The following is a 144,179-nucleotide window of genomic DNA, read 5'->3' on the forward strand; positions in this document are numbered from 1 at the left end:
CTCAGTGTTGCATATCTCTCAGCAATTGAAAACAAAAGAAAAACAAAATTCATTACAAACATGTATAGTAAATCAAAGCAAATTTCTACATTGTTGATGTCCAAAATATATTTGTCTCAATCTGGATTCTGAGTGCTTCAACTCTCTATTGCATATTTCTTCATTAGTCCTCTGTAATCTTGGTTATTCATTATGCTGATAAAGAGTTCAAGATAATAATAGTATTCCATCATGTATCTGACATAATTTATTTATTTATCCATTCCCCAATTTATGGGCACTTCCTCAGATTTTCATTCTTTGTCACCTCAAAAAGAACAAGAAATATGTTTATATATATCCTTAAGATTTTTTTTTGCTTAGGGCTATTTTTTTCTCAGTAGTTTTGGTCACAGCCAACTCTGCTTGGCCCCATTTTGACTTTTCTTTACAAAGAACTGTAGTGGTTTGTCATTTTCTTCTCTAGCCAATTTTACAAATGAATAAACTGAAGCAAACAGGCTTAAAGGATTTGACCAGGTCAGATGGCTAGTAAGTCTCAGGCTGGATTTGAACTCAGGCCTTCTGACTCCAGGCCCTGACTCTTAGCTGCCCCTTAGGACTAATTCCTTCCTTTAACTACTCCTTAATTCTCCCTTTACCCCTTCTTCACTTTCTTCCTATTTCCTACTTGGTGAAATGTGCTTTGGAACCCAGATAAGTGTGTATGTATATTCCCCGCATCAGCCCCTTCCTGTACTATCTCCTCTTCTTTTTATGTGTAGATGCTTTCTTATGGACCCTAATTATGTAAAACCATTTCCCCTACCTTCCTTTCCTTTTCTCCCCAATTTCTCCTCCTCTCTCTTTCCATTCTTTTCCTAAGACTGTAGTAAGGGATTTTATCAGGAGCCAGCAGACAGCAGACCATCAAGACAAACAGAATCATCCCTAGATTTTGTCTAACTGGGTTCATTTTATGAATCTTCATAATGATAGAATTTAGAGGGGACACATATATTTTATTCTGATATCTGAATGTAAGCAATTTATCCTTTTGTCTTTTGTCCTTGTTCATTTATGTTTACTTTTTGGATTCTCTTCACTCTTGTGTTTCATCTTTAAATCTCCAGAGTTCTGGTCTTTTTATTAGGAATGCTTGGAAATTCTCTATTTCATTAAAAAATCACCCTCTGCCCCATTTGCATTATACTTAATTTTTTTCAGGATGAGTTATTTTTTACTAGAAGCCAAGAAATATCCTTTGCCTTATGGAATCCTGATCCTTTGTATGGATGGCTGCTAAATAATATGTGATCCTGACTGTGGCTCCTTGGTATGTGAATTCTTTCTTTCTGGTTGCAATCAATATTTTTATTTTCACCTAGAAGCTCTGAATTTGAATTATCGTATTCCTAGGAGTTTTCATTTTAGGATTTCATTCAGGAGATAATCAATGTATTCCTTCTATTTTCATTTTTCTCTCTGATTCAAAGGAATGTGGGCAGTTTTCTTTTAAGATTTCTTGAAGTATAAAATCTAGGGTATTTTTTTTAGAAGGATAATTCAAATTGTTCAGTAATTATTAATTTTCTCCTCTTTGATCTGTTTTCTAGGTCACTTGTTTTTCCTATGAGACACTTTGTATTTTCTTCTATTTCTTTAAACTTTTGACTGTGTCTTGTTGCCTCATGGAGACACTAGCTTCTATTTGGTCTATTCTAATATTCCAGGAGTTGTTGCTTGTGCAGGATTTTGAACCTGTTTTACAAAACTGTTACTGTTAATTGCTTTTCCAATGCTTTCTTTCATAATTATTTCTTTTCCATTTTTCCCCCCACAGGAGCTTTCATTCCATTTAGAAAAATAGTTTTACTTTTTTTAAACTCTTACTTCATTTCTTCTGGGAACTCTAGTTGAAATAGTGTTCAAGCTGTGTTTTTCTCTAAGGCATTGCTTATAGATGTTTTGGAGAAAATCTCCTCTTTGTTTTTGTGTTGAGTATCCTTGCCATCATAAAGTTCATTAGATTGGTATTCTTTTTCATTTGTTTGTTTGTTTGTTCATTCTTCCAGCCTACTGACTTGATGTTAGGAATGGGCTAGTACTTTTGCTGCTTTCTTAGAGAAATGCATATTATGTTATTCCAGGATCTCAGGGATCTGCAAGCTTATAATGATCCCAGGGTCATCTGACCCAGAGAAAAGTCTGTTTGCTTCTCCCTAATTTGAGTTGTGCAAGTTCCTGACCTAAGTTTGGATCAGCACAAGAACAATATGCTGCTGGACTCTGCCCCTGTCAGCCAAATAGAAACCTCTGTTGGTTTACAGTGGCAGAATTGTAGGCTTCTCTTTGGTCTGGGATCCCTGCCCTGGTTGTGTCTTTGTGGGCTGCTGGGAGTGAGACTCTGATATGAATCTGAAGTCTGAATCACACTATTGTTGATGCTGCTGGCTTCTGAACTTCTGCCTTTTTTTGGTATGTAGCCTAATACCTTCCTCTCCGAGAAATTCACTGCCCAATGTAGGTGCTCAATAAAGGACCCCTTCTTAGTCAATCTTGGGGCTATCACTTAGGACAGGGTTGTGGGCCCCAAAGTTGCCATTGGAACTGTCCCTCTTGTGATGTCTTGGTATATATCTGATGGTATCCTTTTATGGGACTGGGACCTCCTCTTGCCTGGATGCACAGACTCTTCCTGCACGCACAAACAGATGTTTCACTCAAGCCTGCTTCTGGCACAAACTAATCCCCAGGGTCCTCAAACTTTTCTGCTTATGAGCTGGGGTGAACAAAGGCCTTTCTGTCACTCATTCTGGATTCCCTCATCAGGATGCAGTCTGATGCATTTTCTAGATCTAATGGGAGGTTTGCGTCTTACTGCCACATTGGCTCCACCTCCCCCCAAATATCTTTTTATTACTTCTATGCTCTGTCCCTAATTCCGTATCCGAGGCCAAGAAGATCAAATCTCATCTCTCTTTCATGTCATAGCCCTTTGGTACTCGAATGCAGTGATCCCTTCCCCCTTTAAGTCTTCTCTTCCCCAGAGTAAACACTCCCTGATTAATCAAATGATCTTCATGTCCTGTGTTTTTGATTTCCCCATCCTGGCTGATCCCCCTTCTCAGGAAACACTCACACCTGTCACTATCATTTCTAAAATGTAGTACCTAAAAGAGAAGAGATTTTAGGTATGTTCTCTGTCTAGGGCAGAGTAGAACAGTCCATCCCTCACTCTGAATTCCATAATAATAATTGACATTTTTGAATATTTCAAATTGGCAAAGTGCTTTACCTACATTATTTCACTGGAGCCTCAAAGCAACTCTGTGAGGTGGGTCCTATTGGCAGTATTATTCCCATTTTACAGATGAACAGGTTCAAAAAGGTTATTGGTTTATGGTCACAAACTTATTAAGTGTCCCTGGTGGGATTTGGAACTGGGTCTTCCTGACTTCTTGGCAAACCACTCCAGTATCTTTTCCAAAAAAATGCCCAAAGGGGATCCCAAAGAGTCAGAGATGACTAAAATGACTGAACAGAAATAGGTGGCTATGTGGTATAGTGGATAGAGCCCCAGGTCTAGAATCATGAAGACCTGAATTCAAATCTGACCTCAGACACTAGTTGTGTGACCCTAGGCAAGTCACTTCACCCTGTTTAACTTAGTTTCCTCATCTGTAAAATGATCTGAGGAAGGAAATTGAAAGTTCTTCCAGTATCTTTGGCAAGAAAACCCCAAACAGGGTCAGAAATAGTCAGAAGTGAGCAGCAGCTATTGGTTAATTCTTAGATGAGTTCTCTAGCTTGTATGTTTCACTTGTAGGCTACATGTCGTGTCAGTATCTTAGTTCCTGTAACTGCCACACCATAATGCTGTCACATGTGGACTTGCAGTTCTGCAAAACTTTTGAGTCTATCAAATGAATTAAACTCTATCCTATGCCCATATGGGGATTTTTTTTAAAACTAAGTTTAGAACTTTACATTTATTTGCATTAATGTACATTTCAATCCTTTGAAATCTCTTTCAGACCCCTGTTATATTATCACTTCCAATTTTATTTATTTTTATACATTTACTATTTACTTAATTACTTCCAAATTTATGCAAGATTGGCAAGCATAAAATTCATATTTTCATAAAAGGACTTGATAAAAAATACTTTGCCAAACTGGGAAAAGAACAGATATTCCCTCTAACACACACACACTCACACACACACACACACACACACACACACACACACACACACACCCCATGATAATTCACTAAAGACATCACAGAGGCTTCTGCTAGGAAGGGAGGAAATAAACATTTATTAAGTGCCTTCAATGTGCCAGGCACTGTGTTAAAGGCTTTCCAAATATCATTATTGGATCTTCACAACATCCTTGGGACTTAGATAATATTATTATTCTCATTTCACAGTTGGACAAATTGAGACAGACAAAGGTTAAGTGGTTTGTTCAGGGTTATACAGATAATAAAGGTGAGAGGCTAGATTTGAACTCAGGTTACCTGCTTTGTCTCTCCTAGCAGCAAAGAGAAAACTCTAACTGAATGCTATTTATTTTTCAAGCTTCCTACACCTTTGTAATTCCAAGTCCTCTTGAATTCCCTGAAGTTGTTCCATGCCTTGTTCAATCATAATCATTTCTCCCACCTCTGAATTCCTCTGTCTCATTCATTTGTCATTTACTGCCTGGTTTATCAAATCTGGTCTCAGATACTTCCTAGCTGTGTGACTCTGGGTAAGTCAGTTAATTCTGTTTGCCTCAGTTTCTTTATCTGTAATGACATGGAGGAGGAAATGGCAAGTCACACCATTATCTTTGCCAAGAAAACCCCATATGGGGTCACAAAGAGTCAGATGCAACCAAAATGATTCAATAACAAAAACCTGGTTTATCAGTTAACTTTTCTCGGTGTATGCATATTGCCATTTCAATTTGATTCAAAGCCACTTTGAGGATAGGGACCTTTTCTTATACTTTGTTTTTAGTACTGTTGTGATTTAAATTATCCTAAGAAACTGATTTTTCTTAATTTTAAAATAATTTATTAATTGATCAATCAAGACACCCTAATTATGGTCAAATGACCCTCTTGATCATCATAAAACAAAAATTCCTAGCCCAAGTGCATATATACATTTTAGGAAGTTCATTATTCAGTTTTTTCCTCATACATCCAAAAGCCATCTTTAATTGATAATAACTATTAGGAAGTGGTCCATCAGACCCTCAGCCCTTCCCCAAAGTGGAAGGTGATGTTTCACAGGTCCACAGGAAAAGAACCCTTGTCTCTTTCATTTATTAGCCAAATTCTGTTAAAAAGGAAGACATTCTTTGGGATTTCCAAGGACAAAGAAAATGTAAAAAGTGGCAGACAAGATAGTGTCTCTGATCCAGATCCCAGACACACAAATACACAGACATTCTCCCTAATATAAGAATTAATACAACATATGAAAAATGAAATCTTATAGTACAGTACTTATCTTGATGCTCTACCTAGAAATGATATTTGTAATGAATTTATTTGTTGATAAAATGTCTTTCCTCTACTTACTTTTCTGATGCCTTGAGAAAATTCCTGGCTTTGAAGTCAGAAGACCCAGGTTTTAATCCTGATTCTGTCCCTACCTGTGTCATCTTCAACATATTATTTAACATCTCTAATCTTCCATTTCTTCCTCTGTAAATTGAACTATATCCCAGGTAGCTCCACTTCTAAATCAATGACTATGATTCTTCTGTCCTCTTCTTTCCACTTCATTCCATGGTTTCCATCCAAAAAGTCACAGTTGTTTAATTTGAATTCACTACAAAGTTCAGTTATCTAAAGGGATGAAGATGACTGAGCCATTCATCAAAACTGAAGCAAAAGCAACATGGAGCAGGAGAAAGAATAATGTCAGACTAATTTTTCCTCCTCAGAAACCAAAGGGTTTGATAATAGTAAGCATTTACTTACGTATTTTCTATTCTATACCTATATTAAAGGCACATAAGGGTCACCATCCAGTAGTGTGCTGAACAAACACCTGGGAGGGTGTGTGTGTCTGTTTGACCTTGTCAGGATCTGGCACAGCATCATCATGCAAGGAGTGATTGTGTCTAATTGTGCATTCTCCCTCCCCCTTATCCCTTCTGAAGGTGCTCAATAATATTGATGACGACTATTGCCACCAAGGCGTCAATCCTACCTTGGGCAGTGCAGCAAGTGATATGTACTCACGTAGCAGGCAACAGCTGTTGATTTTGTTCTGGGTATTTGAGCAACAAGACCGTGGCCCGAGTGTTTATAATGTCATGTTGGAAATTCTCAGGACAATACTTTCTGTGCTTTCCTGATAGACACATTTCCCTTTTTAGGAATATCAAAGAGGAACAATATCCAAGGACTTACTTCTTTTATGGTTGCCTTTAGTTCAGGGTGTTGGAAAATAAGGTTTTCCATAAAAATCCTTTAACACAAACCTAGCAATAATTGATGAGCTGCTGGAAAACCTCAAGGGATTGTTTGTCCTGCACAAATTCTGAGGATTGAAACAGTGCACTGTAATCCATTCATGTGCATAAATCACTGATGAAAGGGCTAATTAATAATGTACTTGTCAAGCTAGAATAGATTAACATGTTTTTAGGGGACAATATAGTGTGTGATTCAGCCATGGCATTGGCATTGAGCACTTCTGTGCTCCCACTTACTAGCCTTGTGACAATGGACAATCACTTAGACTCTCTGGTCCTCAGTTTTCCCATCTATAAAATGGGGATAATAACACTCATAACTACCTACCTCACAGGGATGTTATAAGAAAAGCACTTAGTGAAATGAAAAATTCTTTAGGACTGTGAGCTGTGGTGGGGATTTCTTTTTTTGTAAGAGAATCCAAATCTTTTTGTTCTTAAGATTATACCTGGGGTCTGATTATAAAGAAAGAGAATTCCCTTCTTTGTAACTAGAGAAGATTTCTCTAGACTCTGAGAAATCTCAGACCATTTCCTGGGCTATCCGAATGTTAGATATGAAAGAGTTAAAGGCATTTTCTGCCGTCCTTTGCCCCTAGTTTCCTCAAGGCTACAGCATGAAATGTTAAGAATGATAAACTCTGTGATATATTTATTTGAGAGAATCACTAAAGTTCTCTTGTAAAATAAGTTTCCAGTCAGCATACTGAGATGGGGGCGGGGGGGGGGGGGGATTTGAGTCGGCTCTGGCTTTGCTTCAGGACACCAAGGCAATGTGGAGTACTTTGCAGATGATTTCTAGTGCCAAACTCAAGCAGACAGTCAACGTGTATTAAGTACCAACTGTATGGAAAACATGCTGAATTAGAGGCTAAAAGTCCTTCTGTTATCATAAAGACAAATTAGAAAGGGAATCTGGTTCACTTCTCTCCACAGAGCTCGTGCTTCTTTGGAAAGGGACAGTGGATTGGGCAGTGAAGAAACTGTCCAGTAGGTGGCTGGCATTCTCTAGTCTAGAAGTAGCCCACAGTTCCTTTCCAATTGTTCTACTGAGCAGTCTTGCTGGTGAGAGCTGTCACGTGTAGCCTCTCCTGCCTATGGGATCGGAGGCTTTCAAAGAGCAGTTTCTTTCCCTCACTTTAAACCTGTCTTTTTTTAAACACAAGGAGAGACGGGGATGAAAGCAGCAGTGAAAAGTTCTGGCAAATTGCAATCAAGCAACCTCAGGCTAGTGCCTCGCCTGGAACAGCATGCAGAGAAGGTAAACTAAGCAGCCTGAATTCTGGACATGTTCTTCCTCTGTCTCCCTTTCCTTCCTATCCTGGGATTGCTTCAGAATTGCTTTGGGGAAAACTTACGGATTGCTCTGCTCGGTTAGGTGAATGTGAAGAAGAGAACCGTTTCAAGATCACAGGGCTGGCTGGCACCTCTCAAGTGCCAAGATCGGTGAGGACTCCTGCCTAGTGATGTTTGTGTTAAAGAAGATAAATTGCCCAGCGTAAAACTTCGCCTCTCGTCCATCCGGCAGCTGTACTACAATTTCTTCCTGAGAGTGTCTAAGGGCACCCTTGGCTGGCACGAGTGTAAATGATGGTACTAAAGGAATGCTTTTCTATGGATTTGGAAGAAGACAACTTCATTAGTTGCAATAGCTCGAATCACAGTGAAAACCTCCTTGTGGGGGACGAGTGGTCCTCCCCAGGATACCTGTACATCATCCCAGCTGTGTATGGGTTTGTCATTCTCATAGGACTGATTGGCAATATTACCCTGATCAAGATCTTTTGCACGGTCAAATCCATGAGAAATGTGCCCAATTTGTTCATTTCCAGCCTGGCTCTGGGAGACTTGCTTCTGCTCATCACATGTGCCCCTGTGGATGCTAGCAGGTACCTGGCAGACAGGTGGCTTTTTGGCAGGATTGGCTGTAAACTGATCCCCTTCATCCAGCTGACTTCAGTTGGGGTATCAGTCTTCACCCTCACAGCCCTCTCTGCAGACAGGTAAGGCTCAGATTTTGACTTGGGTGCTTTTTCTAACTGCCCTCACCTGTGTAATATCGACTTGCCTGGGTTCAGACTCGGTCTTCCTGGAGATTGGGCACATGGGCCATGGGGCTGCCTCTTTAGGGGTTCTTTGTGGAAGTGTGTTGAAAAGAAAAAGAGTCAGGGAGGAATAAGGTCCAAACCCTGTCTTCCCAAGGGACCTCGGAGATGGGACCAAGAGATGGGCATTGAACGGTGGTTGAACAGTCACATTTTCTCCATCCAGTTCCTTCTAATCTCTCTCCTTCTCTAAGTTTCTAAGAGAAAACCAATGCAATTTGGCAAAGTCTGCATCTTAGACAACATCCTCACCCCCCCCCCCCATAGCAGACTGAATAAAAGAAGGTTATCCTAAGGAAAAACTCCAAAGGAGTTGGTTTTAGGTCCTTTCTTTTCTAACATTCACTTAAAGACAGAGCTAAGGGCAGAGATAAACTACATTTCTTTGAACTCATTTCTCCTGGGCAGCTTGACTCTTTCTCATGGCTGACTTCCAGTGGGAGTTTCAGTGGACTGAACAGTTTGCACAGTGAGATCTGCTACATGGGAAAAGGTCTCGTTAGTAAAACCTTAGACAGATTGAATTTTGGAAAAAGGAACATGCGAGTTTGAATGCTCTTGTTTTTGTTGTTCAGTCTTTTAGCCATGTCCAATATTATGTGACGCCATGGACAAAGTCAATGGGATTTTCTTGGCAAAGATACAGGAGTGATTTGCCATTTTATTCTTCAGCATGTCCCCATTTTACAGATGAGAAACTGAGGCAAATAGGGGTTAAGTGGCCTGCTCAGAGCCACGCAGCCAGGAAGTGTCCAAGGCTGGATTTGAACTCAGACCTTCCAACACCAGGTCCAGTGCTCCATCCACAGCATTACCTAAATATGTCCCTTGTTAAGAGTAACTAATTTTATTATAATTATTGAAGTACTCCTGTGTCTATATGGCCTTTGGAATTTGGTTCAGCATGGTACATCCTACAGAGGAAAGTTGTCCCCACTGGAATTCCTTAGGAATTGATATTCATACTACCAATATTTATTGGGCAGCCCCTCAATATAGTTGAGAGAGTTGCTTAATACACAATATTCAGAGGGATTCTTATTTGAAGGGCTTAATGGGCTCTGACAGAGAGTGGGAGCCAGGCTCCTCACAGGACGAGGTCCTGGTGCCAAGTTCAAAGAAATGTTGAGGTGAGGCTTCTGGGAAAGGTCTTCTATTTTACCTCCAAATCAAATCTCAGTGATTCTGCTGTTAACAAAGTTTAATACGTGGTAGACAAAAAAAAACAGGTAAAAGAAGAGAGATGACTTGCTTTGTGGTTTTCTATTAGAAAAAATGTGGCTCTTCACCCTACATGGGTGCTGGGTTCAAATTCTTCCATCTAATTTGGATCTGAATTTGTGGTCTGGCTCTGTGGCATTCTGTATAAACAAGAGAGAATGTGATGTGTCTGGGTAAAGGTATGGACAATGCTGCCTGAAACAGGCTGCTTAATATAGAGAGCAATGTCAAAGACCGAACCTGTGAGATTTCCCCTTATAGGACAAGGTGTTCTTTATTCAGACCCTTCCTCTTTGCACACACACCATGGAGCACAGAGAACTTGAACTGTGGAGGCCAGAGCAGAAAACTACCTGCAATTCCCCTGCAAAGTCTGTGGTGTGGAGGGCGGAGGGCCTTCAAGGAGGAGCTGATTAGCCCCATACAGGGGAAGAAGAGACTTTGCCACCTGGCTGGGCAGGGAAATGGAGCAGCTGTCTTTTTTACTCATTCCTTGTTTGTTGTGTCAAACGCAGGAGAAGGGAGGGAAGGAGCACAGAAAACGCAGCTGCACTGAGCTGCTCCCCAGGGTTTCAAAGCTTGGCAAACTTTGTCATCAGCAGAAATGAAAGAGTTTGGCACATGTCAAGAAGGGGAAGACGTCCTGGGTTTAGAGAGAGTGTGAGGTGAGCCCAAGGGTGCTAGCACAATCAGCTTCCCCTCCATGTGTGCCCAAGCAAGAAACTCAGCTCTGCCAGTATGTAAACGGTTCCCTCCGTCTTGAAAATTGTGGGAAAACTCAATAGAGTTAACTGCTGAGATCATCACTAGCATTACAATATACCAGGAGCCTCCGGGTGTACTCTCAACCTCAGAAATAGACATAAAGGCATTTATTGTTCAGTGCTTTCTGAATTCATCACCCCATTTGAGGTTTTCTCAGCAAAGATACTTGAGGTAGTTTCCCATTTCCTTCTCCAGCTTATTTTACAGATGAAAAAATTGAGGCAAACAAGGTTAAGTGACTTGCCCAGGGTCACACAGCCAGGAAGTGTTTGAGGACAGATTTGAACCCAGGATCCCCCATCTCTAGGCTTGACTCTCAATCCACTGAGCCACCTAAATGCCTCCCTCTTGATTAGCTCTTCTTAATGGGGCATATTGCACCCCATCCTTACAAAAGCCTCAGTATCTAGTTAAATAACTTCTTCACCCAGCCAGAAAGTGGTAGTTTGGAACTTGGAATTTGTCTTCAAACTTTTTAAACCAGTGCTTTTTCGATTAATTTGTATTGTATCCATTTCCTAGAATTTCTAGTTTCCTCCAAAGCCACATCCTACAGGAAGTCCTTAAAATGATCTCATCAGTTGCCAGCATCCCCCAACAAATTTTATTGTATTTATATATATGTGTGTGTCTGTGCATGTATACATGTCATCTTCCCCTGTTAGAATGTAAGCTCTCTGAGGACAGATAATGCTGCAATTCTGTTGCTGTAAAATATCCGGCATATCAAGAGGCTTTATATGGGAGCTCACTGATTTTTTAACGCCATCGTGTGGAGTAGTTCTATTGGATTTTAAATCTTACCAAAGCTAAGAACTTACATCTAGAAAAAGAGTTGGAAAGTTGAGTTCCGTGTCTTGTTGGGATTCTCCTCATATTTCAAATCCTTTGGGCTGCATGCTGTTTGCCTCACATAAATGAGGTGAGCACCCCTAAATGAGACTCTCATGTAACCATCAAAAAATATCAACTTCAGCCAAGGTTCCGTTAGTGGCTAATGTTTGCAAATACGGTGGTAAGGAGGGAGAGGGAGGACGATTTTATAGAATAAAATTTCATAAGATGTTGAATAAAATACTTTTTGAACTGCCTTCAGGAAACACAATCCAATTAGGTGAATATGGTACAAATATATAAAGGATGACAACAGCAGTAACAATGTTTATTTACCATCTTAAGGTTTGTAGTGTTTTACTTAGATGAACTCGTTTGGCCCTCAGAACAACTCTGAGATAGATAGCTATTAGTATCCCTACTTTACACTTGAGGAAACTGAGACTGAGAAAAATTATCAACTTAGCTAGGATCATACGGCTAAAAAGTATCTAATTACAAATTGAATTTAGGTCTTCTGGCTCCAAATCTAGCATTTCGCCAAGAGATTTTGATAAATATGGGAGATATAAACCAAGTTCTATGTGAGACCAAAATGGAAAAGAATTGTGGCTAGCTGGAAGGATCAGGAGGAGGTTTGTTAAAGGACACACTTAACCTAGCTTAAAAGGGCAATTAGGAGTTTAACAGCTGGAAATGGAGTAGAAAATATTTTAAGAATCTGAAAAAACTAAGCAAAGGTGTTGAGGCTAAAATACATGGGACATATGCAGGGAATAGTCACATTCTCCTGGAATATGAAATATTTCAAGCGAAATAGCAGCTGGCAAAGTGAAACAGATAAAGGGGCTTTAGATTAAGAAAATTCCAGAATCTCAATCATTTACTTTTATACCTACATACTTGTCTTCATTAAAATAAGATAAGCTGCTTAAGTGAAGGGACTGTTTAATTTTTTTTTCTATTCTTTGTACAGTGCCTGGCACATAGTAGGTCCTTAATAAATGTGTGTTGGTTGATTAATAGTGAATTTTGTTTTGTAGTATAATAGTAGTAGTAGTAGTAGTACAGTAGGGAATGTGAAGCTATTGAATGATTAGATTAGATTTATATAATTTGTAGAGGAATAGATTGGTTTATCAACATGATTATTCTGGCAATACCTTAAAGGCTACTGGAGTGGAAGAACACATGAAACAGGAGGCCTATTTTTTTAAATATATTTTCTCAATTCAATTTTTTTTTCAGTTCCAAATTCTCTCCCTCATTCATCCATTAAGAAGGAAAGAAAAGCAAAATCCATTGCAGAGTCATGTAAAACACATTTCTGCATTATTCATATCAAAAAAAGGAAAGAACATAAGCTTCAATTTATATTCAGTCCATCAGTTCTCTTTCTGGAGGTAGATAGCATTTTTTAGCATGGGTTCTTTGGAAATATGGTAGGTCAATGTGTTGATCAGAGTTTCTTTTTTTAAAGTTTATTTATTTAATTAATTAATTTAGAATATTTTCCCATGGTTACATGATTCATGTTCTTTCCCTCCCCTCCTCACACACCTCTCCCATAGCCAACGAGCAATTCCACTGGGTTGTATATGTGTCATTGATCAAGACCTATTTCCAATCTTGACCAGTGACACATGTAAAACCCAGTGGAATTATGTATCAAATATTGGGAGGGGGCTTGGGGGAGGGGAGGAAAAGAACATGATTTTGGTAATCCTGGAAAAATACTCTAAATTAATCAATTAAATAAAAATCTTAAGAAAGACCTATTTCCATACTATTAATATTTGCACTAGGGCGATTGCTTAGAGTCTACATTCTTAATCATATTCCCATCAACCCATGTGATCAGGCAGTTTTTCTTCTGGGTTTCTGCTCCCACAGTTCTTCCTCAGGATGTGGACTATGTTCTTTCTCATAAGTCCCTCAGAATTGTCCTGGATCACTGCCTTGCTGCTAGTAGAGAAGTCCATTACATTCAATTGTGCTACAATGTATCAGTCTCTGTCTACAACGTTCTCCTGGTTCTGCTCCTCTCACTCTGCATCAATTCCTGGAGGTCATACCAGTTCACATGGAATTCCTCTAGTTCATTATTCCTTTGAGCACAATAGTATTCCATCACCAACATGTCACAATTTGTTCAATCAAAGGGCATCCCCTCAAGCAAAATAAATTCCATAATAATCATATACTCGTCCTGAACCTTGAGTTCATCACTTCTCTATCAGGAGGTGGGTAGCAGATTTTATCATCAGTTCTCTAAATTCATTGCATTTTCAAAGTTCTTCAGTCTTCAAAAGATACTTTTCTTTAAAAAGTTATTACATAAATTGTTTTCCTGCTTCTTCTAACTTAACTCATTATCAGCTCATGCAAGTCTTCCCAGTTTTCTTTGAAGTCATCCCTTTCACCATTTCTTTGGAGCAATAATAATTCATTTCATTTATATACCATAATTTGTTCAGCTATTCCTGACTCAATGAATACCCACTTCTGCTCGAAATATTTTTGCACATCTATATCATTTTTTTCTTTATTTGATTGCTTTGGTATATAGGCCTAGTACTGGAATTGCTTGGTTAAAAGGTTTACCTATATCAGTGACCTTTGGAATATAGTCCTAAAATTCTTTTCCAGAATGGGCACATTCTGGACAAATTTACAACTAAGCCAATAGCACACAAATGTACTAGTCTTCCCACAGGCTACCCTCTCCCTATCTACTACCCTCTCATTGACCACTTTTTTAGTGTTTTCCTCATCTATGCCAATCTGATGAATGAGATATGGAAAGGGTTGTTTTAATTTCTATTTTTTAAATTTAATTAATTTAATTCAATTCCCCTAGTTATTAATCATTTGGAGCACATTTTAGTATAAATGTTAGTAGTTTGTTATTTATTTTTTTCCTGTTGAGGATGATCTGTTCATTTTCTTTCATCATTTTTCTACTGGAGAATTAGAGAGAAAACAGTTTTAATACTGTGATGTAGAGGAAAAACAGATTTCCAGGGACTAAGTTGTGAGTGGGTGGTGAGATCATACTAAGTACAGAACATTTTGCAAAAAATCTTTCATGCTAAGTATTTCCATTGGTAGTATATGCACACTTGGACCAACACTGAGTATTTGTCGGTACTCCAAGGACATAGTCAGTGAGTATTGTCCTTAAAAGAGTTAACAAGGCATAAACACCTTTTATTCTCGCATCCAGACAAAAATACACTCATGTAGAGAATCTGGCTCATGATATTTTAAAAACACATAAATAAACTTTATTATTTGTCAGATCCATGGTTTCTTTTCAACTTAACTCTCAGGAGTTTAAGCAGATGCTTTCTGCTAAGCCTGAAATAGAGTCATACAACTACACTTAATATATCACAGAAAAAATTACAGAACATAATGGAAAGAGCACTGCTTCTAGTCAGAAGACCAGTGTTCATTTCTTACCTCTGATAACTTCCTGTGCGACTTTGGGTGATGAACTCAAACTCCATTAGCCTCAGTTTCCTCATCTGTAAAGTGAGGGAGTTGGACCAGATGGCCTTTTAACTCTTTCTAATCCCATCCATGTACTTCTATAGACTCCAATCACTGGGGGATCCAAATTTATTTTACATTTCTCTTTTCTCTTAAATTTAATTTTTCAACTAAATAAGCGCTAAGTTAGTACTTACCATAGCATAGGTAATGTGGTAAGTGAGAACTATGCAAAGTTGCATGTTCCTTTGTTTTATGCAATATATTAATTAACATATTCATTTTCCAGCCAGATTGCAAGCTCCTTGAGTACAAGGATCTTATATTTCTTCTTTGTTTCCCATTTTTCAATATATTACAAATACTTGATGTGTATTTGTTGATTCACTAATGACTAAATCAGTTCATATGAACATAAATTCTATCCAACTTTTTATTCTCATTCATTCAGCATAGAGCTCTGAATAAAACACTGTGCATAGTGGACTATGCCAGATTCTGGAGAGAACACAAAATTTAGATAAGACCCTATCTTGACCCTTTTGGAGCAATGGGGCCAAGGCTGATGAGTAGCAATAGCATTTTTCAAAATATCAGTAGAGTTGTTGTTGTTGAGTCATTTCAGTGATGTCCAAGTCTTTGGAACCCAATTTTTCTTGGTTTTCTTTGCAAAGATACTGGAGTGGTTTCCCATCTCCTTCTCTAGCTCATTTCTCAGATGAAGAAACTGGGGAAAACAAGGTTACATGGTCACAGCCACACAACTGGTAAATGTCTGAGGCCAGATTTGTATTCTGAAAGATGAAACTTCCTAATGTAAAGCCCAGCACTCTATCCATTGCATGATCTAGCTGCTCCATCAATGAAGAGACAATGGTAGTAATAAGTGTTTCTCACAGTTGCCCAGATATAACAGTGATCCATAAAAGCTAAAAATAATATTTTAAAGGTATCACCCTGACAAATAATCTTTGAGCTATATGAAATGAATAACTTAAGTGTACAGTTCTAACAAGAAAATAAAAATCATTCAGGACTTTTGAAACATCAAGTAATAATTTGTTTAAGTCTCATTTTTATCTGAAGCTCCATCAGAAAAGAAAAAGAAGAATGAGATAATGGTAATATAATAATAAGAGAGAGAGACATCTAGTTATCCTAACAGTGTTTAGATCATATTAGCAGCCCGGTTGAATGACTTAGTGAATGAAATGTAGCTAATGAAATCCCAATTGTAAGAGATGGGACACATTTGCACAATTGAGGGGGAAGACTTCTCAAAAATTGTTTTGGAAACATAATTTCGTTTCCTCTTAATGAAAGAGAGAGAGAGAGAGAGAGAGAGAGAGAGAGAGAGAGAGAGAGAGAGAGAGAGAGAGAGAGAGAGAGAGAGCTCACTTATTAAGTAAGTGCCTAGTGAGTGCTAGGAATACAAACACAAATAAAGAGAAAAATGTTTACTGCCCTCAAGGGGCTTACAAGGGGGAAAGACAATACAAGAGAACTAAAAGTAGGTGGGATGAGGTAAGAGTCAAGGTGGGAAAGTTGTACCATAATAATAATAATAATAATAACTCATAAGTTGAAACTATCAATAATTTTAGTAAAGTAACAGTATATAAAATTAACCCACATAAATCATCAGCATTTTTACATATTATTAACAAAGTCATTTAAGAAGAGGTAGAAAGAAATATTCCACTTGAAATAACCACAGAGGGAATAAGATATTTAGGAATATAATTGCCACAACAAAGCCAGCAACTACAAAAACATGATTATAAAACACTTTTTACTCAAATAAAGTCAGAGCTTGTTCATGGATATGCAGTCAATATAATTAAAATGACAATCCTAACTAAATTTGTCTACCTGTTCAATGCCTTCCAATAAAGTTATCAAAAATTATCTTATTGAGCAAGAAAAAAATAATAAAATTCACTTGGAAGATCAGAAGATCAAGAATATCAAACGAATTAATGAAAAAAATGAAAGAAGGAGTTCTAGCAGTACTGGATTTCAAACTGTGTTTTAAAACAGTAATTATTAAAGGTATCTGGCACTGGCTAAGAATTAGTAAGGCTCATCAGTGGAACAGAACAGACGCACAACAAACAGCAGTAAAAGATTATAATAACCTTGTACTTGACAAAGTAGAGATCTAGGTTATTGGGATAAGAAATCACTATTTGGTTAAAATTACTGGGACATCTGGAAAGCAGTTTAGCAGAAACTAGGTATAGACCAATACCTTGCACCATTCAGTAAGATAAAATCAAAATGGATACATGATTTAGACATAAAAGTCAATATCACAGGCAAATTGGAGGAACATGGAATATATTATCTATAAGATGTGTGGATAGGAGAGGAAGTTTTGAGTAAACAAGGAATGTAGAGCAATTGTAAGATGTAAAATGAATAATTTTGAATACTGAAGTGCCCCATGAATCAATCCCAAGAATGAGACAATGACAAACAATGTAACACACAGGAGGGAGTTTATTAAACAAACTGAAGTTTGGGCTCAGCACTCTAAAAATGGCTAGAGCCCCATTTCTGGGGCTTGCAGGCTTTTTATTCTGGAGTGGTAGGCTGAGTGCACAGGAACTCCTGGGCTGGGGTCCTTATCAGTTCCTAGCACACTCCAGGGTATGGTAACTGGTTCTTCATTAACTTGACTGCAGGGGCTCTAGGGACAAGGGGGTCAGGGAGAAAATAGGTTCCAGGACTGGTCCTTCAATACATTGTAATTGAAAAAGTTTTTGTACAAATGAAACAAATGTTGCCAAGATCAGAAGGAAACATTGGAGGGGATGTGGAAAGGTGAGAACATTATTACACTGTTGGTGAAATTGTGAACTGATCCAATCATTTTAGAGAGCAATTTGGAATTACACCCAGAGATCGATAAAATTGTATCTATTCTTATGCCATTGTTGGGTCTATTTCCCAGGAAGACTAGAGAAAAAGGAAAGGCACTCATCCATCCCAAAATATTATAGTAGGTCTCTTTGTGGTGACAAAGAAGTGGAAAGTGAGAGGATATCCATCAATTAGGGAATGGGTAGGCATATTGTGATAGTACCATAAGAAAGGATGAGCAGATCAAATTTTAAAAATCTTAGAAAGAACTAGATGAGATAATGAAGAGTGAAATGAGTAGAACCAAAAGAACTACATATAAAGCTACAGATTTAATATTTGAAAACTAACTTGTGAATGTTCATCTCCAGAGATTGAACTGAAGAATCAAAACACGAAAGACAATCTATATATACATGTCTGCTAATGTGTAAAGAGAGGAGAGAAGGACTGAGATGCCTGAAAATAAATTCTATTAATAAATAATAATAACTTACATTTATATTTTCTCCTCTAAGAAATTTAACTTGACACACTCCCTGGTTGACCGTGAAGCCTTAAAAATGGTATTTCTGCCAATGGTTCATAATTTTATCTAAGTCCAAGGCCTATACATATTTCTAATGGAGAAAGCAACACAGTGGACCTCTAGCACCCATCACCAGTAATTATATCCTTCCTCCCTGACCCAACAACAAACTCCAGAAACCTTGGGGTATCAGTAGAAATATCATCTCCTCCGCATCCAGTTCCTTGGCCTATTGAGACACAGAGGAAATAAAATAACTGGTGAACTCAGCTTTAGAAGATGGGGTAGGGTATATAGTGTCAAAAGGAAGCTCTAAGGAGGAAGAAACACAGCTGCTGATGTCCAGACATATGGTTGGTGGTAACTTTTAGCGTGACTAGGGTTTGGAGGTTCTCTATAATCTGGGGCCAATTTGCTTTTCCAACCTTATTTCCTGCTATTTATTGTCATGTATTCTATACATCAGTCAAAAAGGTCTAGTGAAAGTCTCAGTTACATTTGGACCTTTTCTTAGTCTACTCCATACCTAGAATACTCTCTCTTCTTTATACATTAAAATGTATTTGGTCTTAAAATTCCAGATCATCTCTCCTTTCATGAAGATGTCAGAGACTTTCTCTTTTCTAAATTCAGTGTGTCTTCTAAGTAGCATTCATCATCATTTGGCCATCAAACATGTACTGCTTTGGGAATAACTTGTATTATTATAACTTTATTATATATATTTAATTTTTCATGTTTTTAAGCCTTCATACACTGACTCCTCAACAAACTGTGCTGCTTGAAAACAGGGATCATGCTTTGTGCTGCAATACCTAGGATGTTTATTCAACCATTCAATAGCAATCATTTATTAAATACCTACCATGTGTAGGCACTGTGCTAGCACTGAAGGAGAAAATTCACATTTATTTTGTACTTTAAAGTCCCCAAAATGCTTTCTTCATAAACAGTCACATCATTTTTTTAAAATGAAAAATGGAAGGAGGTCCTTTTACAGCTATCGCTAGAGAAGGAACTCTAAACCAAATAAATATGGAGATGATCCTAAAAGAAAAAATTCCAACTGCATAAAGTGAAAAATCAATCAGTCAATCAACATTTATTAATCAACTACTATGTGCCAAGTACTGTGCTAAGAATAGAAAGGTAAAAAAAAAAGTCTCTGCTCCCAAGGATCTTATAATCTAATAGGGGAGACAATAAACAAACAAATATATATATATGAACAAACTATATAGGATAAAGAGTAATTAATTAAGAGAAGGAAGAAGTTAGAATTAGGAGAGATTGGGAAAGGCTTCTTTTAAAGATAGGATTTTAGCTAGGACTTAAAATAAATCTGAGAAGACAGTCAGAAAAGAAGAGCCTTCAAGGAATGGGAGACAACCTGAGAAAATTCCCAGATTAAATAATCTGCCTACAATAGTAAAGTCAGGAAAGCCTGATTTTCAAGTCCTCCCTCTGAAACATATGACAAGTCATTTAACCTCTAGGCATCTCTCTAAGCTTATTAGTTGCTGATTTGTTTTGGCAAAGGAAATTCCATGTATGAATGAAACTATAAGTCGAGAACCACCTCCTTCCTCCTATTTCCAAAAATGGGTAGAGAAGAAGACTGTAGCCTGTTCATAAGCAATACTTGATTATGAATAAATATAGGTATTGGTATATTTTTTCCTATCCTTACTGGGCTTCCTATCTTCTCCTCCCCAAACATTTTATAACTTGCAGGAACCTTGTTTATCCATGAGTTTCAATAGAAAAAAAATTTTAATATGGTGTTAGGCAAAGATTTGGATTCAAATCTAGTGGTGGGACCTTGAGTATATCTCTTATCCTCTCTCTGCTTTGTAAACTTTAAAGTGTGAGCTGTTTTTTGTTCCTATGTTGTTGAGAAACTTCTCAAGAAGAGAAGAGATGGCACTATTGAATCAATTAATCAACAAGTGTTTATTGTGTGCCTACTTGGTGCCAGACACCATGATAGGCACTGTACCATACCATTCTCTGCCATGGGAAAGACCCATTCTAGACTTGGTGGTCTTATTTCATCCCTTCCCGATTTCTCTTTTCAAAATCTTAGACGTATGTTTTATAGAATCTCATGTGACCAATTAATGATTACTCTTGCCAGTTTATATGATCGTGCAGTGGTAAAACAGGAAAACTTTAGGGAAGTATCTGAATTGCGAAACATTTACTATATCACATGCCAAAAGAAATCCCTCAAGGGCTTTTCGGAACTACACAGTTGCCTTCACATCCATTAAACACCGGTTGGGATTATAAACTCTCGATAATATTTATATTAGGAACAATGCTCGAGTTGAGAAAGAGTTTATTCTCTTCCCCTTTTATAACTTATTTTGATCTGTAGTGATTTATGGTATCAACATTTACAACTACCTGGTAGGGCTGTACTGTGGTGAGAGGAGAATGCCTTATGAAAGTCCAAGGAGCAGCCTTGGAATTCCAACTTTGCTAGGGATGTCTCCTGTGACCCTGGGCAAGTAAAGAATAAGAGATTGGACTAGGTGGTTTCTAAGGTTCTTCTGATCCAATTATATTTGTCAGGTAAATCTTATAGAGACTGCATTGTTCCTCCTAGGCACTGTACCAATGATTTTATTAGAGACCTCCAAATGAATGTGATGCCTTTGCTCTTAGATGTTCTTGCCGGCAAGGATAATTATTGATGGGGAGTAAATGACTTTACATTCCATAGGAGAGGGGAGATGAGCTTCTAGGCTTTGAAGGATGAGGAAGCTCTGAATGTTTCACATGGCAGTGTTATTAAAAATCTAGAAAATTGTGTTCAAATCTCACCCTAGTCACTTCCAAAGTGCACAACACCAGGTATTTTTTCTGAGTGTCTCAATTTCTTCATCTATAAAAAAAGAAATAATATTCCTTTCACTGCTTCCCTTGTCGGGTTATTGTAAAGAAAACCCTTCGTAAACTTTGAAGGGATAAACAAATGTAAGCAAATGCTATTACAGTAGGTAGGATACATCCAATAACCTTAGCGTCAATTGAAAATCTTACATAATAGGGAACTTCGTTATTTAATAAATGTTTTTTACACAAGCATTCCTAGGAGCTTCATGATTTTTCCAGCACCTGTTAGAGCCACAAGCATCACTACTCTTGCTCTTTGGTGTCATTATTAATAAGTAAATTATGTTCATTAAATGAGGAGAACCATTACTCTGATGAGGACACAAGCAAGAATTTTAGGCAAAGGCTGATGGGGAGCTAATGTTTGTCACAAAACAATGTGATGACTGTCACTAATGCAATGAGCATGACTGGGCAAACTGCTGTGAGACTTTATACCACTTGGGAAGATGGTGAAGATTTAAGGTGTAATTAAAATCTTGTATTTTATGTCTTTTTCCACCTTTATTTTTTCAATTGCCAATCATGAATTCACACAAAATGAGGTCCTATGGTATTATTCTTATTTCTTCACAAAGATAACTTTATTAAAATAACTATATATTATCTACTCATAATGAGAGGAAAGACTAATAAAAGTGAGATGAGGACCCCTGCTCAATTCTTGCAATCTGATAGTGGGAATGAAGAGGAAGCTTGTATCCTGGATTCTAACTCAGACACATTTTAATTCCTCTAAAAGCTGCTCTACAAAGAATAATTACATATACATGTGTAAATATGTAAATAACAAGTCAAAGATGATAATTAAGGTTCTACAAGAAATTTTCTGTTAGTGATCTTTTTCATACTATTAAATATGAAATTTTATATGTACTAAAATTACAATGTGTATATTTTTCATCAGAAACAGGCTCAATTTCCTCTATTTTTCCATAATTTCTCTGATGAGTCATTTTCCTTTGTATTTTCCATACTCTTATTCCATTCAGTCCCAAATTTCAGTTTTATATCTTTTGAGATATAAAGATCTCAGTCTTTTAATATTCTTTGGCCAGCTTATGAACTGTTAATATAACATATTGTGGTTTATAAAAATATTTATTCACAATAACACTATGAAATAGACGGGACAAGCATTATTATGTCTACCATATCGATGAGGATGAGGTCATACAATGGATTATGAATGTTGAAGTCAAAACTTGAAATTTTGTGACTCACAAGCCAGCGTTCTTTACAATACTGCTAATTCTCAATGATAGCAAATAATCAATCTGGTGAAGTGATTGCATGTTTTTAATTCATACTATATGAAGTTACAATTATGTAAAATATGGTAGCTCATTCTAGTCCAATGGAAATATGCCTTTTGAATACCAGTAATACAATCACTTCAGGGAGATTCATTATTTATACCAATGGGGACCTAGCTGTATGCCATGCAGACTCTTCATTTGATTCATTGTTCCAAGTAAGATAAAAGAGTGAATCCTCTCAAGCTAAAGCGATTTTTATTCTGTCTAGAGCAAGTGACCTTGACAGAGAATAATGTCATTGAGGATGCCTGGTCTGAGGCTGTATTGTTAGTCTCTAAAAATCAAAAGGAACTGATTGCGTAGGAGAGCTTAAAGGATGGCAATAACCTGGCTGCTTCCCTGGCCATAATCTCTTAAAGAATTATGGAAAATTACACTCTTAAGATGAGTTTGGCTGAGTCTAGTCATTCTAAGCTAAGTTAGATCTCCAGACTTAAAGGATCATACTTCTTCACCTTGCACTCAAGCTTCACAATGTCTAAAACAACTGAAAGAACCCAGCCCTTTATTACTCAAATAAATTCCCCTTGAGAATATCTAACCCTCAAGGGATATCATTCATCAACTGGTCTATGAGCAAGTCAAGAAATAAAACCAGGAACAAGACATAAAAGAAATATAATCTACAGGTACATGTTGGCACTTTCACTTTAAATTCAATTCATTGAACACCACTTACATGCACTTTGTGGTGATAAAAGTCTCAAACCTTGTTTACAGATTCCAGAAACATGACATAGTACTGGAAGCTTTGCAGACTTCTCCCATTATGAGAGCCAAATGAGAGTTCTTTTGGTGGCAAAGGCGTATACATATCAACTTTCACTAACACCAAGTGCCCCTGTCATATTTGAAGAGTTTCTCCAGGCTGAAGACCTGGCACATAAGATCATAGATTTAGAGCTAAAAGTAACCTCAGAGGCTATCTAATTTAATTCCACCATTTTATAGAAGAAACTGAGGTGCAAGGATATTGAGTGGCTTGTCCCTGGGTCACACAGGGTCAAAGATAGGATTTGAAATCAAGTCTTCTGATTCCAAAGACAGTACATTACCCTATTGTACCAAATTGCTTATAAAATGGGAAGAAGAATTACTTTTTCCTTGATTTTTTCTCCTTTATGTAGTGATTGTGATTGCATTAAGCCTGTAAATCTTAAATTCAATGAAAAACAGAGGGGTAATTAGACACATGATGTGATGATCTTATTCCATTCAATAGTTTAATCTGGCGAAAATACTGCCCCTAACTTTTCCCATTCTCTTTTCATAACTATATTTGTATAGATTAACTAAAGTTTATACTTTTAATGTTTCCATCCCACCCCCAATTCCTTCCTTCCTTCCCCAAATCCACACCTGTCACTACTTGACTTTGTTTTGAAGACTTTGGGTGATCTCTTTAGAAGGGTCAGATTTTTCCCCTCTTGAAAATTTTAAACACAATTTTAAAATAACAGAGCAGCTTGTTTAACAAAAATCTCACAGTGGTTGATTTATGACATCATAAAAAGAAGATAGATTAAAATTTTTAAAATAATGTTACCTTTACTATAATTATGACTGGAATATTGATCATAGAGTTAAAATTTACTGCTTGGGCTATCAAAATAAGTAAAATTCTAAGTTAAAAATAAAAATTCAGTTTCTGAGTAGACTCAAAGATTGTAATAGGCAAGGTATCTTTTAGAAAACTAAAGAAAAAGTATAATTTATTAACTATTTTGGTTTGCTTATTATTGTTGTTCAGTTGTGTCTGACTCTTCATGACACCATTTAGGGTTTTCTTGGCAAGATATTGGAGTGGTTTGCCATTTCCTTCTACAGCTTATTTTATAGATATGGAACACAAGACAAACAGCATTAATGACTTGCCCAGAATCATACAACATAGAAGTGTCTGAGAATGGATTTCAATTCATAAAGATGAATCTTTCTGACTTCCATCCCAGAGATCTACCCACTGCTCCACTTGTTTATTGTTGTTGCATGCAAATCAGTAGAATGATACCTGGGAGCCATGGGGCCAGAATCAAATCTTAAAATGTGCTGTACTAGGAGAGTCAGTCAGTACTAGGAGAGTCTTGACTCACTCACAGGCCAGCTGGTGAATGGCAACCCTTGAGGGTTAGATATTCTCAAGGTGAATTTATTTGAGTAAAAAAGGGCTGGTCACTGTTGCTGGATGATAAACTTAAGACATGGAATAGACCTGAAAAATCAAGCTAGTCCACTCCTCATTTTGCAGATAAGAAAACTGAGGCCCCCACATATTAAGTGAATTGTCCAAGTCTATGCCACTATTAAGAGCAAGAGTCAGACCCAGATCCTTTGATTACAAATACAGTAGTTTTTGTTCCCCCATGCCAAACTGCCTCCCAATTCCAGTTTTTCCATTAACAATGTGACCATGGATAAGTCACTTAATCTTTATGCCTTAGTTTCCTCAATAGTAAAATAAGAGGTTTGAACTAGATAGTCTAAATTTTGTCTAATTAGCTATTATTTAAAAATTACTATATTATTTTATTATTATATTATATTAATATATTATATTTTTATTATATAAAATTATATATAAAATATACATATTCCATTTTTCATATTTACCACTTCCCTTTTCTCTAAAATCCATTATTCTTATCCCCACTATGAAAGCTTCCTACACATATGTGTGTATTATATAAATTGTATATATGTGTGTACATATACATACATTTGCCGATGCCTTTCATATTGATGGTTTATAACATACTCATCCTTTAAGACTAAGTATACATCCTTTGCATTCTTCCTTGGTAATTCACATTGACTCCTGCCATTACCTCTCCAACATAGAACTCATATATGACAGTGATTAGACAAAAACAGGAGGAAGAGGAGAGGGTAATTGCCACCTGAAGGCATAGATAGCACAATGAAATCTAACGTGAGAGGAAAGTAGGTGTAAATAAAAAGTAAAAAGTAAAAAAAAAAGTTCAGTGTCCCACCAAAACGCCACAATTCTAGAAGAAAGATGAGAACATCTGGCTGCAGGAGCAGAGATTTAGATTTTTAAAGTCTTTACTTTTATTGGTGAGATAAGATACAGGAAGTATTGTGGCAGCTGACCATTTGGCTTACTCATCATGATTCCCCAGGAAGTAAGTCTTTTTGTGGTGACTGATGCTTTTCCCTACTCTAATCTCATTCTGACTTACATGTGTTGTTTTGAGTAGCATCCTTTCAACTTCCTCCAGAATGAGTTTGCAGACTCGTAGAATGCTGATCTTTCCCCTTCTGAACACTTGCTGAATTGATTCAAATATTGGCTATTATCTTAAAATGTGATCTTTTTGAAAAGGAGAAGATAGTTTTAAAATTAAAATAACTTTTTAAAAATAGCATATAAAAATAGATCTGCTGTGACATTTTTTTTGCATTTAACATCTTTTCATTCAACTAAATATGTTTTATTCATCTTTATTATTGTTGATCTCTTTGCCTTTGTTATTTTTGCCATCATTTGCTTATTCTTGTTCTCACAATATATCATCTTTACTGCCTTTCAAAAATTATTCTAAAAACAGCAATTTTCAAAGTCATGGATGCTAGATTCTGGAAATGTACTTTCTCAAGAAGTTGTTAAAAACTACCAAAGGGTTCCAACCTTCCACCTGGCTCACAAGGTCTCATATTACAATATTTCTTCTTTCTTCTTCTTCCTCTTCTTTTTCTCCTCTTTCACTTAATTTCCTAGTATCAATTCTAAGACATAAGAGCAGCAAGGGCTAGGTAATCAGGGTAAAATGACTTCCCCAGGGTCACACAGATATTAGTAAGTATCTGAGACCAGAGTTGAACTCAGGAAAATCACTCTTCTTGGCTCGACCCAACCGTCTATCTATTGAGTCATCTAGCTGCCAATATATATCATCTTCCTCGTCACTCTTCCCCATTGCACTATAACTTTGGCTCCTGACTCAAGCCTTTCTCTTTACTCATTCCTCTGTCATCATTTTCAGGGACTTTAATATCCATGGGATAGCCATTCTAAAAATCTTCCCTTATATTTTGTTGTACTCCGGCAACTAGAGGAGCTCTATGACATTTCAAGTAAGATCCTCTATCTGTTTCCATTTCTTTCTTTTAAAATGATAAAGTCAGGAGAGATCTCATAAGATGAGAGCAAGATGAATAAGTACAGTCCTTATTTTCAAAACGGATGAGGAAGATAGATCCTTTAGATTACATGTTGGTGAAATAGATTTTGATTCCTAAGAAAATGCTAGTCAATTACAGCTAAATGTTGATTAATGTGAATATGGAATCCAATGAAATGGTGGTGTGTAATAGAATTGATTCTCTCTGAAGTTATAATAATACAAAATCTGGCTATGGGTTCAAATGGAAATCTGTAGTGTGAATTTGAAATAATAAATGTAACAATTTCATAGAATTATTCATTTGCATTATTGAGGATATTGTATGCATAGTATTGGGAAAGGGAAATGGTGACCATAATGAGTTACAAAACTGATATGTCTAAAATATGTCCCAACTCTTAAAGTTTAGATCTTGGTTCTTAGGAACCCAAACCATTGTGAAATGGCAGCAAGAATGTGAACTGAATTCACTACTATATTAATCAAAGTGCATTATCCAAAATGAGGGAAGATATGGTCCCACTAAACTTCCCCTTCATTAGATCACACCAGGAGTGTTGTCTTCAGTTCTATGTCACACCTTAGAAGGAGATAAAACAACATGCATGTTATCCGGAGAGAATGACCAAGGGAATATGCCACTTAATGATATGTTGAAATACATCAGGACATTTGTCTTGGAGAAGACTTAGTGACATTTCACTTCATATACTTAAAGAAGTATCATGTAAGAATATGCCTTATAGGTTTGGCCCAACAGGGCAGGAGTAGGACAAATGGGCAGAAAATATAGGGAGAATGATTTTCATTCACCATCAGAATTTCCTAACTATTTTAGTTGTTCCAAAGTAGAATGGACCAACATGGAATAAAGTGGGTTTCCCTGTCACTGAAAGTCTTCAAATAGGGACTACATGATAATTGCTGAGAATATTGTAGCAGGGATTCATGTTTTAGAAAAGATTTTAACCAGATGACTTTTTAGTTCCTTTTCCATGAAAATTTTAACTCAACAGACATTCATTAAACATTCTCCAAGTGCAAAGCACTTAGCTAAGTGTGAGGGATTTTTCCCCCTGGACCTGTGCTTTCACTGATAAATGAAAAACATCTGGTGAGGAAATTTCCTCTAAAAATGCAGATTGGCACCTGCTCTACAATTTATAATCTCAGAGAGTTGCTTAGGGACACAGAGATAAAAATAATAAAAGTTCAGCACTCAAGGAGATGGTGATCTACCAAAAAGGATGTGTATGCACACATGTAAACTATACCCCCAGGTAGAGGGTGATAGAGGTTAAGGAGAGATCCAAACAAAACGCAATAGGAAAATTTGAGAAGGGAGAGAAAAATGTTGGCTGATGGGATCAGGGAAGGCTTTACAAAAGAGTTGCTTCCTGCACTAATCCTTGAATAGAAGTAAAGATTCTGAGAGGCAGAAAGGAGGAAATATTTTCCAAGCATGAGAGAAAGAGAGGCAGCCTGTGGCAAATAATTGGTATGATGAGTTCAGGAATAACTTGTAATCTAGGATGGCTGGAATATAGATTCTCAAAGAGAAATACTATGACGCAAGTCTTTTAAAAGTATGCTGGAGTCAATTTGTGGATCTTAAAAGTCAAAATGAAGAGTTTGTCTTTATCTCAGAGGCAATAGGGAATCATTGAAGATTTTAGAGCTGAGGAGATAGATAACACGGTCAGATTTATGATGTGGGAAGATTGTTTTGGCAGCTCCACTCTGCTTCTGATGCTTAGACTGTTTTCAGCTCCATGGAACAAGATATCCCCTGGTTCCCTCCACCTCCATCCACACATCCTGGCTTTCTTGCCTCCTTTTGTGTGTTGTCTTCCTCCATTAGTTATAAGTTCCTTGTGGGCAGGGACTGTCTTTTTATTAATTATATCTCTAACTTTTAGCATAGTGCCCATAGTAGGCACTTAATAAATATTTATTGGATTGAATTAGCAGGTGTGTGAACAAGAAATAAGAAGGTGGAATCAAGGAGACAAATTAGAATATTGCGATATTCTAAATAAGCTAGTGTAATACAGTGGTATTAAGGGCTTTAAGTAGTGTAGTGCTTATGCAAGTATCAAGAAGGAAATATATGTGATAGAGGTCAAGTGGAAATAGGACCTACAAAACCTGAACATTTTTGTATCTGGGAAGTGAAAGAGAGGACCAAGTCAATGATGGCTCCAAGGTTTCCAATCTAAATGACTGGAAAGATGATATGCCCTTGGAAAGAGGATTTGGGGTTCTGCTCATGTGATTCCAAAGTTCTTCATTTCTCTATTTTGGAGTCACGGTTCTAGAAAGATCAAAGAGATTTACAAATGTTTTATGCCAGTTGCTGCCAGCTTTATTTACTCTGATTATCACAGGACCTCAGGCCAAACTCTCTTCTGTGGCATCCTGGTCCAAAGAGGTTTCTATGTTTTCTTTTTTAATCATGTTTTATGAATCAAGATCTACTGTGAGTTCAAAAACATCTTGCTTGCATCTTTGACTCTCTTGTGCTCATGACCTTTAGCTGTTTACAATTTACTAAGGGTGCATCCTGGCTAACTCCCACCATCATGTTTTGCCCCTTTTCCTCCCAAACTACAGAATGCTGCCAGAGGAAAATACAAAATGGTATTTATGGGACCCTCTACAAATCTATGCTCTTTAGTTATAGTGGGATCTTCATTTCTGCAAGAAAACCTTTTTAATATCATACTGACTATCACAATTTCTAAATCCTCTCCTCTCTCCTCAAGCCCTCAGCTTCAACTCACCCCCCCCCCATCTTATTCTCCTTGGACCTCCTAGTTTCCTGAGCATATTGAGGCATTTGACTTGGGATCAGTTCTTTTCCTTCACCTGAGAGACAGTATATTGTGGTGAATAAGACATTTCCAGTGAATCAGGAAGCTCTGAGTTCGAATCCCCCATCAAACTATGAAATCCTAGGCAAGTCACTTGTCTCCTTTTTGCTTTAGGTTTTCTCATCTGTAAAATGAGCAATTTAAGGTTTTGATGGTTTAAAACTGTACCAACTTTTGGGATATCCCTGTAATAATGCTGCAAATATTTTTGTTCATGTTCCCAAAAGAGTTTTTGAATATAAGCTTTAAATTATTAACACCTTCTCACATTAGCTTAAAGTCACTATTAGAGCCTATGACCTGGGAAAACTTCAACTCTATTTCTCTTCTTAGAGATTTTTCAGAAATTCAGAAGTACTAGTCATCATTACTAGTCTTTAAAAAAAGATTTGGCATCTTTTGTTTTTGCACCAGTCATTTCCCCAGTGTCGTTCCCCTCACCATTTTAAACTCTCTTCTGTCATAAAAAAGCAAAATGAACAATACAGCAAATGAGTTAAACAATGGAAGTACCAATACATTTGTGGTCCTCCATCCCCCTACTGAGGAAAGGGATGCACGTTTCATCATATATTCCACAGAATTAATCAGAATTGGATGCCTTTTGGTGTTGTTCTCATTGCATAATTGAAGCAGTTATATATACATTATATATACATACATATATACATGTATATACAGGCAGCTAGATGACACAGTGGATGAAGTATCGGTGCCAGAAACTTTGAGACTTTGTTTCCATTTTCTTTTTGCTACCATAAAAGCATTGTTACTAATATTTTTCTGCAGATGGGGATGAAATGTTAATTAAAATGATGTAGTATTCCCATAGATATTAAAGTAGAATTTTAATACATAAAAACAAGATCCCATCATTAATTTTATATTTTATTTGGAGACTATGGAAGCATATTAGAATTGAAGCCTTGAGTTTTAGTCAGTTTACAACTAACTTAGTATGTGACTGAGAAAGAAAGCCTTTTTTCACTTTCCCAGTCCTCAGTTTCCTGATCTGTTTTAAAAAGGGGAAGGAGGATGAATTAGATGATCATGAAAATCTACTCCAGCCCTCAAATTTTGGGGTTCTAAGTGACAATCCATATTTTATGATGGGATCTTCTGAATTTTAAAACTTAATTCTATATATTTTTCAAAAAATTGGAAAATAATTTAAAATTCAATTAAAACCCTCAGACTTGAAAAAATACATTTTAAAATTCAAGAAAAATTAATCTACACTGATTCTCACTTGCCTTCAATATGTAATTAGGAAAATATGTCATAATGATATATTTTAAATATCTCAAATTGAAATTTGCAGTTTTGTTTATTTGTCTATATCTAAGGGCACATGTGAATTATTAACTTAGCAAATATTACTTGAAAAAAGTATTCCTTTGATACTTCATCATGGTGTAGTGTGAGCCTGGATTCTTGAAGGGAAGTATGCTGGTTATAACATCATGGCTTCCAGAAGCTTGTTCACCAAACATAGATATTTCCTGCACTAGACCCTCTACTGAAAGTACAAGCGCTGACAGGTTCTATTTAGCTGAAAAGATTCCTCTTATTTTCCCAAGAATAATGTCTTCTGTCTGAAAACCAACCAAACTAAGTGTTATATGAAGTCATCACTAAAACGTTAGTCATTAGATAGTGAATTCTTCAGCCATTGAGGTTCATGAAACAAAAATAGAAAATGGTCTGTCATTCTGGGTGGGTCCCTTCTTCCACAGTGACACAGTAGTCACTTCTTCTTAAGCATTGAGGTAGAAGCCCTATCTCCTCCATGTTGCCTCTGTTGCTCTTCCCAGTTTTCAATTCCATAATATGATGCCCCATCTAGGACAAACTCATCCCTTCTAAATTGACCACCATACTGTTAATTCAAGCCTTACTTGACACCACCTCCTTTAGCCTCCCTCCCCTCTGATTGGAAGGCTAGAGGGCAAAGTACCAAACTCCTCCCAATGTCTTCTTTTATAGAGGACAAAAATTCAGCTTTGCATCTCCTTTTCTTCTTGGTTCCAGTTCCAGAGAATAAGGAGCTCCTCTACAATGTCCCTCAAGAAACAACCACGACCACACCACCAACCACTTTCCTGCTTCTTTTTTATATATTGTCTCCACCTTTTTCATTTTAAATCTTTGAGGGAAGGGACTGTCTTTTTATTAATTGCATCCCCAGCACATAGCACAATGCCTGGCACATAGTAGGTGCTTAATTGTTGATTAGATTAGATTGGATTGTATGGAGAGTAATGGCTAATGCAAGTCAGTCAGTCAATTATTAAATGCTTACTATACCCAGGCACTATGCTAAGTAATGGGGTTATAAAGAAAATCAAAAGCAATGCCTGCACTCAAGAAGCTCTCACTCTAGTGGGAAAGACAATGTATAAATAATTGGCTACATTCATGATGTGTATATAGTATGTGGAAGATAATCTCAGAAGGGAGATGTTGGTATGTAGTATGGAAGGATAGAAGGATAAGCAGAAGTTCAGAATTTAGGAGAGGTAAGGAGGGAAAGCATTCCAGACACAGGTAACAGCCAATGCAATGGCAGAGAGAGAAGAGATAGCGTTTCCTCTGCAAAGAACTGAAAATAAGCCAATGTTTCTATATGAAAAAGCGAGTCGACTAGAAAGGAAGGAATAGTCCAGGTTGTAAAGAGCTTTAAATGCCTCTCTTGAAAGAGAGTTTACTTTCTATCCTGGAAGTCAAGAGCATGACTGAATCTTGGCAGAGAGGACAGGACTGTGACTGATGGACAAGATACTTTAGAATCATCAGTATGTTTGGGTCAAAATAATTGAAATCAATATTCACATAGAAAAAAGGATAAAAATTAAAATGTACATTATAAACAATGATAATGGCATCAATCTAGTCTCCTGAAATTAAGTTCATATACCAAAAAGGCAAAAATGGTTCATTTTGGAGCATGGCAAGAACTACACGAAATTATAAAAAGTGAAATGAGCAGAAGAGAAATATATAGCAGCAGAAATATTATTTAAAGAATGATTTCTGTGTCTAACGCCTGGAAAGAAACGATTGATAAATGGAAATGAATAACATAGTTTATAAATATATATGTGTGTATATTTATATATATATATATACATCTATATCTTTATATCAAATGAGGCTTTCTTTAATGGAGGGAGAGGAGAGAAGAGAGTTAACTAGATATTTAGATATAACAAACAAATAAATTTAAATCTTAAGAAAGGAAGTGGGTTAAAATTTTTAAAATTAGATAATTGTATCATTCTAGGGGCAGTGAGGTGGCTTAGTAGATAAGAGTACCCAGCCTGAGATCAGGAAGACTAGAATTCAAATTCAGCCTCATATGCTTACTAATGGTGTGATCCTAGGCAGTCACTTAACCTTATTTGCCTCAGTTTCCTCATCTATAAAATAAGCTGGAGAAGGAAATGGAAAACCACTCCAATATTCTTGCCAAGAAAGTACCATATAGTGTCATAAAGAGTTGAACATGACTGAAATGACTGAATAACAACAATTGCTTCTCTGAAAAAAATTTTTTTAATTTATTTTAAAGTATTTTTCCATAGTTATATGATTCATGCTTTTTTCCCCTCCCCTCTCCTGGAGTCAACAAGCAATTCCAGTAGGTTATACATGTATTATCACTCAATACCTATTTCCATTATTATTCATTTTTATAATAGAGTAATCTCTTAAAAAACAAAACCCCACATCCTATATTCATATAAACACATAATAAATTACATGTTTTTCTTCTGTGTTTCTATTCCCATAGTTTTTCTCTCAATGTGGATAGCATTCTTTCTCATAAGTCCCTCATGATTGTCCTGGGTCATTGCATTGCTCTTAGTAGCAAAGTTGATTCCATTTGATTGTTCAACAATATTTCACTTTCTGTGTACATTGTTCTCATGGTTCTGCTCATTTTGCACCACATCACTTCATGGAAATCTTTCCAGTTCATATAGAAATCCTCCAGTTCACAATTCCTTACAGCATGATAGCATTCCATTACCATCAGATACCACAATTTGTTCAGCCATTCCCCAATCAAAGGGCATCCCCTCATTTTCCAATTTTTTTGCCACCACAAAGAGCGCAGCTATGAATATTCTTGTACAAACATTTTTCACTGTTATCTCTTTGGGGTACAAACCCAGTAGTGGTATTATTGGAAAGGGCATGCATTCTTTTAAAGCCCTTTGGGCATAGTTCCAAATTATCTTCCAGAATGGCTGGATTAATTCACAACTCCACCAGCAATGCATTAGGGTTCCAATTTTGCCACATCCCCTCTAACATTTATTGTTTTCCTTTACTGTCATATTGCCCAATCTGCTAGTTGTGAGGTGGTACCTCAGAGTTGTTTTGATTTGCATTTCTCTAATCAGGAGGGATTTAGAACACTTTTTTGATGTAATTATTGATAGTTTTGATTTCTCTGTTTGAAAACCACCTATTCATATCCTTTGACTACTTGTCATTTGGGGAATGTCTTGATTTCTTATAAATATGATTCAGTTCCTTATAAATTTGAGAAATTAGACTTTTGTCAGATATTTTTATTATAAAAATTTCCCCCAATTTGTTGCTTCTCTTCTAATTTTGGTTTTGTTTGTACAAAACCTTTTAAATTTAATATAATCAAAATTATTCATCTTACATTTTGTAATGTTTTCTATCTCTTGCTTGGTTTTAAATTATTTTCTTACTCATAGATTTCTTACTCATAAATTCCATGTTCACCTAATTTATTTATCATTTCCTTCTTTATATTTGCCATTTACCTATTTTGAATTTATCTTGGTATATGGTATGAGATGTTGATCTAAATCTAATTTTTTCAGAAAAGTTTAATTGATATGTCACCACAACAAAGAGGCCAAGGATACAAGAGATAGCTTCAAGCAGAAAGTATTTGATCATTTTGGCAAATGACACATGACAGGGAAGAGTGATACTGACTTAGATTATAAGTTCAAATGGAACATTAAAAATGCTACAGAACAGACAATGAGAGGCTATGGAGTATATTGCCACTCAAAAGAGCAGAAATCAGTGGAGGAATGGACATGTTTGAAGAATGTTGGGTCTGAGACTTATCTGAATCAAAGCAGCTAAAGGACAATGATAGGGGAAAATGGAAGGATAACAAATAATCATTTGGATGTGGAGCTATAACATTATGTTCTAACATCTCATTACCAGAATTTCTAGATGCAGAAATGAAACTTAGGGGGGAAAAGAGGAAGAATGCCAGCCACTGTTCAAAGATGTACAAAAGAAACTCATACTGGAGAGCATAAGATTTTAATGTCTCTCAAAGACCCACTTCCAAGACATTTCAAAGTGAGGAAGATTTCAAAATAGAAATCATTAAGGGTGATATCTATCACCCTCAAAGGTTGATAGATTTGACATTCATGACTATTGATGCAGATGCTTGCTTTCTCAAGTCTGTGGCATCTACTTTGAGAATGTTCACTATATATATTGAATGTGCCTTTGATAAAAGAATGAAAAAGGAATTTTCCCCAGATAATGTTTACTATAACAGACCATACTTTCTGACAGAGTTGACAAGAGAATACAAATTCTTTTTTATTTATTCTTTGTTCATTTAAATAAATATTGTACTTGCAGAAAAAGTTAAAAGCTCCCTTTCCATAAAGTTTTCTTTGCATATGTTAAAATCATAGGATATTCTATGAGAAAAGATTGATTATTATTACAAAGAGGTAAGTTTTATTTTATTTTTCATTTCTCATTTTTTATTGAATTAATGAATTTAGAATATTTTCCCATGGTTACATGATTCATGTTCTTTCCCTCCCCTCCTCTCTCCCCCCTCCTAGAGCCAACAAGCAATTCCACTGGGTTTTACATGTATCATTGTTCAAAACATAATTGCATATTATTAATATTTGCAATAGAGTGATCATTTAAAGTCAACATCCCTAATCATATCCCCATAGAACCATGTGATCAATCATATGTTTTTCTTCTGTGTTTCTACTCCCACAGTTCTTTCTCTGGATGTGGATAGCATTCTTTCTCATTAGTTCCCCAGAATTGTCCTGGATGATTGCATTTCTGCTAGTAGGGAAGTCCATTACTTTCGATTGTGCTACTGTGTCTCAGTCTCAATGTACAGTGTTCCCCTCTGCTCCTTTTGCTCTGCATCACTTCCTGGAGGTCAGGTCATTCCAGTTCACATAGAATTCCTCCAGTTCCTCCAGTTATTATTCCTTGTAGCACAATGGTATTCCATCACCATCAGATACCACAATTTGTTCAGCCATTCCCCAATCAAGACACCCCCTCATTTTGCAGTTTTTTGCCACCACAAAGTGTGACTATCAATATTTTTGTACAAACATTTTTCATTATTTTCTCTGTGGGGTACACACCCAGCAGTGCTATGGCTGGATCAAAGGACAGGCAGTCTTTTAAAGCCCTTTGGGCATAGTTACAAATTGCCTTCCAGAATGGCTGGATCAATTCACAACTCCATCAGTAATGAACTAGGGTCCCAATTTTGCCACATCCCCTCCAACCTTTATTATTTTCCCTTGCTGCATATTGGCCAATCTGCTAAGTATGATGTGATTCCTCAGAGTTGTTTTGATGTGCAATTCTCTAATGAGGAGGGATTTAGAAGACTTTTTTCATGTGCTTATTGATAGTTTTGATTTCATCATGTGAAAACTGCCTATTCATGTCCCTTGCCCATGTATCAATTAGGAAGGGCTTGATTTTTTTTCTACAATTGACTTAGCTCCTTATAAATTTGAGAAATTAGACCTTTTTTTAGAGGCTTTTATTATAAAGATCCCCCCTCCCAATCTGTTACTTCCCTTCTAATTTTGGTTTTGTTTATATGAAAACTTTTTAATTTAATGTAATCAAAATTATTCATTTTTTGTATGTATATACATGTAATGTAATATTCTCTATCTCTTGCTTGGTCTTGAAATCTTTCCCTTCCCAAAGGTCTGACATGTATACTATTCTGTGTTCAGATAATTTACTTATTGGTTCCTTCTTTACGTTCAAGTCATTCGCCCATTCTGAGTTTATCTTGGTGTGGGGTGTGAGATGTTGATCCAAACCTAATCTCTCTCACACTGTCTTCCAGTTTTCCTAAGAGTTTTTGTCAAATGGCTGGTTTTTGTCCCAAAAGCTGGGATCTTTGGGCTTATCATAGACTGTCTTACTGAGGTCATTTACCCCAAATTATTCCATTCATCCTCCCTTCTGTTCCTTAGCCAGTACTATATACCATATTGTTTTGATGACCACTACTTTATAGTAATTTAAGATTTAGTACTGCTAGGCCCCCATTCTTCACATTTTTTTTCAATAGTTCCCTTGCTATTCTTGATTTTTGTTCTTCCAAATGAACTTTGTTATGAATTTTTTCTAATTCAGTAAAAAAGTTTCTTGGTAGTTTGATAGGTATGGCACTGAATAAGTAAATTAATTTGGGTAGGATCGTCATTTTTGTGAGCAATTAATGTTTTCCCAATTATTTAGATGTAGTTTTAATTGTGTGGAAAGTGTTTTGTAGTTGTGTTCATATAATTCCTGTGTTTGTTTTGATAAATAGATTAAATATTTATATTTTATATTATAAATACTTTACAAACAGGTAAGTACTTTTTTTGCATTTCACTTATTATTTTATTTGTAGCTTTCTTTGATATGGATGTCAATGGCTTGCATTTCTTCTTTTACAACTTGTCTCTTCTCAGACATTGAGCTGTTGGAGCTTGTCTCTTATTCTCATATATTCATATCAATTCTTTCTGTATCTTGGCTTACCAGCAATATTTGGTTGGTTTTTTTTTTGTTTTTTTTTTGTTTGAAAATTTTTATTTAATTAATTGATTAGGAATATTTTCCCATCATTATATAATTCACATTCTTTCCCAACCCCTGCCCATAGCCAACAAGCAACTCCACTGGTTTTTTACATGTGTCATTGATCAAGACTTATTTCCATATTATTAATAATTGAATTAGGGTGATCACTTAGAGTCTACATCCCCAATCATAACCCCACCAACCCATGTTATGAGGCAGTTGTTTTCTTCTGTGTTTCTACTCCCACAGTTCTTCCTCTGAATGTAGATAGCGTTCTTTCTCATAAGTCCCTCAGAATTGTCCTGGATCATTGCATTGCTACTAGTAGAGAAGTCCATTACATTCGATTGTACCACAGTGTATCAGTCTCTGGGTACAATGTTCTCCTGGCTCTGCTCCTTTCAGTCTACATCAATTCCTGGAGGTCGTTCCAGTTCACATGGAATTCTTCCAGTTCATTATTCCTTTCAGCACAATAGTATTCCATCACCAATATATGTCACAATTTGTTCAATCAAAGGGCATCCCCTCATTTTCCAATTCTTTTGCCACCACAAAGATCACAGCTATGAATATTTTTGTAAATTTCTTTTTTCTTATTATTTCTTTGGGGTATAAACCCAGCAATGGTATGACTGGATCAAAAGGCAGGCATTCTTTTAAAGCTCTTTACAAATAATTTCATATTGCCCTCCAGAATGGTTAATCAATTCACAACTCCATCAGCAATGCATTAATGCCCTAATTTTGCCACATCCCCTCCAACATTTATTGATTTCCTTTGTGCCATTTTAGCCAATCTGCTAGGTGTGAGATGCTAAAAGAGATAAGTTCTAAAGAGAGACCTATGTTTGTTAAAGTTATTTACCAGGATCATGTAACAGGAACTGGACTAAAAAGCAGGTGGGAGAAGAGTTTCAATGATGGCATCAACTTAGAAAATCACATAGGAATAATAATGATGATGATGGTGATGATTATAATTATGATGGCTGCTCATGTTTAAATAATGCTTTCAAATTTGTAAAATACTATATATTATCTCACTTGATCCTTACAACAACCCTGTGAAGTTGATACTGTAGATATCATTGTCCCAATTTGACAAATACCTGGTCCATAGTCAAGCAACTGATTAAGTGTCACAGAAGGGTTTGAATCTACTCCTTTCTCACTCCATAACCATCTCTCTATCTTTCATGCCAAGATACTTCCCAGGAAAACCAAATGGATAAAGAATATCTATTTCCTATATGGCGAGGTAATATTGGATGGACAAATTGCTAAATCGGACATTTGCCTTAGACAAAGACTGGATCTATTCAGTATAGAAGTATTAAAATTTATTGTATTCTCTGCATTCTTAATGCTCCAATTTGAATACTTTAAGTGTGCTGGAAACTTTGCTACTTGTAAATTTGTTGAAGAGACTTAACAAGACTTTTGCCATTTTCCCCCTTTAGACAACATCTTTTTTGTGGCTTGGCCAATAGCCTACTTATTCTTCAGTGTCTGGACACCTTCTAAGCACTAATTTATTTACAGAATTTACTCTTTTCTATTTTAAGCATACTGGGCAGAAGCTATAATATTTCATATTATTTATACTTAGTTTCCAAGGGTTTACTTACCCAGTTAGTATTGAGCTCTGGATTTATATCAACCTACCAAGACAGTGAAATATCTAAGTTCTTTTTTTATAGTTGGTCAGTGGTTGCCAAATGACTATACTTTTTTCAGCATCCAAAGGTAATGAAGTCTCTTCAAATTGATGTCAAAGTTTCCACCTCCTTTCTATTTGGCACATTTGGGAGCCAGGTGGTTACCTTTAATAATATTAATAACTGTCATAAAAAGATATAATGTCTTTCCTCCTTAAGGAGGGCAAATGTTGACTGTACTAGCAAATACCTTGCTTATACCCTTCTTCGCCTCCTTGGTTAAGAAGGGCCTTCCTGAGACAGAAAGGGGTTTCAGGCAAGTTTAAATATCCAGGCATTATTTCCCAGGGTCAGCATGATTGGAACAACAGGAGAGGAGTAGGTTTGACCCCAGACTCAGAAAGAGGCAGTGAACAGTGAAAACTCTTTAAGAGGTCACATTTCCTTTAACCTGGGAACTCTAAGTCAGTTAAAAGTGAGATAAGGGAAATCTCAGTTGAGGGTAAGGATACAATAAAAACCAATGCAGAAGAAAAGAAATGTGCTGAGAAAAGAAAAGAATGAAAATCATATCGTGAGGATGATGGAGAAAAGAGAAGAAGCAATATTAATTCTGCCTAAGAGGCATCTTTTGACGTTTCTTTAGTCAAATGGCAAACTATGGGCAAGAACAGATCTCACAGCTGTTCTCTCCAACTCTAATTTATGAGACAGTTTATAAGTAACTGTTATACTTCCTTAATTTATGGGGCAGTATGTAAGTGAATTCTATACTTCCCACTATTATTACCTTATACTAGCTACTTATAAACTTACTCATATCAGTAAGAAGGAGTGGGGAGAAGTGGTCCAGGGGACCAGAACAAGATAGAATTCAAGTCTTTTAGAGATTTCCCCTGTGTGAGGGAGAAGAGAACATTAAGAGAGCAAAAGGATCATGTTTGGACAACACATATGAAAAGAGATCACTTAAGAGAATACTCTCTGAAGAGAATGAACTTAGTAAATACTTAAAATGGAGTGCCATAAGAGAAGTTGACCCAGACAAAGAAGGAGAAGATAGAACTAGATCTGAGTAAGGGTGGAGAGAGAGAAAGTGAAGATGGAGGAAGTGGCGAAAGAGAGCAGAGGAGGAGGGAAAATAGAGAGAAAGAGGAGGGGGAGAAGAAGAGAGGGAAGGAAGAGAGAGGGAGGGAGAGGGAGAGAGAGAGAGAGAGAGAGAGGAAAAGAGAAAATAAAAGCACAGTCAAGGAATCTGAGATTGGCATAGATAGGGGAAGAAGACTTGAATTAGAGTACTATAAGCAAAACAAATATATTGGGGCTTTATGCTATGTTTTTACCTTTTTAATTAATAAAAGTAATTAATTAATAAAATTTAGTGATGGGAAACAAACACTTAATAATTATAGTCTTTAATATTAATGTACTACATGTGACCATAAAATGGAAGGGGAAGGGAGAATCAATAATAAATTTAATCTAACAATTAATTATGTTTACATATAAGAAACATACATGAAACATAAAAACACATAAGAGTTAAAATATAGGTCCAAAATAAAATTTGTTATGCTTTAGACTAGTCCAAAAAAGTAGGAGTTGTGAACCTAATTTTAGGTAACTGAAAAAATATATACTAAAAAGAGAAAATAGAAAAGTGACATTAAATTTTAAAATAATTTAGAAAATAAAATAAAATGATTAAATATATATGTACTGGCTAACATATCAATTAGGAACTTAAGGGAAAAGATGTTTTAGTATGATAGTAACTGTTAATAACCTTGATAAGTCAAACAGAAAAATAAACAAGAAGGAAATAATAGATCTGAAAAGAATGTTAGAAAAAATAGGCTAAATAGCACTAAGATAATTAGTGAGTAGGAAGATTGAAGAGTACATTAATTTTTCTTTATTATATTTTACATTTTAAAATTGTTTGTACACTAGGACATAAAGAACTAAAATGTAGTACTAAGAACTAAAGCGTGTTCTAGGTCTGAACAAACCAGGCTAGATTACAGCAGGAATGTTGCCTACCCATTCCTAAACAAAGGGCGACAACTACTAAATTCTCCATTTTTAATGGAACTAAACACCAAACCAAAGAATGGTAATGATAATGTGCATTTATGTTTCTTCAGGATTTAGAAGTCCATTTATACATATTAAATTCTCTTAATCTTTACAAGCACCCTTTGAGTTATGTGCTATTATTACTTCTTTATGTTGCTGATGTTGTTCAGTACTGTCTGATTCCTCAAGAGCCTACTTGCGGTTTTCTTCACAAAGAATGCTGAAATGACTGAATAACAAACAATTATATAGTTTGGGTTAGAAAACCTTAATATGGACAATGAATGTTAAGGATTTTGATGAAAGCCTAAAGTGTTTAGGGAAGGCTTCAATGAAGAATAGAACTTCAGCTCACTGTTAAACTGTAATATTTGGGTGAGCAGAGAAGATAGCATGTAAAGGAGAAAGGTAGAAGAGGAATAAAAGCCTTGCAAGAGGAATGTAATTGCTTTTTTGGAAGAGCAATGAGTAAACAATGACTAGTCAACTCATGAAAGGACCACAGATTATGAGCCTTCATAAAAAAGTGAAAGATGATTTATAGATATAATATATAAGAAATATAAAAAATCAAAATGGACTTTTTTTGGAAGTTAGTCTACTGATTTCCAGTCTTTTCAACTAATATGCCTTCTTTTTATTATAAAAAATATATATGCAAGATAATAGTCAGTAACTATGAATTCTGACTTCTGGGTCAAATGAAAGTTGGAGATAGGAGTAGATCAAAGGAAAAGTTTGAGGCATGAGCTAAACAGGTGACTACGACTGAAGAGAAATAATGGGTACTGAAGAGTTTAAGAATATGGGAAGCAAGGGAGGCGGAGTCAAGATGGAGGCTTAGCAAGCAGCAAAAGTTCAGACTTCATGGAAGACCCTTCCTTACCAATACAGACTGAATGCTCCTAGGGCGCCGAAACCCAACCTGAACAACAGGACAGAAGCGGGGAACCCTCCTTCTGGACTCAAATCAAAAGGTACGCCGCCCCCCCAAAAGCCGGAATCCAAGAATACTCAGGGCTAAGGGGAAGGCAGAGGGTAGATTCCAGGACCCCTCCCCCACAACCCAGAGCACTGAGCCCGCAGCAACAGCAGCGGGAACCTTTGAGCAGCCAAAGGTGCTGGCTTGGAGGGTCTACCTTATGAGCAGCCGGGCTCGGAGAATCCAGCTTGGACAGCAGGGAGGAAGCCAGGGAGAGAGGGGTCGTGGCTGGGTCCCTCCATCGGGCTCCAGCCTCACTTTTGCTGCAGGGCATAACCAGATCAATCCAGCCAATTCAATCAGAACTCCTCACAGTTTAGGGAGGAGGGCAAAGGCACTTGTGGACAGTGGAGAAACAGCTAGAGAGAACTGGAGAGAGCCTGGGTGGCCCAGCCTTCCAGGTGTTTTCAGAGCCTCAGCTTCATACCGCATACAGCCCAACCCACTTGAACTCAATCCAATCAAAAGCCTCCAGAGGACAGGGAAGCTAACATTCCTCCCCTAGAGACTGTACCAAGAGATCTTACAAAGCTAAAAGAGGGGAGACTGACAGCCCCAAAACCAAAACAAAATGAGAGGAGCAAGAGCACAGCCAAATACAGGGAGCAAAGGAGGGGTAAACTCGAGCAAACAACAGAAAAAGAAGAAGGAAATTACAATAGACAGCTTCTGCACAGGTAATGAGCAAAGAGCGAATGAAACAGAGGGGGACGGAACAGCAAAGGAAAAATCAGAAATCCCAACGAATTGGATACAGGCTTTGGAAGAACTCAAAATGCAATTCAAAACACAATTAGGAGAGGCTGAAGACAATTGGGAAAAGAACTTAAAAACTAAGATAAGTCATCTAGAAACAGAAAATAGTGTCTTGAAAGCCAAAATCAACCAGCTGGAAAATTAGGCAAAGGAGATGAAAGATGACGTCCAACGAAAATCCAACCAAAAGGAAAAGGACGACCAAAAAACTAAGGATGAAATCCAGTCTTTAAGAACCAGAATACAACAATTAGAATCGAGTGACTTCACAAGGCAGCAGGACTCTATAAAACAAAACCAAAAGAATGAAAAAATTGAGGAAAATATGATGCATCTCATTCACAAAACAGAGGATTTAGAAAATCATTCAAGGAGAGACAATTTAAGAATTATTGGCCTACCAGAAGACCATGACAAAAGAAAAAGCCTGGACATTATATTACAGGAAATTATTAAAGAAAACTGCCCCGAAATCCTTGAACAAGAGGGAAAAGTGGAGACTGATAGAATCCACAGATCACCTCCTGTACTTAATCCCCAACTGACAACACCCAGGAATGTTATAGCCAAATTCAAGGACTATCAGACCAAAGAAAAGATATTACAAGCTGCCAAGAAGAAGTCATTCAGATACCAAGGAACCACAGTCAGGATAACTAAGAATCTGGCTGCATCCACACTGAAAAAAAGAAAGGCATGGAATACGATATTCCAGAAAGCAAGGGAACTAGGTCTACAACCAAGAATCAACTACCCAGCAAAACTGACTATATTCTTACAGGGGAAAGTATGGTCATTCAACAAAATAGAAGAATTCCAAGAATTCGTAAAGAAAAGACCAGACCTGAACAGAAAATTTGATGTCCAAGCAAGAGAATCATCAAAAGGTAATTTAAAAAAAGAGGGGAAAAAGAAAAACAAAAAAAATTTTAAGAGACTCAATAAGTTAAAATGATATGTATCCCTATAAGAAAAGAGGTCATTGGTAACTCTTAAAAACTGTTGTTATTACCTGGGCAGCAAAAGGAAGTATACTTAGAAGGAACAGCAACAAATTGTATAGGATGAAAGGACAAGACATAAATAGGTATATAGATATATGCATACAAAAAACACATATGCATAAGTATGCATATATATATATATATAGCTAGAGCTTAAAATAGGTGAATATTAAAAGAAATGGGAAAAGAAACAAATGGGGGTAAATTTATATGTCATAAAGAAGCTCATGGTGGGAGGGGGGAGAACATCAATACACTGGAAGGGTAAAGAGGTCAGAGACAGGAAATACTCAACTTTTACATGACTTGAAAGTGACTCAAAGAGGGGAAACAATCCAATCCATTGGGGGCAGAGAATAGATTTGCACCCTATAGGGGAGTAGAAGGGTAACAAACGGTCTGGTGGGGAGGGAAGCAGTACAAGAGAGGGAGGGAGCGGGGGGGGGGGGGACAGTTAACTTTAGAAAGACTACAGGGAAAATGGGGGGGGACAAATAGGGAGGAGGGTAGAAAGGGAAGTAAAATAAGGGTGGGGACAAGGGGGACTGTTCAAAAGCAAACATTGGTGTAGAAGGAAATGGTGAAAGAAGAAAAGGCAGGAAAAGGAGCAGAAATTAAAATGCTGGGAAACACACAGCTAGTAATCATAACTCTGAATGTGAATGGAATGAACTCACCCATAAAACGCAAGCAAATAACAGAGTGGATTAGAGTCCAAAACCCTACCATATGCTGTCTACAAGAAACACATATGAGAAAGGTAGACACACATAGGGTGAACGTAAGAGGGTGGAGCCAAATCTATTGGGCATCAACTGACAAAAAGAAGGCAGGAGTCTCAATCATGATATCCGACAAAGCCAAAGTAAAAATAAATCTAGTTAAAAGATATAGGGAAGGTAATTACATCCTGATAAAAGGCAGTATAGACAATAAGGAAATATCTGTACTCAATATATATGCACCAAATGGCAGAGCATCCAAATTTTTAAAGGAGAAACTAGAGGAGCTCAAGGATGAAATAGATAGAAAAACTATACTAGTGGGATATCTGAACCTTCCCCTATCCGAACTAGATAAATCAAACCAAAAAATAAATAAGAAAGAGGTAAGAGAAGTGAATGAAATCTTAGAAAAATTAGAGTTAGTAGACATGTGGAGAAAAATAAATAGGGACAAAAAGGAATATACCTTCTTTTCTGCAGCACATGGTACATTCACAAAAATTGACCATGTATTAGGGCATAAAAACATTGCAAACAAGTGCAAAAGAGCAGAAATAATAAATACAACTTTCTCAGATCACAATGCAATGAAAATAATAATTAGTAAGGGAACATGGAGAGGTAAATCGAAAATTAATTGGAAATTAAATAATATGATTCTCCAAAACCAGTTAGTTAAAGAACAAATCATAGAAACAATTAATAACTTCATTGAAGAAAATGACAATGGTGAGACATCCTTTCAAAACCTATGGGATGCAGCCAAAGCAGTACTCAGGGAGAAATTTATATCCTTGAGTTCATATATAAACAAATTAAGAAGGGCAGAGGTCAATGAATTGGGCATGCAAATTAAAAAACTAGAAAGCAAACAAATGAAAAATCCTCAGATGAAGACTAAATTAGAGATCCTAAAACTCAAAGGAGAAATTAATAAAATCGAAAGTCAAAGAACTATTGATTTAATAAATAAGACTAGAAGCTGGTACTTTGAAAAAACAAATAAAATAGACAAAGTACTAGTCAATCTAATTTTAAAAAAAAGAAAGAAATAAACCAAATTGACAGTATCCAAGATGAAAAAGGAGACCTCACCTCTAATGAAGAGGAAATTAAGGCAATCATTAAAAACTACTATGCCCAATTATATGGCAACAAATATGGCAATCTAGGTGATATGGATGAATACTTACAAAAATATAAATTGCCTAGACTAAAAGAGGAAGAAATACATTACCTTAACAACCCCATTTCAAAAAAAGAAATTGAACAAGCCATCAAAGAACTCCCTAAGAAAAAATCCCCAGGTCCAGATGGATTCACAAATGAATTCTATCAAACATTCAAAGAACAACTAATCCCAATATTAAACAAACTATTTGACAGAATAGGCCAAGAAGGAGTTCTACCAAATTCATTCTACGACACAAACATGGTACTGATCCCAAAGCCAGGCAGGTCAAAAACAGAGAAAGAAAACTATAGACCAATCTCCCTAATGAATATAGACGCAAAAATCTTAAATAGGATACTAGCAAAAAGACTCCAGCAAGTCATCACAAGGGTTATCCACTATGACCAGGCAGGATTCATACCAGGAATGCAAGGATGGTTCAATATTAGGAAAACCATCCACATAATTGATCATATTAACAAGCAAACTGACAAAAATCACATGATTATCTCAATAGATGCAGAAAAAGCCTTTGATAAAATACAACACCCATTCCTATTGAAAACACTAGAAAGCATAGGAATAGAAGGGCCTTTCCTAAAAATAATAAACAGTATATATCTAAAACCATCAGCAAACATCATCTGCAATGGGGATAAACTAGAAGCCTTTCCAATAAGATCAGGAGTAAAACACGGATGCCCATTATCACCTCTATTATTTAATATTGTACTAGAAACATTAGCAGTAGCAATTAGAGAAGAAAAAGAAATTGAAGGTATTAAAATTGGCAATGAGGAGACCAAGCTATCACTCTTTGCAGATAATATGATGGTTTACTTAAGGAATGCTAGAGAATCAACCAAAAAGTTACTCGAAATAATCAATGACTTTAGCAAAGTTGCAGGATACAAAATAAACCCGCATAAGTCATCAGCATTTCTATATATTTCCAACACACCTCAGCAGCAAGAAATAGAGAGAGAAATTCCATTTAAAATCACCCTAGACAATATAAAATACTTAGGAATCTATCTGCTGAAACAAACACAGGAACTATATGAACACAACTATAAAACACTTTCCACACAGTTAAAACTAGATCTAAACAATTGGAAAAACATTGATTGCTCATGGGTAGGAAGAGCTAATATAATAAAAATGACAATCCTACCCAAATTAATTTACTTATTTAGTGCCATACCCATTGAACTACCAAAAAACTTCTATACTGAATTAGAAAAAAACATAACAAAGTTCATTTGAAAGAACAAAAGATCAAGGATATCCAGGGAAATCATGAAAAAAAAAATTGAGAGGAAGGAGGACTTGCAGTCCCAGATCTCAAACTATACTATAAAGCAGTGGTTATCAAAACAATTTGGTACTGGCTAAGAGACAGAAAGGAGGATCAGTGGAATAGACTTGGCGTAAATGATCTCAGCAAGACAGTTTATGACAAACCCAAAGATCCCAGCTTTTGGGACAAAAATCCATTATTTGATAAAAACTGCTGGGAAAATTGGAAGACAGTGTGGGAGAGACTAGGTTTGGATCAACACCTCACACCCTACACCAAGATAAATTCAGAATGGGTGAATGACTTGAACATAAAGAAGGAAACTATAAATAAATTAGGTGAACACAGAATAGTATACCTGTTAGACCTTTGGGAAGGAAAAGGTTTTAAAACCAAGCAAGACTTAGAAAGAGTCACAAAATGTAAAATAAATAATTTTGACTACATCAAATTAAAAAGTTCTTGTACAAACAAAACCAATGTAACTAAAATCAGAAGGGTAGCAACAAATTGGGAAACAATATTCATAAAAACCTCTGACAAAGGTTTAATTACTCAAATTTACAAAGAGCTAAATCATTGTACAAAAAACCAAGCCATTCTCCAATTGATATATGGGCAAGGGACATGAACAGGCAGTTCTCAGCCAAAGAAATCAAAACTATTAATAAGCACATGAAAAAGTGTTCTAAATCTCTTATAATCAGAGAGATGCAAATCAAAACAACTCTGAGGTATCACTTCACACCTAGCAGACTGGCTAACATAACAGCTAGGGAAAGTAGTGAATGCTGGAGGGGATGTGGCAAAGTAGGGAAACTAATTCATTGCTGGTGGAGTTGTGAATTAATCCAACCATTCTGGAGGGCAATTTGGAACTATGCCCAAAGGGCGATAAAAGACTGTCTGCCCTTTGATCCAGCCATAGCACTACTGGGCTTGTACCCCAAAGAGATAATAAGGAAAAAGATTTGTACAAGAATATTCATAGCAGCACTCTTTGTGGTGGCCAAAAATTGGAAAATGAGGGGATACCCTTCAATTGGAGAATGGCTGAACAAATTGTGGTATATGTTGGTGATGGAATACTATTGTGCTAAAAGGAATAATAAAGTGGAGGAATTCCATGGAGAGTGGAACAACCTCCAGGAAGTGATGCAGAGCGAAAGGAGAAGAACCAGGAAAACATTGTACACAGAGGCTGATACATTGTGATACAATCGAAGGTAATGGACTTCTCCATTGGTGTCAATGCAATGTCCCTGAACAATCTGCAGGGATCTAAAAATCACTATCCACAAGCAGAGGATAAACTGTGGGAGTAAAAACACCGACGAAAAGCAACTGTTTGACTACAGGGGTGGAGGGGATATGACTGAGGAGAGACTCTAAATGAACACTCTAATGCAAATACCAACAACATGGAAATGGGTTTGAATCAAGAACACATGTGATACCCAGTGGAATTGCGTGTTGGCTGTGGGAGAGGTGGAGGGAGGGGGGGAGGGAAGAAAAGAAAATGATCTTTGTTTCCAATGAATAATGTTTGGAAATGACCAAATAAAAATTTAAAAAATAAATAAAAAAATAAAAGGTTAAAAAAAAAGAATATGGGAAGCAAGGGTGTTTAAAGGGAGCAGGATTTGGAGTAGAGAAGAAGACTGATAGGAAGTAATTGACATAAATGGGAAGAAGAGAGAGTGGCCCACCTGGATTGGGCCACCTTGGTGTAGCCACTGATGGGTGTTATCCAAGATCTTGTCTAGGTGCAAATAATTTTAATGAAGGGGGGGAAGGAACTGAGTGGTGAAACAGATATGGGGAGAAGCCAACTCCTCCTGGCCCTACAATATATGAGAAGAATTATTGGCCTTGGAGACAGTGCCAAAAGATGTTTTCAGGGGAAAAGCTATGTTTCAGTGAGTATTACAACATGTGGAGGAAATGCGAGAAGAGATCCAAGATGAAAGGGATTTTATAACAATAGTTTGGGCACTTCATAAACAGAGATCAATGGAGAATAGAAAAGGTAGGAACTTGCACTTAGATTGGACAGAGAAGAAATTATGGGGAGATGGAACGAGGGAATGTGTTTTGCATAGTCAAAAAGCAAGTCTAATTCACAGGACAAGGCTAGCAGGGAGTTAAGAACTGACCAGCAAGTACAGGGAGAGTCCCAAATATAGAGAAGTGATTCAGCTTAAATTTAGACTCCAAGATTATCAAGCTAATGTGTCAGCACCTATGCAGATCTGATTCTAGATGGGGTCTCGTCACTTATAAAAGGTGAAAAGGGTGTGGGTGTGGAGGTAATGTAAAGGGAGTCGATTATTAATTTTACAGGAAACTTTGAGTGCTGATTCTGTTCTGGGTGCTGTCCTTGGAAACCAACAACAGAATATGAACCAGTCCATGTATTCAAAGTTTTTACTGGGGTGGAGGATCTGGGAAAGAAGGGAGGCAGTAGCCCAGGTGTTGTCTTTGCCATCAATATCCCCTTATGTTCCTGTTCTGATTCTGGCTCTAGGGCAGAAAGTACAATGGACTTAGACTGGAGAGAAGAGAGACCACTGTCATCAGTTCTTCAGCCCCTTGTGGGGAAAGTCAGACTTCAACTGAGCAAGGGAAAGGTACTGGTTGGGCAAATTGATGCTATGCCAGAGGTAAAAGCCTAGCTATTGGCACACCAAAGTAAAGACTTGATCTATCAGTGCTAGGTCTGACTCTGCTGTTAGTAAATGAAGAATATCTATTGGAAGAAAAATTAATACTCTAAATTCCAACACTTCATGGTACTTTTTCCATCCTAACTAAAATTATTTTTAGAATTAATTTTAAAATTCACAGTAATTTCTTTCCATCATAGATTTCTCATCAGAGGGTGAATAGACACCAGACAATTTTTCAAGGGTCCCAGTCCACCATATCTCAAGCTGCCTGTGTTTGAGTATTAAACATGGTATCTTGCCTATATATTAAACAAGCAAGAAAAAATTTTAGTAATAGAACACAAGAAATAGTATACAAGAGGAAGAACTTACATTGCACTAGTGAAAATTGTTGAGAGAAGGTAGAAGAAAATAATGGATCCACACTATTGTAAGGGGGGGGGGAGAGGGAAATGCTGTACTATTCCTTGTTCCATTACTATCATTGGAGCCATACCCAGCATTGAGAGATCAAGGCTTTGCTCTGGGATGTCAACATCCATTGTGGCATTTTTCTATCTCTGGCACAGCATCAAGCTCCAGGCTGTAACCACAATGTCCCAATTTCCAAAGTGAAACAGGTTGTGCTAATGTAAGACTCAAATATACCTTGGGAAAAGTTATGGATTTGGATAAAGAGGTCTTGGGTGCAAATGTAGCATTTAATACTTGTGTTACTTTAAAGAACTTAAAATAAGGGAATTGGACAGGATGACATCCAAGGTCCCTTTTAGCTTTATATTTATGATCCTATGGTTATGTATGACATATGCTCCAGTCTTCTCTCTCAAATTGAAAAGTTAGTTTTCAAATACTAAAACAATATTTGAATATGACAAATTTGTATTAGGTAAAAAAGTGACTCTGTCCCCATCTTATTTATAAAAATCATATCTATTCATGTTTTAGTAGTGACTTAACCAGAATTTTCTTTTCTTTTTATAAAAAATCCAGATTACATACCAATATGATTTCTTAATTTTCGTTTTTTGATATTTTTCAATCTATGTTCTCTCTCTCTCCCACCTCTCCTCACTCCAAAGGAAGGCAGATAATATGACATAGGTAGTGCATATATTATCAGATAATACATATTTCCCTGTTTATCATTTTTGGAAGAAGACACATTGCTTACACTAGACAAACATTCAGGGTAAATAAAGGGATGTTTCAATTTGCATTTGGACTCATCTGTTCCTTCTATGGCTGTAGATATCTTTATTTGTCATGAGTTGTTCTGGATGCTTGCCTCATTGATAATAGAAAATAGTAATATTTATATTTTAGAATTAATTATAAATTTTATATATAAATTAATATTTATTATATAATATTATATTATATGATATAATAATATATAAAATTAATAATAAAATAATATACACAATAAATATATATAAATTATAATTAAATAAATAGTAAATAGTAATAAAAATAATAGAAATAGTAATAAATAAAATAGTAAATAGTAAATCATCATGCAATATTGTTATTATCATGTATGTTGTCCTGGTTCTGCTCACTTCACTTTGCATACTTCCTATAGATGGGTATTTTTGTTTGTTTTTGTGATCATCTTGTTTGTCATTTCTTATGGCACAATAGTATTCTGTTAGAAGTATAAATCACAACTCGTTCAGCCATTCCCTAACTGATGAACATCCTGTCAGTTTCCAGTTTTTGGCCACCACAAAAAGAACTGCTATCAATATTTTTGTACAGGTAGGTTCTTCTCCCCTATCTTTAATTTCTTTGGGATGAAGATCTAATAATGGTTGCTGGGTCACAGGGTGTGGACAGTTTGATAGCCCTTTGGGCATGGTTCCAGATTGCTCTACAGCATGGTTGATTCAGTTTGAAGCCCCACCAGCAGTGTATTAGTGTCTCCATTTTTCCATATCCTCTCCAATATTATAATTTTCCTTTTTTTGTCATTTTAACCAGTCTTATGGATGTAAGGTGATAACTAGCATTTTAATGTTTTTAAGTTTGACAACGTATCATACTGACATGAAATCATTTGATCATCACAACAACTTCAATGGGTATAGGGTACAAAGAGTATTACCCCTATTTTACAGATGAGGTAACCAAGGCTCTGGGAAGATAGGGGCACAGTGGATAGAGTGCCAGGTCTGGAGTCAGGAAAATCTGAGTTCAAAATCTGGCCTCAGACATGTACTAGCTATCTGATCTTGAACAAGTCACTTGACTCTGCCTTAATTTCCTTGTCTGTAAAATGAGCTAGAGAAGGAAAAGGCAAATCTTTCCAGGGTCTTTGCCCAAAACCCCCCAAATGGGGGTCACAAAGAGATAGACACAGTTGAAATGACTGAACAACAATAACAAAGGCTCAAGGAGGATTAGTGACTTACTTATGGTCATAATCATTCAAAGGATAGTTTTGGAGTCTTTGGACTGCAGGTTTAGCAATGTGTCTGTCATAATAGCCTGTAAAGAAATGAAAATGGTTTTGTCTTTGTTTTTCTTAAAATAACTTTCCCTTCCTCAGAGCATGCAAATGGACAACATCATTGATGGATACTTTCTGATGAAGGTGCCTAGAAGAAAAAGAAAAATAATAAGATGACTCTTGAAGCATTAATGTTTTTTTTTCTTTCTTGGCACTAGGTATAAAGCTATTGTTCGACCAATGGATATCCAAGCCTCCCATGCTCTGTTGAAGATTTGCTTAAAAGCTGCTTTTATCTGGATCTTCTCCATGTTGCTTGCCATTCCTGAAGCCGTGTTTTCCGATCTGCACCCTTTTTATTTGAAGGGCACCAACCAAACCTTCGTCAGCTGTGCACCATATCCCCACTCCAATGAGCTACACCCTAAAATTCATTCAATGGCTTCCTTTCTGATTTTTTATATTATTCCCTTGTCCATCATTTCTGTTTATTATTATTTCATTGCCAAGAATTTGATCCGGAGTGCTTACAATTTGCCAGTGGAAGGAAACATACATGTCAGGAAGCAGGTAGGTTTTTTGTTTTTGTTTTTGTTTTTGGAACAGACATTGTTTATTTATAGGTGAACTGATACAGATAGATTTTTAAGATATATTTATTTCCCACTGGGCATGTATTTGGGTCATGACTTGGATCTCTTTAGAACCCAATGAATTATTTATGAGTGTATACATACTAGGTGGTTCATTGTGATTTTTGGATAAATGATACATTAGTTAATGGTTAAATTAGATGTTTCACATCAACCTAAAAGTTCTAGGAAACCTTGTCTTGTGTATGTATAAGTACCAACAGTGCTTAAAATTAGTTTACCACAGCTTATGGTATAACACCATGATGGCAAGCCTATGACACACCTGTCAGCACTGACATGTAGCCATTTTCGATGACACATGGCCACATGCAAGCTCACTGTGTCTCAGGGTCCACCTGGTAAGTTACACCCCCACATTCATGGCCATGGCCGTGCCCCAGCCTGGTGGGGGGGCTGCTCCATGGGCTAGACACTGGGGTGGGAGGTGATGGGTGGGCGGGGAGGAGAAGCCTGCACAGAAGGAGCACAAGGGGGCAGGAAGGCAGGCTGGTTGCAGCAGCCACTGCTCTCTCAGCTAAGGAGGGATGGGGCGGGGCCCATGTGCAATGGGAGAGTGCCTGGAACTGATTACCAGACACTTTTAGCACCCTGAAAAATATAGCAATGTCTTTATTCACAATTTTTCCCTCTATGTACTTTTCTGAGACCTTACTTTTAGCATTAAATAATATCAAAACCAACAAAAGAAACAGATTGACAGATGAAGTTAGTAGTGCTTGTTTGGGCTTTAAGTGTACAAAATACCAACCTTCAATTGAAGATTTAGCCAATGAAATTCAACAAAAAAGAAAGTCACTAATATGCAGGTTAGTTAAAGAATTCCCCCTCCCTCTCACTTATCTTAGTTCACAGCACCCCACACAAGTTAAATAATATCAAGACCAACAAAAGAAAGTGACAGATGAACAAAGAAGTCACTAAGCAGGTAAGTTAAATAATTAGTTTTGGTTCTTTAATACAGTTATATATCACAATTATACATTTTTGTTTTTAAAATATGAATATTGTGAAATTATGTATTTTTTCTTGAAGTGAAATACCATCTGAATTATGTTCAGTTTTTTGGTGAATTTTGACACACCAAGCTCAAAAGGTTGCCCATCACTATACCAATAAGTAAGTAATGATTATATTCATCTAAGAAGTTAATGAGACACAGAATATTTATTTGTGGGACATATCTAGACCCTCTTGGTTCTTTTTTTTTAATATCTAAAAGAACTGTTTCAATTTCCAACTGAAACTTGGGAGGTAGTTGGCAAATATATTGATTGCTTTCCTTACCCTAACATCCTGAAAATATAGTTAGGCTTATTCTTGTTTACTGCTATATAAAGTATTGATAGAGATAGACAGCAAAATTATTGTGATTCATACTTATTTTTGGAGGGGAAGATTGTAGTAGAGGGAAGTAAAAAAATAATAGTCACCTATCCCCATATAGTACTTTATAGTTATAAAACTTTGATTCATTTTATCCTCTCAATGATTCCCACTTTACAGATAAAGAAATTGAAGTTCAGAATGGTTAAATAGATTTCCTAAGGACAGACACTTTGTGGTACAATGGGAAAAGTGATGAATTTGGAATCAGAGAACCTGAGTTCAAATCCTGCATCAATTTATCTATAAAATAAGGAGTCTGGACTCTTGGATACCTGTTTCATTCTATTTATAAGTTGTTGATTTTCTGATGCATATCAGGGTTGAAACTCAAACCCAGTTCCTCTTGAGTTCAAGCTCAAGATTCTTTCAGTTGTTGTTATTATTCAGTCATGAATAACATTTTTTTAACCCATATTTTCTGACCTAGAATCAATAGTATGTATTATTGGCTCCAAGGCAGAAGAGCAGTAAGGGCTAGACAACAGGGGTTAAGTGAGATGCCCAGGGTGACATAGCTAGGAAGTGTCTGAAACGACATCTGAACCCAGGACCTCCCAACTCTAGACCTGGATTTCCTTTTGTATTACTTTCATTTTTCCCCACTTTTCTTCCCATTTTTCTTCTATCTTTTTTATTTGTTTCTTGAACTCCTTTTTGAGTTCCTCTAGAGCTTATGACCAATTTCCATTTATTTTGAAAGTTTGGTTGTGTTTTCTTGTTTCTCACTCTCCGCAATTGCTTCTTTATTTTGCTCTTTTTTCTTCATAGGAATTGTCCAGGGTCAAGAGCACTTTTTTTGCTGTTGTTAATTCCTTTTGCTGCTAGAGGATTGGGATTCCTACATGTTGGTGGTCATTGCTTTCTTAGCTTCTGTCTCACAGGGCTTTGCCTTGCTATTATCTTCCCTTTTCTGTCAGAAGCCTGAGTGAGGGCAGGTAGATCTACAATGTTCTTTGTGTTGTTCATGCTTTAAATCATTTTGCCCCGAGGCTATCTTCCCATGTTTTTTAGCCTCCAGTCTCACTGCTAAGGCCGAGCATAGCCCTCTGTGGTAAGTCTGTGGTGCTTTCAGCCAGTCCCTGAGAATTTGGAAATTGACCTGGCCTAGCTCTAACTGGTGACGTAGTTGGTGTGAGGGAGGGGTGGTCAGTTTGCACTTTGATTAGTGCTATATCTCCCCTTTATAGTGTGGGAATCTCTACTCATTGCCTACTTTTCACACTGTATCCAGTGGGAGGGCCTCTTTACTCATCTGGTTTTGATTTCTGTCCTTTTAAGACACTTTGTAATGATCAGTTGGAAGGAGATTCAGAAGGCTCCTGCTATTATGCCACCATCTTGGCTCCACCTCTTAGACCTGGCTCTCAATCCACTGAGCCAACTACCTGCTCTTTGATGACCCTGTGGACCTAGTACACTAGGCCCTTCTATTCTCTACTATCTCTTGAAGTCTGCCTATATGCATGTCTGTGGTTTCCATGACAATATTGATTATGCTGTCCCCTTCTTTCTTTGCCTTCAATCTTTCTCAACATTAGGATCTTTTTCCAGGAGCCCTGTCCTCTCATTATATGGCCAAAGTATTTATTTATTTATTGTTTATTCATTCATTCATTTATTTATTTGTTTGTTTATTTATTTTTAAAACACTTACCTTGCATCTTGGAATCAATACTGGGTATTGGTTCTAAGGCAGAAGAGCAGTAAGGGTTAGGCAATGGGGGTCAAGTGACTTGCTATAGCCAAAGTATTTAAGCTTCATCTTTAGTATTTAGTCCTGGTACTTTTTTGCAAAGAAAAAATTAGCCAAAAATTACATACCCATTCACATCCATTATATCATTTAATCCTCTTAGGAAGAATGCTAAATTTGAACTCAAAGCACTTAGATTCAAATCCTGGCTTTGTTATTTACTACTTTATAACGTTGATCAAGTAGCTTAATCTCTCTGGCCATAGTTTCCTTAGTTGTAGATGGAGAGAATTGAACTAAATGACTTCTAGAGTCCCTTCTTACTCTAAATCTATGAGCCTATGAAATAAAGACAACCATGTAAGGTAGGTGGTGAGATAAATGAATTGCATCCTAATATCTCTCTTTTCCCCTCTTGGCTTTGCTACATATCAGGAACCAAGAGGCTTACCCGTGACTGGATCCATGGAACCAGCCCAAAAACCTCTCAGGATGAAATCTGGCTCTTGTTCCTTTGAGGTGGAAGAATAATCCATCTTGCTATGCATAATTGTTTTCTAGCACATTAAGAGTCAAGTAAAACATTTAAAGAAATCATTCATACCATCTTTTCACTTTCATTTGTAGCTCCTACTGCCCACTTCTCCTGGGTCACATAGGAAGGCTAGCTAAAGAAAGAGAAGCCCATGATTTCATTCCTCAGAAGAAACTGGTAAACATGGAGGGTTCCAGCTGCTCAGTGCTATTCTCCTTACTCCCTTTCTTGACAGCCTAGATGTGCATCTGCCAGCCTTTAGGGAAGAAAAGAATACATGTACCATTTCAATAAAGAATCAACTCAACTGCTGGCTTCCCCCTACAATATTCAATTTGTTGTCAAGGTTATGGAGGTGGTAGGATCAGAGGGTAGATTTCAGTGACATTGTCTGCTGAAAGTAGCCCTCAGGGAGGAATATCTATTCTTATTTGGGAAGGAATATCTAATCTTCCTTGTTCTACCTTTAGAAAAAATGGCCTTTCTTCTTACAACAAAAGAAAAACAATCATTGCTTGAAAACTGTTTTCATTGAAACCATAAATTGAGGTCATGTGAGATAGAAACCCCTTCAGATCTCTGAGGGTAGCATATACCAAATAAGAATAGCGTCTGGTGTACGGTGGATTTTGGAAGGGTTTTATTTGTTTACATTTGGTCCGAATCTGTGATTTCATCCCTAGAGGGTAACAGTTCTCAAATTCTTTGGTCTCGGGATTCTTTTGTACTCATTACAATTACTAAGGACCCCAAAGAGCTCTTTGTTTATGTGGGATTTACCTCTATCAATATTTACTGTAGAAATGAAAATATCTTAGTGTTACTATGAAAATTGCTTTGATCTCATAGACTCCCTAAAAGGGTCTGAGGGACTCCAGGAGGCCCCATGCCATTCTTTGGTATATAGACTTTCCAGTGAGGAAATTTGTTCTCCCTATCTTCAACTTATTGGCTGAGAGAGTTACTTAGGACACTGAGAGTTTAAATAACTCGCCCCTGCTTATGCAGTCAGTATATGTCAGAAACAGGGCTTGAACTGAGACTATCCTAAATTCCAAGGCTGTTTATCTATAATTCAGTCTACCACTAACATATTTTAAGTTAGTATATTTATCTAATTATCAATGGCCAAAGAGAAAAAAGAATCAAGGTGCCTCCCACATTTCTATTTCCTCCATGCCAATCCAATTCTTCTAGAGCAGCCAAAGATAGCATGTTTTAGCCTAGGATAGAAAGTCCCTATTTATGTTAGCATAGGCCTTGGACAGGGTTTGAGAACACCCATAAACCCAAAGAAGGGAACCCAGAAGCCAGCTGTTCCAGATTTGGGACACATTCATTCACATAAGTATTTTGGGATGGCATACTGCCCAAAACATGCCCCCAAAAGATGAGCCTAAGTCATTTTGTAAAAAAGAAAACTGGCCCTTAAAGGGTCAGGAAAAGCTATTCATGCTCACCGAAAAAGGCATCCTTTCTGCAAATTGTTTCAAAATAATTTTCTTATTATAAGTAATCATTTAAAAAGTCAAATAGTAGAAAACACATACAATAAAAATTCCATATTATTTACAGCTCATTAAAGGATAAATATTCAATTTATCAAAATTACATTGTCCCTGAATCTCCTGTTCTTTTCCTTTTATATAACTATATTTTGATATTGATTCTTTTATAGGCAGAGTAGGCTACAATTATTTTTGTAATCTTCATATAAAATTTCCTGTATTTTTCTCTATTCTTTTCATTTGTCTTTTTTTCTGGCACAGTAATATTTCATTATATAGATAGAATGCTGTTTATTCAGCTATTTCCCAATTCCTAAATATACCAGGTATTTCTAGTCTCTTGCTAATAAAATTGCTATAAATATTTCTAAACAGGTATGGTATTTTTGGTTGTCATTCTTTTTAATAGGATTGTTATAATATGGTACTGGTAATGGTGAATAGTAATTGGATTGAAGGGCATGATCATTAGTGTAATTTATTGACTGTTTACAGATTGCATTTATTCATAGTTCTATCAACAATTTACAAATGTGTCTATTTCTTTATAGTCACATCACTGAATTTGATTTTTTTTTCTGGGTCAATTTTATGCATGGTCTTTTATATTGACTCCACATCTTTGAATTTAACATTATGTTCAAAGGTCTTTACTTTTCTGAAAGTTGTTTGTGAAATTTGGGCAAAATATATTCAATATAAATTGTATGGGGAATGGCATAACCAGAGGGTACTAGGAAGCCTCATCCAACCCCAAAGAGACAGTTTAGGTGCCTAATAGTCTATTATTCTGAAGACTTATATTAAAGGATATTTCACCAATAGAAATAGATCTGTAAATTCATCGATCTAGAAAACTCCCAAATGAGAAAATTCCTTTTATAAATGTAAGTTGGTATTTTCTCTGAAACATTTTCTTAGAGAGTCGCCTAGATCACAGAATGATTATATCACTTTTCTTGGGTCATACAGCTAGGATGTGTGAAAATTGAAACTTGAACAGAGGTCTGTAAACCTTAAAATTTCTCAGACTTATGAATGTTGGAAATTTCCCCATTGGGGAATCTTTCTTCTTAAAAAAATTCCCTAGCAGATAGTGAGATTTCTACTTGAATGTGAAAACTCCTTGCCTTGATTCCCTATTCCACCCTACTTAAGACTGCTTTAGGACAGAAAACTCCTTGCTGAACAATGAAAGTGCTTTGACCAATGCTTATGGAAAGGACAGGAAGTTCTTTGAGTCATGCCTGTTTTTAAAATTGATACAATGGGATGCTAGGTACCCATATAGGTGGGGCAACTTGTAAACTACTTAAACCTAAAAGGGTGATAACTTATTCAGAGGTTTTTTCTTAATGAAATTTGTCGATACAGCAGCATTTTTTTCTGACTTACTAAAGAGATTAAAACTACTCAGCTGTGAATTCAAAATGGGCAGTCCTTTAGAAACATCTACAGTGATTGGTAGATGTAAGGACTTAGGGGAGGTGACAGAGGAAATTTTTGCCCTTAAAAATAAGAGCTTGGATCTCATTCAGGGATCTCGATTTCTGATTCTCATTCTGGAGGATCTCATTCTGAGAGACTCATTTCCTTGAGGACTGATGCTTGAGGGCTCTTTCCTTGGAGATAGATCTCTTTGAGGCGAAGTGCTCTTGGAGAAAATCTCATTCTGAAGGAGAGCTCCATGAGGAGCTCCTCTGAGGGGCTCTGTCCCTCTGGGGTAGGAGCTCTGGAGGCTCTTGAGAGAGGCCCTTTGAAACAATCTCTGGCTGGAAGACTCTTTGAGGAAGGACGCTGGCCTGGTGTCACTAGTATCCTTGTTTAGTCAGACCTTGTGGTGAGCGTTAAAAAACTGACTGATTTCTCTTTTAAGACTCAGGTCTAGGCCATATTGGCTTGAGGCCCTTCATACTTATTCCTTTCTTACTCTCTCTTTCTTTAATTACTCATTGTATTGTTAATTAAAATCTCTATAAAACCCAATTGACTTGGGTATTTGAATAATTGGGAATATTTCCCTGGCGACCTCCTTATATTTGATTTTAAACCCAAGACACTGTAGTGAAACATATTTCTGTGGTCAAATTTACTCACCCTCTCTTATATCTACCACAATTTATATCTTTCACTATTTTAATTACTACAGTTTAAGACCTCAACCATTTTAAATCTCACAGGTCTCTCTAGCCCCAGAATAATCTCTATCCACTATGCCACAACCATGGGTCATTTCCCACATAATTTGCATTGAAATTACTGTACCTTACCCCACCCCCCATCTCCCATCCCACTGCCACCCCCTCCAGGCTTCAGTGCTGAAACACAGCTTCCCAATATGGTAGCTCACCAAGACTGGTCCCTCTCTATGTTCCATATTCCAGTAAGAGAGAAGTTGCAAAAGAAGAAAAAATCAGATCCAACAAGGCAAAGGAACAGTCCAAGGGGGGAGGGGAAAGGGCAAGGAAGACTCAAGATTCCAGTAAGGAGCAGAGAATTGGAGAGGATTCAAAATTTTCAGTTCATTTCTGATCAACTCTCTCCTGGAGTGGAGGGTCTGAGAGGAGAACCTCTGAGACAGAGGATCCCTTTGGATATTGACTACCTTCCAGTGAACCTCTTTCCCATCAAACTCTCTCTCCAACTTTGGCCACTGATGCCTGAAATTCAATACTTTGAATTAAAGCCTTGTTGACAACCAGTTGTTCTTTAAACCAGAGGGCCACCTCATTAATCTGTATTACAACTGAAGACAAAAGTAGATTGGTACTATATAGAAAGCCATCTACTGAGAAGATTTCTCTTTCCCCAAATTGTCCTGAACTTCAACTTATAGCCAGATTACCTTAGGAGGAAGGACAAACCCAACAATTGACCAAAGGAGGGTCAGGCAGACAGTCAGAATCCCTCAGGATTTGGGGGGAAGGTCGGTTGCTAATCTATAGGGATCCCACTTTTCTCCATCAAACACCTTCATCCTCCCTTCCTTGTGTGTCTTCAAGAATAAAGTGTTACCATTTAGATCAGGTCTGTCTACTTTCTGATACCAAAGAGGAGACTGAAGACTGGGCGGGGGGAAATCATATCATTCCCAAAAGGGAGAATAGTTCAATACCAGGGCTAAGGAGTGAACTTGGTCTCAAAATGGAAGGGGGCAGTTGGGATATTGGGAGGATCCAGAGGCAGGAAGTTTACCCTGTCTCTCAGCAATAGCTAAGATCAAGAAGGGAGGTGATGGGTCATTTCCCTAAGACCTTATCCTCCAGTCCTTAACCTCCACCTCCCAAACCCAATCTCTGAGGAGATATAATCTGTCCCTCAGGAAGAAAGATAGCGCTATCTTCCCCAAGGGGAAGAGAGGGGAGGATCAATCTCTGTCTACCCTCTCTCTATTTCTTCAGTTCTCTCACCCTCTCTCTCCAGTTCCCCAGTGTGTGTGTGTGTGTGTGTGTGTGTGTGACCTTCTGTTCATATATTACAGTCCCATATTCCAAATTTATGTCTCCTTCCTTCTCATCTGTCTAAGATTTGATCAGAACTAGTAGTCAAGGAGGAAATAAACCTGATAAAGTAAATTACATTAAAATGTTAATGATTAATACAGATTAATGAGGTGGCCCTCTGGTTTAAAGAACAACTGGTTGTCAACAAGGCTTTAATTCAAAGTATTGAATTTCAGGCATCAATGGCCAAAGTTGGAGAGAGAGTTTGATGGGAAAGAGGAATCTTCCTGAATTGCCACACATAGGTCATTTTAGTATACAGTATAGGCTTTTTAGTAAGGTCATCCCTGCTCCTGTGATCAAGTCAGCAATATTGCATAATCCCATTATTCTGAATATCAGTCATGCCACTTATTCAGGAAATGCTGTCAATAATTCCTATCTAGTCATTCTGTATTTATTCAGGCATTTTCAGTTGTCTGACTTCCTGATTCTATTTGTTTTGTTTTGGGTTTTTTTTTTGCATAGATACTGGTGTGGTTTACCATTTCCTTGTCCTGCTCATTTTATAGATGAGGAAACTGAAGCAAACAGGATTACATGACTTGCCCAGGGTCACACGACTAGTAAGGATCTGAGGCAAGATTTGAACAGGAAGTCTAAGGCCAGCACCTTTTCTTGTACTACTGCTGTGATCCTGTGAGGTAGCTGTGTCACTTGGAAAGGATGCTAGATTTCTGAGTTAGTTGACCTGGATTCAGAATCCTGCTCCATAGCTCAATAGCTGTGCAGAATTGGGCAAAATAATTATTTTTAATTGAGTAGGGAATCAGATTCTAAGTTTTATCTCTGAATCTGGGAAGCTATGATGTAAGACACCAAGATGCTCCCCACTGCCACACATCCATCAGCATCCAAGGAACGGGACAGGTGGAAAGGAGCGACCGTTCTCCTTCTACTGAGACTCCTGCTGTTCGGGCAGAATGAGAAGCCTTTCAGGGAGACTGAATCAGAGGAGTAAGTGATCAGTTAATACAGCAATCTGGACAGTCTTACAGGAAATGAGTCTTAGGTGTGGAGTGAGGAGCCGCCAATTAGCGGAGCCAATAAACCATCAAGGGCCCTTGTTGTAATTGCTTGTAATCCATTAAGCCATGTAATCAGCTTTGTTTTAAACTCTCCTTGTGGCGGATACATTGTCATTCCCCCTTCTGTCTTAGTTAATTGAATTGTAATCCCTGGGTTTCTTCTGCTTGTCTGTCTCTTGTTGGGTCTCTCCAGATCGAATCCCGGAAGCGGCTGGCCAAGACCGTGCTGGTGTTCGTGGCTCTCTTCGCCGTGTGCTGGCTGCCCAGCCACGTCATCTACCTGTACCGCTCTTACCACTACTCCGAAGTGGACACCTCCACGCTGCACTTCGTCACCACATTCTGCGCTCGCTTCCTGGCCTTCGCCAACTCCAGCGTGAACCCCTTCGCGCTCTACTTGCTGAGCAAGAGTTTCAGGAAACAGTTCAACTCCCAGATCTTCTGCTGCCGGCCCGGACTGCTCCGGAGGTCTCAGAGTACGGGCAGGAGCACCACGTGCATGACGTCCCTCAAAAGCACCAACCAGTCCGTGGCCACCTTCAGTCTCATCAATGGCAACCCTGCCTGCCATGAGGGTTATGTGTAGAGCTGTCCCGGGCAATGTAGTTTGGGTTTCATTTTCATTCACCAGCCGCCAATGATCCAGAGGCGTCTCCTGTCTCCCCTTCCCCTCCTGTCCCCAATAGGAGCCTCCATATTGCAGAAGGCACCTGTAACTCTTGGTTTTAGCAGAAAAGGCCTGGGAATAAGGGACTGAGCTGTGGGTATTTTGAAGAGACAGCTTCGTTATGTTCCTATCTATCTTCAGCTGTGATTGACCCAGGGGGCTGTTTCAGGAATAAGAATGGAGGCAGGACATGAGCCCCAAACAGGCTCCACCTGCCTTTAGCAAGCAAAGAAGATGACAAAAAAAGACACAATCGTTCGTTTTCACAAGTTTCCTCTTCAGGGTTCTTTTACAGAGAGCTGGTTCACCTAAAATGTGATTTGATTGATCACTTGTCCCCAGGGAGAACACCTGTTTGTGAACCAAAGGTGGCCCGGATGTGTGACATGCATCAGCTTTAGTGCTCAAGCTGAGGGACCTTCCCAAATCAGAAAACCCAGACAAATGAAGCAACCAGAATTGCTGAACATTTGATTTTCCAAGGTGGGGGCTGTTTTCATTTTCTTTGTTTTAATATGTTCCATTACTACTTGCTTAGTATGTAATAGGAGCATAATAAATGCTCATTGATGAAGTCCAAGTCCACAGGTAAAGCAGATGATTCAGAATTATGGGTACTTTCTCTTTTACACACTCACACACACATGAATACATAGCTTCACAAGATTGAATTGTACTCCATCAAGGTCTCTCATTTGGTTGCCACTAAAGATCTATGCTAAGAAATAATCATTTGCCATTAGGGGAAAAAAAAACACTAAAGAGGAAATTCTTAAAACTTTTACATATTTTCTTAGAATTAAATGTGTGTGAAAATAGTATTTATTTATATTGTAAAACTTTAAATGTAAAGAGTGGTATGGGGGGAAACAGGCTTTAAGTCTGCCTGATAGAGGCAGTCATTAATTTAAATGTGAAAACAGTCAGGTAAATTTGATTAAAAATGTGTTTACATTTAAAACCAGTTCTCCTACTCTCCCCTACCTAGGATCATAGAAAACTTCACTTGTTATATTTTTCAGAGCATGAATTTCTCCTAGAATCTGCATGGAAAAGTTGAAGTATGCTTTTCAAGTCTGTTTAATGTCAAACACCTTCATCTTGCTTTTTCTCTTGAGAGTTTTGGCTCATGAGCAGAAAAGGTATATTTGCAAAGTGAAAAATTCAAAGAATTTGTTTTAAAACCTGTCTCAGAAATCATACTAAGCATTGGTTCCAAGGCAGAAAAGTGGTGAAGGCAAGGCAATTGGGGCTAAGTGACTTGTCTAGATAGCTAGGAACCGAGGTTAGATTTGAACCCAAACCATTGCCAGGCTTGACTTTGAATCCACTGAGCCACCTAGCCATTCCTAGTTCATAGAATTTTTAAAAAATGCATTTGTCCCTTTAAAAAACTGAATAAAAGCACAGTTAAAAATTGACTTGACTGTAAGTTTCAAATCAAGCTTTCCTGTGTACCTAGACAAGTTCCTTCTGTTAATTTGTAAATGGACTAATCCATTGTGCACACATACTTGATATTCTTTGTATTCTGCGGTCATGTCACTCATGATGTTCATTATCCTTGTGAGAAGGAGTGGCCAAAAATGTGGCTTGACCAATTCTTATTTCTTCAAGGCCCAATCAAGAAGCTCGTTCTTTCTTGATTTGAGACAGGAGCTAATGTTTTCAAAGATTAACAAGTTGTGGGAAAGAGAAGAAATTAACTGACCTGAAGGATATGTGTTCAAGGCAATATTTATGGAGTGAAAGAATGAGTGAATGCAAAATGAATGAATACATATGAGCATTTTCATTTGTGTTTAATGTATTCTAGGCTTGTCTGTTTGCTTCCATCTTCTGGAAGGATCACAGCTGCATCACATAGTTTAAAGCTGTGTATCATTGTGTTCTTGAAGAATTTCTTTTCTTCTTTTTCTTTTTATAACATGCTACCAATTGTTTCAGTTCAGCTCACCAAAAAGCAGCTGTTTCGGAATCTTGTTATCTAACATAATCCATAGAGGTCTAGACCAACTGACAAAATCCATTGTTTTCAGGACCTCCTCTGGAACTCTTCTTAAGAATGGGTCATGTAGGCAGTCTTTGCTTCAATGGCCATTTGTGACAAAAGGTCACACATATATGAGTGGAGAACTCCATTTTGATTTCCTTCAAGACTAAAGGGTTGCTATCATGCATACTGGTGATTTTTAAAAATCTATCTGGTTTGTTACTGAGTAGATAGATCATGCTAAGTTTTTTTTTTTTCCATTCTGGTTCTAGCACCTCTGATCTCTCAAATAACAAAAACAAACAAACAAACAAACAAACAAAACATTTAAGGAGACCTTTTAAGAAAAGGACTAAGACTAAGTACCTGAAATTTATGAAAAAGGTATTAGAACAAGTCCTTCCTATTGAATTGCTTTTTAGAAAATCAGAGATCAGAAATCAGAGGTGCTAGATCAAGCAATAATTTTTTTTTAATAGCATGATTTATTCAACAACAAACTAGGCATAGATGAACTAGAACCCTTGATGACTACTCCCAAAATTTTGAGAGAAATCAAGGATTCCCTGAATCAATGAAAAATGATTATTTTGACACAAGAAATAATACTAAGCCTTAGATTCAGGCTGGGCCTTGACCATGGTAGCCTTGATTCCAAGGAAGGAGCTTGATAGCCACTCAGAAATCCTGGTAGTCTGTCAATGATGTGACCTCTGAGGCCCTGGGAAAGGTGACCAGATATCTCTTTGACTCTTCTACTAGAAGTGATAGCCTCAGGGCTGGAGTACCTGTCCCAAAGTGCTCCATAAATGCTTATTGACTAGCTAGAGCCACAAATTAATGGGATGGTTCCGTCCAGAGACATAGACAGTAATGGTGCCAGAGTCACACATAGAAAGAGATGCAGGTGGAGCTGAGCAAACAACTTCTTTAGGGACATAAAATTCTTCTCCCTAAAAGAGGTTGTAGTTTGACAATAGTTCCAAGCAGGCCATAAAGCCCTTCTTAAAAAGTCAGTACCAACCCTCCCAAGATCTCACCCATCTTTCTATACTAGAGGGACACTAAAATTGTTCATGTCTGGCTTCCAGAGATAATCACATTTGGTGCTCATGTTTTTGACAAAAAAAAAAAATCAATTATTTTTTCGGTAGGGGGGAAAAAAAAACCCATCTGTGTTTATTCAATTGACAGGAACTACCTTTCAATCTATCTTAGATTGAGCCTCCCTGAGGCAGGCAACACAACAGTGATAGATTAAGCAATAAGCAAACCCTAGACTGCTATGGGAGAAGGAACAGCTTGCTTTTGTAAGTCTTGCACCTCCTAAGGCTCCCAGCACAATCCAGAGAAGGGTACCTACTGAGAAACATATTTGATAATTTAGGGATTAAAAAATAATAATAAATGTTGTGAGTTAGCCCCTTTCTATTTGTCTCACTCCACTATTCCACTGAATTTGCTCTCCTCCAAGAATATGTCCTTGCTTTGGCATCTTTCATTTGCATATAATTTAGCTGCAATGGGATACAGCTGGTACCTTTTAGGCAGACTTAAACTAGCTACTCAGCTCCTAAAGGAAACTCAGGTTGTTATGGAAATCAGCCTTTGGTGAAAGGGAATTAATTTGACAGTAGGTCATGGACTCTACCTTGAATTCTAAAAGCTTTATTTATGCTGAAAGTTTAAGCAGGCTAATTGATCTCTGAGTCATTTTAGGCACAGAATTAGGCTTCCGGTTTACTTGTAACCTTGGATTGCATCCTAAATTTTGAATGACGTTTTTAGGTCACTAAACTCAGTCACCTTTGCTCTGTGGAGAAATTAGAATGATTTTCCTTTTAGACACTTTGAAATAATTTGCATGGGCTTTGTTTCTATTCTAGCATGCATGGAAGATGCTAAAATACTATGTTTAGTCTTTTTATGCATCTCTTCCCCCCAGCAGTATCATAATAGATACAGAGGTTAGAAAGGATGCCTTACAGCATCCTTGAGTTGCTTGATGAAAAGAACATGTTTTCTTTATCTCCCCATTAAAACTGTAACCAGGGCAGGGCAACTGGCACTTCCCCCTAAATTGCTGATATTTGCAGTCTTTTATCTGTGTAGAAACACCAGAGTTTAGTACCCCGTTAGCAAAAGTGGTTTAAAATAGGAAGTTATCAGGTCAATGGTAATAGAAGTCCTTTCCCTAAACTCCTTCAACTAAGGATGTATTTGATAACATTTGCCATGCACATGGTTTGTGGTCTGTGCCCCAGGTGGAAAATTCCTACTTAAGACTGGAATCTTGAAGAAGGAATAATTGAAAATCAAGAGCCTTTAGAACTGGAAAGAACTCAAACTCATCTAGTCTAGACCCTTCATTTTGCCAATGAGGAGACAGAGATCCAAAAAGTTTCTTCAGAAAGGAGTAGCAGCCTTCCACAATGGAATACCCCTCTTTCCTACAAGGTTTTGTCTATATACAAAACAAATCTGTGAACCAGAATGAAATCAGAATTTCTCCTAGCAGAGATGTAGGTTTCTAAGACTGTGTGTGTGTGTGTGTGTGTGTGTGTGTGTGTGTGTGTGTGTGTGTGTGTGTGTGTGTTGGAGGGTTGTTGCAGCCTGGGTAGCTATTGACTTTGTCTCCAAAGCACTCAGATTTATTAGGAAAAATTTCTTGTGGGCCAATTACAATATGAAACATTTTGTTAGGAATGGATTCAGCCACGGCTTATGGGAGTATATATTTCATCCTGTTGATGGTTGGGAGAGAAAAGCTCCAGGCTAAGATGTCAGACAAAATTGATACACAGCTCCCTACCATAGTTGGAGACTCTTCCCATTGGCAATCTCTTTACTTCCCAATTAATAAAGGTGAGAGAGGCCATTGTTGTTTCTGTTTAGAGACCTAGAATAGAAATTAAAAAAAAAAAAACTTTCTCTGCTTCTCTGGACTTCCTGTTGACCTGCAAGGCTGTTGTATGTTCTTGCAGGCCACAGTTGCCAATGTAGGTCACATACTTTGGTAATCTCAACTCACAAAGAACCTTGGAGCTCATCAGGAAATCAAGGACAGAGAAAGGCTAGGACCACATAGGCTCCATCCTACCTTCTGATTGCCTCGACTTTCACTCTGAAATTTATGAATAAATTCCATTTTCTGATCCCAATCGACAGGCAGAGACAGAGAGAGTCCATTTGGTAAGTGTTTATGGAGGCTTAACATGGACCCTGCTCTATAAATTTTAATGAGGGGCTTTTTACATGGTTTGTTTTAGCTGAATCCACGTACTCTATAGGGGAAGTCAATTCTCAATACTCATCTAGGAATTTATATTTCACTTTTCCACTTCAGTGGGGACCTCCTTGGCTAAGATATTAATAAATAAGATTCAGCTTTCAATTTAAAGATCTTTTAAAAAGCAATCAGCCTGATGCACAAAATATAGCAAAGAAATCCACCCTGCTCAAACTCATAATGGTTTGAGGGTCAGGGAATTGTAGAGAAAGAATTCTTGTCAAGGCAGCAGATGCAGATAATTCTTTCTAAGTGGTTAGTTAATATTCAAGCTACATGAAAATGATTAAATTTTGACTGCTTCTCAATCCATGAAGCCTTTTTGTTGTATGGAATCATGAATCCTGGGTTCAAACTATGGCTTTTTTTTTTCATTTCCTAACTGTGTCTCTAAGGGGTCACCCCTCCTTGAACCTTATCTATAAAATAAAGAAGTTGGGCTGGATTTGCAGGCTTACAGTCAGAATCAGATTAAAATGTAGTTAAATACTTCACAAAATAAATGAAAATAAAGATATCATTAATGTAGTTTTTAAATTCATTAAGCATTTGCAGGGATCCATACATGCCCCATTTTTATTTGAGTTGGATTCTACCAGTCTAGGCAAGCTGTAAAGTCCTTTATAGCTCTAACATTGCATGATATAATGACTATAGTATTGTACGTGGAGTTAGAAGGACCTGGATTAGAATTTAGCCTCAAACACTTTCTACCTATGTGTCTCTGGGCAAGTCATCTCATGTCTCTATAATGAGAATAATAACTTTACCTACCTTGCAGTTATTGTGAGACTCCAGTGAAATCTTAGAATGAAAGGGCTTTGTCAACTTTAGAGCAGGCCATTGTTTTGAGGATAAATTCTACAGAAGAGAAGCTAGGTATCTACCATTCATGCATTCAGCATTTTAGGTAAAATGTAAAGGGGAGATGGGAGAGGAGCGGGTTGAGGCAAGAGTTAAGGGAAGAAAGGGACACTATCACTTAGGGGCATTGGATCCCAGATCCAGAGCCAGAAAGAACCTTAGTCCAACCTTCTCCTTCACGGAGGCCCCTGTAAGGACACGAGGTTTGTAGGAGGGCAATCTTGCCAACTATGCCGATATAAAGGGGCAGATGTGTTCTGCTCTGATTATGCCAGTTGTAGGGTCGCATCCTTTCTAGAGAATAGTGCGATACCGAAGAGAGAGGAACCCATACCAGCTTGGTTATGAATAGGGTTTATTAGGATTAATTAGGTAAAATGGGTAGATTGGGGGAGGTCACTCACAAGAAGCTGATATTGGGTGGCAGCAAGACAAAGCAACATGGTGGATCCCTAGCACCAGCTCCAGGCCAGGTTAGATGTTATATAGAAAGAGAACAAAGAATGCATAGTGCTGGGGATGGCCCAGGGTCACAATAAGTTTTCCCATGGGATAGTTGGAACTTCTTTTGCTGTTTACATTTATTCAAGGTATTTTATATTCTCTATGGAGTCATAGGTCACTTTCTCACTCTGAAATTCACCATAACAATCCCCAATAGTTGCTTTGTTCAGGATTGCACAGATAGTTAGTGTGATTTCTTTAAACCTTTAACTTCCATCTTGGAATCAATACTGTGTATTGGTTCCAAGGTAGAAGAGCAGTAATGACTAGGAAGTAGAGGTTTAGAGACTTGTCCAGGGTCACATATTTGTCTGAGGCCAAATTTGAACCCAGGACCTCCTGTCTCTATGTCTGGCTCAGTGGACTATGAGCCACCTAGTTGCCCCTTTAAATGTGATCTTAGGCAAATCTCCAAATCAGGTCCTTAGTCTATCCTTCTCATTTTTACAGAAGAGAAAACAGAGGCCCCAGAAAGATGAATTGACTTGCTCAGGGTCACACAGATTGTGAGGGACAGAGAAAAGACTCATGGTTCCAAGGTTAGTGCTTGTTCCACTGTGCCATGACGAGCAATTACTTTGGAAACATCCAAAGCCCTCCCAGATCAGAGAAGAGCTGCTTTTGAGCTTTGCTTGCTGTACTTAAGCTTCAAGGCGTGAAATGTGTGCTATTAATGAGCTATTCATTTGAAAAGCCTATAGAATTATAATTTCATTTTGTGGCAACATGCATCTAATCATGCTTAATTCTTTTGACATGTTATACGCACTGAAGAATGGTGTTGATCAGCGTTCCCTTTGTTTCTGAGCCATATCATTCCCTGAGGAGTGGGTCTGTTTTACTCTGCTGTAAAAGAACCAATGAACGGTGTGCTTATTTAAGGCACTCTTGGCAAGCCCCACACTCAAAAACACAATGAAATGGGAGATTAAGGCGAAGAGCTGAGTGCCTTTTGACAACAACAAACACAAACAATTCCATTTTGTGGGATGATAGATATTTCACCAGCTAAAAGCACATGGGTTTCCCCCCTACCACAGAATATATTTTCCTCAAAGTTGCATGTAATAATCAGTCTTAGTTGGGAAGGAGAAATAGGATCCCCTGGAAATGCCACATCTCATGTAAAGGAATTCAGGTATTGACGTACAACCCTACTATAAATACTACTGCCATGAAAAATTCTGAAGCCAATAAAGACAGTTCAGGAAGGGCAAGTTAGTTCTTCAGTATGCAGGCAGAGACTGAACGCAGAATGAACAGTACCAGATGGGTCTGTGAGGAAAGAGGGGTAATGAACATGAATTTGTGGTCCAGGATCACAATAGAAACAACTGAGTCCAGCATCTCCTCAGGCAAGACTAATTAGTTCAAGTAGGAAGCTACCAGGTGGCTTGCTAGTCCAAGCTCCTCCCCTGTCCCCCATTAACAGAAGAAGCATTTGCTGACACTTCCATCCCACTAACCAGCATCCAGAAGTCTCAGGAGGGAGGTCTAGGATGCATTCCATGACAGCTCAGTAGTCTTTAGAAGTCCTGAGAGGGACTTTTGCTACCTGATCCTACTGCCAGCGAAGGAGATAAGAGAAACTAGGAAGTGTACAGCAGCCACAGATAGAAATAAAGGGGGAAGGAAGAGAATGTTGAGTCCCTAAAACAAAGATTATCAGTCAGTCCTAGATTTAAAAAGGGGCCGGAGTGCACATTAAGTCCTTCCTCTTCTCTTTATGGATGAAGGAACCAAAGCCTAGAGCAGTTAAGGGATTTATCCAAGCCTACTCATGTAGTAATTAGAGGCAGGATTTCTGATGGTCTCCACTTGCCCTTGTACCACATTATTGGCTGGAGGAGAGAAGACATCAAGGAAAATTATACACACTTCCAAATGAGTGTGGGATGGAGCTAAGCCCTATAGGCTTCTTGTTGTAGTGTAAAAATCCTCCTTTGTCCAACAGGACAGCCATTTCTTGATAAAAGCAAATGCCTTTTCCACAGTCCCTTATTGATTTTACTTAGTGACTGAGCTAGTCGATGGATCATATGCCCAAGGAATGGCCATCTTCAGGCTCTCCGAAGACTGATGCCTCTAAGGAATCAAGGTGGACACATCCCTCTTATTCTTCTGCAGTGAGAGTCCATCTCCTGAAATAAAGAAATAGGCTAGAATGTGTGTTTTAGTCAAAGTCAACTTCACTTGTCCATTAAGGCATTTTGGAAAAGATAATGTGATAATACTGTAAAAACTCATTCAGTCAGACCTCATTAATTCATGATGTGTGATCATCTTGAAAAAACATTGTAACTCAGGACTTTTGTGTTTAAGGTATACTGTGTGATTATTGTGAAACTTGGTATATTTTTTCATCAACTTGCCTCATTTTATCAGTATGCACAAATTATCATTGGTACCACAAAGTAATTCAATTATAAGCATAAAATATAGTCATAAAAATTCTGTGATTTAGTATTCCTTTAATATTGGACTTCACTGGACTTCACTAATTTGATCAGAACTTTCTTCCATGTTTCTTCAAATTTATGAGGTTTTATGTGCATAAAATCTATTGGAAAAAGTCAATTCAGCTACTTAAAAATGTGTATCACTTTAAAAGCTATATAAGTCAAAACTTCTATCTATGTGTCTTAATAGTTGCCTAATAAATATTTATTAAATTAAGTGTAATTTTGTGCTCTTGACTAAATGTTGAACTCTTCTATTTTTGTAGATTGTAACTGTGATGACTAAAATCTATTGTAAATATTTATTGCTATGAAAATATATCTTATGTGGTAAGAGTAGTTTATGATATTGTTTGATGTATGTAAATTAAGGATTATTGTTTGGTTTAATTTCAATTTTAAAAAGTATTTTTCAAATGAGAAATTTACATTTAAGATAAAGGTGTATTTTCTGTGAACAATTCAACTCCATTGCAATTCAAAACAATGAAAGCTCAGCTCATGTGTATATGAAAAAGAAGTGTTGCTGTTTATTTCCAACAGGGATTATTCTTTTCTCAAACAATGCTTTGAAATGCTTATGTTTTAATATTTCCTCATGCTGCTGACACAAAATCAAATGATGCTAGCTAAATATTCAAGCTATAGTTGTGAAATGAGCTGTATATCTTAATGTAATAAAGCATGATTGATGAAATAAAAAGATAATAGAGTCTTTTGTCTGTGTGAAAAAGAAATCAATAACTATTCTATTTCATATCAGTTTCTGGGTGTTTGCCTAAAAAACATCCACAATCCAAGAACACTTTTTCATTCATCCTCATTAGTCAAGATGAGGATAGCAAGTTGGGAATGCAGACTGTTTTTTACAAGTACGGTCTGCCCGAAGTCAGCTTGTTGTCCCCATTGTAATCAGCATCTTGTTTCTTGTGAAGGATGGGGAATACAGAGTGTGAAATCAGTTCTTGAACAAAGGCAGTGAGGACAGTGGTAATTTTAGACAGGAAGAGAACGGAAACTAGGGATCTGCTGCTCCTACACAGCCAAATGACAAGGAGCAAATTCCTCTCTCTCCCATTTCCAAACGATGCACAGCTAATCTGCCCCAGCAGGTCCTTAGGAGTATTTACATCATTAAAACTACATCCAAATAAACACCTTGAATCATGAGCTCTCCTTCAAGTCCAAATGTTATAGCTAAATTAGGCAATTTACAATAATACAGACAGGGAGAGTTTTTTTCAAAGGTTCCAGGAAGGGGCAAATTTTGAGCTTGATTTTACATTTTATAATTCATTTTACAATAATTATATCCAACAGACTTGCATTGTGGGAGTATCTGTTGTACTACTATTTACTATTTACTATTTGTAGTAGAGGCATGGAGAGAGAGAGGATTTGTAAGCCAAGATGCAAGAACCAAGGCTGGGGACCTAGATGTCAATCAAAAGGAAGGTTCCAAACGGAATGTTCCCAGGAGTGGTAGTTGGGGGTTTTCTGGACACAGAGAAGAAGAAGCAAAAACTGGGCTTTGGACTTGGTCTCTGTCTCTCTGTCTCTGGGCAGTTGAAGCTGACCAGGGCAGAAACTTGGCTTTGGAGTTGGTGGCCTATTTAAGAGTTGAGCTGGTCAGGAGAAACTGAGAGACTTTGGACTTTGTTTCTCTCTTGAGTTGTCTCAGACTAAAGGACCCTTGTGGGGGGCTTCAGAAATTAAGCTGAGAAACCTTACTGATTTTATGAAGAAGATTTAAAAGCTGTTGTCCTCCATTTCTCTAATTGTCTTAGAGTCACAGTTTGTGACACAGTTTGTACTTTCTCAAACCCTCAAATTCTTCTTGTAGGTTAGGGACCTCTATCTCTGACTGTCCCTCTGTTACAGTTGTGACTTCCCAAGACCTCATAATCCTCATTTTAGATTAGGGACATCCTCATCCCTATTACCTCAGTTTCCCATCATGTTATCACAATAAAACCCTTGACTTGAAAAAGGAAAAGAAAAGAATATCTTTATAGTTTACTCAATGGGGGGGGGGGGGAAGCTAAAGGATTCAAGAAGAATTGGGAGGTGAGAGAGGCAAGGGAAGAGAGGGTTGGAGAAGAGAGGGAGTGAAGGGGGGAGGAGGTTAGAAAGATATACTGATCCATCAGCCATCAGTAGGGATCAGTAGGCTAACCCCAAAGCATTCCCCAGAGCAGTCCCTTTTGTACCAGTATCTTGGTGTGGCAGCAGTCCATTGTACCAGCATCCCTCAACATCTCTCATTTCTACCTCCATTACAAATACTACTACAGGTTACAAATAATGCTACAGGTTCCTGTAGCAGCTCTCTAGTCACAAGCCAGAGGACAGCAGCACACTTAGTCTGACTGTACCCAACAATCCCACAGGCAGGAAAGAAAAGATAGACAAAGATGTTTAAACAAGTAGTTTTTGGTGTGGTGATCATCACAGCCATTGCTTACTTTTGGGTTTACCATATTCTATACAGCAAACTGACTCAGATGATAGTGGAAACTGTGGATTATATAGGAAACTTGACAATGACTGTGTTACAAATGCCCTTTCAAAATGAATTAGTTCTCTGGCAAGTCCTGGGACAAGTATATGTAATCTTTATGGCTATGTTGCAGACTCTAACCTAAGTGAGGAAAGTATTCAGATTCATGATTCCCCTTAAGGCAGAAAAGATTATGGCCATTGACAACAACTTAGACAAGATGATTAAGGCTGTATTTGAACAACTGATTAAGGAAAACGGTTTAGGTCTAGTTATGGGCAAGGACAATGGGCAATCAGAGAATGCACCTCAGGGAACTGAAGGTGGCAATGAAAATGAGAACCAGGCTGCTAAAGACCCCGAGAAAATCTGTCCATTGAAGGAAGTCACCAAGCTAACAACTAATGCTGGTATTATTCACACAAAAGCCCATAGACAATTCACTCCTTGTGAACTTGAGTCCATTAAATGCTGTTTCCCAAAATTTGTGGACAATCCTTTTAAATCCCACAAGGAGCTTAAACGAGCATTTCCGATCTTTGATCCAGATTTCGATGATGTTGAATTCCTTTTATCAGAAGTGTTCAGCCCCCATGAACAAAGGAAATTTTTAGAGACAACTAGATCTGATCAAAATTTGACCAGCTGACCTACTGTTGATCAAAGAGGGGACATGGACTTTGCTAATCCAACTAGCATATTATATCTTAAAAGGTGCAGGGAGGATTTACTGCAAGTCATCAAGCAATGCTGTTCCTAACCTAGTGCATGGTCCAAGTTTGACAAGGGTCAGGCAGGAAAAAGGGGAACATCCTGCCATATACATAGACTGTCTGTCAGAGATGGCAGAGGCAATATTAGGTTTAGAAGGAGATAATGAAGAGACAGCTGGCCACGTCTGTAGACAATTTCTTAGGGGATGCACACCCAATTGAGGACATTCTTCAAGAATTATTTCCCTAAATACGACTCAGTTTTCCTGATTGAATTGAGAGAGGCTGCAGGTTACTTATTTGAAAACAATTCAGATCAGAGTAAGGAAGTTCAAGACCTGAAAAATAAGTTAGAGAGGACTGAAAAGGATTTGAAACAGAAGAAAATTGAAGAAATTAAAAATTTGAACACGGTTAAGACATACACAAGACATACACAAAACCTATCTCCTAGAAACCTAGTTACCAGGCAAGATCAGTGCAAAAAGAGACAAGGGAGTGTTTCTTTTTTCACCATAAAAGGCACTTGATTAGAAACTGTTTTTTGAAGAAGAAACATGAGAGTACTAACAGAGACAAACATAATGCAGAAACTAGGTACAAGAAATCCACTTGCTGTTCACACTGCAAGTTAAAGTCTTCATAGCAAGCTCCTGATTTGAGTGAAATGCAAAAGGCAATAAAAACTGGAGCTAAGTCAAAATATTCAGATATGGTTAGAAGGGAATTATGATGCCAGGACCATAAAATATGTAGTATGATACATGGAGGTAGAAGAAATAGTAAGCAAGAGGCTGCAGATAAAAACAATAGAAAAAACTTGGGAAATAGTGTATAATTGGTACAAGAAAGTAATTCTGTGAATGATAGCCATTGCAATAAAGCAAGGGAAAGCCATTGCAATAAAGCAAGGGAAAGGCCAGATTAAAGAGTCAGAAACGGAAATTAATGAAATAACATCTCAAATAGTAAATGAGATGAAAGAATTTGAAATGAGTTGTATAGTAACCACACAGGAAAAGTGAAGGAAATCAGATCATTCCAAAAAAACTTTTTCCAGTGTAGAGTAGATAATGAGATTGAATTATGCAAAAGGAAATGAAAGAGTCACAAGAACTCAAGAAAAAGTTAGTGACTGGTACAGAGACCCATAATTTCAATTCCCTAAAGGTTACTGTTGATAAAGATGACAAGGCTCTAAAAACATTCACAGATGAAGTCCCACCAAGTTAATTCTTAGTTAATTCTCCCAAGAGCTTTGTGGCAGAGGTACCCTTTGTAAATACATCTAGTTTGAATCCAAAAGCTAGTACCTTCCATCCAGCAGTGAGGGTTATAGATAGGAAAAACTAACTGATAATGAAGCTGACATTGCTTTTGAACACAAACATTATCATATTCAAAGTAGTGGAGGTGACATTTCAGTTAAATTTGAATCTGGGGATGGAATGGCAGACTTAGTAACAACCAGTGATTCAGTTAGTGTCGGCATTCTAAATGACAAAGGGGTATCTGGCCAAGGCAATAGCTTTGGTTTAGGTTCATGTTCCATTGTAGTTGAGAATACAACCTCTAATGTAGACTTCATTGGGAATGGATCTAATCAAGAAGAATTAACTGGGTTGCATATTGTTACAAGGGAATCACTTTAAAAGACTGATATATATTAATTTAAGGTCGCCAAGGAATCAGCTATGTAATTCCTAAATGAAAAACTCAAGTCAGCCGTCAGCCTTTTTTGGAGTTTAATTACAATAGGAGTAAGAAAAGAATTAGAGATATATAGAGAGAGAGAAAGGGGAGAGAAGGGAATAGGGCTTAAATACCCCTTCTGTTTAGGCTAGGCCAAAAGGCCCAAGCCCTTAGATAGCTGGAGCAAAGAAAAGAGACCAGTCCCTATTACTCACGTGTCCAAAATGGAGAAACAGTCTCAGGGGCCCCCACCTTCAGCTTCCTTCAGAGCAAGCCTTCTCAGAGCCCAGGAACCACACCGACCCAAAAACTCAATCCCTCCCCAGTCTCCAGACCCTCCTATCTTTAAGGACACCATCCAAGTTGCCTCCCCTCAGTCCTCACATCTACCAATCACTCTTCATCAATTTCCCTGTCAATGGAGGCTCTCGCTTAACCCAGGACCGCCCAGAGGTTTCTGGCTTTTGCACATGTCTGTTGAAGGTCATATTTTTCAAATGATTAAATCTATACTCCTTTGCTACAGCCCTTTCTAAATCCTGTTAACTTGAGTATGGTAGAGATTGGAATAATTAAATTTTGATCTAGGCTGCAGCCCTTACTCAATCCTATTAGGACTGAATAGGGTGGAGTATCTCCATTGTATCAATTCTAAAATCAATCAAGACTCAAAGAAATTCCTGTTCTATGCTTAAGCATAGGTCAAAGTCCTTTCCATTGTTCAGCAAAGGGTCTCTGTCCTAAAGTAATCTTAAGAAGGGAAGAGAAAGAACCTCCCATGCCAATGGGGTTCCCATTCCAATAGACTATCAGTAAGAAATTTTCCAAGTATGAAATATCCCAATGGTGAAATTTCCAACATTTATAAGTCTAAGGAAATTTGAGGTTTACAATATGCACCTGGAAGAGGGTAGCAAGGATATGAACAATGGGCCAGTAGTTATGAACACCTTGGCTACAAAACCAGAAACAGATACATGTTATTGTGGGGGGCAACATGAAGACACACATCCTGATGCAGGGGGAAATGCAGAAGTACAATCCTCATTCCCAGAAGAAAGTAATAACTTAGAGGGAAAGATTCCTATCTTTACACAGTCAAATGAGAGTGAAGATAAACATAAATCTCAGACTAGTGGTAGAGTAGGATCTGTGATTATTAACAGTGTAGAAGATCTACAAGAAGTAGCTAACCCCATACCATCTAGTTTACCAATTCAAAATGTAAATCTAAAGCTTAATAGTGAGAAAAAACAGAAACTGATTCGAGAAACACAGAAGCTGGTGACAAAGGCTTAGAGCAAAACACAAAGCCAAGTTACCAACATCTGACAAGAGTTTACAAGACATTGAGCAAAATCCTAAAAGCATAGTGATTGCATTTAGTGATTCTGATTCAGACACAGAATCTGAAGGAATACCAGAAGGTGTAATTATAATGGATGAAGATGATTTAGCACAAATGCCTTATCAGTTTTTTGAGCTTTATGAAGAGGTAGATGAAGAAGGGGATATGTGGGATATAAGTGAAAAGATAGAGTACCTAGAACCAGTGCAAACAAACTCATACCAATACAATGATGAGGAGTTATTCTTTGGGCACAGAACAAGCTGTATACCATTGGAAAAACTTTATGCAAGCTTAGGGGTTGATAATGAAGATGACTTTATAGATAAGTTGAATTCCATGGCTTATGCAGATACAGATTCTGAATGGGAAGGATAATATCAAGAAACATGTTGAGAACCGGAGAAGGAGATATAAATACACAATTACATTTCTATTCTCTAAATTCAAACATAGGACAAGTACCATTCAAGCTGTAATAGTGAAACCATGATTAGTTGTAGTTCCAGAGGGTAACATACTACACAAAACCCTATGTGAATAAAGACCGGTCTTGGGGTAGCACAGTGAATAAGTTAGTTCAGCAAAAGAAGAACAAGTAATTCAACAAGAACACTCCTAAACTTGTAGCAATATCCCAACTTCATTAATAGAACAGGCACAAACATCTAGAGTGCTGGAGAAACATGGATTCACATTGGTTGAATCTGTGTAACATGACTTTAATAGCAAGATATAGTTGAGAACTGAAAAAAAAAAAGGTTCTCCATATCTCTCAACCTTCATCCTAAAACAGTCTATACCAGGGGAAGGAAGGGACAAAGAGTATGCCATGAAGATAGTATCTAATAGTTTCAGATATCTCACTAGACATAACAATGTGATCATGTCATCAGTAATCAGATGACATCTGAGAAAACAATCCTAATCACAAAGAGCAACAAATAACCCAAGAACAAAGCAGTAAGAAGCCTGGTGAATGTAAGCCTACTGAGAACAAAGAAAAATCTTGCCACCAGAATACAGTAGAGAGAGCCTGCACAAGTTAAAATAATAATGAAAGGATAGCACCCATGAAGATATACAACCGTTAACACAGTGAAACAAAGGGAAACTTGCATTTGAAAGAGTAACAGCCATAAACAATCAATGTAAAATATAAAATAGTTTCTGCCTGACATAGTAACAAAACAAAAAGAACTATCTCCAAGAAATACATACAGTAACCATGCAAAAGCTTCATACAGTAACCATATGATAAACCTCCTTGAAAAAAAAATAAAATAATTATTCTTACCAAAGTCTTGAAAACTATACTCTTAGGCATAATGCTTACCCCCATGCATGAAGAAAAAACACAAGTTAAGCTTACCTGAAAGCACTAAGAGAAACAAAGGCAAAGCCTACCCCCATGCATCAAGAAAGATTGATAAATTCTGCATGCACGAAGATTTCAACTCACTTCCATGCAAAAGTAACTTTTCACTCTTTCTTGCACACACCCGTGTCCCACATGCATTGTTCATGTGTTCCCGGGTTCCTGATTGTTGCCGTGGATCCTGATTTAAGGAACACAAGTCTTCACTCAAGTAACAGAAGACAGAAGAGTGAAGTGTTCAGACCAGAAAGGATGGAAGAGATTTTCTACAAGCAACATGAATGGACATGGAAGGACTTTGGAACTTTGAAATTTGGAACTTTTGACCATGAGGTTATATAAGGAAGCATCATACATGTGAATATCATATATTTATGCATGCACATATTTCATGGAATGGGTAAGTATACAACATGCATGACAACAAAGACACACTGATGAGAAAGTCTGTGGAAAATTCAAACAGACAAGATTTTCTTTTCTGCATGAGTTTGCACAGAAATTTACAAGGATGTTACACTATGAAGAGTCTGTGTTTGAATGCTACCTGGGGTATCAATGAACACTATTGAGCTTAGTTAATTATGTGCCTGGTACTTCCTGAAGCACTAGAAATATGAATAAAGGGAAAAAAACAATCCTGCTTTCCAGAAGATTATATTCTAAGGGAGAGAGACAACATGTCTATACTTAGGGACATCCTGAGCAGATAAATGGCAACTAAGTGGTGCAGTGGATAGAATGCTGGGCTTGGAGTGAGGAAGACTCCTCTTTCAAGTTCAAATCTGGTCTCAGATACTAGCTACGTGACCCTGGGCAAGTCATTTAATCCTGTTTGCCTCAGTTTCCTCATCTATAAAGTAAACTGGAAGAGGATCTTTGCCAAGAATACATCAAAAGGAGTCAAGAAGAGTCAGACCTGCCTTAAAAAAATAAGCAAACAGTTACAACAAAAGAAAAGACAAAATGGAACATAAAAGGGAAAAGTGATCATCATTGGGGGAACTGGGAGACAGTTCTTGCACAAGGTAGCTTTGGAGCTAAATCTTGAAGGAAGCTGGGAATTCTAAGAGGTAGAAGGAAGGAGGACATGTTGAACAGCTGCCACCAAGGCATCAAGGTGAGAGATGGAATGTGTACAATTCATCCACTCTGGTTTGATGGTGTGGTACGTGAAGAGCTATCAAGTATGAGAAGACTGGAAGGTGGGAAAGGGGTCAAGTACTGAAGAGTTTTGAATGCCAAATAATATCTTTGACCTTGAAGGAATAACAAGCCATTAGACTTTATTGATATGTTGAGGTGGTAAACAGTCTTTGGTAGCTGAGTGAGAGATGGTTTAGGGTGAGGAGAGACTTGAAACAGGAAGAACAAAGCTCTTACAAAAATCCAAAGGTCTGAAGGAGGTGGTAGCCTGTGTAGAAATATAAATGTCAGGAAGATTCATCTTCTTGAGTTCAAATCTGGGCCTCAGACACTTAGTAGTTGTGTGACCCTGAACAAATCACTTAACCCTATTTGCTTCCATTTCCTCATCTATAAAATGAGATAAAAGAGAAAAAGACAGACCACTCCTTGATCTTTGCCAAGGAAACCCCAAATGAGGTCACAAAGAATCAAACATAGCTGAAACTACTGAATGACAAATATTAACACAATTAACACAAATTAACACAAATATTAACACAAATAAGACAAACATATGTTTGTTTGTGTGTGTGTGTATATACATATATATGTATATAATTTTTATGAGAAATATCTCCTTTCTGAGTTCATGTGGTATATAACTGAAGCTGAAATTGATCTACAACAATGTAGAAATTATAGAGGTAAGAAAAGTCTAGGATTTATTATTATGCTTAAGCATAGGTTCAGACCTCAGACTAAAAGAGGAATCTGAATAATTATTAAGATTCTAACAAGGTCTTTTATAAGCAAAATTGTGTCAGAGTGACAAAAAATAATTCTTTTACTTAATGCAATCATATATTTTTTTTTCTTAGGCTGTAAAAAACTAAAGAAAAGGAGAAGCAAAATGGCTGCGACGACGGCGGTAGCGACGGCGACGATGGAGGAGGACACGGAGCTGCGGACCTGCTGGTTCAGACGCTGGAGAACAGCGGAGTCCTCAATAGGATCAAGGCTGAACTACGCGCAGCTGTATTTTTAGCACTTGAAGAGCAAGAAAAAGTAGAGAACAAAACACCTTTAGTGAATGAAAGCCTGAAAAAGGTTTTAAATGCTAAAGATGGTCGTTTAGTGGCAAGTCTTGTTGCAGAATTCCTTCAGTTTTTCAATCTTGACTTTACCTTGGCCATCTTTCAGCCTGAAACTAGTACCGTTCATGGGCTTGAAGCTCGAGAGAATTTAGCCCGAGATTTAGGAATTATTGAAGCAGAAGGCACTGTAGGTGGACCTAATTTACTATTAGAGGTAATCAGACGATGTCAGCATAAAGAAAGAGGTTCAATTAGTGGGGAGGGAGAACTAGATCTATCTGATTTGCATTCTCCACCAAAATCTCCAGATGGAAGGATCTCAAGCTCTCATACAGTACCAAGTAAGAAGGCCCCTGAAACAAATCAGACTGATACAAGCATCTCCTCATCGTCAGAAATAAAGACCAGAAGCCATCATATCTTAGCGAGTGAAACAAAACTTGGTTCTTCCTTAAACAATAGAGGTCTGGATGGCAGAGACAAAGTTGGTAGATGTCCAACTGAAAATGACATGGATGGAGATTCCTTCTTTGATGATCCTATTCCTAAGCCAGAAAAAAGTTTTGGTTGGAAAAGTGCTTCAAGCAAACAAGTAGGAAGCCTTGCATCACTTTCTGATGCACCTCCCTTAAAAAGTGGACTTAGCTCCCTTACTGGAACACGTTTATTAAAAGAATCTGAAAATTCAAGGGGAAGCTCGGTATTGAGAGATCTGAAGATGGTCAGTGATAAAATTGGATCTCTTGGATTAGGAGCTGGAGATGAAGAGGAGTACATGGATGATTTTAATAGTACCATAAGTCATCGCTCAGAGAAAAGTGAAATAAGTATTGGTGAAGAAATAGAAGAAGACATTTCTGTGGAACTAGATGACATCAATATCAATGATAAACTTGAAGACCTCACACAGGACCTTACTGTTTCTCAACTTAGTGATGTTGCAGATTATCTAGAAGATGTTGCATAGATATGAAAGAAGGGGGTATTCTAATAAAATGGACTAAGGACTCTGAACAGTTACATTTCTTTCAGACAATCACTCTTTGGAATGTCTGCTTCCTGTTTGTGCCTTGTGTTTCAAAAAGACTGCAGATAAAAACCAAAACAAAACAAAAAACTGATCATTTCACAGCATATACTAAATGAAATAGTTCCAATTAGAGCCTGTGTGGAGGATTTACTATTCTTCATTTGGTTAAAATATGCCTTTCACTCTGGAAGTTGGATTTTCTCAGCATTTGTCCATTGCAGGCAATGGACACATGGAATTACCAGTATTATGGCAAGGATAGTAGAAGTCAACAAAACTATACCTTTACACAAAATTGTGTATGAGTGAGTGTGTGTGGCATTATGATACTTTTCAAATAATGGTTTTAGGCCTCAAAAGTAAGGACATCTGGAGTTAAGGCTTATCCACTCAATTATACTTTGTTATAGGTGAAGTCATTCTGGATTAGTTAAGAGTTATATGGTAAATCTTTAGTACTGAGAAATATCAGTATAATTTAAGTTTGGTATATCAGCTTTAACTTTGTATTTCCTTCCTTTTGGAAGGTTTGTTAGACCATTAAGGTTATCTTAAATTACTCTTCTGTCTGCTAATAATTTTTATTTCATGGACATCTAATAGTGGTTGAGGCTTTTGAGTTTCTAGAGATGGACAGTATCACAGTCAAATTACTGTTGATGAGTCCGTGTCAGTGAGAGAATCTTTAATTTACAAACAGAAAAACTCATTACAATTACATTTTTTAAAAATTTGCCTTCTCAGATACCCAGACAAGTCTGAAACCACTAAACAACTCTTTTTTTGCTTCAGACCTATAAGTTGACATCCAAGTTTAAATCCAAATTGGAAAACAAAATTAGTGATGGCCTAAGACCACATGAATACTCAGTTTCAGACAGAAGCTTATATACTGTGCATGTTTTCATTATAACTCTATAAGAACAGGGTCAATAATGGAAATGCTGACAGCTTCATTTATGCTGTCATGCATAATGCTGCTATTTATAGGTCATTGACATTTGTAATACTAAAATCTTTTAAATTGCACTTGAGCATTGTTAATAATTGGAAATGATAAATGCAGGTGCATATAAGCAGCTACATTTGTGTTAAATTTTTATACTTTTTTATTTCAATTAAATTATGGTTATTTTTTTGTCACCTTAATAGAAGCAGCATGCTAAACCAAATACGAGATTATACATAGTTTACATAAAGCCAACTGGTACTCTCACATTTGCCCAAATATTTTAAAGTAATAATTGTTGGGTTTTTAGTATAAAAGGTGATAGCTACTTAAGGACTTTTCATTTCATGGTAATTACAATATTAAAATCTGGAATTAACTTTTTGTTTACTGACAATAAATCCAAGGATATCAAGAAGAAATTAAAAAGGAAAAAAAAAACATTTACAAAGCATTATGTCAAAGTAGTTAAGGCCTTTTATATTTTTGTGTATTTAAATTCTTTCAAGAGGACCTTTAAATGGTAACCATCATCTTATATGAGGAAGTATCCACTGCAAAAAAACTGTCCAAATTATTTAAAAAAAAAACCTTTCATGCTTCCTGTAATATCCATGAAATAATGTGAAATTTAAATGGCTATTGTAAATTAAAATATTTTTGTTCTACTCACCTGTGAATTGTAACAAATGTATTTTTAAAAAATCTTTATTGAAGATATTGAGATTTCAATGAAATGTTCTGAAACTTTGTTGAAAGATGTGACCTTTACATAACCAGATATAAATTGTTGAATAGTAGCATCTGACATGTGGCATTTTCCTACTCATTAGAGAATCTGAATTTCAGATAGAATTTGGGAAAATGTGGGAGAAAAAATACCAAATATGAGATCATTCTATGATGCTAGTACTGTATGCATTTTGAGTAACTTTTAGTAACTTAAAATTCAGCTATAAAATAAAGGTTATGGTGCTAGATGGATTCCTCTACCTTGTTTGAAATAGATTTACCTATCTGAATAATGATTAAGCTTTAAGGTTTAGAATGGTAGAAGGCCAGAAGATTTTGAGTGTGAAGGGGTTTTTTAGACACATGTATATGAAAATATCCCAGGTAACATACTTTTTGGAATATATTTTTATGCAGTGAAACAGTATTCTGCAGTGGAAGTTTTCTTATTTCAGGTCCTTCATTAATTGACAAAAAAATAAAAGTGCTTTTTCCTTTAAAAAAACTAAAGAAAAAACAGATTTAAAATCCCATACTTTCATTAATGTTATAAAAAATTAAACAAGCTTAGTCAATCTCATAACTTACAAATATAGGTAAGTAATCTCAAAAAGTAAACAAGTCAGGTTACAGATTAAACTACATTTATTGGGTTCACAAATAGGTTGATTAAGGGAAGAGAAATTACATGTCATTAAAGAGTCAGAAATAGTTGAGGTTCTTCCTCTAGTTTCATATCTAAGAAATTTTAAAGATATAATGTAATTTTTTTTATATCACATGGATAGGTTATTGAGAGGTGAGGTTAATATTAAAAGAAGACAGATTTTCAGTTAACCAAAAGTTGCAAAAGAAATCATCCTGAGACCCAAATAGTAAAAATTAGTAAAAAAAATTAAAAATTTCTATATAAATATACATATTATACATATGTAGCAAGATATATACTTTTATAAACATTGTCATACAGTCTATATACATATAAATAATCATTCCTCAACATTTGCAGGTTTGATTTTCTTGACTTGTAGCATTTATATGACTTTGTTAGTAATCTCATTTTTCACTTTCATGATGGCAACTTTACACATTTGAGGCTACGCACAGTAGAGAAAAAATGAGAGGCAAAACGAATACAAGTTTGAGGAGTGCCTGGTATCCTACATGATGCTTCATTGGTCTAGTCTACCATTGTAGAGTGAAGAGCTCCTCAGGCATTTGTTGCATATTTTCATGCAATTAATACTCGTTTTGCATTGCAATTAAGCCCCCAAAACAGAGTGCCACTCCTTTGAACTCTAAGATGATGTCAAGACCTTATACAGTCAATCCTCAATTTTCTTGGGGGGAATGGAGAGAAAATTTAAAAAACACAGATACACTAAACCCATTGGAAATAATTGTAATCTTTGCTGAAATTGCTAAAAATATACTTTTTGGCATATAATTTATAGCAAAACATTCATTTTGACATTTACTTTCCTAACACAACAACCTTGAAATATCTTATGTAATGTAGTATGCAAAATAAAATTAGTAACATGCAAAACATTTTCATCATCAGTAGTTTCCTAGAATTCTGTGACCCTTTGTACTAACATTTCAATTTGAAAAAACAAAACATTGATTTGAGACAATATTCTCTTTTCATAATACATGAAATCTATACTACCATAAATATTGTACAGCAAATAAATTCTTAAAACTAAAACTTTTAAAACTTGAATCTTAGCCTTCACTGTGTCAGATGGTGCTATGAGGCCATAGTAATGTAAATTATCCTGCTATAAACCTCTCTACCTTGACCTCCCTCTGAAAACCAAGGGAGAGGTTGTGGGGACTTCAATTGTTCCTGTGGGAAGATGCTGAGACTGCTGAGGTCTTAACATCACCTTAGAGCACATAGGACTTTCCTTGTGTAATTCTAAATTACTTTCCAGAACAATTCATGAGATCATAGATTTAAAATGGAAGCAGGAAGAGTCTGGCAAGTGTTTAACAATCAGAGCTCCCAAAATTCACAATATAATATGTAATATTAACATTTTATCCATCACTCTCTTAAATTTAGACAATGGAAAAAAATGACAACGCAAGCCCAATTTTGTGGCATTTGCTGATTTCTGAGCTTTGAATGCTGACACTGAGAACTAAATAATCAGACGAACTGACTCTAGCACACATCCTTATTTTATAGATAAGGAACAGAGATCCAGAGAGGCTAAATGTGCTGCATAAGACCACATAGGCTAATCAAGGAGCTAGGATTCAATTCTAAATCTACCATTCATTCCTTTTTCCTGAGCCAAGTCACAGTTCTACTGGTAGGAATTTAGATTCTCTATTTCTACATAATTCATTATTTTTTCAGTTTAGGTTTTTTGTGGGTTTTCTCATCTTCTACTACATTTTCTAACTTGATTGGTATATGGTGATACCCCAGTATTTTTTTAATTCTGCATTTCCTGATTATTGATAATGATGATGATGAGCTGTAGTATTTTTACAGTACAACTATGTTCCAGAAATAGTGCAGAGCACTTTACAAATATTATCTCATTTGATCCACATTACAACCTTTGGGGGTTATAAACCATTATTATCTCCATTTTACAATTGAGAAAACTGAAGCAAACAGAGGTTATGTGACTTGCCCAAGGTCAAACAACTAACACTAGTCTGAGATGGACCTTGAACTCAGTTCTTCCTGACTAGGGCTAGAATTCCATCCACTATGCCATTTAACTGCCTCTTTTAAAAAAATAATTAGTTTAAGATATTTCAGTAGAAGATGTGAAGGCCCATTTTAGATTTTTCTGCAGTCTGCTCAGAGACATAGGATCCAGAGAGGACAGAGTGAAATATGGAATGGTGAATAGTTTTAATTGATTTTACATAAAGTAGAGAGTGGCAAAAAAAAAAGACTGAAAAGGCAGGTTAGAGCCAGATTGTGGAGAACTAGATGAAAGACTGTATTTTATTTTGTAGGCCAGGAAAGCCATTGTGGTTTTTGTTGTTGAATTGTTGAAAGTCTTCCTTTGTTACATCTTCCCTCAGCCTAGCCCTCAGAAATTGCAGGATGAGTGTAACTAGTGTCTCAGGTTCAATGGATGCTGGTGGGACTCCAATCTTAAAACTATGATTCATGAGCCTCTCAACAGTGAACGTTCATGTAACAGGCAGCAAGTAGACAACTAGGTCAGAACAAAGACATTTACTAAGATGACATAGTAAGCTATGCCTTAGCTTAACTACACAGCTACAAAACATCCCTCCCATAAAACCGGAGCACCATCTCCCAGGAAAACATACCACTTTTGTGAGAAAAGTAGGCACAATCTCTTTAGAAAGGAAGCCTCCAGTTACTTAGTGCTACCTTTTCCTCAGTTATTCCTGGGTTATTCTTGTGTTTTCTCATCACATTTTGCTGTGCCCAAGACACTGAAAACCACTTCCTCGTGCTCAGTTCTAGCCACGGATAATTATCTCACATTACAACCCCAAATCAAACTAGCTTAGGTAATATCAGCAAATCTTGACCATCTTCTCCCAAGAAAAACATTCTCTTTCTGCTCACTCTCTCCCATCTCCCAAGCTACAGGAGGAGAAAGGAGGGGCTTCATTTGCTTAATAAAAACTACTCCTCTCCATACTGCAAGAACATGGTAGGAGTGTGGTCACAGTCATCAATAGGACTTGCTAAGGAAGCTGACAGCCTGGCACCATCATTGATGGAGATAAGCCCAGTCATTTGGGCAGGGGATTGGGAACAGGTTGAGTGCTTGGCTTCTCAGCAAAGCTCAGAAAACCATGGCAATGTCAGTTGACATATTATGACATTTCCATGCTATGCTGATTTTGATTATTCAAATAAAACAGAATCATAGGATGGTAGATTTGGAATATAAAAGGACCTTGTGCTCCATTGCATCCAACTCTCATTTTATGAAGGATGGAACTGAGGCACAGGGATTTTAAGTGACTTGCCCAGGATTACACAACTGACTAAAGTGAGATTTGAATTCAGGTCTTACTGACAACAAGATGAAGAGAAATTATTACTTGCTAGATTGCATCTGCCACCTCAGAGGTAAGGGGGGGTATCTATTATTGATCCTTCTCTGGGATGAAGAAAGAACACAATAATATTAATCCATCTCTCATCTCCATACCCTAGTCATCCTATCTCCTTTTCTGTCATATAGTTTGACCTATCTAGGTTCTGAAAACTCCATTTGGAGTCATTAAGACCAAGCTACTGACTCACAACTATTTGAGTTATAATTGTGTACACGATGCCAAACACACAAACTAACCTTTAGAGGTCATGATAAAATATTGTAGCCTGACTCCATTTAAGGCCAGATCATCCAAGAACAAAGATGTATGAGTTTTATAACTCTATCACTCATCATATCGCTGAATATATTATCAATGAATCAGAATCACTGACCTTATCTTCAAAAAGCTCAGCATCCTTGACCGATAAAGGTCTCCAGGTATAGTGGTACAAATGTTGTACTTGCAGTAAAAAAATTAGGTTTGAATCTTACCTCAGGACTTTAATATGTGGCCTTGGCCAGGCTTTGAGTTCTTTGTCAGCCTCAGATTTCTAGGTTTTAGTGTTACCAAAATTATTTTCACAGGACTATGTCACTCTTGTCTTTTCTAGCCTTCTCTTTCTTCATTCACATATTATTTTTATTTAAAATGTCCTTGAGTTCCCTTTGAAGACATGAATGCTTTCTTCCAATATTGGAAGTGGAGCGATCCTATTTCATCTGCATGACCTAATGAGTAGACTTTACAGTGGAGTAGTTTGGGCTCAATGCAAAAGAACCTATAAATAAGAGTTATCAGAAAATGGAATTAGCCACCTTGTGAGGTACTAACTTTACTTTATTCAAGGTATTCAACTAGAGGCATCAAAGGGAGGACAATGTATCAGCAGCATTATCAAGGGGATTTCTACTTCGAGTAGATTTTAGACTAGTTTACCTCAGAGATCACAGAATCAAAGATTTCTGGAGTCATAGAATTTGAGAGTTGGATAAACCTCAGTAGCCATCCATTCTAACCCATGTAAGAAAGAATCCCCCATTATAATATATTTTACAAGTGGTTACCTATCCTCTTCTTTTTAAGTTTTTAAAATATTATTTTTATTTTTTCCTTAAATATTTCCCAACTGTGTGTTAAAAAATTAGCAATCATTTCTTCAAAATTTTAAGTTCTAAATTCTCTCCCTCTTCTTACCTTCTTGAAAAGACAAATGATTTGGTCTTGATTATACATTTGAGGTCATGCAAAACATATTTACATATTAGCTGTATTGCAAAAAAACCACAAACAATACAAAACAATAAAATTAATGTTTGAAAAGTATGATTAAATCTGCATAGCATTTTTCATTATGGGTCTTTTGGCATTATCTTGGATCACTGTCTTGATCAGAGAGGCTAAGTCTTTCATGGCTAATGATCCATACATGTTTCTTTGTACAATTTTTTTTCTGTTTTGCTTATCTCACTTTGCATAAATCTGTCCAGGTTTTTTCTAAAAGCATCCTGCTTGTTATTTCTTATAACAAAATAGTATTCCATCACAATAATGCACTACAACTTGCTTGGTTGCCACCACAAAAAGATCTGCTATAATTATTTTTTGTACCAACAGGTCCTTTTCCTTTTCTTCTTTCCTTTTTTATTTTGATCTCTTTGAAATACAGAAGTCATTATGGTATTGCTGGATCAAAGTGTATGCAGAATTTGACAGTCTTCTTTGGGTAGAATGGTTGGAGTAGTTCCCAACTCCACCAACCGTAGATTACTATCCCAATTTTTTTTTTCTATATTCCCTCCACATTTGTCATCAACTAAGATTTTGTCACATTAACCAATCTGATAGGCTTGAGGTTTAGAGTTGTTTTAATTTTCATTTTTCTAATCAATAATGATTTAGAGCATTTTATGTGACTTGATCGCTTTGATTTCTTCTGAAAAAATGCTTGTTCATATCTTTTGACCACTTATCAACTAGCTTTTATTTTTATAAATTTGACTCAGTTCTGTATATACTTGAAAAATGAGGCTTTTATTGCAATAAGTTTTTTGTTTTTCTTCTAGTTTTGACTGCATTGTTTTTGTGAGTGCAAAAGCTTTCTAATTTCATGTAATCAAAAATATGTATTTTACTTCCTATAATCCCCTCTATATCTTATTTAGATGTAAATCTTTCCTTTTCCAAAGATTTGACAGCTCTACTTTTCCATGCTCCTTTAATTTACTTATATCACTTGTTATGTCTAAGCCACTTATCCATTTTGACCTTATTTTTCTATAGAGTAGGAGATGTTGATCTATGCCTAATTTCTGCAAAACTGCTTTCCAGTTTTCCCAATTTTTGTCAAATGTTGAGTTATTACCCCAAAATCTTCAATATTTGAGTTTACCAAATACTAGATTATTATATCATTTACTGCTATGTATTATTTACCCAATCTATTACATATATCCACCACTCTATTTGTTAGCCATTAGTATATCATTTTGATGATTATCACTTTGTAATATAGGTTCAAGTCTAGAACCAATAGGCAACTTTCCTTTACTTTTTTTTCATAAATTCTCCTGATATTCTTGTCCTTTTGTTCTTCTAGACGAATTTTCTTGCTATTTTGTCTATCTTCATAAAAAAATTCTTTGTTAGTTTGATTGGCATGGCACTGAAAAAGTATATGAACTTAGGCAGAATTGTCATTTTTATTATATTGGCTTAACTTACCCACGTGTAATTCATATTTCTCCAGTTGTTTAGTAATATTTCTCTAATTGTTTAGATCTGTCTTTATTTGTGTGAAAAGTATTTTGTAATTGTGTTCACATAACCTTTGACCATTTAGCAGTTGGAGAGTGACTTGGATTTTTATAAATTTGATTTACTTCTTTACATATTTGACAAATAAGATCTTTATCAGAAAAAAATTTGTTATAATTTTTCCCCAATTTCTTTTTTCCCTTCTAATCTTGGTTGCATTGGTTTTGTTTGTATAAAATATTTTTAATTTAATATAAGCAAAATAATTCACTTTATATCTTGTAATGTTTTCTATCTCTTATTTGGTCATAAATTCTTCCTTAATATCACTGCTTAAATTATATACCCATTTTGACCTTATCTTAGTATAGGATATAAGGTGTCAATCAAGTTATTTGTGGATAGAGGATTGGGATAAGAGAAATGGGATTGAGATCAGGGAAATATTTGCTTCAGTGGGTTTGTCTAGAACAGTCAGTTATTTACCAAGTACAGCAGAAAGGAGGGTGAGTTTTCATGTGAGGAAGCAAGCTATATGTCTGGCTATTTTTAAGCTATGGCTGTGATTTTACTGGGCCCTACTCTCACTACTGGGTGTGAGATATCGATCTAAACCTAATTTTTCCCGTATTGTTTTCCAATTTTCCCAACAGTTTTTGTCAAATAGTGAGTTCTTATCCCCAAAGCTGGAATATTTGGGTTTATCAAACACTTAGATTGCTGAGGTCATTTATGTCATATCTATTCCATTAATCCACCTTTCTATTTCTTAGCCAGTACCAGATCATTTTGACTACTGCTATAGAGTACATTTTAATATCTGGTATTGCTATGCCACTATTCTTCACATTTATTTTATTGGTTCCCTTGATATTCTTGACCTTTTGTTCTTCCAGATAAATTTTATTATTTTTTTCTAGTTCTATAAAATAGTTTTAGGTAGTTTGATTGGTATGACACTGAATAAGTAAATTAATTTAGGTAAGATAGTCATCTTTATTATGTTAGCTCAGCCTACCCATGTGCAATTAATGTTTTTCCAATTGTTTAGATCTTTGTGTAAAAAATAATTTGTAATTATGTTCATATAATTCCTGTGTTTGTCTCAGCAGATAGACTCCCAAATATTTTATATTATCTACAGTGATTTTAAATAAAGTTTCTCTTTCTAACTCTTGCTGCTGAGTTTTATTGGAAATATATAGAAATGCTGATGATTTATGGGTTTATGTGGGTTTATTCTGTATCCTGCAACTTTGCTAAAGGTATTAATTATTTCAACTAGTTTTTTAGTTGATTTTAGGATTGTTTAAGTAGACCATGATAACATCTACAAAGAGTGATAGTTTAGTTTCCTTGTTGCCTTCTTTAATTCCTTCAATTTCTTTTTCCTTCTCTAATTGCTAAAGTTAGTACAATATTAAATAATAGTGATGATAACGGGCATTCGCGCTTCACTCCTGATCTTATTGGGAAGGATTCTAACTTATCCGCATTGCAGAAAATACTTGCTGATGGTTTTAAATAAATACAACTTGTTATTTTAAGGAAAGGCCCTTTTATTCCTATGCTTTCTAGTATTTTCAATAGAAATGAATGTTGTATTTTGTCAAAGGTTTTTTCTGAATCTATTGAAATAATCATGTGATTTCTGTTAGTTTGATTACTGATATGGTCAATTATGCTGATAGTTTTCCTAATATTAAACTAGCCTTGCATTCTTGGTATAAATCCTAACTGGTCATAGTAAATAATTTTTGTGATATATTTCTGTAGTCTCTTTTACTATTTAAAATTTTGTGTCAATTTTCATTAAGTCTATTGATCTGTAATTTCTTCCTTTATTTTTGGCCTTCCTGGCTTAGGTATCAGCACCATATTTATAGTATAAGAGGAATTTGGTAGGATTCTTGCTTTGCTTATTTTCTAAATAGTTTGTATAGTACTTGAATTAATTGTTCTTTAAATGTTTGATAAAATTCACTTGTGAATCCCTCTGGCCCTGGAGGTATTTTTTTAGGAAGTTCATTGATGACTTGTTCAATTTCTTTTTCTGAGACAGGATTATTTAAGTATCCTATTTCCTCTTTTGTAAATCTAGGCAATATATTTGGATATATTCATCCATTTCAGCTAGATTATCAGATGTATTGTCATGTAATTTCCTCTTCACTGGAGGTGAAATCACCCTTTTCATTTTTGAGACTAGTAATTTGATTCTCTTCTTTCCTTTTTTAAATCAAATTAGCTAATTCTGTGTCTATTTTATTTGTTTTTTTATAGAACCAACTCCTCATCTTATTTATTAGTTCAATAATTCTTTTACTTTCAATTTTGTTAATTTCTCCTTTGATTTTTAGGATTTCCAATTTAGTTTTTAATTAGGAATTTTTAACTTGTTTATTTTCTAGGTTTTTTTTTTAGTTACATGCTCAATTTATTGATCTGCTTTTTCTCTATTTTATTGATATAAGCATTCAGGGATATAAATTTTCACTTGAGTACTGCTTTGGCTATACCCTATGAATTTCAATATGTTGTCTCCTCATTATCCCTTAATTTTTTTATTTTTATACACCTTTTTATGCTTTGTGGACATCAGATTTTCTGATTAAATCTGGCCTTTTCTTTAAGAATGCTTGGAAATCTTGTATTTTATTAAATTACCATACTTTCCCCTGAAAAAAAATATAGTCAATTTTAATGGTTAGTTGATTCTTGGTTGTAAGCCCTATTCCCTTGCTTTCTGGAATATCATATTCTGGTCCTTCAATGTGGAATCTCCAGATCCTGTATAATCCTGTCTGGGGCTCCATGATATTTGATTTTTTTTTCTGACTGTTTCCAATATTTTTTCCTTGGCTTGAGAACTCTTGAACTTGGCTATAATATTCCTGGGAGTTTTCCCTTGGGGATTTATTGGAAGAGGTGGGTTCTTTTGATTTCTATTTACCCTCCTGTTCAAGAATATCAGGGCAGTTTTCTTTGATAACTTCTTGTAATATGATATCTAGACTTTTTTATCATGACTTTCAGGTAGTCCAATAAATCTTAAGGTGTCTCTCCTGGATATATTTAAAGTTTGTTGGGGTTTTTTAATGAGGGATTTCATATTTTCTTCTACTTTTTCATTCTTTTGACTTTGTTTATCATTTCTTGATGTCCTGTGAAATCATTAGCTTCTATTTGCCCACTTCTAATTTTTAAAAAATGAATTTCTTCCAAGACCTTTTGATCCTCCTCCATTTGGTCCATTCTTCTTTTCATGGAACTCTTTTCTTCATTGGATTTTTTTGCCTCTTTTTTCAATTGACCAGTTTTGTTTTTTAAGCTATTTCTTTTTGCATTACTTTCATTTCTTTCCCCCATTTTCTTCAATCTGTCTTATCTGATTTTAAAAATTCCTTTTTTAGTTCTTCTAGCACCTGAGGCCAATTCCCATTTTTCTCTGAAATTTTGCATGTTATTGCTTGGATCTCACTGTCCCCTATTGATTCTGTCCCTTGCTCTATGTCTCCATAGAAATTTCTATAGTTGGGTATTTCTTTTGCTGTTTGCTCATTTTCCCACCTTTCTGTTTTGTTGTTGTTGCTGTTGTTGTTGCTGCTGCTGCTGCTGTTGTTGTTGTTGTTGTTGTTGTTGTTGTTGTTGTTGTTGTTGTTGTTGTTGTTGTTGTTGTTTGTGCCTGTGGACTAGGTGTTCTGAGAACTGCTGATTTTGTCTCCTCTGTTATTGGCTTGCAGCACTCAGCACTCTCAGCTATTTTCCCTGGGATTAAGAGCTTTATAACAGCACAAGCCTGAAAGGGCCAAGCACGGAGGACTTTTGGGCCTCATTGTGGACTGGTGCCAGGGCCTGGAACTTCTAGGGGTGAGTATGGGGTGGTCTATCACTGATGGTATAGGCAAGGTCCTGGGATCCAAAAGTTGGACAATGTCCAGGCTTGGAACCTGGCACAGTAGATGAGGGCAGGGGAATCAGTCATCACTCTACCATATGCATTTTTACTTCTGGTTCCCCCTTATCCCATGAAAGTCAACTCTCTCTCTCTGCCTATATTCCACATTATTTTCCACAGGAGAGCCCATCTTGCTGTAGGTTTTTAACTACTTTTATTTTGAGAAACTTTTTAAATATTGGTTTAGAAGGATTCTCAGATCACTTTTACCTTTTGCTGCTACTAAACTGCCATCTTGGCTCCATCCCTACCAGGTTTTCTAAGTAAACCATCACATCATCTACAAAGAGTGACAGTTTCATTTCCTTATTACCTATTTTTATTCATTCAATTTCTTTTTCTTCTCTTATCACTATAGCTAGCATTTCTAGTGCAACACCAAAAAAAAAAAAATAGAGGCAATAATGGGAATCCTGACTTTATTCCTAATAGGAAAACCTCAAGTTTATCTCCTTTACAGGTAATACTTGTTCTTGGTTTTATATAGATATTACTTATCATTTTAAGAAATGCTCCACTGATTCCTGGGCTTTCTAGTGTTGTTAAAAGGAATAGTATTGTATTTTGGTAAGGCTTCTTCAGCATTTATTGATATAATCATATGATTTTTGTTGGTTTTATTATGGATATGGTCAATTATGTTGTTAGTTTTCATTGTATCAAATTTGCATTGCTAATATAAATCCCCTTGTTCATAGTATATGGCCTTTGTAATATATTGCTGATGTCTGTCTTCTTGCTAATATTTTATTTAAAATTTTTACATCCATACTCATTAAGGAAATTGGTCTATATTTTTTTTCTGGTTTTGCTCTCTTTGGTTTAGATATCAGAACCCATCTAGCCTCTTCTTAAAGATCTCCAAGTAGAGAGAATTCACCTCCTTGGAGGCAAGCCACTCTAACAAGTATAATGGTCAAGTTTGTCCTGACAGCAAGCCTAAGCTTGTCTTATTGCAACTTCTGCCTATGGCTCCTGGTTCTGCCCTTTTGGACCAAAAAGACCAAGTCTAATCCCTCCTTCAAACACCAGACTTTATTAATTGTTTCAACTAGTTTTTTAATTGATGCTCTATGACTGTGTTGGCGAATCTCTGGCATGAGTACCAAAGGGGCTACTACCTTCCCCCTCTCCATGAACACCAGAGGACATTTCTCACATGGCCCACCCCTTTGCCCAGCAGCCCAATGGGAGCACTTCCTCCCCCCTTTGTCTGGGATAAGGCAGAGGCATGGGAGAGTATTTCCTTATTGCCTATTTTTATTCATTAAATTTTTTCTCTTATCACTATAGCTATGTTGATGGGAAATTTGGATGACTCAGTTTACCTCTGCCCTTTGAGAAACCTCAGTGCCAAGTATCCCTGTTCTGGGGCTAAACTATGGATTTTAGAGATGTTTGGGAACCCTTAGTAGTAGGTGGGATTTGTGGACATAGCTAATGTTAAGTGCCTTTCACTTGTTTTGGAGGCTTCCCTTATTGTGTTAAGTCTCCTCTCAGGAGCCCAGCTCCTGAGTTTGACCCTTGCCTTTGATGTGTTATAGCTGGCCCTAGGTGATATCCCTGAGGCTGGCTGTTTGTGTTTTTTCTCTGCAGGCTTACTGTAGAAAATTCTCCAAGGGTATAAGAGACCCCCCAAGTTCTGTTTCTCTTCGGAGTTGGCAATCAGAGCTGGCATTTAATGTGGTTCCTTCTCCCAGGGATATGGTTCCCAGAGTCCCCAGGGTGCAGGTCCTGTGTGGTATGTGGTGCTGGATTCTGAGTGGTGGCCAATGTTGAACCCTATTCCTTTTCTTGATTAAAGACTTAGATTTTTCTGACTACTTCGGTAGTTCTGTGTTATTTCCAAGTTAACAGCTAGTAGTTCTGGTGCAATACATAAATGTCCCCATTGAATTTTCTTTTGTCCAAGCTGATAATTTCTTTTTTCTTCAACTGATCCTTATATGTTATGGGTTCAAGACCCTTCGCTACCCTGGTTGCACTCTTCTAGACACTCTACAATTATTAATTTCCTTCTGAAAGTGTGATGCTCAGAATTGAACACAATACTGCAGATGAGAAAACCAACAATAAAATACAATGAGATTATCGCCTCCATGTTCTTGGAAGCTATGACTTTCCCAACACAGCCCCAGATTTCATTAGCACTTTTTAGCAACCACATCATAGGGGACTTTAGAAATCCGATGGTCTTAATTCATTCTGCTTATAACTGAGGAAACTGTGGTACAGTGAAGTTAAGTGACCTTCCCAAGAGCAAATGAGAAGTGGTGGTCAGCCAAGTTTTGAACCCAGATCCTCTGATTTCAGATTCACTGTTATTTTTATTGCATTCTGCTTTGTCCCTTCTAGCTCTGAGCTTATTCTGTAATTATGTCAAACAACACCCCCAAACAGTTGATACCAATCTGAACACCCTTCATTCCCAGGCTAACTGGAATTCCTTCTCACTTTAGAGGTAAGGACAGCCAAGTGGACAGCAAACTAATGGTACATCAGCATATGCACATTTTAAAATCATTTTCTAGAACATAGAACATTTCACTGGCCATAACGGAATACTACACCACAACTGCCCCGTCTTTGCCTGAACTCTTTCCCCTGACAGATTCTCTCTCATTAAGGCTCAGAATATCCTCAGTAAAGTCCAAAACAATAGGCATTAATCACTGTTAGTCATGAGGTGAAATTGAAACAGTGAAACGTGTTTCAGGTCAATTAGTGAGCCAAACAATAGGAGACACCAAGGCTAAGCTCCAGGCTGCCTGACCTCTGCTCCAATTTTTCCTTTAATAAGCCATGGTCGCGCTTAATGAGCTATTTCATTTTGACTCACTGGTAACTTCAATTAAGAGGAATACATTTCTATTCCTACTCCATGGGGGTTAGACGAGATAATCTCTAAAGTCCCTTCTAGCTCCGGCATTCTATGAGTTTGACTATTTGACTTTATGGCCTTTCCTCTAGGTAAGCTAAAAGACGGAGTTACAAAGCAAAAATCTAGCTCTTGCTATGTCCTTCTTAAATAGTTAATAAACATTTATTAAGTCCATCAGACATTATGTCAAGCACTTGGGATACAAATACGAAAATGATCATTTGCCCTCAAGGATTTTATAATCTACTGTGGGACTACAGCATTCAAAAGGAAGCTAAAAAGAGAGGCAGCCCCAGAATATATACTCTGCTCTTCACGGAATCAAACCAAGCAAAGTATCCAGTTGGAAATAAAAAGATAGCTGGAAATTCTGAACCCACTATAAAGGGTTGTCTTGGGAAGACATTTTGTTCCACCCTCCAGCCCTTTAGGCACATAGAAGAGGGGATTGAAGGTACTAAGTGGTTAGCCTTTAAAAATCACCTAGCCTAGGACACTTCTTAGTTGGGTGACCCTGGGCAAGTCACTTAACCCCCATTGCCTAGCCTTTAGTGCTCCTCTTCTTTGAAACCAATACACAGTATTGATTCCAAAATGGAAGGTAAGGGTTTAAAAAAAATTATCACCTAGTCCAATCTCTTCCTTTTACAGATGAGGAAACTAAGTCCCAGAGAGATGAAATGATTTGTCCAAGATCATAAATCCAGATAGAACTGGAAGAGTTATAACTGGAAGCCAGGTCTCTGGTCTTCATATAGTACAAAGAGCGAGGAGTCAGTGGGTAATGTTCTAAAATACTATAATGGTGATTAACTGTGAAAGACTTAGCTATTCTGATCAATACAATGATCCAAGATAATTACAAAGGATTCATGATGAAAAATGCTATCTACAGAGACAGTTAGATAGCATAGTGGAGAGAGCACCAAGCCTCAAATCAGGAAGACCTGGTTTCAAATGAGACCTCAGATCAAATCCCTTAACCAATTACCTAATCCTTGTCACTCTTCTACCTTAGAATTGATACTAAGAAAGAAGGTGAGGGTGAAAGAAAAGAGAAGAGAAGAAAAGAAAAGACAAAAGACAAGACAAAAAAAAGAGAAAAGAAAAGAAAAATACTATCCACCTCTAGAAAAAGAACTGATGACTTCTGAGTATAGATTAAAGCATATTGTTTTTCCTTTTCTTTTTTTTTTTGCAACATGACTAATATTAAAATAGGTTTTACATAAAATTTTTTTTAAAGAAATGTATTTTCTAGGAGTGATTCTGCTACTAACTTCATCTGTGAACATAACCAAATCATTCATCTCTGCATAATATAGGCAAAACTCTTTCCCAAATGACCATGCCTATTTTCAGATAAAGAAATCAAAGCTAACAGTAAGCACATGAAAAGTGTTCTAAATCTCTTATGATTAGAGAAATGCAAATTAAAACCAATTCTGAGTAATATCTCACACCTAGAAGGCTGACTAACATGACAGCAAAGGGAAGTAATAAATGTTGGAGAGGATGTGGCAAAACTGGGACACTAATACATTGCTGGTAGTATTGTGAATTGAACCGACCATTCTGGAAGGCAATTTGGAATTATGCCCAAAGGGTTTAAAAAGACTACCTATCCTTTGATCCAGCCATACCACTGCTGAGTTTGTACCCCAAAGAAATAATCAGGAAAAATACATGTAAAAAAATATTGATACCTGCGCTCCTCGTGGTGGCAAAAAATTGGAAAATGAGGGAATGCCCTTTGATTGGGGAATGGCTGTGTTATCTGTTGGTGATGGAATACTGTTGTGCTCAAAGGAATAATGAACTGGAGGAATTCCATGTGAACTGGAACAACCTCCAAGAAGTGATGCAGAGTGAAAGGAGCAAAACCAGGAGAACATTGTACACAGAGACTGTTGCACAATCAAACGTAATGAACTTCTGTGGAATAGAGAAATTTGGAAAGCCTGCAACAAGACAGGAATAGCTGGGACAGCTGACCAGTCATTCAGATGAGAGCATTCTATTTGGAATGTGACTGGGAAAAGCAGTTGGAGGAAAGGGAGCAGACCAACTGAAGTCTGAACTCTTGGTTTAGGAGACAGAAAGGTATGTATGGTCCCTTTTGGCTTTGAAGACAGAAGAGGTCTGATGTCTCTTGGCTTTTGGAGACTGAAGCCTGAAGGTTGCCTTTAGGCTTGGAAGACAAGAAGAAAAAAGGACAAAGTCCAGCTCTCTCTGATTTGCTCTGTTGTGATAATGACTGAACTTCCAGATCTATCAGCCATTTGCCAAATTGAACTATATTCCACCATCCTTCAACTTAAGACTTATTTTAGTATTAGGGAAAACCCAAACCCTCTTCCCCTCCATTTCTTATCTTTCCTTTCTTCCCAAGAAATCCCTTACTTAATTTAGAGAAGAGAAAGAGAATTTCATTTCAGATATCATAAGGGTGAGTACCCTTGAGTTGATTAGAGAGACCAATAGGAGAATTAACAGGAAGGGGGGAGGGAAGAAGGGATGCTGAAGGGGGAAAGGGAGGAAAGAAGAAAATTAACAGACCTAATCTTTAGTTATAATTTACCATTCAAAATAATCTCTTATTATACTTCTCTACTAGTAGCAATGCAATGATCCAGGACAATTCTGTGGTACTCATGAAAAAGAATTCTATCCACATCCAGAGGAAGAACTGTGGGAGTAGAAACACAGAAGAAAAACATGCTTGATCACATGAGTCAATGGGGATGGGATTGGGGATGTCGACTCCATAATGCAAATATCAATAATATGGAAATAGGTCTTGATCAATGACACATGTAAAACCCAGTGGAATTGCACATCAGCTACTGGAGGGGGAGGGGAAGGAAAGAGCATGAATCTTGTAAGCATGGAAAATATTCTAAATTAATTAAATAAATAAAATTTCCCCCCAAAAAAAGTCGCATGATATTAATATTTTTCCATAAAAAACTAAGGCTCTGAAATAGCACAGTGAGAAGCATATTTGCCAAAGAAGTCAGCAATCAATCCTGTTGGTAGATGCTGTTATCCTGAAACAAAATATGATACGAAAGGATTTATACATTTTTACTTGCTTTCAGAGCTAGAATAAAGAGCTAAAATTGCTCTTAAGCACCTTTCCATTAGTTTTTTAAAATAAATTCTTCCAAGGAAACTTTGAATTTTTTTTCTTAATGAAACAAAATTGGGACATGTTTTGGTTAATGTGTCCCTTCAATATTTTGAAATGTATTTATTTCTATTCTTACAAAAGTTTTGATTGAATTGGGATTTCATATAATTCTCTTAAAATTACAAAATTAGAAGGGACCTTATTAATCATCTATTCTAATCCACTCATTCTACAGTTGATAAAACTGAGGTGGAGAGGCACTGTGGACCATTGGGAAAGTACTGAATGGCCTGAGTCCTTAGTACCATAAGGAAAAGTCAGAGGTCTTAGATTTAAATTCTGATCCTAATCTTCAATCTCTAGGCAACCTTGACATTTACCCTTTCTTAGTCTATAAGATGTTAGGGTTAATATTAGCTTCCCTGATTCCCTAATCTTAATGTTTTTTATAGTATCATGCACAACCAACTCTGACCTTTTCTTTTGCTGATATATGTACCCAATGGAGGGTAGGGTGAAAAGGGAGAGAAAAGAGATGCTAATTACTTAAAAATTAAATTAAATTTTAAAAAGAAAATAAAGGATGAATTTCTAAAAGAGAAAAAAGAAGTTTCTTTTTAAATATTTTAGTAAGAACTTGATCATCAGAAAGTTTCAACATATAAAATAAAAAAGAAAATACTATATTAAACTCTCCCCAAAAGAAAATAAAAATAAAAGGCAAGTCTGAAAGATATCTACCTTAATCAAAACTGCTTAATATAACAGATAGCATTCACAATAGAATCAAATACAAAATACTTTGGAATTAAAAATACCCCCAAATCAACATGGAAGTCTGAGGGCCAACTCTGGTAGATTTGGTGCCTCTATCAATTACAATGCTTATCTGCTATTTGCAAGTTAATGTACCCCACAGTTTGTTCTTGCATTGGGAGTCAGTAGCTATGAAGAATTTTATGAAAAGTATTGGGATGGGGAAAGTGATAATGAAAGAGGAGTACATGAAACTGCATTACAAGAAGATGGCAAAGAACAAACTGAAGAACTGACAATGCAATGCTATTATCACATCTTCCTTTCTCTAACCCAGAACTTTTCATAAACCAAGAGACAATACATAATGATGACCCTTTCTGTCCTGTCTGGTATCAGTTCCACAGAAACCCATACAAAAGGAGGCTTATATTAATCCAGAGTGGTACTAGACATAAGATACAACGCTTAATCCACGAAATAACCTTGATCAAATCAGGAAAATCCTAAAGCCCATAAAACAAGCCCTGTCTGAAAAAAAAACTAAGACAGACCCCACTAATGGAGATGGGAAACATGACAGATGCTATTGGAACATCTTACCTAAACTAAATGTATTGCATGGAACCACGAATCTGAAAACAAAGGCACCAGAATAGATTACAGAAGAGAACTGAAACAGGTTACCCATATCCCTCATCCTCCACCTAAAACACAATCTCTCCAGGGGAAGGAAGAGAGGGAGGACATCCTATGGAGATATTAGCTAACAGTTCCCTGCATCTGACGTTAAACATCTCTATGCCCACGATGACACGCCAGAAGAAAGCTTAATGGAAGCTCCAGAATCCATGGAAACACAGATACCCCAAGAACAACCCTTGCTAAACAGAGAGCCCATGAATCCAAGAAAATGCACAGGAAGAAATAGAGATACTGAACAGAGACAGCCCGAATGACAGTGAAACCAAAACAGAATAATATACAATACAGATAGTAAATATACATCAAAAAAACTCTCCATCTCAGATTAATATATTTAAAAAAAACCTCTCCATCTTAGACTTATACCAAAAAAATTTCATAAACATCTGAAATAGACCACATAGGAAAATAATATGTAACTCACTGACACACATGAAGATGGCCCAAACATCCTGTATAAAGTTTCACTCACATGCATCCACATATTCACTCTTACATGCATGTACATGTTAATGTTACACATGTGTCATCCTGTAGTTCTGGATACCTGAGATATCTTTCAAGGGGAGAAAACAGTAAAGTATATATTATGTAAAGGAGAAGACATCTGGACCTGTGCCAAACTTCAAGCAACACCAAAAGATGGAAGAAACACTAACAACGGGGAAGAACTTTGAATCAAAGACATTATGGGGAATGAACTTCAGGAAAATGGGTCACATAAGATTCACCACCGATCACATTAATTTCACATATAGGGAATTGCATCCACATGCACATTAGAATCAACACAGGAAAAATGAAGGATAGATCTTCAGGCAACAAGAGAAGTGGATTTCCTGAAGAGAAGTAAGTATGCATGTACCACGACATATCTAGAACACAAACAAATTTCACACTGACTTTAGGGGCTGAGCCCATAAATTGTGTATCTGTAAATAGATCTCTAGTAGAACTCATATAGATGGGAAGAAAATGATCTTCATGTCTGGATGACTCCACACCTGAGGATGTACATAAGTAACATGCAAATGTGTAGAAAACCCAGACATGTACATATGTAAGATACTATCTAATCAACTAACAAAGAAAAGAAAGAGTTAACATACTAACCATTAACAGACAGGGTCATAAGGCATAGGATAGTTCAATTTTACTTAAGAGTTAAATTTTATATTGATTGGAATTGATAGAAATGATTGATAGGAATGATATATTGATTGGAATTGATAGGAATGATTGATAGGAATGATATATTGATTGGAATTGATAGGAATTGATTCCTATTGATAGGAATGGCCTTTTGTATTTAGAATTTTTATATTGTAAAAATTTTGTATACACATGATCCTAACTTTCCTTCCCATCCATCAGACTTTAGCATAAGATAGGACCTTGGGTTAGCAAGTAGATAGATAAGGATGGGATTTGTTCTTTTGGGAGGGGGAGTAGTGAATAGAAAAGATAGATTACATTAGGAATAATTTAAGGTAAGTAAGTAGCACAGTATCTGGTTGACTCCATGCTAAAAGATAAAATGGAGGAGTTGTGATAGAGGAATGATCCAGAGACTTTGAGGGACAGAGCCTGGAGGACATGCCGAGGTTTGTGTCCACATGGGGGATGGTGAAGGAGGCTTGCAATCTGGAGCGGAGAGGAGATTCCAGGGGGAGACAATTGATCTCTCTCTTGCCCAAGAAAGCCAAGGGTGGCAGGCTGATCAGAGATTTCTCTGTTGAGCCATACAAATCCCTCATTGATCCTAATCACCATCCCCCCCCCCCCAAGACACCAAGAGTTGTGGCAAACCTGAGAAGAAGAAGAAGAGCATCAGAAGATCCCACACAGGTCCTGTGACACCCTGAGTCTGGACATTGGCTCTGCTGTGCTAAGACCAGGGTCACCAAACCCTGAGCCTCTTAGGGACCAGGCTGGCAAGCCTGGGGGGAGGGAGAAAGAGATCCTTGACAGACAAGGACTTCCTTGCCTTCTTTCCTATACACTCCAACCTGCAGACATCTTGTTTATCTTAACCCCAACCACCATTTGTTAGAATAAAGTGTCAGTTATCTTAAATTGACTTCCTTGTCATATTGAAGGGGAAGAGAGCTGATTTCTCTCTTTCTGCGAGGGGAAAGGTTCACCCTTTAATCAGTTATTAGAGGGGAGTAAAGGTAAGGTTAGTGGACAGACATGTTTGAAGAAGACTGAAGGAGGAATCCATATCACCCTCCTTCTACTTTCTGGGGTCATCTACTCTCTCTCCATTACACCCAAACCCTCTTCTGTCTCTCTCTGTCTCTCTATCCCTCTCTGTCTCTCTCTGTCTCTCCCTCTCTCTCTCCCTCCCTCTCTCTCTCTCTCTCTCTCTCTCTCTCTCTCTCTCTCTCTCTCTCTCTCTCTCTCTCTCTCTCTCTCACACACACACACACACACACACACACACACACACACACTCACCTTTTCTATTTTTATTTCTTACTCCTATGTACCCTGTTAACCAGTGTCACTGGTCTCCTTGCTGTTCCAAGAACATGACACTTCATCTCCAACTCACCTTTTCATTGATGTCCCCAATACCTGAAATTCTCTCCCTCCTCTTCTCCATCTTCTAGCTTCCTTCAAGTTCCACCAAATTCTCACCTCTTGCAGAAAACTTTTACCAATTCTTATTAATTCTAGTGCCTTCCCTCTATGGATTCCTTCCAGTTCATCCCCTCTATAGTTTGTTCATAGACGGTGAGTTCCTTGAGGGTGAGGACTAGTCTTTTGCTTTGCTTTTATCTTCAGAGTTTAGAACAGAACCTGGCACATAGTAGGCACTTAATAAATGTTTATTGACTTACTAGTTTGGGAATTTCCATTATTTTAAAACTAAAAGAAAAAATTTTAATGCTGTATCTATCCATAAAGATAATCATAATAGCCCTTCATTAGGCAAATATATCAACAGAATAATAATAAAAATGTCAACACTGACATAGTCTGTATCATCCAATATAAAAGTTGATTTAAAAAAAAAACATCTTTTAAAATATTCTCCTCTTTGGAGGAAAAAAAAATCAGATTGGTTTTTGAATCTCTTCCAACCTTTAAGGAAATGAAATGACCCTTTTTATAACCACATTTCCCTGACTGATTTCTCCACAAAGAAATTAATTACTTTCTATAAAAGGTTGACATACATTGATGGTATTTGTCTTCACTTAATTTCTTCTATCATTTTTATTCATCTGTACTGTTTTTCACATTTACCATCTGTTTCATTAAACTGAAAAAAAAATCTCCCCTTGAAGCTCTGAAGTTCAGTTTTCTCAAGGAAGCAACTTTGAGACACTTTATTTGGCTAATGTGTCTCTTCGAAAATTGAATTAATTCATTCAACACCAACACATATTTATAACACTTTCACTGACTTCTTACTGTGTGCAAAATACTATAGTGGAGAATCATAGGAAAATTTAAAATATAAAGTAGTCTTTTTCTTAGAGATGATGATGATGATGATTTTTGAATATTTTCCACCCAGTTACACTCCTCTAGACTTCATCGTGTCCCAGTTTTCTAACCTGTAAGATCACATCAGTGTCCCCTGTTCATCCCTTTGTTTGGATTGTTGCCTCATCCCTTTGATTGGAAGGTGAAGAGTGAAGATCTAATAGTTCCTCCCAGAACTTTCATTTAAGAATGGAGCCCACCCCAGTCATCTCTTCATTTCTCATCAAGCTGCACTCCTCTGGATTTCATCATGTCTTGGGTACCTTCTCCATCTTTTTTTTTTCCACCATTGCCAACATCCTAGTATGAATTATGTTCCCACATTGGGCTGTAAGCTCCTTGAGGTCTGAGTCTATCTTTTCCTTTTCTTTATACACCTACTGCTTAGCACAGTGCCTGGTAAATAATAAATGTCTACAGATTGATGGACTATAAACATTCATTCAATCAAAAGAATTTACTAATTATTGCATGATTTTACCACCAGAGGACTGACCACCAGATGATTTTTTTTTTCACCAAAGTGATCTGTGGAACAGATTAAAAACATGTGTCAGCCCATGATCCTACAAGGTGATCTTTGACTTCAACATAGTCAATGTTTGGTGGAAAAATGGAGGCAGAGGGTAATAAGAATTAATTTTTTCTTGATGTTTGATGAATACAGAGAGACATGGAAAGACCAATATATGATATAAAAAATAATTAGAGCAATGTAAATGGAACCGACACACCCAAAATCAAAAGTAAATATTACAAAATGTTAAAGATGACATGAAACTTGAATGAAGAGATATTAGAACAAACCCTCAACCCATCCTTTTGTGAAAGTATACATTGCAGATGTTTTGGGACTTTTTCATCATATCAATCAGTTTCGTTGACTTTTTTCCTCCCCTGAAAATATCATTTGTTATAAGGGCCTGCTCTCTGGGGTGTGTTGTAAGGATATAGGATTAGCTCTTTGCTGCAAAGCAGGAGAAGGAAATCCTACAAAGAAGGAAATCCTACAAGGCAGGGAAAGGATTCTGGAACTTTCACCAACTCACAGGCAGTTCAGGCAGGCAGTTTGATTCTCTGGAGGGGACAGGGAGTTGGTGATCTTCCTTCAAGCAAATTCACCTACTGAGAAGTGGTTGAGTTTAGTTACCACTGCACAGGTGGACTGTGTGGATTAAACCATCACTCCCTTTCTTGTTCCTGTGTGCAGCTGCTGACCACTACTGGGGCTTCTGCCAGACTCGAGGACAACAGTCTGTGAGACTTCCTTTGGCCCTTGTTCCTGTACCTACATACAAGTCCTTCCCTAAATTTAATATAGTAATTAAAGAGTTAATTAGAATAGTTATAGGAAATAGACTTATAGGTAGTGAAATTGTTAGTTAGTGGGGTTTAGTGCTCAGACTTTGGAGGTTAAGATCAGATCTGACCAATTACCTTCCTTTCTTTTCCTTAGCTTAAATAAACTGTTTTACCATAGTTTAGTATAGTCATATCAGGTGGGGGGGGGAGGAAAAGGGACATATGGGATACTATGGTGATATCAGAAACAGAAAATGAAGATTAAAAACTTATTTTTAAAAAATAAAATAAAGAATTATACATTTTAAATGGTCCTTATTTTAGTACTTGAATGCATCTGTGATCTCTAGTATCTACTCTCTCTAATGATGCCTCTTTAATTCATTTGTCTCCAAGATGCTCTCCTACACTCTGGACTTTTCTACCAGGTTAGACATGTCTCTTCACCCTGGACATCACAAGCTGGAACTATCCTCTGCTCCTTCTCCCCCTCTCTCTGATTAACTGGTTCCTTTCAGAACCTCCATTTAGGAAGGATGTCCATGCCAGCTGTGTCTTCAGTTCTCTTCAGGCTGCACTCTTGACTCTAGGCTTGCTCTACTATGGGGCTGTGCAGGATACCTTCATCTCTCTCCAGTCAGCTTCCTTTTTTAAATGTATGGGCTTCTCTCATTACAATATAAGCTCCTTGAGGACAATTCTGTTTTCAGTGCTTAGCACAGGGCCTGGCACATAGTAAGCAACTGATAAGTGATTGTTGACTTCACTCGTTGCTTATTACAAACCTTCCATGCCACTCTTTTATCCTATGCAACAGTTTTTCAGGTTATCTTGTGAATTCTCATTAGGAGAGCTACCTCTGGATAGCTTGACATTACTTATGTAAAAGAAGAATTTACAGATTTCCCATCTGTCATCATTTATTCTAACTTCATGATAAACTCATCTTTTTTAAAATTAAATTTATGAATGTATTTGTTCATTGCATTAAAATACCCAGCTAACTCCCTCCCTCTCCTTCCTTCAGAGAAAGCATCATTTGACCAAAAAATATGGAAATGTATTATTTATTTCTATTTATCAATTCTTTTTAAACAGTTTCTAAGTCTTTTCTCAAAATTAGAAAATTTAATTAAATTAACGAATTTAGAAGATTTTTCCATGGTTACATGATTCATGCTCTTTCCCTCCCCTCCACATTGTCCCCTCCCATACCTGATGCACAATTCCACTGGGTTTTATATGTGTCACTGATCGAGACCTATTTCCATATTATTGATGCTTGCACTAGCGTGATCATTTAGAGTCTCTATCCCCAATCATATCCTAATGAACCCATGTGTATTTATCTATTCTTTATGGATGCCTACCTCAGGCTCATTTTTTTTAAAAAACCCTAACCTTCTATCTTAGAATCAATGCTATATACTTGTTCCAAGGCTGAGAAGCAGTAAGGACTAGGCAATTGGAGTTAAATGACTTGCCCAGGTTAAGTGACTTGTCACAGCTAGAAAGTGTCAGATTTGAACCCATAACCTCCCATCTTCAGGTCTGACTCTCAGACTACTGAGCCACCTAGGTGCCTCCTCATCTTTTCTAGTCATATTTATCTGATCACATCCTTTAAACTGCTTTGTGTTGTTCAGTCATTCAGTTGTGGCTGATTTTTTTGTGAGCCCATGGACCAATGTTGGCCACACTGTTTTCTTGGAAAAAAATACTGGAGTGATTTGCCATTTCCTTCTTCATCTCACAGCTAATGTCTAAGGCTGGGCTTTAACTTGGGTCTTTCTGACTCCAGGCCCATAACTCTATCCATTGAACCATCTAGCTGCTCACTCTTATGTTTATGAATAATATGTATGGCTGTTCACCAAGCATCTCTTCATTGTCCTTTGAATAAAACTCAACTTTATTTCTTTAGAGACTCTTGTATTAAATGGCATCAGAAGAAGAATATTTATATTTTTAAAAATGAGTCTTTGTTTCAGAGAAAATTTGGAGTCATTAAAAATCTTTGCCATTTCCCAAAGGCAATCCAGCCTGTTCTTTTCCTCTTTTGCCATTTTGGGTCAATTTCATTGTCCATTTACACTGGCTTATCAAAATGAATTTGTTTTCATAATGACAGATAAACTCTATTGGTTATAAATCTATCTGCCTCTTATTGTCTGGACAACAGGCAGTTTTCACCAATTTGTACTTGCCTGTGTAAGGCAATGTTCTGGCATTTGACAGCACAATGTCATCCTCAAACAAGGACATCGCAGTGACCTTACCTTATAAGGAATCCCTCTTCAAATTGAACTCTACACTGGATGTGTGGTAAACCCTTTTAGTAAGTGTGCATCTCCATATTTTATTTATTCCTTATATTAATTGTCATTTTAACTAGAAAACTGTAAAAAAAATATCTCACTTGACACATAGTTCAAGGAATCCTGTATGGTTTTGGAAGAGAGCCTATGAAGAGTGTTATTCTCTAAAGAACCAAATCTTTTAAAATATTTAACAAGCAGTAAGCAGTGTAATCTTATATTCATATATCTTAGTCAACTGTGTAACTACAATTGTAAAATATCATTTGAATCATCTTGCAGATTCTTCTCTTATACTTTGATCAAGAGTGTCCTTGATTCATAAGTAGATTGTTTTCCTCGTTAAAATTGGAATATTGGTTTGTATTGATGTTTTTACAATCAACTTTTTCTTCTAGTAATTATAAGATCTGAAACTTTTTTCGTATCTTTAGTGTTATCCTTTTCCTTTAGTTACCTAAATAATTGAACCCTCAACACTATAAAAAAAAACTTGTGTAATTCAGAGGAAGAACTATGGGAATAAAACACAGAAGAAAAACAACTGCTTGATCACATGGGTCGCTGGGAATATGATTGGGGATGTAGACTCTAAAGGATCACCCTAGTGCAAACATCAACAACATGGAAACAGGACTTGATCAATGATACATGTCAAACCCAGTGGAACTGTATGTGTCAGCTATGGGAGGGGGCTGCGGGGAGGGGAGGGAAAGAACATGAATCATGTAATCATGGAAAAATATTCTAAATTCATTGAATAAAATCTTCCAAATTAAAAAACAATCTTGTGTAGCTTCCAGCATAAACCTCCTCTGGGTTTCCTACTGTGATTCTTAGCCTATTTTGTCTAATCTAGACACTCTTCTGACTTCTGTCTTCTTTAGGTATCTTTCTATTTCCTACTGTCTTACACCAAGGATAATGTGTAGCACTTGCTATTCTGTCCCCCATTACCTGAGAGCCAAGTAGGTTAGATTCTGCACTTCCCTTAAGGTTCTCTGGTACCCATAAGGGGCTTTAAGATGTCTAGACTCTAAAAATGACTTGTGCTCCCCCCAAGGGTGTTTCCCCAATTATAGAAGAGTTCCTTGCACTTTAATTGCATTTAGCCACTAATAATTAAACTAGCTTTTACAAAGAAATATTTCTTGTAAAGGATATAATAATAAATATATAGTTATATCCTGCCAGCACTTCTATTCCTTGCACCATTTTAGTATCTGGGGAAGGAAGGGAATTTGGTTTATAGCTTAGCTCAGTTTCTATAGCACAGTGCCAGTTCCAAGTTCAAAACTGTCTTTTGGCTTCAGGTCTGAGATGCTCTGGCTTATCTGGGCTGCTCTAATGGGTTGGCTGGCTATGCTATTCTGCCTATAATCCTATTTCCATGGTCAACATGGCTGGAACTCCTACTGCTGGCACCTAAAACTCAGGATAACTGACTCAGGATTGGAACAAACATTCCCAGGTTTATTGAGTAGAGCTGGAATAGAATAGGGAGAGGGCAAAAGAAAGAAGCCTTGACCTTCTCAGCAGTTCAGTGCATGGAGACCTGATGTGGTTGAACTGTGATCTCCATTCTCAAGATGCACCAGGAAAGAGCATAATGGGAAAAAGAGTAAGCCAGAAAGGTTGGGAGAAAGAGAGCAATTATCTCTCACCTGTCTTAAAGATGCAGCTTTTTCTATTTAGGTAGTCAAGTAAAGGTGTCTACCTCCCTCCCCCACCAGAAGAGAAAGAAAGTGCCTCAACCTTAGGAGATTTGAGCATGGCCAAGTTCACTTGCCAGAGGAGTGCCTCCATATCAGGTGAATTAAGAATGCTCCAAAGATGTATCTTATATAATAATAGAGTCTAAATATGTTGCCTCCACTGTCAGTGTTGTAGAAAATTTGATATAAGTCTTCATAAATCTTTATCTTTTTTTCTCTTTCAAGTTCCATCCTAAAATTTCTAAGGAATTATTTGGCTCATTGGTATCTCTCACCAAGCTTTTGGTGAACTTTTTCTCCCCTGTGCTGCTTTTTGCCCTGGATTCCTATAACCACCAGGGGAAAATACAAAATTTTGCTTGGCATTTCATAAGCTATTTATGTTCAATTATTTTTCAGTTGTCTGGCTCCTCGTAACCCCAATTGGGCGTTTTCTTAGCAAGGATACTGGAGTTGTTTGCCATTTCTTTCTCCAGCACATGTGATAGATAAGGAAACTGAGCTAAACAAGTTTAAGTGACTTGCCCAGGGTATCACAGATAGTATCTAAGGATGGATTTGAATTTTCAGGTCTTCCTGACTCAATTCCTGCCTGGCACTCTATCCATTTTTCCACTTAGCTGCTCCCTTTATAAACTAGGTCCCACCTAACTTCTTTTTATTTTAAAATGTATTTATTTCTTTGTTTGTTTCATTAAAATTCCAAGGTATCTCCATCCCTCCCCTCCCCACACTAAAGAAGGCATTGTTTGACCAAAAAAAAGTATATATGAAACTATGTTTTGCTTGTTTCTATTTGTCAGTTCTTTCTCTGGAGGTAGGCATGCACAAGTCATTCTTCAAACAAGATTTCTATTGTAGTATATATATTCTCTTGATTCTTCTCGTTTTATTCTTCATAATTTGATTTGTCTTTCCATTTTTTTAAATTAGCCTGATCATAATTTCTTATAACATAGTAATATTCAATATAAACATATACCACAATTTGTTTAACCATTCCCCAATTGATGAGGATCCCCTCAATTTCCAGATCTTTGCCACTACAAAGAAAGTTACTATAAAGATCTTAGAACATGTAAGTCCTTTTCCTTTCTCCTTAATCACCTGAGAAAACAAACCTAGTTGTGGTGCCATTTGGTTAGTTTTGTAACTCTTTGGGAATAATTCCAGACTGCTCCCCAAAATTGTTGGATCAGTTCACAGTTAAACAAATAGTGTTTTAGTGGCTCCCTTTCCCCACATCCTCTTCAACATTTGTCATTTTGTCCTTTTATTATTTTAACCAATTTGATAGGTAAGAGATGATAACCCTCTCTTTGGCAAGAATATCAAGTGTCTACATACTAAGTTGGTTTTGAGGTTCCTTTAGTTTCTTCATTGTGATAATTTATCTGCATCTTTTAGAAGTAGTGATAGTCTGTGTTTATGTCTGTATTTTTATCGGTTTCTTTTATTTGAAGTCAGTAACTTATTTAAATAGATCCAGTTGAAGTTGCCTTTATTGTGTTACCATGTTTTTTCTCATTTGCATTATCAAATATATACATTTTGATTTCTATTCTAAGAAGACCTTAGATTTATAGATTCCAGTTGACAGTTGTTTCAGAAATGATCCATACATTAGTAATCACTCATTCCCAGTGAAAACACAATCAACTTAATTTTCATGATGTAATTTGGCACTTGACATATCCAGCACCTTCCAATTCTATTCTTAAAGAAAATATTCACAATAGGCAGGCATAAGACTTCTGTATAATGTAAATATTCATAATTTTGTCTTCTCCAATTTCTTGCCCATGAACTATGTTTTCCAACATTTTTTATCATCCTTTTTCATACATTCAAGTGACCACGATTTGTTAGATGGTGATTTTATTTCAAAAGTCTTAATAAGGTATTCTTTGAATGTCCTATTTCCCCATTCTCTGCAACAGATGCTGGAGCATAAGCTGCATTTCTTTTCATAATAGTTTTTTTGTAAATGCTTATATGAATCTTGTGATGTAAGAAGACCAGATGTTCTATGCAATGATGGGTTTTGGTTGTCTTTTGGTCCACCATAAAACCCACTCTGCCAATTTATTTATATGCCTCTCTATTGTAAATGAAATGTAAAATGACACATTTTTTTTACATTGGAGCATAAACTTCTCATGAGAAAAAATCCTTTCAGCCTTTGTATTCTCCATCTCCTATGGCACATTGCTTAGAAGAGAGCTGTCATTTTAAAATGCTTAAAGTGTTCATTTAGTCAGTTAACAAATAATCATTAAATGCTTGCTTTATTTCAGGTACTATACTAAGAAATGAAGCTACAAAGAGAAGCAAAGACACAGTCCCTACTCTCAAGGAGTTCACAAGGAAGTGAGGGAGATAATATGCAAATACTATACATTATATATATATATATATATATATATATATATATATATATATACACGTACATATATGTATATACACACATACATAGAAGAAAATCTCTGGGCAGGGAAGAATATTTAGTTATAACTTTTCTTGTTTTAATAATAATTTATTTTCCCAGTTACTTCTAAAAACAATTCTTAGCATTTATTTTTTAAAAGTTTGAAACTAAAATTCTCTCTACCCCTTATTCCTCTTCCCCTTCCCCTTCCCTGAGATAGTAATTTGATATAGTTTATACATGTGTAATCAGGCAAAACATATTTCCATATTTGAAATATGTTGTGAGAGCAAATACAAATCAAAAATAAAAACATGAAAAAAATAAAGTGAAAAATATTATGCTTTGTTCTTCATTCAGATTCCTATCAGTTCTTTCTCTGGAAGTAGATCATATTTTTCAGCATGTATCCTTTGGAACTGTCCTGGATCAATGAATAGCAGAGAATAACCAAGCTGTTCACATTTGATCATCATACAATATTGCAGTTACTACTTATTTTTGTCTTCCAATTCCATATATATTGATATGCAAAACTAAAAACACTCTTTTCTTCCAATAGTATGCCCTTTCTTGGGTCACTGAATAAGCATCTCACATTAAGAGTACTAAAACTTAAGTTGATTTTTGTCCATGCTTCCTAGCACCCTCTGTTCCATTTTCTGAAATTAACACTATAGAAGCAGAGGTAGGAAGAGCCATTTTGTATTTTTTGATTATTTCATGTGGTGCTAGGTTTAAAACATTCATCATCAAGTGGATAGCCAATAGATGATGAACCTCTACATACTTAGCCAGAATAGCCTTTGGAAAGCAGAAATGGTCAATTCTTGGGACCACTCATGCAAACTTTTTGCAGCATGGTGAAATATACCATAGTTCATACTCCTTTGGCATAGTCCTAGAAGACCCAAGGTCATTTCCACTTTGGAATAGGACTTTATCAAAAAACCACTTTGATGCAGACACACACACTCCAATTCATAAGGAGTTGAGGAATGGGGGGAAGAACTAGAAAAGGCATTTGTTAAGTGACTCTTATGTGCCATGCACTATGAGAAACTCTTAATGAATATTATCTCATTTGAGCTTTACAACAACCCTAGAAGGTTGTTGAACCCTAAGAAGGAAGTGCTATTATTATCTCTATTTTACAGTTGAGGAAACTGAGTCAAACAGAAGTTAAGAGGCTTTCCCAGAGTCACCTACTCTGAGTTGGGAACTGAATTCTACCTGTTTCCAGTCCCAGTCCTCTATTCACTGTGTTTCCTAACTAGCTTAATTCATAGGAATTATAAAGTCCGATTATCATCTATAAAATGATTTTAGATTAGATTACTAACAGATCTAATTTTTTTTCATTGTTATAGAACATTATCCTGGTATAATAGAATTTAAGGGTAAATTTACTATAATAATGAATTTTTAATTCTATTTTCTAGGCATCTTGACATTGACCTTTTCTCCAAAGTTGTTCTTTCTTCCCTCTATTCTCACAGATTAATAATGCAAAGAATAGATCAAAAAGGTCAACTTTGTTTCAGATGGAAGCATTCTATTTCCATAGCAATGCTATTTTACAGTATTTGTGACATTAAACAAATATCTTTGGTAAAGAAATTACTCATCAGCAGAAAGCAGGAAAGAAGGAAGACCTTGCCCTCTTCAAATGTCCAAAGAAACGCATGGATCCTTTCTCATTTGGCTGCTCCTGGCAGGTTTAAAAACCCCAAGGAGTAGAGACATAGCTTTAGTACATCAGTGATTAAAACTCTGGCAAAGGAAATCTTTCCAAAGGAATGAATTTTTCCAATGCTTCCTGCCATACCTCATTTTTTGATGTTGCTGGTACACAGGACTTGAAGAGTCTTGTTTTCCCCATTACATGAAGGTTGGGGTAGTGTGGGATAGAAATGTGGTAGTGGATGGGACTCTCTTATTCTAAAAGGTTCAGTGGAAGCCCAACTGCTAGTTTAGGAAATTAAAATGAACCTTCCCAACTGATTCTCCAGAAGGATATTTAAGAGTCAAATAGCCCAAAATAGCCCAAAAGAACTTTGGCAGCAAAAAAAAAAAAAATCCATTCTGTTTTTATGTTTGACTCATTGATTGTATAAAGTTGCAGGTACCAGTCCCATCATTGTATTTCTAAGGGGAGTTGTTTAGGGACTTGTTGTGAATTTACCAATCCTTTTTAAAATGTCAGTGTATAAAAAATATACTCTAGTCACAGAAAAGAGAACTATAAAAATATTTTAAAGTCAAGGGGGAAAATTATCTCTCTTTAGTGATCCAATTGTCCAATCCACTTTTAAAAGAAAAGGAAATTACTTTTTTTTAAAAAGATGGATGCAACCTATTGGGGACTATTTATCTATTAAAGATACAAATCCCAAGAAGTCAGTCTATAGCTTGTAAGTAAGAAAGAGAGCCATAAAAGTGACTGATCTTGCTGTCAAAGGTGGACGTTTCTCTCTAGAGTTTGAAATGAAGGTTCTTACTTTTCTAGCTAATATTAGGGGTTTCCAGGGGGTGATGGGTAAGTCTTTCACAATTGTGATGTCTCTCTGCTATGCCATTTCTAATAGCTAAGCTGTTTTGATAGTTTCTTTGATAACTAAGCCATTCATTTATAGCCCTTGTATGAGTTTCCATGCTGGCAAACAACCAACCAGTGGCAGCCTAGAGAGATCCCAGAAAGCAAGAAAGCTCTGAAAGGTGATTGATTATCCTTTAGCAACAGCCAGTTGTGCCTTACTTGGTATATGTCATACCAAACTGAATGGAGTATGTTGAAGAGGATTGTTTAACCCTTTCACCTCAAGTAAATTGTGGAAAATTAAACCATTGTCTACAAACATGGTTTTTTCAAGTCTCAGCTCAAATTCTACCTTTTGCAGATGGTCTTTCCTGGTTCCCCTAGTGACTAGTGTTTTTTCCCTCTAAGATGACTTTCTATTTCCTTTAAAAAAAAACACCAACAACAACTTTCCTTCTGCCTTAGAATCAGTTGGGTCTAAAGCAGAAGAGCACTAATTGCTAGGCAATGGGGATTAAATGACTTGAAGTGTCTGAAGCCATACTTGAACCCAAGACCTCCCATCTCTTGGCCTTGCTCTATCCACTGAGCAACCCAGCTGCCCCCTTTCCATCTACTTTGTATGTATGTTGTATATATCTATTTATTTACAGATAGTCTTTAGAACGCAGACTCCTTAAAGATAGGGATTATTTTTGCCTTTATCAAGGTGCCTGGCACATAGTCAGAACTTAGTAAAAGCCCACTGGTTGATGACTGAATGGAAGGTTAGATTGTACAAGAGACCAGTGCTATCTAGGTGACTGTCTTATGTCTTCAAAAATTGCGCACATATGCTATTGCCCTGTTTCCTCATTTCTACAAGTTTCTACATGAGCCATATCCTAGAAAATATTTTGTCTTATTCTCCGTTTCAAGTTCTTCACTTTTTAAGCTGATGTCTACCTTTCTCCCAGGTCTCCCCTGTGGCTCCAAGAAGCTAAAGCATGCACGATGGCCACTTCCCATAAAGCCATCCAGATAGGTGGACTAAACCAGGTTGAGGGTAACATACAGACCTCAAATTCGTCAGTGGGTTACATTGGCTATTTACTCCAAAAATGTGAAGACTTATCCCCACAGAAAGGGTGGATGAGAGCCATTTGTTGCAATGGTTATGAAGGCAGCTGAAGCAGGTGCTGTGGAGTGCTTAGAGGCTGGTCATAAATGGCAGATGCCAAAGTCACCCGTGGCATTCCAGCCCATCATGTGATAACAAGGAACATTCAGTAAGTCAGTTTTGTCTACAATGCAGAATTATGTGAGGGGATAATATATAGTTGGGGAAGCTAAGTGGTGCATTGGTGAGAGTGCTAGATTTATCTTCCTGACCTCAGATCTGTCATTGGACACTTACTGGCCATATGACTTTGGGCAAGTCATTTTACCCTATCTGCCTCTATTTCTTCCATTGGAAAATAATCTAAAGAAGGAAATGTCAGGCCACTTCAGTATTTTTCTTAAGAGAATCCCAAACAGGGTCCCAAAGAATCAGAAGTGATTGAAAAAAGACTAAACAATATCAATTATAATTAGCTTGGAAATATACACTAGAGCCACATTGCTAAGAGTCTTACACATTAATATAGGGGTTTGGAACCCATTTTCTCAAGAACAGACATGGCACAGTCAGACCTATGCTTTAGGAATATCTGTCACTTGTGTGAAGGGTCGGTTGGTAAGGGGAGAAATGGATGCAGGAAGAGCAGTTAGGATGCTATTATAATCATTAGAATGAACTCCTTGATGAATCTCTATCCTTAGAATTTAGTATTATGCCTCCAACATACTAAGTATATAATAAATGATTGCTTGTTGCCTGAAAATCTTGCCTCAGATACTTTTTAGTTATGTGGCCCTGGGAACTTAAATTGCTATGTGCCTCAGTTTCCTATTCTGTAAAATTGGAGTTATAATAATAGCACAATATCCTCACAGGATATTATAAGGATCAACAGGATAACATATGCAAATTGCTTGTAAACCTTTATCTATTCTCAGATTTCCATCCTCTGCAAATTTTACAGGCTTGTCATCTATTCCTTTATCATAGATATAAAAATGTTAAACCACAGACACTCAAGTACAGGGGATTCTGTTGGAGACCTCCTTTCACAATGACATTGAACCATTATTAGGCATTTTTTGGATTGACTACCCATTTAACCAGTTCTGAATCCATTCAAATGAACTATCATCTAGTCTAGACATCTTCCATAGGAATAGCCTAAGAGAATTTTCTAAAATGTCTTCTTAAAATTTAGTCTTAGTAATATGTAGAATTTCTCTCATCCCCCAGTTTAGGAATCTCATAAAAAAGTAAACAGATCTGCATGGCCTATTCTGATTAATTCATGGTGACTATGATTGCTCTTCCTTTTTCTAGACATGCACTAACCATTCCATTAATGATTTTCTATCATTTTGTCAGAAATTTAAATTAACTCTTAATCTACATTTTCCCAACTTCATTTCCTTCTTGCTTAAATAATTGTGTCATTTATCTATTTCTAATCTTTCAGCAATTTTCCTGCTTTCCCAAATCTTTTACAGATCACTGGTATTTGCTTAGCAATCACAAATGCCAGTTCCTTCAGTATGCTAACACGAGAGAAAAAATTTTTGTAAAACTTTATGTGGAGAGAGAGGATGAACAATGAGTCTTTTTCAGTTTCAGCTGTACTGTACATTTGAACTTGGCCAGCAAAATTTATATATATATATAAAACTAGATACTAACCAGCAGGACTCTCTTACTTCTAATGATTCTAATGATGGGTATATTTAGAGATTGACATGATTCTTTAGATTACATACCTTGGGGTCAGTCTGAATATATAGGACTAACTTAGCTTGTTTGTGAAATCCTGCATCCAAAATTTATTTTATGGAAATTTTTTTTATTTATGGAAACAGATGGATGGGCAGACAGGCAGACAGACAGACATAGATAGATAGATAGATAGATAGATAGATAGATGGATTGATGGATAGATAGATAGATGGATAGAAAGATAGATAGACAGACTGTCAGATAGACAGACAGATAGATAGATAGATAGATAGATAGATAGATAGATAGATAGATAGATAGATAGATAGATAGATGGATGGATGGATAGATAGATAGATGGATAGAAAGATAGATAGACTGTCAGATAGACAGACAGACAGACAGACAGACAGGTAGATAAACTGTCCATCAAGTACTTACTGCCAGGCATTGTGCTAAGTACTAAGAATACAAATACAAAAGATCAAGACTGCCCTTTCCCTCAAGGAGATAACCTTTTTATGGGAGAAGACAACACATGGAAGAATGCTAGAAAGGGGAGAGAAGAAAAGGCAGTGGGGGCAGGAAAAATACTTGGCAATGCTTCAGGGGAAAGAAGCAGGTGGAGTCTGGAGGAAGTTAAGGTGGCTTGCTCTTGCTTATGGCTTTTTATTTTTTTTAATTTATTCTTATTGTGCTCCCAACATTCAAATCCAGGTCCTCCAAGTGTTATACTGTAAAATATAGCTGATAAGTTCTTGGTGACTTGAACAGCTTAAGGGATCTCTTATCTCCTTCTTTATCTCAGCTATCAATGCTCCAGGAGCCATTTTTGTTCTATTCTTTTGTTCCATCCTTAAAAAGGTAAGAAACATTCTCCTTAGAAGATAAAACAAAAGCAAGTCAGATTTGAAAGGTCTTCTTTCACTTTCTGTAGTCAATTAACATCATCCCAGCTAAGTCTAGGGCCAGAACTAGCCCTTCTTTATGTCTCCTGTTTTCTCTGATATCATTTAAAAAATCTTCATTGTGGCTAGAAATCATTCCAGGCTTTCTCCTCTTCTAGCTTCAGCTCCTTGAGGGCAAGGGTTAGTTCACTTTTGCCCTTGTATTCCTAAAACCATGTATAGTGCCTGGCACATTGAAATACTTATATATATATGCATATATATATATGTATATATATATATATATCTTTTGATTTTGAATTGACTTCTGCATTTCTAAAAAAATACTATATTTTGACATTCAACTTTCATTACCTCTCCATTCTTCCTTTTTTGTGTCTTAAAAACAAACAAACAAACTTTTACCTTCCATCTTAGAATTAATACTAAGTATTGGCTCCAAGGCAGAAGAGTCATAAGTACTAGGCAATGGGATTTATATGACTTGCACAAGGTCACCCAGCTAGGAAGTGATTGAGACTATATTTGAATCTAGGACCCCCTGTCTCTAGGCCTGGCTCTCTATCCATTGAGTCAGCTTATAACTGTCCCTTATATGTCTTTTTAAAGTCTAAGTTTATTGAAAAAGTTCTTGTATATTCACTGGTATTCACTGGTCTTGTGTATAGTAGTTCCTGATAAGGTTCTTTTTCTATCTTTTCTTTCTTTCTCTTTCCTTCCTTGCTTATTTTTTGTTTTGTTTTTAATTTCCTCTCTCTTCCCTCTCTCCTTTCTCATATTTCCTTTCCCCTTCTTTCCTTCTTTCTTTTGATCTTTTTTTCATCTCTTTAGACAACCATCTTTTTCTCATCCCTGCCAAAAATGTTTCTCTTTTCCTGTGTTCATAATTTCATTCTTGAGAGTTTCTCTCTCTTCTGACTTTTCATATAAATATTAGTACATGGAATCTTACCTATTCATCCTCTGAATCCTTTGAAATTTTCTGCTCCCAAATGAAGAGTATATATCACACTGTGCCTAAATCTTTCTCTCCTCCTTTTATACAAATTATTAAGATAGAATGAGTATTCCCTGCTGCCCAACCATGTCCATCCTAGCAGCCAATTCTTCCTTTTTGGTGAGAATCAGATTCAGAATATATTTCCCTTTGTTTGTCCCTCCTCCTAAAAAGGATAAAATTATCAGTGAGGCAAATCAAGAAAGTACTCATTTCTCTGAGAGATGCATGGGGAGGGAAAGGGAAAGACAGACAGACAGCTAGTCAGAGATAGGGAGAGGGAAGAGGGAAGGAAGAAGGGAGAGAAGGAAGGATAGAATGAGGAATGAGGAAGGGAAAGAAGAAAGGGGAGGAGAGGGCAACAAAGGGAGGGGGAAGAAGGAGGAAGGGATATTAAAAAAAAGAGAAAAAGGAGAGAAAGGAAGAACAGAGAGGAGAGAAACAGAGAGAGAAGGAGAAAGAGAATCAGAGAAAGAGAAAGAGAGAGAGCTTTAGCTGATATATGAAAACCTGAAGTTCCTCATCAATATTATGTCATGCTTCTCTGTGAGACTTGTGACATATTTCCAAAACTTCATCTAATTCATTTCTTCTTTTTCTCTGTAGTATTTTCAAATAATATTGTAACTTTTGTTTCTGCCTGCATTGATTTACCCTGCTTCCCTCCTTTGACTCAGGGGTTTAGATTTTCTTTATATGCCTTCAGTGTCTTTTGTTTTAGGATAAAAATATAACCCCCTGACTTGTTTTTAAGAACTTCCACAATCCAGCTTTAACTTGCTTTTCTAGCCTCATTTTACATTACTCTCTCTCACACACTCTAGACCTGTGTTAGCACAGATGTGACATGCATGGCCCTGTGTGCTGAAGGGAGCTTTTCCATTCCCTCTCCCCACTATACCTGAGGACATTTTTTGCATGCCCTACTCTGCTGTATAACAGCCCAATGTGAGAACTTTCTCCCTCCACTCTCTGTAGTAAGATGGGGGCTCACAGGTGGATCAAAGGTGCAGTTTGGGCATCTGATCTCTAAAAGGTTCACTGATGCTTCTCTAGACCTTAATGCAAACTAGATTGTTAGCTATCCCTTAGAAATAATGCACCATTCTTCCGTATCCTTCTGAGCATGTTAGGTAGCACATTGGATAGAGCTCTGGGTTTGAAATCAGGAAGATTTTAGTTCAAACTTAAATTCATATGCTTACTAGCTGTGTGATGCCATATTACGTTGCCAAATTACTCTCTCACTTTTCTTAACCATAAAATGGATATAGTAAAAGCACCTACCTCTGAGGTAGGTCCTCTGTGAGGATCAAATAAAATAATATTTATAAAATGATTAAAACAGTGCCTAGTATGTAATAGATGCTCAACAAATGCCTATTCCTTTCCCTTCCCCAAACATTATATCCTGTTCTTCTCTATCTTTCAGAATCTTTCTCCTTCTTCCAAGCTTAGTTCAGATGCCACCTAATCCTGTCCCATTCTTGCATTCCCCTCCCCAAGAGTTCAAAAAATGCTTTGTCTGTTTCTTTCTTATATCCTGATCTATACCTTTTATTATATTATTGTATATTTATTATTGTATATGTATATTTATTATATTTTATATATAATATATTTTATATATCTTATCCCTTCCTACCCAGTGGTATATGAACTCCTTAATGGTAGACAATGTCATCTTTAGCCTTGCATCACTAGCAACTAGCACAGTGGTACTTAATATTACCATCTAGAATAAAGTAAAGGATAGCTTTACTATAACCTGCCTTGGTCAGATCACTTCAGGAGATTTATATTTGGTTCTGGGCACTAAATATCAGGTCACAAAATGATAAATTAGAAGATACAGAGAAAGGACTCCAGAATTGTGAGAGAATAAAAGATCATGCCATAGAAGGATCAGTTAGAATTTTGACAAAGCCCAGAAACAAGCATTTGTAAGAAGCTTATGAGATGTCTTCAAGGCTTTGATGTGGAAGAGGGTTTGTTCTTGTTCTTCTTGGCCCCAGAGGGTAAAGCATAAAGCTTTGGTGGGTTTTACTAAGAGACTGTCCAAAAGTGGAATAAGTTAACTTGGGGATAGGGCAATGGTGATATGAGATTGCCCATTACTGGAGGGAGGCTCAATGACCATTGGTGGTAAAATGAATTCCTGTACAAGTAAAGATTGGACCAGATGACATCAGAGATCCCATTCCACTACTCATTTCTGTAAGTCTATGGTATATTCAGAATGGGTCATAATTCCTCAATAATTTTTACTGATCTGCTTAGTTTTAAAATGATGTTGAAAATCATTTGCCCTTAGTTTAGAAATGATAACTTTGAAGACCCGAATCCTCCCTGGCCACTGCTTCCTATACATGTTGCTCCCTTTATTAGAATATAAATTTCTGGAGGGCAAGGATCATCTTTCTTTTACACTGTCATTCCCAGCCCTCAGCAACAATGTCTGGCACTTAATAGATACATTTTCATTCATTCTTTGTACTCTCTCCAAGTCTCTATTTGGTCCAATGCCCTAAGTTGTTATTCAGAAGCACCATGTTAGACATTGATTACAATCAACATTTTATATTGGATTATAACATCAAATTAACTCATATTTTCTGGTCACTGAGTTTCCCTAATATATATTTGGAGAAAATTATATTAGAAGCCAAATTTTTGATCAATTGATATAATGTTAAGTAAGTAGCTAAGCCAGTAAGAAAACAGCAAGGCTGCTTTAGCTTGAGCTTGTAGCAAGGGCTGAAGCTTGGCTTCTACAACAGGGTATCTGGGGACTCTGCGAGCACTATAAGCAAGTTTCTGAATCCTCACCAGAGGAAAAGTAATTCTACTATACTGACCACTAAGTCCAGGAGGAGTTTGACATGTTTTGAAGATTATTAACAACAGGAGTACTTTTCAAATACTAGAATGCTACAGGGAAAGTGACTAGAATTGTGATTGGTGGATGAGGAAACTCTCTTCACTGGTGCAAGTCAACACCTTTTCTGCTCCTTCTAATGGTGGAGAGTTGCCTAGGCCACTGAGTAGTTAATTTGTTTACCCAAGGTCACAATCGGTCAACATGCATTTATTAAGCAACTAACATGTATGTGCCAGGAACTGTGCTAAGCAGTAAGACTACAAAGAAAGGCAAAAAATAGTCCCTCCTTTCAAGGACCTTATAGTGTAATTGAAAAAAACAGCAAGCAAACAACTAGACACCAGGAAAACAGATACAAGATAAACTGGAGATCGTCTTAGACACCTGGCAGTATAATTTTGGAGGATCAAAAGAGGATTCTCCCTGAAATGGAGACTTTATCTGAGACCTAAAGAGATCAAGGAACCCCAAGAAGTAGAGATGAGAAGGCAGAGAATTCCAGGCATAGGGAACAGCCAATACAAATGTACAAAATCAAGAGATGGTATGTTATGGTCAAAGAACAGTAAGAAGATTGGTGTCACTGGATTGCATAGAATATGATGTGCAGGGAAGTGAAATAAGATATAATACTAGAAAGATAGGAAGGGATCAGGTTGCAAAGGACTTTAAAAGCCAGAGAATTTTATATTAGATCCTGGAAATAACAAGGAGCCACTGAAGTTTATTAAGAAAAGGGAATAATATGGTTAGACCAATTTGAGTCAATTTCACAGTCAAAATGTATCAAACATAAAATTTAGTCAGATTTTCCTGGTACCAAGGAGAGCTCTCTATCCACTATACCAGCTGCCTCTCATAAAATATTATTAGTATTAGTATTAACAAATCATGAGAGAGAGATCCTACTAAGATACTGCAAAGGCAGAAAATGAGCACAATACCTCACTCCAGTGTTACCCACAAAGCCATTCAGAGATCAAAGTCTGAAGTCCTCAAGAATAACAATTCTAAGGGTCTTGCTAGGTTGATGATAATGATTGAAGTCTGGGAGCAATAAGTCTCAGCAATAGGCAGCAAAATCCTATAATGTCAGCTTCTAGTTTTAAGTGGGCCTGCATTATCAACTGCTGGGCTATCATGGAACAGGCAAAATACCACCTATTGAGCAGAGGATGGGCAGGAGTAAGCGATGATGTTGGAATCCCTCAATAAATGACCTGCCTAGAGGAATTCTGGCAGCTTGGAACACAAATGATTGGTCCAGGGTTTTTGCCCCATATTTTATTATTTTTGTGCCTGCCAAGTCAGGTCTACTAAATCTAGCCAAGGTGGAATTACTGAATTTATGGTTTCCATGAATACTTGCCATCCCCTAAAGGGATGGATAGGCATAAAAGATGGTCTTGGAATCCATCAGAAAATGACCTGCCTAGAGTTCTGCCAATTTGGAACACAGATGATTGGACTGGGATTTTTGCCTTGTATTTGTTTATTACTTTTGTTCCCAGAGATCAAGGCAATTAGATCTTGCCAAGGCTGAGTTACTGAGTTTATGGTCTCCATGAATACTTGCCAATGTGGCTGATCTTCCAGGTATCAGAATTTTGGTTTCTGCAGTAGCGTATCTGTTCACTGGCTACAACTTCCTGTAATGGGTAAGATGATAAAATTAAACCTGCTAAAAATAGTAGATGATTTTTTTAACTGAGGGAAAGTGTATGTTAGTAAATTTTTAATAACTAGCTCTCTGGTTTTGAGTTTAATCTTCATTACTAACATTTCCTCCTTTCTTAAGCCTAGACAATGAAGAAAAGAGTTAATCAAGCCATGACTCCAAAGCAACTTCTCTATGCATTGTTACAGTGGTAAAATACTCTAGTGATGGTTGTAGATCACATAATGGAAGAATTCTGTCATATTTTGCTGATGTGGAGATCTCCTATTATAGTGCATCATCTACTTTACATGTTATAATCCAGCCATAATCACTATTAGCTAATTATGAGCCCCAGCATTCCCATCATCTTCCTCTTGAATTGGCATTGATATTGCTTGACAAAAATTGATTCTTCCATAGATATGAAGAACTCCTCAAATCAACATGGTGTGCCATGTGATGTTGTGAGAATATTAAAACATGTGCTGGAATCAACTACTATCCTGTGGTGTATCATGGCTTGGAAAATAGAGCTCATGGATTACCAATAAACCAGATGCGTCTGGCACAGGCCAAATAGTGCAAACATTTAGACCACATGAAATTGGGCATACTTTGCCACTTTTTATGCCCCTACATCCAAATGTGATTGTATTTTCCCTACGTTCAAATACAATGACTGCTGTTACCCCAGTCTCCTGATCCATTAGGCCAAGTCTCAGTGGGAGAGAGTCCTGAGCTCAGATATTTTTTGGTAGTCAGAGATCTGTAATCATGAAACCACCTCAAATTAACAAATACTACCTGAGTGGCATCAGAAGAAGGAGAGAACAGACAAATCTTGTTTTGACATTATTTATAAATTCCTTCAGAATATAATAGACATCTCTACTAGCAGCAATGCAATGATCCTGGACAATTCTGAGGGACTTAGGAGAAAGAAAACTATCCACATCCAGAGAAAGAACTGTGGGAGCAGAAATTCAGAAGAAAAACAACTGCTTGATCACATGAGTTGACAGGGATATGATTGGGGACATAGACTCTAAGCGATCATCCTAATGCAAATATTAATAATATAGAAATAGGTCTTGATGACACATGTAAAACCCAGTGGAATTGCCCATTGGCTATGGGAGAGGGTGAGAGGAAGGGAGTAAAAGAACACAAATCATGTAACCATGGGAAAATATTCTAAATTAATTAAATAAAAAATTCCTTCAGAGCCCCATTTTGAAACCAAATCATGAGCATCACTAACCAACTACAACTGACATTCCCAAGATAACTTTGATAGTACTATCTTAAGACCCATTTGTTGGTAACATTTCTATCTCAACAATGTTGGAAATGGCCCTAAGTTCTGTAGACTGAGAGCAAGAGAAATTTTCCAATGACCCACAACAGACTGTGCTATGTTTCTCTTTTTTTTCAGTGTCAAAGAATAATCAAGTATGCATAAAATGCATCTTAGTCTCCAAATTGCTATGAGAAGTGAATGAAAGAATACCCATTTCTCTCCAAATTAACTAGAAAAAGACAATTTTGGAAAGAATGGAAGAAATGCTTCTAAGGGAAAACAAAGAAAAAAAATAATTAGAAGGGACAAAGAGTAATTTTAACTTTTGCCAAAAAGTGAGGGGGTTACTAAAGTTGCCATGTGAAAGCTTGATATAAACAATAAAGATGTTTATCGTCTAAGACTTCTCTAACTGGTGAGTTTTCCTTGATACCATCCTGGAGGAAGCTGAGTAGCCTAGTTCAGGTGAGGCATCTTTACTGAGCCCTCTTGGAGTTTAGGCTGATTCTTTCTCCTTTACCTTCCAAACACTATCCTCTTAGAAAGCCACTAATCTTCTTCAGAGACCTCATGGAGAAGGACTTTGAAGTCCCCCTGAAACAGGCCAGGTGGGAGAAATTCTATATTTTTCCCTCTCTCTTCTCCTTAATTCCTTCCCTCTAAATTAATTAAACCACCATAAATCTCCAAACTGACTTGGGTATTTTATTTGGGATATTCCCTGGCGACCAGAATTAATTTAGATTGGGTCACAACCCTAAAATTATCCTTACAATAGAAAGTAGCAGATATGTCATAAGAATAGCAGAATAAAGAACAAATAATTCACAGAAAATATGTCCAAATAGTAGGACAACAAAAAAACTAGTGATCCTACAGTCTATATGCAAATATATAAACTTTGGTAATCAGAAAGCACATTTTTGGATCTTTTTAAACATATGTACACATTTATTTTATATTTTCACTATTCTTAATTTAGCAAATAATGACAAACATAAACAGATTCATACAGGATTGCATATGAAACGTATCTCTATTACAAACAGTATTCATTTATATTCAAAATTGCATAATAAATTTCACATGAGTTTAAAGGTCTAATGTTTGTATCTTCTATTCTTCTTTACTCATTTTTAAAAGAATGCTACAATGGCTCTTTTTTTCTTTTTTTTGGCAGATATAATAATTTTTTTCTTCTTTTCAAATCCCATTCCCTTGATTAAAAATTACAACCTTGTAAGAAATAAACATAGTCAAGCAAAAATGATTATCTTAATGTGTAACTTAAGTTGCCCACATTTTTGTCAGACTGTGGTATTCATGCATCATCATCAGCTCTTTGTTGTCAATGTTTTTCATTGCATTGACTTGATTCCATAAGTCTTTCAAACTTGTTTTTCTTTTACAAAGTTGTAGATGTTCCATATATCATTCTCTTGGTTCTTGCTTCCCTTTATATCAGTTTGCATAATTCTTCTCAGGTTTCTCTGAATGTATCTCTTTACTCATTTCTGATGATATAGTTGTATCCTTTTACAGTCATCTGCCATAACTGATTCAGCCATTCCCATAACTAATGGGCATTCACTATATGTATATACAACTCCTTGATATAATGCTTCAAAAGATGTATTTTTGTAAAATATGGGCCTTTCCCCTCGTTTTTTGATCTCTTGGCATATAAACCTAGTAGTCATGTCAAAGTCAGGGTCAAAATCTATGTAGTTTAATGATTTTTGGAGCATAGTTCCAAATTGCTTTTCAGAATGGTTTAACTAATTCCAGCTCAATCAATATTATTAACATGACTCTTTTCCAACAGCAGATTTTAAAAAAATGTTCATTTTTCCTTTTTTTCCCCTTTCATCTTTGCCAATCTAATAAATAAAAAGTAGAACCTCAGAGCTATTTTAATTTGTTACTCATGCTAGTATCTCATACTGTGCTATGAGTACTATCTGGTGGCTTTCTCAAATATATAGCTACGATAAATGCTTCTGTAGGCAAGCTTGAATTTGCTATAGGTGGAATATGTGGGGTGCATACTCCTTTACATAATAATGGAGAGTTTGGCCACAAGTCCCAAGAAAGCATTTTTTTTTACCATAAGGAAAGATAGCCTAGGAAGTTTAAGATTTTTTTTTGGAGAGGTAGAGAGAGAGAAAGGTAAAATTTATTTAACAGTGGAGAGAGATATCTATACTTTATCAAAATATTAAAACAAGATATATAGACAAGGTATGTATGATTCTGTCTACTTGAGTCACTAATGGGATGAAGGTCCCCTAAATATTTACCTCACAAACCATCCTTTTTGTCTCTTGTCCATTTATTCCCAGAAAAACACTGTAGAAAGTTCACCCATTGTGCTGCGGGCCTTCCTTGCTTTTTTTTTTTGAGGGACTACTCTGGCTTTCCATTTTTGACCTTCTCATATGAACAGCCCATCTTTTCCTGTCATAGATTTTTTTAGGACATCTTTTGCTCCCATTTGGTTATATTTTGCAGGTTGTTCATGTTCACCATACTCCTCTCCAATTCCCTAAATGTGATATTCATTTTTAATAAATTTGGAGAAATTAATGCATTCCACATGACACTGTCACACAGCAACCAGTGGAATATTATTGTCCAAAGGAGAGACCTTTGATTTCATGGGAAGTTTGAGGTTATTAAAGGAGCTTTGTGATTTATTGAAGGTAATCCAACCCACTCTCCTCCTTTCCTCCAAATCTATCCACAATTTATTGTCCATTAATTGCATATATTCCAAACATATCTTGATGGATAAACTCTATAGGTTGTCCATCAAAATGAATGTTATACTCTTGACAGTAGAACTCTTTCTCCACTTGGTTTCTCTTATGTGGGTAGTCAGACCAAACTCCTTTGAGTGATTAGAGATCTTTCAGGAATCTCTGCAGTGTTCCATGGCTTAATCCAACCAGTACAATGCCATCTGGAAACAAGAGCATCTGGAGATGCTCAGAATCCACAGGGAATTCCTTTCCAACCTGAACTCAGTGATGAATTTCCTCAAAGACATCTTTCAAACATGAGCCAACATAACAGTAATGATAATAATAATAATGGGGTTTTATTTGATACTAAAATGAATATAAGGACATTGTATTGCTGGGGCATATCTTGAGTCATTTCATGAGTGGGGACAGATTTGTCTCTGGTCCTGTCTTGTAACCAAAGGCACATAGATATGTGATAGTCCAATAATTCTCAAATTGCCTCTCCTAGATCTTTTTTCTAGGTCAGTTGTTTTATCAATAAGATATTTCAAGTTTTCCTCTGTTTTTTTTTTCATTTTTCATTCCTTTGATTCTGCTTTATTGTTTTTTGATTTCTCATGAAATTATTAGTTTCTAGAAAGTCAATTCTGATTTTTAAGGTTTAATTTTCCTTTGTAAGTTTTGATTCTCCTTTTTCAATTGGCTCATGCAAGCATCACTTTCATTTCTCTTTCCCCACTTTCCCCCTGCCTCTCTTAATTGTTTTTTAAAGTCTTTTTTTTAGTTCTTCCAGAATCTATGTCCAATCCATAATTTTCTTTTGGACTTTATGTGTCTTTCCTTTGCTTTCACTGTCCCCTTCTGTGTCTATACCTTGCTCTATATCTCCATAAAAATTCTTTAGAGTTAGGTGCCTTTTTTGTTGTTTGCTCATCTTTCCTATCTAATTATAGGGAGGCTTGGGGGGGGGGTGATGTGATGGTCTGAGGACTGAGAGCTCTGAGAGCTCTCTCCCCACTGGTGATTCAATTGACCCTCAAGATGCTGATAGCTGAAAGACTTGCCTCAGGCTTAGGTGTAAGTTTTTTATCTCACTCTGATTTTGATCAGGTCAGGGGCTGTGTACTTGATCCAATCAGTCATACCCTTGATTATCCTGTCTTGGCGCTCCACCCTAAGCTTTAGACAAAAAAAAATGAATACTTAGTATTTAGTATCATCAACCACCCCAAAGTGTGAACTAAGTACTTATCTCAAGCCCTGATTAGAATTCCCTGGGCTGGGGCTCCAGGACTTCTCGACAGGTTTGAAATTTCAAAAAGTATGGTTTGGCTTGTCCTACGATTTGCCCAGACAGGATCTCAGGATCTGGATGTTGGCTTGGGCATAGGTTTCTGAACCTCCATAAGCAGATGGGGGTGGGGTGATGGCTTGCTCTTCCCTTCTTGATACAGCTTCTTACTGGTTCTGTTCTGCTCTCACCCCTATGTCCCAGATGTTCTTTGCTTATCTTTTGGGTTTCTCTTTTTTTGAAAGTTGTTTCACTCTGTCTCCTTGTTGGTTCTTTCACTCCTATATTCGTTTTGTGGTGAAATATTAATCTTGATCAGAGAGAATTCTCATGGTGGCATGGAGCTGCCCTGGATTACTCTGCCATCTTGGTTCTACCCCTTACCCCTTAGAAGTCCCCACATAGATATCAGCAAGACAGTTGACCTAAGTAGATGGAATGAGACAACAAGGACCTTGTCAGAAAGGTACTCCTATCCATCAAAAGTTCAATTTTGTCAGTTATTCCAAACTTCAATGTACTACAGATACCAGAGCACCTGTACTTTGAGAGATAAGTGAATATTGGATTAAATTGACTTAAACTGAACTCTTCTCCTCTGCTCTCTTGGCATGAGGCCAAGAGTATAAGGTTAATCACAGTTAGTAGATATTTACTGGTCCAGTTGTGTGGCCAGAATTATCTCTTATACTGGCTCGCTTTGTCTTAAGCCCCTCCACATTTAGAGTGACAATCTGTGAATAATGGCACTTCATCCCACTGAAACAACTTCTAAGACCCTGAAGGATAGAGATTCTAATTATCTGGCTCTTTTCCTAACCTATGTTTGTCAAATTCCTACATCCTTCTTTCTTTAGCCCTATAATTTAGTGTGATTATCTACAAAGTAGAACAACCTTTTCTCCTGCAATCTTTCCCCCAGTCTTATTATGATCCACCTTAGCTATAACTTTCCATAGTCTATATCTGTCTTTTCCCTCCTCCTCTATTATTAACAAACTCCATTCATCTCATATCCTTTTATATCACATGCTTTCTATTTTCTGGTGCTTAGAAAGATGCCATATCCATGGCAACACTCTCCAAGGGGTGTGGCTCCTTCTTTTATGCTCCCCCCCTCCACTCCCCCATATACTGGGCCTGGATTGTCATGCTCCTTATGCTGGATTTGGAGTCAGATACCCTGGGTGTGAGTCTTGTTTCTACTACTGTAGAACATTATCTGAGTGGTCTTGGACAAGTTATTCCTTGTTGCCCTCATTTTCTAATTGGTAATATTAGGAATTTGGATTGAGCCTCTAAGGTCTTTCCAGATTAAAGTATAAGATTTTATGAATATTGCCACTTCCAGAGCTTCCTCTGTCATCATCACTATGCAACCTCTCCTCCACTAAATTTCACTACAGCTTTCAATAACATCCCATTAAGATCTTTGTTGCCATGATATATTGGGTTCCAGGTCAGACTCAGTTAATGTTTATTAAGCACTTACTATGTGCCTATAGCTATCACAAGTGCTAGGAATAGACAGATAAAAGTGAAATAGTCCCTGCCTTCAAGGAGTTTACATTATAATGGAAAAGATTGTTGTTGTTTGTCCAAGACAACCAGTGCCATCATAGGTGATGTGTCGACTTGCTAGTGATTTGGATTTAAGTAAAGCAGAGTTGTAGAAAGTCATCAGTGTCACTCTCTTCCAGCACCATCAGAGTTGAATGGCAAGACAAAAATCATGAATACAGTAGATGATCTTGGTATCTTCCATGTCTCACTAACCTCTGAGTAATTCATAGTACTTGATTTGGCCTCCATGACCATTTAAGAAATTATTATTGTTCACCAGAAATAGCCTTCCCTTGCTGGGGGTAGTCACTGATAGGTTTAAAGCCTATTGGTTACCCTAAACCTGGTTTGATAATCTGCCAAGATGGTTTTTCCAAAGTGTGACTGCTATGTGTGTTATAGCTTTTTGGAGTCACAAGTGAGAGTTAGGTAAAAGGTGGACACCAAAGATGAATGAGTAGCTCTAAAAAGGACTTGAAAAGCCAGCACACAAGAGGTCCTAGTCCTCCTTGAACATCCCATGCACCACATACATATGGAGAAGATAATGTGTATGTATACATTTATATGTATAAGTACATATAAATGTACATGCATAATAAATACAATGCGGTTATGGGATGATGGGCACTAAGAGGCAGGGAGAACAGGAAAGGCTTCATATAGAAGGTGATCCTTGATCTGGGTCTTGAAGGAATGGGTATAAAATAGATAAATAAGGATATAATAAAGAAAAATAGGGATTGCATCACAGGCATAGAGAACAACTAAAGCAAAGATATAAAGGTAAGAGATGGGAGGTAATGCATTCGGAACATCATGTAGATGTACTCACCTCCAATTTACTAAGAAAATAAAATTAGGTTATCTGTGTTGAGCTCTTTCATCTAACATCTTTCACATATGAAAACCCTACTTGTCTGCTCCTTCTTTGCTCCAATTTCTAAAGAAAAGGTAGTCTTTCTCTGAATAAAGGCCAACTCCTGTATTTGTGTCCTTGATCCTAGTACTCACCCAGCCCTTTCTCTTCTTTGGTTCAAGTCCTCTCTTTCTATAATAGACACCTTCCTGCAAAATATAAACATACCTAAGTCCTCATCCTTAAAAGAAAAACACAACCTTCACTTGACCTTGACATTCCTATTATCTTCCTTTTCATGACTAACCTTAAAGAAAGAGTTAACTGTTTTTACTGCCTAGACTTCCTCATCTTTCTTCACTTCCTCTTATTTCTTAGCACCATATAATCAGTCTTTCAACTCCAGCACTCTGCTAAATCTTTTTTCTCCAAGTTTACCCATAACCTTTTCATGTCTAAATCCAGTGACAAATTCTAAGTTCTGATTTTCCTTGACTTTGATGTTACTTAGGATGCTTTAGAACACCCTCTCCCCTTAGATACACTCTTTACGTTATTTCTATAAGATTGCTTTCTCCTAGTCTTCCAAATACCTATTACTATATTCCTTTTCAATATCCTCTGTTGATTCTTCCTTCATCTCTTGAGTCCTAAGCATAGATGTGCTTCGTGATACTACCCTGAATTTTCTCTTCTCATTCTATCTTCTCCACCTTGACAATCTCATTAGCTTACATTTCATCCCTATAGAGTCGCCATATATAACTTGCCTATTCTGCCGTGTTGTCTTCTATTCTAGTCCCACACTGTCAAAAATTTGATGGATTGCTCCACCTGTATATCCCATCTCAAAGTCATTATGTTCAAACCTGCTCATCATCTTTTTCCCAAAAAACCCATAACTTTTAAGGTTTCCATTGATCTCAAAGAGCACTTCAATCTTCCCAAGAGTTTATGGAAGTTCTAGCACCTCTGAGGTGAGGACTTGCTGAGATCTTTTCAGGGTCTGCTCATTTACCTTATCTGTCCATTTGTCACCAAACTCTCACCTGTGGCTACAGGGAATTGTAGCATGTCAAAACAGAGCCAACCTTTCACATCCCTACCAATAGCTTTCAGCTCCCCTTTATGAGTTATATTCCCCCAATAGAGTGTAAATCCTTTGAGAGTTGGGACTGATTTTCTTAGATCTGTTTTCTCAGGACTTAGCACAAGATCCAATGCATAGTAAATGATTAATCTGTCTTAATAGAATCACAGAAATAATCATGAAACACATAGAAATATGTGACTTATACCTTGAATCTGGATACCCCCCTCAATGCCTGCATGTGCCTATAGTCCCAGATACAAGAAAGACAAATATCTTACATGGGGATAAAAGTCACAAGTGAGGCTTATTGCCAAAGTGTTATAAGCTACTGAAGTAAGCAACTACAGACAGAATAGGTTAGCTTTGATTTGTCTACTTCATATAAACTAAGTAATGTAAGGAGTAAATTTAGGGTTGAGACTGAATATAAATTTAGTTGGTTGCCAGAGATTTAATTTCTAAATCCCAATAAAAATATTCAAGTCAGTTTGAGAATTTTATGGTGGTTTAATTAATATAAAGGGAAGGAATTAAAAAGGAGAGAGAGGGAAAAGGGTATAAGATTTCTCCAGCCTTGTCTGATCCAAGGGGAGTTCAGAGACCTTCCAGCCATAAGGCCTCCTCCAAGATGAGGGGCCTCCTAGGAGGATGGCATTTTAGGAAAGGTAAAGGCAAAAAAGGAATCAGCCTAAGATCTGAGAGAGCTCAGGGAAGACACCAAAACACTGCCACAAGTCAAACCGCTGCCAAACCCAAGGTCTCTGAGAGACAGAGAGACAGAGAGACAGAGACAGAAACAGAGACAGAGACAGAGTCAGAGAGACAGAGGTTAACGCTTCCATCACCAAAAAAGACTGGCAAGAGGAAGTGACACGAAGTATATAGATTTTTTTTACATCACTTCCTGTGTCTCACATGGACCAATGGTAGCTTAAGCTTGAATTTGGACAGCCCAGGGGGTCTGTCAGTTGTTTCTGATTTGTCATTTGCTAGCACATGTCTGAAATAGATCATCTTTCTCAACACTTGATCCTTAAGTAGGGGTGCATACATTCCTGATTGTTAGACTAAGCAGGGTGGAGTAAGTCTAAAATTCACAATCCCCTCTGATGATGACTGGGGGACTAGTCTCCCCAATTGATCACTAAACATCTTGCACCTCTAAATTCTTCTAAATGCAGGTGCATACAAAATTTCACCTTCTAAGAGGAAACGACAACAGTTAGATAGAAGAGGGGAATAGAAGAGAGAAAGACAGCAAAGCCAATGTTTATTGGGCACATTGACAAAAACCAATTGGAGGCAGTCCCCTTTTGGCATAAGATTAAACATTTAAATAAATGTTCAACCACACCCAAAGTTTATTCTGGATCTTCTTGATGTAGAATAGGTTTTCTGGCATCTTTCTGCAACAATTTATTCTCAGGATTTAGGAGTTAGCAAGCTTCTTTCCTTGAAGATCTTTCTTGAACAAAATTTTAAAATCTTAAATTTTTATTAAAATACAATCCTCCCCTTGAAGTGGGTGTTAAGAAACACCCAGTTCAGCTCAGGATACATGGTTGATTTATGAGGGCGTATGAGTCAATTATCAAAAGAAGAAAAAAAACAAAGAAAAATGGAAGAAAGTTAAACTTTGGGGAGAAAGAAAAAAATTCAAAATCAGAATCAAAATATCAAAATCTATGTATACAAAAATGTTGAGTAACCAAGAATAAATTCATAATAGGCCCTTGTATTAGGGTCCAATAAATTTCTAACAGATCCTTGTATTAGGGTCCAATTTAAAGTAATTTCTATCCCACAAGTCTGTAGAACAGAATGCAGTAATATTTCACTTACCCATTTGCAGCCAAGACTATAGGAAGTTGCCATACTATAAGAAAGAAAAAGTATTAGATTTTTATTTTGATAGGGAAGTGTCATTCCCTGGTCTGATTTTTTGTCATTCTCAGGGATATGGGAGCCAGGATGATAGCCAAACTTTGGTACTTGTCTGTGAGTATTTCACAAAGAGTATGGATACAAGGAAGTCCTATGACTTAACATATGTCAAGTGTCACAACCTCAAGGCTCACATTACATTCAAGTCCTTTTGTATTGGCTTAGAGGTTCATCAATCCTACCTGAATTGGTTTCTTTTTTTTTTTTGACCTATGTGCTCTTTTTGGCACTATTCAGGGTAAGTCTGTGCTCCTATGACACTGTATAGATGAGTTCTGAGCTCCTTTTTTTTTAATCTCATTTCCTAGAATCAAACACAAACATTAATCTCAGTCCCAAAGCATTTTATCAATAAATGGCAGGTTCCCACAGTTTAAAACTTTGGGGTATGCATTAATATTATTGCAAGTATATATATATATATATATATATATATATATATATATATATATATAAATAACTTATATTACTGCTGAATAAAAAATAATATTGATTGTATGTACCTTAAGTACAAGAAATAAAAAAGAAAAAATCAAATATTCTAATCAAAAGAAAAGAAAAGCAATACTAAAAATAAGGGGAAAAAATTCAGGAATTCAATGTGTTCCCCAAAACAGTATACACTTCTCTATGGATTATTATCTCCAATGCATGTGATAGGATACAGTCCATCAATCTCAATAGAAGTTGATATATGCTTCAAATGCAAAAAAAAATGATAGAAAAAAATCAAATACTGTATGGCACAAGTAAAGTGAAGCAAAATAGTACAGATCCATCAATAGGGAAGAAAAACAAAAATGTTAAAAATGTGTATATTTCATAATCACAGGGGCACTGTATTAAAAAATCCATTTCTTCTTTTTTTCTTCTCCCTTCTTCTTGCTACTATTTGGAGGGGAGACAAAACTGAAAAGGATTAATATCTACAAAAACAATAGGATCTAAGAGGTATCACCTTCATAGTATTTGGGAAGTTCCTTGGGCACCCCTCTGAGGGGCATCCCCCTGAGGGACAATAGTACCCCGAGTATTTTTTGGATGAGCACCACTTAAGTTATATTGTCGTGGAGTCATTTGGTTTAAGATATCATTTCTCCAATATCTATTCCTATAGTTATTATTCCTAAAGTTGTGGTTTCCATTATCATTATTATAGTTATTTCTATAATTATTATTTCTGTAGTTGTTATTAAACTGCATATTATTTCTGATTGCCTTGAATAAAGTTCTACACTCTATCATTCTGTGGCCCTTCTCACAGAATTGGCAGATAATGGATTGATAGTGTAAAAATGGAGACTTGAACCCTGGACTCCAATCCCCAGAAGACCTTGCTCTGCTTCCCAGGATGCTTTGTAACCTCACTAAATTTTCACCTGGGTGGAGAGCAGATTATTATTTAAAGAGTCTCTGTCTATGGCTGGCTCACTCTTTCCTGTTTCTGCTTGCAAGCAGAGGGGTCTCTCATGATATAGGTGAGGTTGAATGGGTCTCTCGGCCCACCTAGACATGTCCTTTCTTACTTGTATTTTCTTAAGTTCTTAATCTTTAATAAACCTCTAAAAAATATAATACTCCTTGACAGAGAAACTAATTTTTACCTGCCACAGTTTGGCCTAAATTTTAATCTTAACAATAGATAATTAGATTCTTGGAGAAGGGCAAGTACCATTGGTTGAGTATCATGCCCTTTTTCCAGTTTAGCAATCTTATCTGTTAAATATGTCAATCGTTTCTCAATTTTCTCCATGAGATCATTAGTCTCTTCCTCCTTTTCTTTGTTTCCCTTTGAAACATATAGAGCAGTTTTTTGTAATTCTTCGAGATCCATTTGAGGCCTCCTTGGGCAATGAGTTCTAAAATAATCACTTTGCAAAAGTTATTGACAAAGTGCCTTCTAATTTGTCTTATGCAATTTTCTTTAGAAAGGTCAAAATCTAGGTATCAACCCCCAAACTCAATTATTCTGGAGGGTGTCTCTTTCTCATTTTGTTTAATTCTTTCAAATTCTGTCCACTTATCTGGGCTGTCAGCACACTCTCTCATGGCAGTTAAGAGGGCCTCTCTACAATGGCATAGTTGTAAATAATCCTCAGAGTTGTTTTAGTCCTATTTGGGATCCTGAGATGACCAGTATGCTGCATTGTGCCCCCGGGTTTTATTGACGTGAATAATTATTTTATTTTTCTCACATTCAGTTAAAAAAGCCTGAAGCAAGTCTCCAATGTCTTTGTAAGACGGATTATACTGAAAAAAAAAACATGTCTGTTATCTTTTTCATTATCAAAAATGGATCTTGTTCATATGTGGGAATGTTTCGTGTGAATTTGTTTATTTCTTGGGGGGTAAATGGTATATTGTGCCTTAGAGTTACCACATCCCCAATGCATACTATTGCAGGTACTTCTCTTAGAGGAAAAATGCCTCTAGTTGAATTTGGTACCTGTGAATAAGTTTGACTAGAAAGAGTTTCTTTAGAAGGACGAGATTTCCTTGGGTTTGGAATTGGTTTTTGGGTAGGAGAAGGAACAGGAGAAACTGGGATTTCAGGAGTTGGGGTTTCATGAGAAGGGTCTTGGGAAATAAGTTCAGCCAAGATTTACAGACCAGGAGAGAACCAGTTTGGAAGCTGAGCTATAAAAGAGGTGTTTTACATCTCTTTTTTGAAGAAAGGAATTTCCTCATTTAGAGGTTCAGAAGCAGGCTTGTAAGGGTCAGACATGTTTTGGGTGGGGTCAGTATTTGCCAATTGATCCTGTAAGAAGCATTTAAAATTATCCAATTGGTTTGCATGTTTTCCTGCATTTTAGCTTCAAATTTTTTCAAGGTAGCATTTCTTGTCACAGTATTTAGGAATATAAAATGAAATTACCTAAGAACATAAGAAATGGGAGGTATTCTGAAATCTTTAATGTCCCTAATTTATCAAACATCATACAAATTTCATAGAATGTAGAATTCATTTATATATATATATATATATATATATATATGTATATACATATTTATAGATTTTTTAATTATTTACAATTTTGATTTTAGTCGGTAGATGTCCCTAATGGCTAGGGGTTAAAGTCAGGGAGTGAAAACAAAGATTTGGGTGTAGTATACTTTTTTAAAATAGTCTTTTAATCCAATCAAAGTCCCCTAGGCCAAAAGGAGACAGAAAACAAAGCCTTTTGCCTGAGGCTAAGGCTGAGTTTTTGCTTGATTTGGGAGGGGTTCCTTTCTTTGAGCAAAGCTTCTGCTTTTCCTTGCTGGCCTCATGAGGCTTTTTTACTTCTGACTTAATTTTAAAACTAGAGACATGTGGGGAGAAGGACAAGGCCAAAACTTCCTCCAAGTTTTTCTTACCACTAGTTAAGAGTAATCTAGGCAGTATTGTCAGTGAGGGTTGGCTAATTGTTTGTTCCCTAAGGTAAGGGAGATTCCTAAACAGCTTCCCTGGCTAAGGCTGCTTAAGGTCCTACCACTTTTAGGTTTAAAAAAAAAAACAGCTATGTTCAATTCAAATTAAGGAGAAAGGAGGGGTTAAAATGAGATAATAATTGCAAAGTTCTTGGTACTGATCCTGGCACATCATAAGCACAAAATAATTGGCTATTATTATTATTATTATTATTATTGTATTATTATTTAGTCCAGCTCCTTCATTTTACACATGAGGAAAGGAAGGTCCAGGGAATTTAAGTGATCTACCCCAAAACACAAAACTATTGACTATCAAATGTAGGATTTCAACCTAGGTTATCTGACTGAGGAGCCAAGGTTATTTTTGGTGAGAAATATTCCTTTAATTAGTTTCTTATTTGTTCCAGATAGGGGATCTAGGTGGCATAATGGATAGAGTGCCTGACCTGGAGTCAAAAAGACCTGAGTTGAAATCGGATTTTAGATCCTTGTTAGTTTTGTGACCCTGGCTAAATCACTTACCCCTGTTTTCCTCCATTTCCTCTGAAATAAAAAATAATCTGTGTAACTGTTTCTCTTGTTGCAATGACTGTTGTACTCTGGCTTGAGACTAGAAAGAGCTGATACAAGTATGGGGACACTTCTGCCTATTTGCAATGGAGATAGAAGTACTTTGAGATAGAAAGAGATAGTGAGAAATGGAGAGATGATGCTACAGGGGAATGCTCCAATGTTTGCCTACTGATCCCTTCTGATGACTAGTGGATCAATCTATTCCCTAACCTTCTCCTCCCTTCTCTCCCTCCCTTTTAACCCTCTCCCACCTGCCTCTCTTCCCCTCCCCCTTGTCAGTCAGTCTCCTTTCTATGTAACTTAAAGGTGACTGTGTGATTTAGAGAAACTGCTCTTGTTCTCTTTCTTAGATAAGGAGGTTTATTGGAAACAAACAGAATGGGAATTGAGGTGAAGGGGATAGAGGTGTCCCTAGTCTATAAGGAGAATTTAGGAGGGTTATGGAAATAGTCAGTCTTGTCACAATTGTGACTCAGGGACAGTTAGAGAGATGGAGGACAACAGTTAAAATCTTCTTTCTTCTTCACAAAGCCACCAAGGTCTCTCAGCCTAATTTCAGAACCCCCCCCCCCCCAGGGTCCTTCAGTCTGGGACAGAAACTATCAATATCAGTTCAGGGCTTCTCTCCTTCAGCCAGCAACCAAGAAAGTCTCTCCTTCAGCCTTGCTTTCCTCCCACCTTTGGTCAGTCAAATCTCAGAAAGAGACAGAAAATAGATCCTCCTTTGGTCAGATAGTCTAAATCTAAGGTCTCCTCAATAACCCCCCAGAGAGAGTGAGTCCCCGAGATACCAATACCTCTCCCTGGCCAGGCTCCCAACTGCCTTTCCTGGGAACATTCCATTTGGACCCTTCTTCTTGATTGACAGACAGGTCCCCAGCCTTGTATCTTGCATTTTGGCTTGTTCTGCAAAACCTCTCTCTCTTCATGTCTCTACCACAATTCCCCCTTTTATTTGAAAAAAAAATGCAACTTGCATTTTTAATGATAATTACCTTAATAATAATTTTCTCTATCTATCTTAACTCTGATCTGTTATAAATATACTCTTACCCCGCCCCGAAAACATAACAAAATCCTAACTCATTTTAGCTATTCTATCTATCTAAATGCCAAGCTAAGAATGGGTTATAGGAAAATGGTTTAGGTAAGGGAATTACATGAACATAGTTTCACATCACAACAAGTCAATTAACAATGTTCGAATCATCTCAATAATTCCACTAACATTAAGAATATGCAATTGTCCTATTTCCTAAAGTCTATAAAATCACTAAGAAAAATTTCCTATCACTAACAAATGCTAACCTACAATCATAATGCACTATAACTTCTGTGCTTCAGAACTTCTGCCTCTACTTTCTTAAGCCTTAAACAAATTCACTAGGCTATTACTATTGTTAGTGGTTAGACTATTAATAACTTACTCTAAAATAGTTAGCAAGTTAGTTAATTAGTAAAGGATATACTTAGTACAGATTTACATATGTATATCATTCTGAATTTCTGTGCAAACTCATGTAGAAAAGAAATCTCTCTGTCTGTTTGAATTTTCCACAGAAATTTTCATCAGTGTCTTTTGTTATGCAATTATGCTTGGTATATACTTACTCAATCCAGGAGATATCTTACTTTGCAATGTAGGATGTGCATGCATATATATGTGATGTTCGCATGTACAACGCATCCTTACATATCCTCCCGATCAAAGTTCCAAGATTTCAAAGTTCCAAAGTCCTTCCATGTGCAGTCATGCTACTTGTAGAAACTCTTTCTTCTTCTCCAGTCCTTCCTCTGGTCTACATGCCAGTTGCCATCGTCCAGTCTTGATTGAAGACTTGGTCTTCCAGTCATGATCCACTGGTACAATCAGGAACCTGGAACACACAATGTATGTGTGTGAGATTTTCACCTGTGTGTGTAAGTAAGAGTGAAAATTTACTTTTGCATGGAAGTAAGATGGACTCTCCATGAATGCAGAATTTATCAATCTTTTGTGTGTGCATGTAAGGATTACATGGGATTTCTTCATGCATGAGGGGAATCTTTTGCAGTTGTACATCTTCATGCTTGTAGGTAAGGTATACAGGTGTTTTTACATGGATGGGTGTGAGCATTATGCATAAGAATATTGATTACAAGGTTGTTAAATCGTGTTGTTCCACCTTTCACTAAAAGATTTATTGAATGTTTACTGGAGTTCTTTATCTTGGAGATAGAATGTAGAAAATAATGCATGTATTTATGCCAACATTGTTTCTTTCTGTTTTGTTAGTGTGTCAGGCAGAGACTATTTTATATTTTATATTGAGGCTTTTCTCCTATGGCTGCTGCTGATGTTTTCCTTTTGGCTGTGACTGGCTGAATTTCTTCAGGGGTGCTATCCTTTTATCATGTTAACATGTGCAGGGCTCTCTCTACTATATTCTGGTGGCTCTCCTGTGCTTTCATTCACAAGACTGTTATTGACTTCTTCTTGGGCTATTCATGTTGCTCTTCATGACTGGGCCTTTTTTTCATATGTCATCTGTATATGTATCATCACTGATGACATGTGAGGTATCTGAAATTATGAAGTAACATCTTCATGGTATACCCTCTCTCTCTTCCTTTCCCCGGTAGAGACTGTTTTAAGGATGAAGGTTGAGAGATGTGAATAACCTTTTTCAGTTCACATCTATAACTTGCTGTTAAAGTCTTATTACAACAGATTCAACCAATGTGAATCCATGTTACCATAAGCATTCTAGATGTTTGTATCTGTCCTAGTTATGAGGTTGGAATTCTGCTACAAGTTTAGGAGTGTTCTGGCTGTTGAATTACTCGTACTTCTTTTGCTGAAACAACTCATTTTCTATGCAACCCCAAGACTAGTCTTCATTCACATAATGTTTAGTGTAGTATGTTACCCTATGGAACATCAACAAATATTGGTGTCACTTGTTACAGAATGAATGGTACTTGTCATATGTTTGAAGTTAGAGAATAGAATTGAAATTGTGTATCTATATCTCCTCCTCCATTTCTCAATATGTTTCTTGATATTCTCCTTCCCATTCAAAATCTGTATCTGCATAAGCCATGGAATTCAACTTATCTATAAAATCATCTTCATTATCAACCCCTAAGCTTGCATAAATTTCTTCCAATGATATACAGCTTGTTCTGTGCCCAAAGAATAACTCCTCATCATTGTCTTGGTAAGATTTTGTTTGCACTGGTTCCAGGTATGCTATCTT

At 36.8% G+C, this 144,179-nt stretch overlaps 2 protein-coding genes across 2 annotated transcripts; both read left to right on the forward strand.

The window, feature by feature from the left end:
* The first annotated feature begins 7,505 nt into the window (after positions 1–7,505).
* Positions 7,506–72,988, forward strand: GRPR (gastrin releasing peptide receptor). The gene is made up of 3 exons (XM_016424772.2): positions 7,506–8,465; positions 52,419–52,770; positions 62,703–72,988. The coding sequence occupies exons 1-3, from the start codon at positions 8,050–8,052 to the stop codon at positions 63,093–63,095; spliced, it is 1,161 nt and encodes a 386-aa protein (XP_016280258.2). The 5' UTR covers positions 7,506–8,049; the 3' UTR covers positions 63,096–72,988.
* An 8,966-nt stretch (positions 72,989–81,954) lies between these two features.
* On the forward strand, positions 81,955–83,158 carry LOC100031722 (centrosomal protein 43-like). The gene is given in 2 exon segments (XM_016424771.2): positions 81,955–82,006; positions 82,009–83,158. Coding segments are annotated over 2 exon segments (1,149 nt in total). The 3' UTR covers positions 83,106–83,158.
* Positions 83,159–144,179: the final 61,021 nt, after the last annotated feature.

This window comes from Monodelphis domestica, chromosome 8 (assembly GCF_027887165.1).
Source record: "Monodelphis domestica isolate mMonDom1 chromosome 8, mMonDom1.pri, whole genome shotgun sequence".
Taxonomy (NCBI): domain Eukaryota; kingdom Metazoa; phylum Chordata; class Mammalia; order Didelphimorphia; family Didelphidae; genus Monodelphis; species Monodelphis domestica.

Bases quoted from the DNA above. Each gene is read 5' to 3' on its own strand.
- GRPR (XM_016424772.2), top strand. From the start codon at position 8,050: ATGATGGTACTAAAGGAATGCTTTTCTATGGATTTGGAAGAAGACAAC. The intron at 8,466-52,418 runs GTAAGGCTCAGA...TCTTGGCACTAG, and splicing joins ACAGCCCTCTCTGCAGACAG to GTATAAAGCTATTGTTCGAC. The intron at 52,771-62,702 runs GTAGGTTTTTTG...GGGTCTCTCCAG, and splicing joins ACATACATGTCAGGAAGCAG to ATCGAATCCCGGAAGCGGCT.